General features: G+C 39.8%; 7 protein-coding genes and 1 non-coding gene across 11 annotated transcripts in view; all 8 read right to left on the reverse strand.

Moving 5' to 3' along the window:
• Positions 1-247: 247 nt before the first annotated feature.
• fndc4a (fibronectin type III domain containing 4a) lies at positions 248-19102 on the reverse strand. Its single transcript, XM_068724576.1, has 6 exons — positions 18419-19102; positions 11096-11211; positions 9038-9242; positions 4267-4356; positions 2133-2266; positions 248-1088 (listed from the first exon to the last, which is right to left on the reverse strand). The coding sequence occupies exons 1-6, from the start codon at positions 18492-18494 to the stop codon at positions 1047-1049; spliced, it is 663 nt and encodes a 220-aa protein (XP_068580677.1). The 5' UTR covers positions 18495-19102; the 3' UTR covers positions 248-1046.
• A 6419-nt stretch (positions 19103-25521) lies between these two features.
• On the reverse strand, positions 25522-32829 carry blk (BLK proto-oncogene, Src family tyrosine kinase). Of its 3 annotated transcripts, none has more exons than XM_068724553.1 (14): positions 32739-32829; positions 31629-31701; positions 31376-31469; positions 31148-31178; positions 30566-30656; positions 30352-30450; positions 30132-30235; positions 29854-30003; positions 29265-29417; positions 28984-29163; positions 28059-28135; positions 27156-27306; positions 26473-26604; positions 25522-26302 (listed from the first exon to the last, which is right to left on the reverse strand). In XM_068724553.1, exons 3-14 carry the CDS (start codon positions 31466-31468, stop codon positions 26100-26102), a joined length of 1464 nt encoding a protein of 487 aa, XP_068580654.1. In that variant the 5' UTR covers position 31469; positions 31629-31701; positions 32739-32829; the 3' UTR covers positions 25522-26099. The 3 variants fall into 3 exon arrangements, with proteins under 3 accessions (XP_068580654.1, XP_068580653.1, XP_068580655.1); XM_068724552.1 differs by having other exon boundaries at positions 31376-31472; XM_068724554.1 differs by having other exon boundaries at positions 26215-26302; positions 27211-27306; positions 31376-31472.
• A 4568-nt stretch (positions 32830-37397) lies between these two features.
• On the reverse strand, positions 37398-44893 carry LOC137882268 (enolase-phosphatase E1-like). The gene is made up of 5 exons (XM_068724466.1): positions 44674-44893; positions 43306-43428; positions 38320-42351; positions 37534-37704; positions 37398-37435 (listed from the first exon to the last, which is right to left on the reverse strand). Exons 1-5 carry the CDS (start codon positions 44891-44893, stop codon positions 37398-37400), a joined length of 4584 nt encoding a protein of 1527 aa, XP_068580567.1.
• A 4895-nt stretch (positions 44894-49788) lies between these two features.
• Positions 49789-56117, reverse strand: LOC137882269 (retinitis pigmentosa 1-like 1 protein). The gene is made up of 4 exons (XM_068724467.1): positions 55641-56117; positions 52276-52445; positions 51371-52112; positions 49789-49896 (listed from the first exon to the last, which is right to left on the reverse strand). The coding sequence occupies exons 1-4, from the start codon at positions 56115-56117 to the stop codon at positions 49789-49791; spliced, it is 1497 nt and encodes a 498-aa protein (XP_068580568.1).
• A 5902-nt stretch (positions 56118-62019) lies between these two features.
• On the reverse strand, positions 62020-62102 carry trnal-cag (transfer RNA leucine (anticodon CAG)). Its single transcript has one exon. It is a non-coding gene; the product is annotated as a tRNA-Leu (tRNA).
• A 23244-nt stretch (positions 62103-85346) lies between these two features.
• sox7 (SRY-box transcription factor 7) lies at positions 85347-88663 on the reverse strand. Of its 2 annotated transcripts, XM_068724694.1 has the most exons (3): positions 88547-88663; positions 88162-88461; positions 85347-87121 (listed from the first exon to the last, which is right to left on the reverse strand). In XM_068724694.1, exons 2-3 carry the CDS (start codon positions 88391-88393, stop codon positions 86154-86156), a joined length of 1200 nt encoding a protein of 399 aa, XP_068580795.1. In that variant the 5' UTR covers positions 88394-88461; positions 88547-88663; the 3' UTR covers positions 85347-86153. The 2 variants fall into 2 exon arrangements, with proteins under 2 accessions (XP_068580795.1, XP_068580794.1); XM_068724693.1 differs by having other exon boundaries at positions 88162-88663.
• Positions 88664-90893: 2230 nt separating this feature from the next.
• On the reverse strand, positions 90894-109636 carry pinx1 (PIN2 (TERF1) interacting telomerase inhibitor 1). The gene is made up of 7 exons (XM_068724705.1): positions 109582-109636; positions 108760-108869; positions 108564-108656; positions 108265-108346; positions 107246-107338; positions 103136-103218; positions 90894-92269 (listed from the first exon to the last, which is right to left on the reverse strand). The coding sequence occupies exons 1-7, from the start codon at positions 109598-109600 to the stop codon at positions 91550-91552; spliced, it is 1200 nt and encodes a 399-aa protein (XP_068580806.1). The 5' UTR covers positions 109601-109636; the 3' UTR covers positions 90894-91549.
• Positions 109637-115049: 5413 nt separating this feature from the next.
• The window catches only part of tdh (L-threonine dehydrogenase), a 6817-nt gene continuing 5311 nt past the window's right edge, over positions 115050-116555 (reverse strand). The window contains exons 8-9 of the mRNA XM_068724700.1: positions 116544-116555; positions 115050-116155 (exon numbers count right to left, since the gene is read on the reverse strand). The exon at positions 116544-116555 is cut by the window's right edge and continues 258 nt beyond it. Coding sequence (XP_068580801.1) covers positions 116016-116155; positions 116544-116555 — 152 coding nt within the window. The 3' untranslated portion in view covers positions 115050-116015. The remainder of the gene's footprint in view (positions 116156-116543) is intronic.

A 116555-nucleotide genomic window follows, 5' to 3' on the forward strand; every position in this document is an offset into this window, starting at 1 on the left:
CAACAAATGCATCTTTGTGACGGTTGATAAGCAGTTTCTGTGTGGAAGTGCTTTTTGTGCGCAGTGGAAATGAGTTATGCAGAGAAACTCCATTACATTAGCTGCAACTTCGTGATGGGACATTCTAAAGAGGGTTTATTTTACACTTCAAGAAATACAATTGTCAGGAAATGTGCAAGATCTGATATTAAACAGCGTGTGATAAAAGAGAACGTCCTGTTCTAAAAGCAGGTTCACAGAAACAGCGTCACAGGACTGCAATCGTGTTTATTTCTCCATTTTTGGCATCTAACTTAGAATGCACATCAAATGCTATTCTACAGGCAAAGGACCTGCATGCAACTTCAGTAAATGAATGATTTATGTACAGACATGTTTGTTTTTTATGAAATATGAAAAAATACAATGTTATCCAGAAAATGGTACATTAATATTATTAGAAAAAAGTAAGACATGTTGTTGTGGCGGATCATAAAAATGAACATGTGTATTACTTATTAACAATCTGCCCACAGGAGTCGTATGATATCCATTTGGGATGAGGTAATATATCAACACAAAGAGCTGAGTTTCCTATAACAGGTGAACGTGGTGTCTAATTGCACATGCCAATATCAAAAATACATTGTGAATTTAAAGTCATGAAGACCGGCCTCCCAGAGATGATTGCGTGTTTTGTATTGCAATAACATACCAAGCACCTGGCAAAGTCACCACTGTTAACTGCACCGCGGGGTAACATCCGTTTATGGACCACCAGCCTGCAGGAATGGGTTTCTGTCAGCTGCTGCACTGTAGTGTGTGTGTGTGTGTGCGTGTGTATTAGGGTGTGTAGATGTGTGTGTGTGTGTGTGTGTGTGTGTGTGTGTTGGGTCATGTAGGGTGTGTACCTGTACTTTAGAGTTTTCCTACAAATGCTATGTACATGCATGTATGTCTTCAGCCAACCTTACTCACTGATGAAGACCACAGAAACAAGTCGTCAGTGAGGAAGGCGGTGAATGCATTGATGGTAGAAGAGAGGGAGGAATGTGGCTTCCTTCTTCTCAAACCTCGATGATGTTGATAGACGGCACAGAAGGGTGAAACTGCGAGACGAGATAGAGAACATTCATAATTAGTATTTTACTTCCTCCTTTACCATAAAGACATACTTTGATCATAGAAGACAAATACACTGTTACTGTTAAAGTAACCGATATCTGGCAGAGGACCCATAAACAGCTAGTAATATTTAAATGACTCCTGATAATCTACATTCCACTTGAACCGCCGCAAGACTTTGGCATAAGTACAAATATGTATTCATTGTTGCATTTCACACCATTGTTGAGTAATAGATAACAGACTTATGTCGCTATGAATGAAATTAGAAATATATTTTGAATAAAAATGAAAATATGAAGTAATTTTATTTCAACCTGTGGAAACAGTAAATATTTATTGTCCTTGTTTGAGATCAGATTTGTTTTTATTTAAAGGAAAGCGTCTTTCTTAATTAAACATACACAAGTATTCTCCACTTGCAAATCTAATCAAATGTCAATTCATGTCTTGCATTTTAATCACGGGAACAGCTGGCTGCTTGCTGTTAATCTATTTAATGTGAGGATGTGTAGACGAGTAAAGCACAAGAGAGAAGCTTTCAGTTGCTACATACACCATCACGGGCGATATTTTAGTTCTTGATCAATAAATCCACCATTAATCATGGCATATTGGAGCTCACTGTGTTCCAGCCTGTACAGTAGAACCAGATGTACCTGCAGCCTACACAACTACACTGATAATGTTAATACATACATTTTGAGTTGTATAGTGCCAAAGAAGTGGGCACTAGATTACAGTCATGTTATTCACTGCAGGAAGGTGCTTCACAAGCGGAACATGTCTCAGTAAAAACACAAAACAAGTAAATGATGAGAATGATGATGGCTGAATTCCATTTAGCTGCTTGAGTTTCAGGGTCGAGGTGTTTGTGTATGCTAGCTCACAGTCATTCACAGTGTGTCCACACACAGCTGCTTCTCACAGAGTGTGTACACACACAGCTGCTTCTCACAGAGTGTGTACACACACAGCTGCTTGAAACAGCCTTTATGTGGGCGTGTATTCAGAGGAGTCACGCTCACCTTGCTCCTCAGCAGCCCTCCACTGTGGTGCTCCGGCGTGCTCCTCTCTGACGACGGCTTGGCCTTCTCCTTATTGTTGCTGGAGTCGTTATCCTTGATGATGTCATACTGCCGGCAGAACAGGGCGATAACAGCTGCGAGGAGGTGAAGGATGGACGCATGTGCGCAACACACACACACACACACACACACACACACACACACACACACACACACACACACACACACACACACACACACACACACACACACAAATGACGATAGGAAGTCAGTGGTGGGGCAGCAACTGTCACTCACAGACATGTCAGCACTTCTTCTAACTAAGCACGTTGAAAGGCCATGTTGATAATGGAATTCTGCTCCCAGGGGAGCGTGATGGCCGGGCCTTTATCTGAAGGCTTGGAAGACAGTAATTCTCTATGGAGTTTGCTTTGCTACCATATGCAATCTGCCAGTTGCAGTTCTGCCTCCAGTTTACTGTGTGCTCACAATTAACTTCCTTGCTTCACCGAGGTTATGAATTTCTATGGGAAGGCTATCATTAAATATTCAAAAACGGATCTGGGGTTCCGGTAATGAAAACTAGGGAGCTGTGAGAAATAAAAGTTATTCATCAAATTAACAAATTATTATTCACGCACGCATCATGTAAGCGCTCTGCAATATTGCAGCTATATGTCATCATGAGACATTCATGGCAGACACTTCCACTGGTTTGTTTAATGGTTGAATTACAGCAGCGTTTGTGTAATTTGTGATGTTTACATTACAGTTTATTGTAATGTTTTAATGTGACACTTTTATAAGGTTCACAACATTTTAAGCACTTTTAGAAAGCATCAGAACATTGCTACACAGACACACTATACAATGTAGCAGAGCAGATTGCATTGGATTGAAGCTATTTGCTTACTACTTTATCATTTCATTCACTTTCTTCAGACCCAGACCAGTGAAAGGCAACACAGATAAAAGATAAAAGGACACAGATAGGACAAATAAATTGAATAAGAAAAAGAATAAACAAAGGCATAAATAAATGCAAATGTAACGACTGTCTTCTGTAGATTGTGAACGTGTGAATGTGCTTGATGCCTCATAACTTGCAGTGAATAAACTCACTTTAAACTGGACTGGCTGCAAATGTGCAGTCCATGATGAATGCGCCACATGAGGTGTTTTTATTCCTCCACAGCCTCCATGTTACTTTGGTTACTCTCATTAGTATTATTTAACATCTCACTCTGGTGCTCCTGGCAGCCTGTCAGATATGCCACTTCTCATTGTCCCTCAACACTTCATTAATCAGCCCACTTCCTCTCAGGAGTAGAAAGTCATACATGGATGGAGAGCTTGGTTACAGAGACTGCTCAGGAAAGCGTGATGTTGTTTTGACGTCGCTCAGAGGGATGGGATATGCAGAGTTGGCAGTTTATTTTATAACTTCCACTTAATAGTGATCCTATAGGTCTTGATCTGGATGACTGTCCATTCATTAGCGTCTTATTGATTGCTGTGTCAATGTATTTATGTAACTACAAGATAATCTGGAGTGTGAAAGCTCTGTCAGGTGAGCACCATTAGTCTATCATTGAGGCTGACAATAAATACAAACAAGTTGCAGTTCCTTTTATCTTTAGCTTATTCAGCAGGATTTGAATGTGATTTCTTCATTGACAACAGCTGATCAATAACATATTGTGCTTTGCATCGGATTTATAGATATTAGACCATATTGAATCTCCAATCAAGCCATCAATACCTCTTAACAGATAGAGGACTATACATTTCTTATAGAGACAGTGTATTGCTGATTATATATTAAAGTAGTGATTTCAATGTTAAGAAATGTAATTAGCTAGTGCAGTAAGAGCTTAGCAATATGTGAATTGGTGGTTAGTCAGCAATTCACAGGTCATGTACTTGTAAGCTCATGTTAGGTCAGTCAGAGAGTTTGGGAAACGTCCTTGTTTATGAAGACCTTAGAACATACATGTCCATCCGTTATCTGTAACAGCTTATCTATTCATGCTTGTATATTTCTCTTTATCATACTCTGTATGTATGTAAGTGTTTGTACCCGTCTTCTCTTGAGACGGAATCATTATCAACCAAACTCAGTCTGCAAACCTACCTGCCCACATGACCAAGACCACCACAATGATGATCATCTCTCCTGTTTGCAGGTGACGGGACTTGTCCAGACCCTGCACAGTGGGGTCATCTATGAGAGAGCACAGACAGGACAGGTACAGTCGACACAGACTCCGAAATACTAACGACAACATTTGGTCCTAAGCTTTTTTACATGGAAGGGACAACGTATGAAATAGATTGATATGCAGTCCAGTTGAACAAAACCACAACCAAGGATTGAAATAACAAACTAGTAACCCCAAACCTTTACCAAAGTGGTTTTAGTTACAGAGCTCTTTTCTGGATTTCCTAATAATGTAAGATCTTAAACCTTCATTCTGAAGCTAATGACTGGCAAGTGGACACTTCCTTTATCTCTCATGACTGTTATGCCATTTAACAAAAAATGTCCGAAAATGTGGTGAGCATTAGCACAAATCAGTCCTGTAGCATTAATCCTCCTTTAAGTGGATTGACTGTGGGCCTATTTCCACTCTCCAAACTATCTCTTAATATCTCTCCTGGATGGAACTCTTCCAGAGCACCACTTTTCCCAATTGCCTCTTTTAGTGAATCAAGTTGTCAAGAACTGGCCCTGAATGCCGGACTCTCCACTCTCCTCACATGATAGCTATTAGGCTTAGGGTTAGTCGCTGCCACGTTTTTTAAAGTCTTGGTAGTTGTGTGTATGGGAATGTGTGATGAAGTATCACACTGGAAAATAGCTTCAAATTACAGAAAAGTCCTCGATATTTATATGTATTAATGGAAAAATATGTTATTTTTCTTATTTTCTTAATTTAAACCAATCTGACCATGGGTCATTCTAACTTGAGAACTTCTGTATTCTGCAACACTCTCCAACTGTTTACTATTTACCTTTTTATATTTGATCTTTTGTACATGTGGACTGTGTGTTGCATGCTAATATACAGTATTTCATACCACACAGTGAGTGAATAGAATTTCCCGATGACCTGAATAGCATGTCCTGCTGCTGTATCATACATATTTCATGTTGTGGCACCACACTCTGTAGTGGGGATGAGCTGATTGTGGTGCCGTCGGTGCACCAAAGAGTTTGTTTTGAGATCATTAGTTGACCTTCCTTCTGCTCCCCCCAAAACCCACAGTGTTGTTTGTAGCTGTGAACTGTGTCGGAAAAACCCTGTCGCAGCACACCAGGGGTGCTGTACTGGTGTCACGAAGATGGGACATGGGATGTCCTCTTGCATTATGTCTCCTACAAACTAAGCAAATTAAAACGTGATTTAGACTACAGGTGAAAACAGTGCTGTTCTAATTTATATGTATATAAAACATGAACAACAGATGGAAAATTGTGAGTATCAGTCAAAGTCAAAAGAATGTTTTGCTGGAAGCTTTCCGCGTGCAGCGTACCTCTGTCTCAGTGCTGTTAATGGGAGAGCCTAGCTGTAGCTTCTGACTCAGCAAAGACAGTTTGGCATCTCTTTGAAGTACCGCAGTAATTGTGTCTAAGGGGACACCTACCTACTTAGATTTGACTGCTCAAGGCATCCATCCTTGCTTTGCTCTCCTGTGTGAAACCCTTTGACAGCTCAGTGACAGCAGGTAGCATTTCTACCGCCTTCGTGTCTTTTATTTGGGAATCATTGATGTAACGTATCTGGATATTTTTTGTATGCACTGTGGCATCACTGTTCATGCTAATGAATACAGCTTTCCCCCTTTAATCTCAGCTCTCCGTCTGTAAGCAAAAGAGAATCCTTTTCAGTATAATGAATCTTACTTTGTAAATCGCTTATATTTCAAAACGTCTCTTCATTATGCTGGAATCATACCTTAGTGAAATTAATTATATTTGAGTCCTTCAAAATATGTTTAGTTTGCAAATGTAATACAATGTTGTTGCTTAAATTCGTGGAATACTAACAAACTGCTGACATACAACATAGCTCACTTTTGAAGGGCAGGCAAGGCACACAAATATACACTCTGATTAAAAGCTTTCTGTGGAACTAATGGAATTGAGGTAGACATTGGAAAGACATATTGATCCTGGGAAAAGAAGAAATCACAATAGCTTATTTAAATTGAAATTCCCCAGCAACACGTGGCATAAGTCTTGCCAGGAAATATTTCATATGAAATAGATTGGTTCTGAATCTAGTTCCGGCAGGTGTACATTCAGTGGCGTAGTATGCACCAATATGTAATCACAATGTCAAAGAGAATTGCATTGAGGAAATAATGAAAGCATTATTGATTCATGGGTATCACAGCTCTTAGGAATGCCTGGAATATGGAGGCACTGGGCTGTGACAAAGGAAGTCTGACTCCTCTGTGAGGCTGCAGCCAACTAGATTCAAAAGGCATTTTAAGGAACAATGCTCAACAGTAAGATCCTGAACAAAAACTTTCATATTACATTAAGGTGCATTAAGGTTTTATGACGAATACATATGTTGCTATTTTAGGAGGAAACTTTGTAAACATCCTTTCAGAAAAAGCTTGTCAAGAACCACATTTATTTTTCATGAAACAGCAGACATTCCTTTTCAGGGGTTGTAAATCAAGAGGTGTCTCAAACCAGCATGTAGGAGAATTTCATTTTTGTATTTGATGTAGTTAAAGTATATTTGTTCTCTACCTCTGAAGTGTGGGTAGTTATGTGTTGCTGATGTTGTTGTGATCTACTTACTGCCTGTTACTTTATGTTCTTTTACTGATTGCACCAGTGGGGTCATTTTAAATCATTCATTGGCTTACTTTTGCAGACAACATCAGAGTGAAAATATACGACGACACAGTGTCAAACATGAAAAGAGAAGTGGAGTACTAAACTTGACAAGCGTTACGTAAAGAAGATGTGGTTGGCCTTTGAATCTGGGGCATGTGCTAGCCTGGCTTTATGGAAAGCTGACACTGATTGTTTCTACTCTTACGAACACAAACTCCTACGAATGACACTCATCCACTGAGTGGGCTGTGTTTCTGACCCACTGGGATGACTCGGTCAAATCCTCATAATGTTGCACATTGAGTCTTTTCCAGAGTCTTAGCAATTGCCATAATCAAAAGACTTTGATCAGGATTTGACCAATGTTGATGGTTAGTTAGGTTTGTAATGTCCATTGCTTTTAACTTCAAATATAAGTACAGAAAGATTTCCAGAGTATTTCATGTAAAGCAGCAGGAAAAGAGAGTAACGTCAGTGTGTGTGTTAGCTGGATGGACAGGCTCTTGTGTTGAACTTGAGCCTAAATTAGTTTCTTTCTCTTTTGCCGATCTTGCAAGCTTAACAAATAATACCAAACCTGAGTCAACGTCAAATGATTCACTTGCATCTGCACTTATTATAATCATAAACTCAACCACACCATACGATCAAAAAAACTAAACGTTTGAAGTATCAGGCCGGTTTCTAGACCAATGTCAAATGTAAGCTGCCATTATTGTAAGAGTTGATGTATGGGACTCATCCCATAATCATGGCTGACGCAGAGAAGATTTGCAAAGGGTCTATTGGTGCTGGTCATATTTCCTCAAGCCCATGAGCATAGACACTGAATCCTGTGCTTCAGAATGTGTCCAAATCCTGATTAGGCACCCAGAGTGATATAGAGGTGCATACATTCAAAGGAGCTTGCCTGCAGCCATGCTTGAAGAGTCTGTCAATAATGAATTGGCTTCTAGGAGAAAATAAAGCAGACAGACGCTGTGAGAGGAGGTTTTCTGCTCTAGCCTTTACTGTACCTCATTTTCAATGTCAGCGTGCTTAAAAGCATTCAACAGCCAGAAGAGGCTTCAGAGCAGGGAGGCATCTGTAATTGGCTGCTCCTGTCTGTGCCTCGGGGGGGAAGAGGCCTACGGCTGCACCGTGCACTGTAGAATTAAAAGCAAAGCGTTGCCTTACATAACACAGCGAGATGCAACACTGTGGAAAGATTGCTGCAGTGACCAGTTTGTGACCTTATCAGTCGCACTGCATTTTGGCAAACTTCACAGCATCTAGTTGAATTGAGGAGAGACTCACCTCTGCAGTAAGGAACTATACATTATCATTAAAAAAATATTAAAAACACAACAGCGCCACACCACGGCAATGGGTCAAATATGTATTTCTTCATTCAATTTGTAACAACTCCACATTGCATTTTTAAGTTCTAATGATAAATGTCACTCAGTGCAACCTGTTTATTTTGTGTTTGTTATTGTTTGGGCCATGCTAGCAGCACATCTCACAATATCCCAACAAATATACCTCAATAACTCCCTATTGGATCGCCATGAATCTGGCTCCTGACATCCATGGTCACCAGTGGATGAATCCTAAGAGCATTCACTTTTTATTTACATAGCGCCATTGTCATTTTCAGTTGCTCAATATTTTGGCAACATGTGACATTCCCGTCAGCCTCAGCTGTTTTGTGTTTTAGTTCAAATTTACAAATGGATGGAGAACCCAGTTAATACCACCTACTAAACATTAGCATGTTTGCATTGTCGTTGTTAGCAAGCTAGCATGCTGACCTTAGTGTTTACCTCAAAGCCCTACTGAATACCATGGCAAGGAGCTTTAAACTGCATCTCTGACTGCACACACAATGTTAGCAGATAGATTGACTGTTGGCTTTAGTGTTGTTGAAGGACTGGATAAAATCACACAAAGTGTATTAGATTGTTAGTATTTGAGGAAACAGGAGCCCCTACTCTTTTAATCACACGCTTTGAACACAGAGGCTTCGCCGTAGGTCATTTACATTCCCCGTATCAGAGCAGCTTACCTTGATTGGAGCTGTTGGAGGGGAAGCGGTCTGTCTTCTTGAGGGTGCGAAAATGGACCTTCTTGCTGGCTTGGCTTTCCCCATAGAGGCCAATTGACTGGACCTGTATGATGTAGTCTGTCTCCTCCTCCAGGTCCCAAAGGACACAAGAGCGGCTGGTGGTGTTGACTTCCCGGATGAATCTCTGCATGTGTCCTTCCTGCCTCTGGGGTTTGGAAGAGCGATACAATAACCAAGACATTGGTCAATGGGAGATTGCCCTGCAATGTGTCCCTGTGGAAGACGCTCTCCTCTGTGAAGACTTTCGTAGTATAAATTTCATCTTTATAGCATCATACAAATAAAGCTAAAAACAATCATGTGGCCTATACCTATTTTTGGGCCGTGATAATGTGAGACAGGGGTGACCAACCAGAAAATATTCAAGGTGTTGGAGAACGACATGCTGGGTACATTATCATATTAACAGTTGGCAATTGTGTCTCACCATATGGAGTCTTGACTGTGGAGTCAATATTGTGATTAATTTAGACTGCAAGTGCCTTGAATCACAAGCTTTCAGAGTGTCAGACTTTGTCTTTAACCATTCAGAATGTTATTGGAGCAATAAAGACTTACAAAGAAAAGTTATCCCTCCTGCTTGCATGCAGAGCTCTCCTCTTGGTGAGCGCTCTATCTCTCTCCTATCTGCACTTGAAGTGGCTTTGGGCCAGATGTCTCTGTTTTATGGCTCTGCTTGACTGAAAGATCTGATAAAACAACTTGTTATTCTCCGTGAACATTGAATAGTGTAATTCTTAAAACGCCATACCAAACGTGTTCACATTCAGCTGCATATCATGACAAACAGCCGTTGAGGTGTCGTAAATAGTCCATCAGAGTTAAATGGCTGCATGATGTTTTGAGTTGCATAAAGCATAAACACGATTCCGGCACCATATGCCATTTAGCCATTCAGGATTAGCATTCATTACCTATTTTAAGCCTTTGAAATCTTTTTAGCCTAAAATAATGCCGTTTGGCAGCTTCACATAGTCCCGCTGCACCCCTTGTTTTCTCTTTTCTTTTATTCTGACTTCAGGCTTGAAGGCTAAAGGAAGATTTAGTCAGCCTGTTTTCATGCTAAGCAAAGCTTTGAGCGGTTCCTACGAATATGCAGACAGAAACACATCTTTATTCACTCGGGAGCTTGTGCATACAGTACTCACTCAGTATGTTGGACAGAGTCATGATACGAAGCGTTTGCTGAGCACATATGGACTTCAGTCTGTGAATATATTATCTTTCATTGCTCACACCCATTTAATCCCAACGTATTCCACAGGCCATTACAACCGTGTGACACGGCAGCAAATGGATTCCAGGCGTCCTCTTACTGGCTTCATGGTGCGACAACACATCAACATAACATGACGAAGGCTCGACGCCAAACCACAACTGGCAAAAGCCAAAAATAACTCAAACACTTTCCATGATTCCCATGTCTATAATACATTATAAATACACTTGTAATGCATTTTGATCTGCGTAAAGCACTGTATAATTATAAGCACTCATAAATATTCATAATGCTTTATAACATAATGTTATACGGTCAAGTATCATAAAACGTCGTAATTGTTGGTCACTCACTGACTTTATCTTTGCAAAGATCATTGTGTATTAAAACTGTCATAGTTGTAATACATTATAATCGTTCCATAATGCATATTGTACAATATTTTGCGTGTTCTGGCATAGGTTTAATGATATTTTTTTTCTTACACATAAAGAAAACTGAGCATATGAGTAAGTTATAATCACATTATAATGCAATATAAAAAAATGGAAAGACAATGGGAATTACAATATACAATGATCCTTCCAGAAAAACAGTAATTATGAAGTATTTTGATACTTGACCTTATAAGTCGTGTGTTATGATTATTGCTATTAATGTTTAAAATGTGTTGTGCTATGAGACGATGATAACGCATTATATGCATGGGTGTCAGAGACAGTGTTGTCCTGCTAACCTATCCACAGTCTCCAGATTCACATTAGCAGTTCAGGACTGACCTGTTGCGAGATTGAGAAACCAATTATTATATCTCCCTCTGGAACCTCCCAGGAAACGGTTGCCGAGTCGGCCCGCAGGTGCATGACGGACACATTGACGGGAGCCGGCGGCCGATCTGAAGGAACAGACACAGAAATAGAGAGGTCTGTTAATCCAGCCACTAGATATTAAATGATCCAAGCCATATGTGTCCACACCTGCACCTGGAAAGGCTCAAGCATTGTGTTGGCACTCTGAGCTCAGCACAGGTGTCTCTTTTTGATCAAAAGTGAAGTCTTATGTGGTCATGTTTGTAGATGAATTAGGAAACCAGGCTGGTTGTGTCATCTTGGTACAGTAAACTGTAGGGTCTCATGCGTTCAAGGTTACGTGGAGAAGTGCATTCCTGTTATTCCAGATACCGCTGTCTATGTTTTCTGATCCACAGTCCTCAGACTAATAAACCGTTTGGTGTGTCACCTCAGCTGCTGTGTGCAGTCGTGTCACTGATATTACTTTCTTAACCGTTGCTACTGGATTACTAAACCAGCTCACATTTAAACAGACAGACATTCTGTCAGAAACACAACTGTTTTCTCAGGCAGCCTTTCGTGAAAAACTAATTATCAGAACTCTATGGAAATAGGCCAAATATTTGAAACATGTATTTTTAAGGAAAGGCCAGCCACTGATAACACATTATCAACTCCTCTGACCAAACCATTGCATTACAAATGAGTATATTAAAAGTAATCTAGTTACTACGTGTTTAAATAGACTGCATGATTGCATGTTATTGTGAACCAGCAGAATCCCATATGTAACAATAGATATGTACATCAGATATGTATACATGTGTTCATGTTTTCCTCACCCCCTCTTAACAGCCTTGTCTGTCAACCTGACAACACAGTAACCACAGTGTCTATTTCCCGTCCACCTCCCTCGGACAGGGTTACCTTTCTTCACCCCGTCACTTTGCAGCCATCTATCATGATTTGGATGTGGGTGGAAGCGTTGATTGCAAAGTGGGACAAAAGCCCGAGAAGCAAAGAGGGGGAGGGGGGGGGAGAAACAGAGTGTGACAGATCTAATAGAGGGCACAGTACAGCTTCAGTCTCCAAGCAATCGCTCGGGTACGATGGGATTGGCCGGGTGGATGGCGACCTAGAGGCCATCCCCAGGGCGTCTGTCATTAGCGTGGGTGTAATGGACTTTATGTGTTGTTGCAGAAAGTAACTGAAGCAATGTTGAGACGGTCAAGTGTGTGCAAATATCTTGAGCTATTATGTGGAAAATAATGACAAAAAGAATAGTTTCCAATAGGGATGGCATCAGAGAACACAACACGCTTAATAAATGCTTTTCCTAATGAGATGCAGCTAGAGTTCTGCTCATCAGGGGTAGGACCTTTAGTCACAGCAGTTCACTACAAAGGAAGTGTTAGTTGACAGTTTTCCATTCAATATGTAACCGCTTTCATCAACCCATATAGCATGAGCGCAATAACCCATAACACAGTTATCTTGAGATGACAGCCAAAGGCATGTGCTGTACACAATATGTAATCCAAAAAGTGCACTTGAGAAAGAAAGATGAACGATGAAAGATGAAAGATGAAATGATGAAATTGGGAGCCATTTCAAATGATTTGCCGTTTTCTAGCTCTAGGTCCCTCTCACATCCCTCTCCTCTTATCTCCCAATGTCTCCCTTTTTATCTCTCCCTCTCTCTCTCTTACTCTTTGTTTCACTTGTGTCTGTTTTTATCTCGGAGACAATCAATGATGGCCTCTGTGTTCGGTGCAAAAGGTGACATTGAGGCAGATCTCAAGACCCTCTGGTCAGACGAGGCTATCGCTCTCCCTGCCTCGGCCCTCGTGGCACCATGAACCACCGGAGGGGGTCGAGGTCAAACACAGGCATGAAGCTCAGTTCCTGGTGCTCATGACACGCTCAGAGATTGGTTTGCGGAGGGGAGTGAATGAGATGAGCTAAAGGCCAGAGTATAGCTTAGCCTGTGGTAGGGAGGACAAGAGGAAATTAATGTTCCAACTGTAGAGAGAGCGGGGAGAGAAGAGGGCTTGGCTGGTGGTAACACTGCTATCAAGAGGTCACCTCTGTCTCATTTTGTCAATTTAATGAGAAGATTATTTATGGAAGCAGGTACTAATGTGTTCGCATAGAAGTACAGAAGGTTAAGAGGTAGGGAAGTCAAGGGATGTATTGTCCTTGATCTTCAGAGAGCTATAGGAATGAGTCATTCATGTATTTACAATAATGGATCCTGTTTCCTGTGTATTAGTACGTTTACATCACATGCTGGGACATTAACTTGCTGAAATCTAAAGCTAATCAACAAATCCCCCCTTAGATGCTGGCTTTGACACACCAGGATTAGATTTGTGTCTTCATATCTCACTTCACACAATGGACAGCATCTAAAAGCCACACTGAAGCTTTTTATTTATTGCAACTGCATCATATACAATACACACTTTACCAATAATACCAAGGATATTTATTGGACTACTTGACGGGTAAACAATATGAAGTTTAGATTGTCGTCGGCACGTGTCGCACAGTGCACACACTTCAGAATCGGGTGAATCATTTATCTAAAACAGGACACATTGGTTTCTCCTGAAGCCTGTTGTCCTTTAGGTAATGGGGGCTACAGACAACCACGCATGGGCAAAAAGAAAAGCAGCCAGTAACCATGATGCATTGTGGGCAGCTCATTTACTGGTGATGGAGGAAGTGACGGTTCAGTTTGAGCAGGCCGTGAATCATCACTAATATATATAAGTGCCTCCTTCATATTTGATGTTGTTGCCATTGCAGGCAGTTGAGCAGGACAAGTGTACAGTATTTTCAACTGGGTGAGGTGACTTTCTGCACTGTAGAACATTAATATATATACAAGATGAAGTCAACTAAAACTCACATTGTTGTAGTCATTCATTTTATATTTTAGAAGCACGATGAATAAATGAAAAGAGCAGAAAACAGGTGACTTGATTTTCTAATGTAAATGTTTCTATTAATGTGAAGTTCAACAGCCCGGTCCTCTTCCCCATGTTCCCCTCTAGCTTGTTTGATGTTCCCTTCTGCAGCGATAAGTGTCATTGTGGGTACTTCACTGCTTGTTACCGGCCACGTGTCCTGAGTAAGCCCCACTCCACACCGCGTTATGTAAACTCAAACAGCAATAGGTTACAGCAGCCGAGGCGTGTGTCTGTGCAAACAAATGGTGAGACCCTCTTGGGATGTGGGCGCACTGCCAGGATGAATCATAGCGAGTAGCCGGAGCCCAGCGCATTAGCTGCTCCGCATCTAACCGAGCGCACAGCGACATGGTGAAAGTGCTGCTGAATCTCCGGATGGCTGACGAGACACGTGGAAAGGAGCCCAGTTTGATTTGTTAGAGCGAGGAATCTCATGTTTTGACCTCTATATTTGCTGGCTCAATAGATCCTGATTTATAATACACATGCTTAGTTTCTTGGTTGCTTGTACTGTATATTCACAGGATAAGAGGAGAGATTGTTTTTTTATGGTCAAACTATATATATTTTTTAATTCAGTTAACCAATAAGACAACCTGTGCAGTTGTTGATCAAACGCCACCTTGGATAACCATGACGCATTGATTTAACAGAAAACAAATTAGATGTGAGTAGAACATTGGAAAATCAACTGCCTGATTTACCAGGAACAACATTTGACAAATGACATGTCATCCCCTTGATTCTGCCTGAAGAAAAGCATTAATGTGAAAATGCATGGCCAGTGCCCAAAGCAATAAATCTGCCTTTTTGTGTTTGCTTTTTGCGTCTGATGTGGGTTATTAAATGATAGCAAATAGGGAGGATCAGTTTAACTTTCTGTTTAAATGCCCTTCAGTCTCTTCACTGTTTCTGGATGCTAAGAACACATCGTGATTAAATGCATTTCTTTTAGAACGTGTGATCGCGCAGCCAGCGACCTATTCTGGCTCCAGTTCATATCAGAAATCTTCTGCAGATTGAATCCAGTTCTTTCTTTTGAATGATTTTCCAAACAGCTCATTTACTGATAGAAGTGTGGCAATTTGCTCTGTGACTCTGTATATATTATAATGAGAAGACGCTGCTAACTCTTCATTTGACAAACAATGCCAATGACTAAATTAATAAATGAGTGCAATAAATGTTAAATGTTCCAAATGATTGATTGCACAATAAACTCCCAAAGGTGCATAATTCATATTCCATTTAAAAATGGAAAAGACGGGTTTACCAAGGTTGTGGACTGTAGTATTGATCATATTTCACTCTCAATTACCTCTAAGCTGGTGACGGTTTGAAGGGCTGCTTGTTATTTAATCCTTTTCTAAAATGTATAATAATAATATATTCACTGACATCTTATAAATAAAGGCAATAAGTCATAACAGGTGCCGTGAATTTTGATGTGTTGCCCAGTGAACCTTCAAGCGTCTTCATCTGGATGCGTTTCAAACCCTGTCGTGGAAAGTCTAAATGTTCTCCTCTGCACAGCAGGAGGTTGTCGCACAGCTGCTCGCAGGCCCAAGTGTTGCACATCGCCTGGTAGCAGAGCTCTTAGACGATATCGTGCTGCTTTTATCACAGCCGCAGCACTGTCTGCCCCCATATTACCCTTCAAGACCTTTTTCTTCTTATTTAATCTCCAAACTCCTTTCCCTTCTGAGGTCCTGCCTTTCTTTCACATTTGTTTCCATGTGGCAGCAGTGACTTAATGCGATCTGTGATTAAATATATTACTCTACTTAACTACGATCTCTCTAGTGCAGCATCAACAGTGTGAAGTAGCTCTGTAGATGGATAAAGATAGAAGGTCGTGGCTAAGGCTATGCTTTTCTTCCATTTTAGAGCCTCTCTACAGTGGAGGCTCTTGCTGTCCCGCCCTTTAGGTCAGGGGTCAGTAATAGGTGGTCCGGATCCGGACCCAGATGATGTATTATTTATAATTCATCCAGTTCAATTTGAAAGCTGACTGTAAATATTGTTGAGATATTATTCAATTGAAATTTCTTTATTTGATTTGACAGTTAGTTTTTGACTACATATAGACGTTAATACAACTGTTAGCTACTTAAATATATATGGGAATAAATCATAGCGCAAGTTAGACATTACTGAGCTATTCCGGACCTTTGCATGAGGAAATTCTCTCTAAATGGACCTTGTTTGATTTTGATAGAATACCCCTGCTTTAGGTACACTCTGTCTTCTGGCTCACGGACTCAGAGGCTGTGAAACGGCAGCGGGACCAGATGGTGCCGGTTTAAGGTTAAAGTGATCACTGGCCAAACCCCAAGGCTGGTCAGCAGCAAGCTAACATTACTTCTTACCAGTTGTTTAAAGAGGGTACCATTCATTGTATCGGCTATAGTGGTTCTACAGATGCCATCAAGACACCAACAAGCATGAGCTCCTTTATGGTACTAAGACACTGATGTAAAATCCAGGATTGATCCCCCCCCCCCCCCCCCCCCCCCCCGCCCCCACTGGGGTCTGTCTGTTTTGTTCATGTGTAAAGTGTCTGCCATCTGACAGCAGATACAATAATGACAACATGAGTGAACATTGGCCCTCACTATGATGGATTCCGCTTTAATGCAGAACGTCTTTTTGTCAAGAATGTGTCACAAGGTTTATGAAGAGCAGATTGCCAATTTGAAGAATGATATGAGCCTGGCCATCCAAATAAAGCCAATACATTCTAATTCACGTCTGCCGTGTGCCTGAAGCTCTGGTTGTTGGGATTAATTTTCAAGCATGCTTGAGTGTAAACATTGTTACCCACAATCAAGTATTTCTCGTCAGCTTTGTGTGGGCTTACGCTGTTCTCCTCATCGTACTAGAATTGTTCTCAATGACATCTACATATTAGAAGCTACATTCTGACAGAAATACGTCATCTGGAGCAAATGTCATGTTGAAAAGCATTCAATGGAACGCTTTGAGAACAAATCCTCCACCATTACGTTTTAGTATCACTTTCAAAATATTTAACCAAATTCCACTTATTGAATTAGCATAGAGAGACTTGACTAAAATGTTCCTTTTCCTGCTTCGTTGAATGTTTATGGACAACCTCACTATGAACCAAAGAAGCTTACAGTTAATGTAGAGCTGCGTCTGAATGCCATAGTCTCATAGCATGCGTGAAGCCGGCAGTAATGAATACATTTATTTTCATTTACTTTGAAGCTCACTACAACAGCCACATTTATATTTATGAGTGTCATGTTTATTATTTTCAGCCCCATGCAGAACTCCGCTGAGATCACAGATGCTTTTGTGTTTCACATGTCAGCGCAGAACACGTCAAAACGCTCTGGATATTTGTATCAGGCAGCGCACACACCCACAGACACAGTGAAGTGCCAATCTGATTTCCACAAGGCGCTATGGGGGGGGGGGGGGGGGTTGATAAAAAGAGACAGGTTGATAAAAAGACAGAGATACTGATGAACACATGCAGAGGCAGATAAAGAATATTTCTGCTACAGAAATAAGACAGATTCATTCACATTAAGACTGAAGCTGAGCACACAATGGAAAGAATGCAAAATGATTATGGAGTATTGTTGTAAATGAGAGCAGTTGAATCAATTCTTCTCATGTTTGATCTCACTGAAGTGTTGGTTCTGCAACTAGTTTTTTGATTATTATTATTATTATTAGTAAAGACATGTAAATACCCCGTATATGTCGGTCACCTGTTTGAGCTTTTATATATTTTTACATTAGTCAGTATAGTGCCATGAATTAAGAATTACATTTTCTGTCTTTATTCAAACAAGATTGAGAGCAAGTGCCTCTTAAGGGAGCAGACACATTGAGAAAAGGCTCGATGTGACTGTAGTGCAGATTCTCTCTTTTTGGAAATGAATGGCAGCTTTCTTGCGGTAAACATGTGTAAACAATGTGCTTACATTGTTTTTTGATCAGATGCATAAGTAGGGCAAACTGCCAAGGTTATTCTAGCAGTTATTGTATATATAAATCTAAATGTCTTGTTTTATTGTAAACGATTGAAAGAAAGTAAAGGTATGACAGTTCATCTTGAACCTAAACATAATTGCAATCGATTGTATTGAGGTGTTAATGGGTGAGCGATAGGTAGGTGAGTAGACCTGGTTGTTTAATGGTTATGAATGAGAGGTGGAATTATCCAACAGATCCAACAGAAGCTTCGTTAGACTATCAGACAGGAACAGCGTTGTAATACTTTGAGCATGGCTAATGGCGCATTTTACAAAGCTACAAAGTGAACAAGAAGCGATTTGACGCTACAGAGGCTCATACTCACTTGCTGCTACCAAGAACATGTCGCTGCCAAAAAGCAACAGGACCACGGAGTTGACCAAAACAAGCAGGCGAGCCATGTCTCGGTGGGTATCGTTGCTCTTCTTTAGGTTATAACGCAGATCTCCGGTGCTTGAACGGCAACTAAATCACAGCAGTTCATCTTTATAACATGTTGATGAATGAATGAACGGTTCCCGGCTGAATCGGGCTCGCAGCTGGTCAGTAAATAGATAACCAGTTACGTGACAAATGATGTCTTCACAAACATTGTGTCGAGCCCAGGCGGATTCTTCATTTAGTTTTTTGTTTTTGTTTTTAAATCCACAAGTCCTTCATCCTCGTATCCGAGTTAAATGTGGTGTCTGAAAGTGTGGACGTCCATCACGCCCCGGGTGCGTGGAGAGCTCAGGTATGAACAGGTCGTCGATAAAATGACGCTCACAGGCTCGTCGGTCCCCTCGCAGACTGAGGGGCCGTCGCGGGGCGATTCAGCACCATGGACAGCGCTAAGTTGTCAGCCTGCCCTCGTGCTCCGCAGCTCAGTGTTTACGGCTGGTGATTCATGCGCGCGATGTTGGCAATTCCTGTAGTCCTTTCCCGGTAAAGTAACCCGTCAGACCCTCAGGTTTCTAACACTTTGCGTTTCACCTCAAGTGCACGCGCAGCATTCCATGATTAATGTCCCACGTGTCAGCAGCGGCAACAGTATATATACGCCTACCCGGAATACAGCTGCTATAACATTCCACGAGCGACAGCAGAAGCTAATATGTATCGCAACAAGGTGATGTGATGATATTCAGAGTGTTTTCATGTTGTGTGGAACGACAGGGACATTTGAGGGACATTCCCCGAGACGGAATGTTTTCTATGGCTGCCAGAAAAGAGCATTGAACATCAAATAGTGGTCTTGTAATATTGCTCTACTTTATTTAACTTGTGGTGAGAAATGTAATGAGCATGAAGTGTTTTATATTCAGCCCATTCACCACCTGTGTTCTGTATACAACCCCAGCAGCAGGTCGCTGTGCTTCCCACCCATCATACACTGCGTAACACCCCCCCCCCCCCCCCCCCCCCCTTCCTGAGACACACCATGTTATCAACAAGATGAATCATGCTGATAAGCTGAGAGCATTGCCTCATGGGACAGGCATTACACATCAGAGTGCTTGTCTATGGGGACTCTGACAGCACATGCAGCTACTTGCACTCTTTATTAATGACACAACAAAGAAGTCATCAAATGTGTTGGAGACTTGTGGGAGAGTTAGGAATCCCATCATGCAAATATGATTTTATGACTGTAATAAAAAGAAGCAAAGTACCTCAGAAGACAGAAGTGTGTTTTCCCCTCATGTTTGCTTTTGTTAAAGAGTTAAAGCCAGATATATTGGAATTACCATGACAGCTGTCTATTCTTTGACATTAAACTCACAATGAGACACTGGATCGTGGGAGTTTTTTGACTTGTGTTTTTTCCAAGATGTCAAAACGCCAGCTTATGATAGAGGTTAAGTTGTGAAAATGAGGCTGATTTCACCTTGTGTATTAAGTCTCCTCCTTCCAGTTATTTATTGAGTTCCTCTGTAATACAAAATTCATTGAATGTTCTCGATGTAAATGTCATCTCACAGTTTAGAGGTTTTCAGTTAGTTACAAAATAACCGGCTGTTCAAAAATGGACTTATCATGACACAAAATCAGGATGAAATAATTTAGCAGTAACGTGTGATTGGTGCTGGATTCTACAGTAACTTGATTATTTCATGTAAATAAGGGTTCTGGGCTGACTGTACTATGCTGGGAATTTATATTCTTCGCCCCCCAAAATAATCCTCTTGCAGTCTCTATTGTGTCCTGTAAGATGTTAGCCCTCCTCGGATCCCACATTTAGCAAACATACCGCAGAGTGATGTAGCACTAACCCCAAAATCTTTAGTAACATGAGCCAACGTCTATGCAAAGTCTGGGCAGCATTTCTTGTAATACTTTAATCACTAGTTCCAGCGAATCCAGGGGAAGTATTAGAGGATGTAAATGTGTCGTAAGTTACTGACTTGTTGGAATACAACCTCGTGTATCAAGTCAAAAAACAAGTCCATCAGTAAAGAGCATCTTTCAGATGATGATGGACACATTGAGGAACACCAAGAGCAGGAATGGAGGGAGCATCTTTCTGCTTCACATTTCTCTTGATCAAAATAAATCTTTAATAACTTACTCTGCAGTTGCATCAGAGTCCACTGTAATCAAAAGGCAGTCAGAAGAAAGAGCCGCTATGAATTAAGTGGGAATTTGAGGTTTACGCAGGTACCTCCTAATATTTGAAGTAACATTATTTCATAATGTATCAAAGTGGTAGTTCATCATTGGGAATGATTAATAGCAGCAATGAAGAAAACGAGAGAATGTTGGAACTATAACACAAGCTTCAATCACACTGCAAAGTGTGCTTTAAGGAATGAACGGCTCACAATGGAGCCAAAAACGATCTATTCAAGCAGCACTCAGGCGTATGGCTTTCTAGTTTTGCACAGCAGCACTCAACACGTCCTGCACTTCAATTCTGCTTCATTCTAATTTTGGGTTGAGTTGTTTGTTTTCGTCATAAGTGCTCGACTGCACCAGTAGCCCCTGTTGCTCAGCTGTTTACTGCGTCAGGGGAGAGCATTCCTTCATGTTCTGTGTAATTCAGGTAAAACACAGAGTTCTGCTAATTGACACACAATTCTCCAAAGCACCATTTGTGACAGAGTTTTATCATGATAGCAGTTTACCATCACTCAGCACCAGAGGTATTTATTGTACTATATAAGTGGGGGTATTTTAAAGTGTTGTTATTTACCACTGTTGATTATAGACATTTTAACATAGAATATAGATCATGTGTGTGTGTGAAGTGAAAACATGTTAAAGACACAAAACATCACATTAAGGAATGTGTCACCTTCCCATTACTGGAGTGTCCGATTACTCTCAAACACTGGAACATGCCAATGATTTCATGCAGGTGGTGTCTGAAAGAGCTTGTGTTTAATGAATAAATGATGCAAGTAAACGTGAAGGAGACCTTTTAAAAGAGAGAGGGGTCACCTTCAAACCTCTGCTGGGGCCATTCCTCCTTGCATGTTACTGGATGTGCCCCACTGCCTAGATCAAGACAGCGACGACTGGTAACAGCGTCCCACCGACCGATACGTTACCAATGTTAGCTGCTAGCTAACTGCTAGCTGCAATGTCAACGCCACATACATGAATATGAACGTGGACAGTTGGTACACAAACCGCCGGCTGAAGGGAGATGGGGACAGCAGGAGCCAGTGCTGCATACTGATCAGGGATGATGAGCTGTCTTGTTAGTGAGCTTACTGTGGACTCATATGTCCATGACACCAGATGTTATGCAAGTCCACAGCTGAGTGTTTGGTCCAGGGATGTGGTTGAGTTGATTTAGATGAGAGAATACCAGAATGAATGTATTAGTCTGATACTTAATATTCTCTTAAAACTAATCAAATCATTCTGTCCTCAAAGGCTTAACAGTGGAGACAGGAACGCCCAAGAGACTATTAAATGGGTACATTTCAGCCCACATAGTGTAGGCCAGCATTATCCTTCAGTACCTTTTACTGCAATAGTGCACATATAATTAAATTTGCCCGTAGTTACCGGTGCCCTTGGTTCATCATTGAGCACAACCACTGTGGTCAATTACCAGATACATTTGAGGGGGTGGTGGGGTTCCTGCTACCTCATGGCTTTAAGGCTTCCGACAGTAAATGAATTGACATAGACTCGTATATCAGAGAAAATACCAATCTCGCAGATGGTTTCCTAAACAAAAAGTAAGCGGGTCTCCATAAATTACAGAGTGTGTGCTTTAGTTTTGGCCTCACCAAAGTAAATTCCATTAGAACGAATGGTTTTCACAAGACTTCATTTTGGTGAGATTTAATCAGCCTACTGTGTATCTCTGTACAACATAAGCCAAGTAAAGAGCGCCTCCTTCATCCTTTTCTTTTCTTTTCTTTTTAGCATTGAGTGCTCACTACTGACTAGCGTTGGAGAGTGTTCTGCTCTAAAGAGATATTTTTGTGTTTGTAGCTACTCCTGACAGATGAGGTGTACAAATATGATTTCATTGTTTGTCAGTTAAGGAAACAAAACTTTATATTTAATGCAAATGAGCCCATAAAGTTGGGTATTTTTTGCAAAGTGAGTTACAACAGTAATCGGTTTAGCTCTAAGTCTAAGTCAGAGAACAGGTTATTTAATTGTGTATACACAACACTTTGAGTAATAAATGAAATCTGTAAATTGTATGAAACTTTAAAGTTTTGGACATGAGTTTACAAGCCCTAGTCTCCCTCTCAAAATCCATCTCTTTTTGTTATGTTACAAAGGCTCATTTTGCAAATTGTTTCGAATACATATTCTGTCATAATTTCAAGAGCCATTGCATCTATTGGACCAGACTCTCTTGATTGATGAACTCCATTAATATAATGACATCAAAGCTCAGGAGAGAAAACATGTTTATGAGGAGCATAATCCCAATTGAACGCCATTGACAACAGCAACATTTTTGGAAGATGAAAGCGCATCTCTTTTCATCTGTGACAATGCGCTCGTCTTCATCCCAGAGGACAGCGCCGGGTTACCCTCAGTGGATGCTAATGACGCGCTGCCTTCTGCAGGGATCACTCATCAATCTGTGTATGAGCCGCCGTTTCCCATCATTATTCCTCTCAGGCAGCAGTGATGAACAGGAGGGGGGGGGGGGGGGGGGGGGGGGATTCGGCCTCCCAACCTTTACCCCACATGTCTTGTCATCTTGTGTTAACATCATGGCTCCTCAAGGTGAGGCTGCTTATCAATCACACGTCAGCGTGAGACGTGATTAATGCTAGTTCCCTCGGTTCATCAGCTCACAGACAGATGTTATAACGATCTCCGCCTGTTGGGTGACTTTTTAAAAACTGTACACAAATAGTCGCTGCGTCCCATAACATCTACAGTATTTTGCATTGAATGAAATCATGTCAGCTTATGCTCAACAGATGGATTCTTAGCATATTTATTGGATAATCCACTACCGTTGTATTTGGTTAAACAGCAAAATGATCAAAGAGAAATGCAATAAATGAATAAAGATGTGACAAGCAGGGTATTGCAATTGTTCTACAGTAAGAAAGAAGACTAAGAGTATTATAATTGTTCCTTTTGAGCCTTCCAGGGTTTAAATTTTAAATAATTTGCTCGGCTTAAACGTCTTCCAGCCCCAAAAAACGTGTTACATGCAAAGAAGGCCAGACAGACAAATAACGACTTGATGAATACAGGTAGCTGTGATAGGATCCGTGTGAACAGTGTGGCCCGGTAGTTAGAAACCAGAGCTGCAATGAATCAGACCACTATGCAGGATAGGATGTGTGAGGTTGTACACAGTTAAACACTTTCAGAGCAAAATACGATTTATGAGGAATGTGTGACCAACACATGTGTAAATGCAGCTAGTGTGAGGATGTGCAGCATGTTTTGAGGATCATTCCCCTGCTGCATGTTGCTTCCTCAGTAGTCAATGAAAACACTGCATTTAAGGAAAATAGTTTTCATCTGACTGAGGGGCTTGGGTGTCATTCTCTCCTCATTTCCTGTCACAGACATGCATAAACAAATACACAAAGCGTTTTATGACGCACTGTGCTGACATATAATTTGAAGTATCATTTTACAGATTGTTTTGAATGAAGTAAAGAACTTGACCGGTATTCTACTGCCTTCATACGTCATCGGTTCACAGCAGAGTCCACCGTGTTACACTGTGTGACACTGACCTCTGCAGTATGACAAGGGTATCGTAATCACTTTCATTTTCTGCATTTCAAATGTCACACTTTCTGTTACTAATGTGTATGCATTTATATTTGTTTTATTTATTAAGAAAATCAAAGTAACCACATATCATTTCCATAATTAATGAAGATAAACATCCAAGACACTGCAGGTGCTAAACAGCCCAAACTGCCGTTAAACTGTCATAAGAAATATTTATATTAAATAGACTGCCAATGTGGCAGCTATATTATGCTTGCATGCACTTATTGTAATTGATGCTGCTAATTCAGAGTTCACCTATTGTTGTATCGGTTGGAAACTCTCCAAAGTTTATGTTTAATGTTTAAAGCCTTTGCAATCGTTGTTCCAGACTGTTTTGATGATTCAACAGGAAAGCTGCTGGCTAGTGTTGCATAAATATGAAGTCACTCCATAATGACAATTAGTATAAGTCATAATATTTCTAGACATATGGCAGATAATGCTTACCGTGATGATGGTGCATCTTGTGTGTTACTTTTGATTAATAGAGAGTTGGTGAATATTTTTTTTCGTCTTATTTGCAGTAGATATTATGTTAGATAAAAAAATAAATAAAAGTTTCTCAACCACCAAATACCAAACGGATGTTTGTACACACAAAAATGTGAAGACCTCAACCAATGTGGAATGTGAGGGTGTTCTAGCTGTGTGGCGTTTAAGGAATGCTGACTCACACTTCCTGTTTCCTGTCCACTCAGGAAGTGGCAGGGTTTTACTCCTGGCTGCTGCGGCCATTCCACTTATGTCTTATCTTCAAGATGCTGTCCGGGGCCCCAACGGGTGGTTTAGCTCGAGGATCAAACCCACAATAATTTAGAGTCTCTTGTTTTTAAAAGCTTCCTTGAGGCAGCACTCGTCTCTCACACAAACGTGTCGTATAGTTAGTGTTGTATCTTTGAGTTGTTATCACTCACCACTTGCATTTTCCTCCATTCACTATTTTTTTAACACAAGTTAAACTAAAACTAAAATCCCAGACTTTCATTTTGTGTGCAGAAGTGATTATTCGGTGCGATTATTGTGTTTGTATGGGACATCATGTGCATGCAAAGCCTCACTCAGAGTGCCGTCTTCTTTATAATGTGACACTGCTAAAATAAAAAGAGGCCTTTAAACATGTCCCTCCTTGTAAAGCTTTTATGTTAAGCATACTTAAGTGCATTATTTGTATTTCAGTAAAAAGTTATTGTAACCTCTAAAACTTTGATTTAAAGTTGTGGAAAATGTTTTAAAGCACTTTAATTAAACCAAGTGGCATGAAATACAATAACAAACCAAAGTTCTAAGTAATGTAAATATTTTCATTTAAAGAACATGTATGCAAGTATACATTCTCATTAAAAAGCCTCTTTCTTTTTTATGTACCTGCTGAAGGAGAACTGAAGGAATTCAAAAAGTGCAAAGTATTGTGCATGTAATCTCAGGCTGCTTGTTTGCGGACCAAGCAAATGTTTCATCTGTACCTTTACCAGAGCCGACTTGACTTCCTCGGGTCCAAAGGCCGTTTTACATCATACATGTACTGAAATTGTATTTCCATATTCTGTACCATCGTACATCAGTCACAATCAGACTTTAAAATGTTTCAAATGTTCTTAGCTGCTCTAGATAGAGGAGGCTATGAATAGCTTTTACATTCACTCAAAAGGAAGGCTGAGAATATGTGTCCATTTAAAATGTTTAAAAATACAAACTGTATCACTTTTGGTTGGACCTCATCCGCTATCCATTCAAGTCCCACATCTCTGTTTAGAACATGTTGCTGTCTTCTGATTATCAACAGGAAACCTTTTATTTAATCACGGCTGCATCTCATATTGTCCCTCCGTGGCGATAAAGAAGTCGTTGAGAGTGTTCTGCAGAAATTCAAAAGTCGGCCGGTCCTCAGGCCTCTCCCTCCAGCACATATGCATGATGTCATAGAGCTCCTTAGGGCAGCCGTCCGGACACGGCATCCTGTACGACTTGTCCAGGCTCCTGATCACCTCTGGGTTGGTCATTCCTGATTAAGTAAAAGAATATTTAGAATATCATATAAGAATATCATCTTTTTTTTGTCATCATATTAGTGATAACAATGCAGCATTTGTATTTCTAAACGATCTAATAAAATCTAATTTGAGCTTAAGTACATGTTTCCCTTCAAAGACAAAAACAAAACATTTCTGGTACCTGGGTAGGGTATTCTTCCATAGGTGACTATCTCTGTGAGCAGGATGCCAAAGGACCACACATCCGATTTAATGGTGAATGTGCCAAAATTGATGGCCTCTGGAGCCGTCCATTTGATGGGAAATTTGGCACCTAGTTGCCAGAAAGAGGGTAGCATAGGACAGATGTTTGCATGAGAATCAGAGTTGTCAGAATAATAGGAGAGATAATGAGCATAGTATTCAAATGATGCATTCAGGACCACAGCCACCATTGAGGACACTGAGGTCTTCGATATTTGTATTCTGTGAATTGTTTTAGCAGCTTGGGGAGGGTTAACATTCCACAGTAAAAGGTTACACATGTTGGGTGTTTGGGCTTGTTGGGCCTTATTTTAGGCAGACTAGAAAAAACATAGAACAACGTTACAGTATTTCACGTCTGTCACATGCTAGCTCTTCCATCTTGTTTCTTTAAAACAAAAAAAAGGCTTTTCAGTATTTAAATCTATTTTCTTTTGAGTTTGAGTGCACTTATCATAAGTCCCTTTGGACAAAACCGTCTGCCAACTTATTGTTGTGTAATGTAATTTATACCTTCATGTTCCGGGACAGGGCTAACTTTACAAAAATGTACAATTTAATGAAAAACTCTATAAATACTCTGGATGCATTTATAGTGGGGAAGCACTGCACATACTGCACCTTCTTGAGCTGTGTATTCTGACTCAGTGATCCTGGCCAGGCCAAAGTCTGCTACCTTGCAGTGCAGAGTGTCGCTGACCAGAATGTTGGCTGCACGCACGTCTCGGTGGATGTAGTTCTTCTTTTCGATGTACGCCATGCCTTCAGCTATCTGTCGTACAGAGACGAAGAGAGAAATATTAGAAAAAAAAGCTTCTTAAAGGAATTATCAGATCAAATGCAAAGTCAGGAAATGAAGCTGTAGGTCATTCATTTGTCCAAAGGAATAACACAATTTGAAACATGTCTGTTTTACAGCACACTGAACCCATAGAAGAAATGGAGAGAGTGTGTACTGTACAAATGTGTCTATGTTTGTGTGAATAGTTGTTTGCATGTATTTTAATGGCAGCACAGAGGGTTTAACAGGATGTGCCAACTCTCAGGAAGTCAAAAGGCCTTTTTTTGGAGGGGCAAAAGAGTTCTGAGGGAGCTCACTGTAAATGGAAAAATAGCATGATTTCCTGTCCGGATGTTAATAATTGACGTAGTGTGAGGCTTTCAAGCAAGACAAGCTAAAGCTCCACCACAGAAACCACACAGCTACCGACAGTTTCCACGTGTATTTACGCCATAGCTGCTGTCAAAGTACCATACTATAACACGTTCAGAAGAGAAGCTAGTGAGGATCAGAAGGATGGTAATTTAGTTTTTGTCAGAGAATAAAATATCTGTGAATAAATACAAATATGTTGTTCAACAACAGCAGCAGCAAACAAAGTTCCTGTATTTATAAAGTTAAAAACGAAATTAAAAAGCATTGAAAATGCTTTCATTGTGTCATTGAGAGGTGTGGGTTATGAAAAGGCCACATTCAAAGTGATCATATTGTTGAAATTGTGCAATTAGAGTCAAGTTTCCCACCTGCGCTGACATGTCTATCAGCTTATTGATCTTTAGCTTTTTTCCTCCGTCTGATTTCAGAAAGTCCAGAAGACATCCTGCAAATGAGAAAAGGAGAAGGAGAACTTTATCACCATGAATCATGAATTAAAGACAGCGTTGTTGTTTTGTAGAAACTCGCAACTCAAAATAGGTAGCAAAGAAAGACATGTGGCGTCTTAAACTGGAAGCAATCATATGTGTGAGGCTGCAGAGTGTTACATACGGTAGTGACAAGGTTACAGTCATTGGAATACAATCATACAAACTCCAGCCAAATACAGTCCAATACAACAACCCTGCAATAAATGTTATATGTGTGAAGCATCTTGATGTTGAATTTTGATTGATAGATTTTCCAGCTCTTTTTTTATGTCTATAGTTTTTTGTTATTTTGTTTACTAACCTTACAGCACAGTGTAATCCAATGCCTCATGTTATGTACTCAAAAAGGTCAATATAAGGAATTAAATCTCATACACATTCTAATAGATTGAATATTATAAGCTTCACCATTTGTTTTTAACTCCTTGGGTCTGATTACATCATCTTGTACAGGTGTTGATTGTATTGCGGTGACTCCATGTCCTTGTTCTGTTCACAAGAGAAGTCTTAAACAAAGACACATTTAAAGTAAATGTGTTAAGTAAAGGCTGTTCCCTGTTTTTCTAAATTGCAATGGAGCGCGACAATTACTCAATTTAAATAATTGGCCTATCGACAGTACTGCAAATATTATGATGATCAATGAAAATGACAAATGTTTTCTCTGGTCCCAGCTTCTCTAATGTGAGAATTATTCTACTTTTTCTTATATGATCCTCATCATCACAATCATCAAATATTTGTAGCACAATTCATGGCCCTTCATTGAAGAGACCTAATCATAAAACACTCTTTGTCTTACCGTTGACCATGAACTCAGTGACAATAAGAATGGGCTCTATGGTGACCACGGCGTGGAGGCGCACCAGTCGTTCATGCTGCAGCTGCTTCATCAGGTTGGCCTCCTGCAGGAAGGCCTCAGGCTCCATCGTTCCCTCCTTCAGGGTCTTAATAGCAACCTTCTGGGTGTTCTTATAATAACCTGCAGTAGAAATGAAAACAGGGCACTTCACTCACTGTTGTCTACCGTCGTGGGTTCTAAAAAGTTGCCAAAGACGAGATGAATTGTTAGCTTTCTCTCACCCATCCACACTTCTCCAAACTGCCCGGCCCCCAGTTTCTTCACCATTTTCAGGGTGTCTCTGGGAATCTCCCACTCGTCGTGTGCCCACGGCTGCTCGGGTGCCTTAACCTTACAAGGAGCATACAGCCGCTGACACAAACCGTCTGCCGTACCTGCGCCCAACAAGAAACATGCGGATGTGATAAACAATATTTTTTTCTACTTTCTTCGCTGCTAAATTTAGTTACTGATGAACTATTGTTCCCTTAAATAATCTAGAAAGCTTGTATGTGTACTCCTTTCTCATAAATTGTCGTGCACTGGCAGCCTAGAGATTTGACCTTCTTATCTTGTGGTTTAGTCACATGAGTGGTAAGAGCATCGCTTCTCTCACACAGGAAATGCACAACGCATCACAAGGGTCTAGCTTCCCCCTTCAATTCAAAGTCAATGCATGCATCTTGTAATTCTCAGCAGTGAACCAAAGCTGAATGCAAATCAACACATGATGTATGTTTTATCGTTGCTAATTAGCTAACATTTTGAAGCCTATTCGTACGCAGATCTGCTTCTTTTTAATGCAGGCTTTGATCAAAGTCTTTTACTCACGAGTGTAGTATTTGACCAGTTCCTGTAGGGATGGGAACGAGTTGGAGTGAGAGATGTAGTATCCACCTTTGTCCAAACAGCGGATCTTGTAGTGTTTTACCACATCTCCTTGTTCTGTTTCATAGTCTCTCACTGACAGTGAGAAGGAACCTAAGCGGGAAACAAATAGGTCGTACAGTTGCAGGTTGTTTTGAAATTAGACATATTCCCGTGTTTTTCCTGAATTTGCCTGAAGGTCTGATTTGTGGTCACAAAAAGAAGAGACTAATGACAGTCACCTTTACAGGTCTCACTCTCTCGAACTAGAAAAGCACCCGGTTTATTTCCAGGGGCTAAAAGCAGTCGTTCAGTCTCTCTTCTACTCATGTCCCTGAAAAACCATCTGCAGAAGAGATAACCACAAAACACACTTTATGTAACTGATTAAAAAGCTATAGAAATGTCTTCAACATTTTATCAAATTGAGATTTTGATAGTATGTATGAAATTGACTCTTACTTTTCCACCTCCAGTGTATCTGCTCTGGCAACATAATTACATGGTATTAAGCCCTCCTGTCCAGTCGCCAACGATTTCGCCAACCACCATTCTCCGTTCCTACAAACGTTGCACATCATTTACATTTCTTCAGGTTAGAAGCACTAAGTGATCTGTTTCACTGCTGCGGGACACACACACTGCGTTCTAGGGGCTAGAGGACGACGCCACTTACTCTTTCAAAACCTTCAGTTTGTCTCCCTTTTTGAAAGCTAGATCCCTTTTATTGGTCGCATTGAAGTCATGTTGAGCCACAAACACTTCATCTAAAGACAAGTAAAACAAAGTTATTTTAGAGAACTTGATCACACCTGTTGGTTGGCAGGTGCGTAAGAGAATGCCTTTGGTAAACAATATACAATATATTCACTTGCATTCCAACGTTTTGGTTGATAGACCTTCATAATGTTTTTATTAAATATCTCTGAATGCAAGTGAAGGGGTACAGTACATTTACTCTTCTTGTGAATTTGAGCTATCTTTTTTTTTGGGTGCTACTTTCAACCAATACGTTAATAGTGTAAGCATGGAGCGAAAGCATCAGTACAGCATAGTTTTACATTGCATGCCATGAAAACAAAGTTTACAATCTCATCTCTCCCCCAGAAGAGAACGGAGGAAACGCAGCCGAGATTTGGATCTCTAAGAGTCGCCGCCTCGGACTCGAGTAATGTCTCTCTGCTCGGTTGACTGCACAAACGCAGGCTTGATGTTTTTTGGTAAAAAGTTTGTTGTGTGCTGTGTGTTCACTGATTACCGTTATCCAAACAGGTGCTTCCACTTTGTGCCTGAAGAACAGAAAAAATATATAATTTATTTTAATATTCAAAATGTGCAGTAAGTCAATGAAAAACACTAGCAAATAAATAAATTAATAAATAATAAATAATAAATAATAAATAATAAATTAATTAATACGATAGATTCATGTCAAATCACAGTAAATTACTATACTTTCAACATTTCCTTTCAATGGTCTACTTACTATGTGATTCGACGAGTTGGAGGCCTCAAAGTGTTTTCCTTTGTAGAACGAGTCGTCGTTTACTCCTTTCGGACCACTGCAAGCGCAGCCCATCCTGCTTTTATGACGGCAATCTTCTTCAGTTACACTGCATACTACTAACTATATTTACTCAATGGCATAGAACAATGCAATGCAGCATAATGATCAAATACCAGCGGTTGCTGCTAGGAGCCTCCAGACAGTTCCAGCACGTTCACTTCTGTGCTCTTACCTGATTCAGCAGATGAGCCTTATTGGACCTCTTCACCCACTGCCGGGCCCGCTGTGTGAGTTCATGCCCAGAGCTGAGTTTTACACAAATACGTTCAAAATAAATCGCTTCTCATATGAGGAAGTGGAAAACATGTTTTCATCTGATATAATTTGCATTTACAGTTTATGACACAGCATTATGAACACGTCGGAGTTGATAGTAGAGAAATATCTGGTGACAGGCCCATGCAGACGTTCACTGTGAATTATTTGCCTCAATGTGAAAGCGTCATGTTTTTTACTTATAGCTGCTCTTTCTGAATCTATTTGAAGAAACTTTTAGATAGATGATCAAAAACAGGTTATAGTTCACTTGAACCAAACAGAAGAATAGTACGAGCCAACTGAAGCCTGTTGAATAACCTGAATGGATTCATGCTTAAAGTTACAATGTGTGTTGGACTTGTAGTCACACATTATCTGTCATGCTGTTCATTGAATGGCTTTTGATGTTAGCATGGTTCGCACTGTAACAATATAACTTTAATTATGTCATAAACTCACTATAAAACCTACTTTCAGGATTTAACTGTCATGGTAACAATCAAAGAGCTTTTAACTTGTAATTAACATTGTGGCGGTACTTTCTAGTCTATTTCTATTGAAGTGTTATTGTATTGCTTCAGTATACATCCCATATCTGTTTTCATGTGATAAGTTAAAGGACACTTTGCTTTCTATTCACTGACCATTGCAACATTTCTCTACCAAACGAATACTTTCAGCAGCTTTTTCTACACACACTAGGAATTGTATTTTGCTCAGTCTAAATTTAATTTCATGAATGTTGTCACAATATTTGTGACTGCTTATGTGATTAAAGATGTGTTTTTTCCTCAAATGATAGCGGTTCTGTTATGATTATCATGTGACTTCACAGCCTACCAGTAAAACTCTATCAGTGTTCAACCTTTCAAGTATTTGTATTTTCTTCCATTTAAAACATTATAACAGTCGAGTAATTCACTGTTTTTAATTCTGAATTTGACACTTTTTGATACGATTGTTCATTGCCTGCACTATTGTTAACATTCTGTAATGTGAGATAAACACACAAGCAGATAAATACCTTGAACTTATCCCCTGGCTGGTGTCTTCAAAAGTACTCCAGATGCAAAATGTCTTCAATTTCCTTATTGAAAACCAGCTGCATGTCAGTGTGTCAGTCACTCTCACTGACTCGCCTGTGTCTGTAAGTCTCTCTCTCTCTCTCTCTTTTTTGCTCTCTCTCTCTACGCTTTCTTTTTTCTCTCTCTCAGTGAAGACCAGGGACTCCCCTGAGGGAATACAGGGTTTACCGTAAATAGATAGCAGTTTGTCTATTTATTTTTGTCCCACAAGTCCCTCACTTGCATCTGCAGCAGATCATCTAACAAACCAATACAAAGATAATCTCACCTGCTGATTTAATTAAACTTCATTTAGTTCATGTTGATCAAACCTTCAATTTTTTAATGAATGCAATTCATCATCAGTCTTCAGACAAATGCTGCACAACCAAGGTCAAATGACGAAGAGAAGGCAGTTTACAGTTGTATATCAAAAAGTGTAATATGTAACATTGATATTTTTTTTATTTACATATTGACACATGAATTATGTCTCTAGTAGTTTAATCCACTGCATTGTTTATTTCTTAATTCTTAGCAAACAACAATACATGTTCACGGTACTTTTGTAGAGCAGTACACATTCTTGCCACAAGATGGATGTGGTGAACTGGTATTGAAACCGTCTAACTGAGGAACAATGTTGGAATATCTGCATGAAAGTGTCCTCTCTCCACAACCGTCATTTAACCATGTTTGCCTAATGTACTGTCAGGTAGAGGATAGCCATTTTAAGGTGAAGACGTCATAAATAGGCTACTTCTAAATAGATTTTTATTTATTTTTATTTTTAATTTTTTACCTTTAGGTGTTGCTTGTTGCTATTCTCTGTTAGTGACTCTGTTAATCAAATGCATGTGAAAATACAAGACAATGTATTGCGAAATAACAAATGTTTATGGTTTGAGTTCTGTGAGCTAGTGAGGTTATGGGTTTGTGTGTGCAAGAACTCAGCAGCAGCAGAGGCAGACTAGATACATGAGCAATAAACAATTTAGAAACACTAGGTTAGAAGAGTAAAATGTCTTTAAAGTCTATCGACTGATTCCGCTGAAGTTTACCATACTTTGTTTGCTTGTTGATGTTCCCCAATGTTGCCCCTAGAGGGCGTAGATAGTCTTGTTTTAAACCCTGACTCTACTAAAGTAGGTCCATTTCAAGACACCAGCTTCTCCCTACATTCATGCCATTTCTATTAATAGACAACCTTATCATTGACCTCCTATGTAGGAATGATTTAACAGTGTTGAACTTTGGGGGTTTCTGTTGCGTAATGCTTCTATCTGTGTATCTGGTGCAGAGGAAGGTGTGCAGATGTGAATATGGATGCAAAGTCAGTGACATTGGGGGAAAGAAATCACAAACTGATGTGCGGTCAATCTATCAAAGTATAACAATGCTTTGGGTTTTCACACCATACAGCACTGTTAACCAGGTCTTTCCTTTTCTCACCACACAATGCACTGAAGAGGGAATTCACCCCTCTTCTTCAGGGATGGAAACAATAAACACAAAACAATATGTCCTTGAGTTATCTAGCAGTAATTATGACCCTTTTGTTTCTGCTTTGCATGCTAAATGACTATTAAATGTTATTAAGGAGGAATCAAAGAGCCTTGCAAGGAAGATATCATTCAGAGTATGTTGTGACCTATAAGTGCGGGGAACAATAAATCTTACAGCACCGGAAGTGTTTGTTTCCTATGGGGGGCTTTATACAACATGCAACGTGGGGATATTACTCTCTGGGCAACACTTCACAGGTTTTTGTTTGGACCACCTGTGCTGTGTGTGGGGACTGTGCTGTGCTGTAGTTCTCCGAAGGAACTCACTTCGCTGTGCATACACACACACACACACACACACACACACACACACACACACACACAGGCTGCAGGTGCATGGCAAGTGTTATTGAGTGCGTCCTGGTTACTAACTTCTTCTGGTTTTCCATCAGCCCTTGTTTTCTTCCCAGGGCTTGGCGGATGCTTGTGCACAGCCCTGTTGGGGTCCCCAGACATTGCATCCTGCCTGCAGAAGGGTCATAAGTGGCCCCGCAGGATAACCTGAACAACGGTGGGAAAGAAAGGGAGCGTTGGTCTCCTTTACTAGCGCGGTTCTGGCCAAAAGCATAAATGCTGCCAATGAGCGTTTCAATTCCCATCATAAAGGTGAGTGTGGACTGCATGTGTGTGATAGTGTGTGGTCAAACTGGACATTCATGACATACAATTAAATATGTTTACTAGAATAACAGTTAGTGCTCAGTCAGTGTTTGTCAAGCTTTGATTTATTCACACGTGCACAAACACACACACACACACACACACACACACACACACACACACGCACATCAACACACAAAGACACACTTCTTTCGATTTTGATCCCCCTCTACATCACAAGAGGCCCCTCTTTGACTTCCTGTCTGTGTGGGAACCATTTCTGTCCTCTGTCACACATGCAGTGAGAGAAGGTCTCGCTCCTGCATTTGCCTAAAAAAGACAAAGTGATTGTCAATAGACACGAACAATTGTACTGCCTCATGCATTCACCGGCTTCACTTTTCCTGATTCCTTTCCTTCGTTAGTCAGCAGACATCAAGCACACTGCATATTTAAAGGCATTTTAGTACATATAATTAGCTACATTTATGTATTGTTTTATGAGTTCTTCTAATTATTAACTTCCATATGTACAGTAAAATGACCCATTGCCCATTGCAAACTCAATGTTCCCCAGTACCTGTCACTCTAAGAGACACGTCTGCAGTTGGGAGCGAGTCTGTGCAGCTGTTCCAGAGGCAAGTTGCTCTGAGGTAAACATGGCTGCGGGAAAGCCCCTTATTATTGTGCTCCGGATGACGTTCCTCACTCTTCCAGTGTGTACCGTGGAAATAGCTCTGTGCCAGCAAGCAGGTGCTTCCTCAAAACAAAACTCTGCTTTTCCAAAAGATCTGAAGATTGGTTTCATCTCATCAAGTCAAACATTAATGCAGCATTGATATATGAAAGAGGTAATGATAAATGTTGAAGAGAGGAATAGTATCGCTGTGTTTCATTTAGAAACGGATCTTTTCATGACCCTGACTGTGGTGTTATGCAGTCAATCAGAGTGACACCAATTATGTGTGTCACATGACCACAAGAGACTGTTAATGGGAACTCTGAGAGAGGCCCATCCATCAGCTCTGTCTAATGGCGCTCACAGCAGAAGGAGTGTCAAAAGACAGCCTCACACACTCATTCACCGTACCTTTCCACAGAATTTGATTATACTTGTGTTAAATACATATTATGTCTTCAAGTATCTTATAGTACCCAAAAGAACCGTACCGACAGTTAGTTCTTTACTGATTGTCAGTAATAGAGGGTGCACAGTCCCTCTGGATGACACTGCTGATCAGTAAGGGTAGTGTGCAGTGTCAATTCTGCAGCAGATATTGATGATTTTAATTTGATGGAATTTTACAGACAATTTGATTTTGTATGGAAATATTTGTGATTATGGTGAATGGCCATTTCAAATCATGGCACATGTGCTATAAAATAAGCATCACGTTTTCACGTATTATGATCAATCATTTTGATGTGTTTTTAATTCTGTAAATCATTCACCATAATCCAATGTGATCTTTCAAAATATTAAAACACTGACTCTGTATATAAACGTTGAATTGTGTCATACAAACGAATAACAAAAATGAACAACAAAAAGTGTTTTTTTTTATGTCTGAGACAATAAGTACAGTACATTCAGCAAAGGTAATAACCTCTGTGCCACAAAGAATAGCATATGTTCTCACTGATACACACTAAAACACAGAACAATAGGAGGGCCTGCCATGACTTTTGCTACTTTCCAGATGTACCTGTTCATTTGCTAAAGAAGTCAATTTAAAGCTATAACACATTTACTGATAGAGTTGTGAAGATTCTTACACTGATGTTAATCATCATCCAGTTTTGCTCTTTAAAGCCAGCAACAAAATACTGCCATGAACAATACTGTATCTGTACAATAGTAAGTATTACATTCAGAATAAATATGATCAGCATTTTCTGGCTTTCCAAAAGAAAGAAAGAAAAATATATAACTTCAAATCTTAACTTTAGAACCAAAAATCTTTAAATAATACATTTGGTTAGATGAAATACATTCAGAGACTTACTTAATCCTGCAAATAAATGTTTAGCAGCAAAAATTGTGGAAATATACTGCAGTGATTTGAAGAAAACCTACAGTATATGTGCTTAAGACCCATTTAGTTTTGCATTAAAACTATACAAACATCCTAAATATATAGTGTAATATATACATTCAAGTTTTAATGATTCCTTCTTCATACAACTGCATGATCAGTAGGCTACTTGTTGTGCATGTGTTCAGTCGCAGCATTAGATATGCTGGAGCAAAGTGCTTTATTCTTTAGTGCTTAACAAGAAAAACCAGAAGATAAAATTAGAATAATCTACATCATTTTGCTTTCTTCACTTTACAGTTCTTGTTCGGTCTTCTCTGGACTTGATGACTTAAAATAAAAAGAATGACCTCAGACTGCTCAGTGCGCGCATATTATTTGCTGTCTACTTGTTATGTACTACTGTAGACTCCTACTGTTACTCCTGCATCTCACTCTCTATCGGTTCCCCTGAGCCTTTGCAGATTCACAGTCAACTTATGATGAAATATACGTTTTTGACTCTTCTTGGCTGTTTATTTCAGTCTCAGAATCTTCAACATCAGCATAAGCACCATCCTCAGATTCCGCATTCACTTTGATCACGGTATCAAGTGTGATTAATGTCATTTTCTCAGCTGCTCCTGTATCCACCTCTTGATTATCCGTTTTGCTTGGGACAAAATCTTGTTCTCCACGATCACTTTCTTCCTCTGGTTCGTCTGAATCTTCCTCTGCCTCATCTTCTCCATCAGCTGAATCTCCCTGGTTTCCTCTCCAGTCTTCATTGGCTGCTTCAGGTTCCTCCTCCTCTTTTTCAGAGGCTCCGACATCTTCATCATTATCACGGCTTCCATTGGTGATGTTAATGCATTCACATAGTGTTACATTTGTTCCTTGTTCCTCATTATCTTCATCTACATCTTCCACTGTTATGTTTTCGCCACTGTTTTCTGATAATTCCTCCGCATCCTCATCTGGCCTTAGCTCCACCACATCATCAGGCCCTACTGTTTCATCATTTGTCTCAGTAATAGTATCTTCTTGATGGTCTTCAGTCATGTCACTTTTTTCTTCTCCTTCTGTAAGTTGCTGTCTGTTAAATTCTGCAGATTCGTCTTCACTGTTATCTTCCTTTGCTGTTTGAGCTTCACCAACCTCTCCTGCAGATGCACCTTCTGCTCCACATTCTTCTCCACCGTCACTCTCAGTAATCTCATTCCCTGTCATTTCAAGCTCTCCCGATTCTTCTTCTGCTGTTTCATGTTCACATGTAGCTCCAGACTCTGTAGCACTTTCATTTTCAGCACATTCCTCCCCATCACTTCCCGCCTCTTCTAATTCTTTTCCAGTTGTTTCACCTTCGTCTAGTTCCTCATCATTGTCTTCATTGTCGTCCTCTTTACCTTTTTCTTCTTCTTGAACAAAATCTGACACTGTGTCATGGAGCTCTTCAGCTGATGCCACTTCAACATGTTCTGCCTCACTTAGAGTCTCATTTTCATTTCTAGGCTCTTCAGCCTCTTCAGCCTCTTTTGCATTTTCATCTTCTCCTACACTGTCATCTGCAGTCTCATTGGCATCTGTTGTTGTGTTATTTACTAATTTATTTTCATCTGTGGCTGATTCATCACTCTCTTCCTCTGATTCATTTTCAGTGACAACTTTGGAGCTTTCTTCTATTGCGGATTCAGCTTCTACATTATCATCCTTTTCCACAAGTTCTGTGGTTTCTTCACTGATTTCCTCTTCACCCAAATTTTCTTTTTCTGCGGCTGTGACTACTTCAGCAGTCTCCTCCTTGGTGTCATCCTCATCTGTGGTAGCACCCTCTTTTTCCATTGCAACCTCATCTTCATCTTCGGATGGTTCTTTTGGCAATCCGTCACAATCCTCTGTAGTTTCATTATCATCTGTGGTGGCATCCATGCCTTCTGCAGAACCTTCTTCAGCAACAGTTTCTTGTACATCTTCAATTGTCCCTGCTTCCACAACCTCTTCTTTGTCAGATTCATCTTCACTTGTGGCAGACTCATCTTCTGCTGCGTTTTCCTCTTCAGCCGTCATGGCCTCGCCAGCTTCTTCCTCCATGTCATCTTCACTTGTGACAGCAATTTCTTTTTCTTCAGAAATCTCATCTTCACTTGTTGCTTTGTCAACGTTTCCCTTCTCATCTGACCCAGACTCGTCCGCACTGGTGGCTTCCACAGTTATGTCTTTGTCAGATTCATGTTCAGTTGTAATGTCAACAACTGCCTGTTCTACTGCACTGTCATCATCAGCGTCACTTGTGACATTAACATATTTTTCTACAGCACTTTCATCTCCAGTTTTATCAGTGCCTGCACTTTCATCTTCGTCGTTTGCAGCAGGTTCATCCTCGTCAGGTTCATCTTCAGTTGTGACTGCCACATGAGAGTCTTCTGCAGTATTTTCGGCTTCTGCAAGCTCTATCTTTGACTCTTCTTCCACATCTTCCTCATTGTCAGATTCATTTTCAGTTGTGGCTGCCCCAGCAGTCTCTTCTGCTGTAATTTCATCTTCAGCAATCTCTTCCTTTGATTCATCTTTGCTTGTGATCTCTTTTTCTTCAGCCATTTCATCTTCAGTTTCTTCTTCTTCAGCTGGTTCTTTTGACAATTCATCAGTTGTGTCATCGTTCTCATCTTCAGACTCATCTGCACTTGTGGCAGCAATATCCTCATCATCATCATCATCATCATCACAATCAACTGTCCCTTCTTCCTCAGCCTTATCTTTGTCAGATTCATGTTCACCTGACGTTGCTTTAGTGGTCACCTCTGCATTTTCTTCTTCAGCTGTGGTGGCATCTAAACTCTCTGCAGAATCATCATCACTGGTGTCAGCAGTCTCTTTAACGTCTTCAGTTTTCTCTGCTGCCACAGCCTCCTCATGTTCAGATTCATGTGCAGTTGTGTCTGACACATCTTCTGCTGCATTTTCATCTTCAGCCGCGGTGGCTTCAGCAGCCTCTTCATTCGATTCATCTTCACTTGTGCCAGCAACCTCCTTTTCAACAGAAATCTCACCTTCAATTTCTGCTTTTTCAGTTTCCTTAGATGATTCATTATCAGCTGTGGCCGTGGTACTGTTCTCATCTGCAGACTCATCAGCAGTGGTGGCCAGAATGTCTTCCCCAGCTTCTTCATTGTCAGACTCATTTTCAGATGCTACCACAGCAGTTTTTTCTGCTGCCATCTCATCTTCAGTTTCTGCTTCTTCAGTCGGTTCTTTTGACAATTCATCAGCTGTGGCTGCGTCATTGTTCTCATCCCCAGCACTCTCCTCCTCATCATCAACTGTCCCTTCTTCCACAGCCTCATCTTTGTCAGATTCAAGTTCAGTTGTGGCTGCCATAGTGGTCTCTTCTGCATTTTCATCTTCAGCTGTGGAGGCTTCAGCAGGCTCTTCCTGAAGTTCATCCTCACTTTTAACAGCTGTCTCCTTTTCTACAACAAGCTCATCTTCAGTTGTTGCTATTTCAGCTGGTTCTTTTGACGATTCATCAGTTCTGGCATCGTTCTCATCTTCAGACTCATCTGCACTTGTGGCAGGAATCTCTTCATCATCATCAACCATCTCTGCTTCCACAGCCTCATCGTTGTCTGATTCATTTTCAGTTGTGGCTGCCACATCATCCTCTTCTGTATTTTTATCTTCAGCAGTGGTGGCTTCAGCAGTGTCTTCCTTTGACTCGTCCGCGGCAATCTCTTGTCCTACATCAGTCTCATTCTCAGTTTCTGCTTCTTCTTTTGACAATTCCTCAGCTGAGGATGTTGCATCGTTCTCATCTTCAGACTCATCTGCACTCATGGCAGCAACCTCCTCGTCATCATCGACTGTCCCTTCTTCCACAGCCTCATCGTTGTCAGATTCATGTTCACTTGTGGTTGCCATAGTGGTCTCTTCTGCATTTTCATCATCAGCAGTGGTGGCCAGAATGTCTTCTTCCCCAGCTTCTTCATTGTCAGACTCATTTTCAGATGCTACCACTGCAGTCTCTTCTGCTGCCATCTCATCTTCAGTTTCTGCTTCTTCAGTCGGTTCTTTTGACAGTTCATCAGCTGTGGCTGCGTCATTGTTCTCATCCCCAGCACTCCCTTCCTCATCATCAACTGTCCCTTCTTCCACAGCCTCATCTTTGTCAGATTCAAGTTCAGTTGTGGCTGCCATAGTGGTCTCTTCTGCATTTTCATCTTCAGCTGTGGAGGCTTCAGCAGCCTCTTCCTGAAGTTCATCCTCACTTGTAACAGCTGTCTCCTTTTCTACAACAAGCTCATCTTCAGTTGTTGCTATTTCAGCTGGTTCTTTTGACGATTCATCAGTTCTGGCATCGTTCTCATCTTCAGACTCATCTGCACTCGTGGCAGGAATCTCTTCATCATCATCAACTGTCCCTTCTTCCATAGCCTCATCTTTGTCTGATTCATTTTCACTTGTGGCTGCCATAGTGGTCTCTTCTGTATTTTTATCTTCAGCAGTGGTGGCTTCAGCAGTGTCTTCCTTTGACTCGTCCGCGGCAATCTCTTGTCCTACATCAGTCTCATTCTCAGTTTCTGCTTCTTCTTTTGACAATTCCTCAGCTGAGGATGTTGCATCGTCCTCATCTGCAGACTCATCTGCACTCGTGGCAGCAACCTCCTCGTCATCATCGACTGTCCCTTCTTCCGCAGCCTCATCTTTGTCAGATTCAAGTTCAGTTGTGGCTGCCATAGTGGTCTCTTCTGCATTTTCATCTTCAGCTGTGGAGGCTTCAGCAGGCTCTTCCTGAAGTTCATCCTCACTTGTAACAGCTGTCTCCTTTTCTACAACAAGCTCATCTTCAGTTGTTGCTATTTCAGCTGGTTCTTTTGACGATTCATCAGTTCTGGCATCGTTCTCATCTTCAGACTCATCTGCACTTGTGGCAGGAATCTCTTCATCATCATCAACCATCTCTGCTTCCACAGCCTCATCGTTGTCTGATTCATTTTCAGTTGTGGCTGCCACATCATCCTCTTCTGCATTTTTATCGTCAGCAGTGGTGGCTTCAGCAGTGTCTTCCTTTGACTCGTCCGCGGCAATCTCTTGTCCTACATCAGTCTCATTCTCAGTTTCTGCTTCTTCTTTTGACAATTCCTCAGCTGAGGATGTTGCATCGTCCTCATCTTCAGACTCATCTGGAATCTCTTCATCATGATCAACAGTTGTTGACACATCATCCTCTTCTGCATTTTTATCTTCAGCAATGGTGGCTTTATCAGTCTCTTCCTTCGACTCGTCTGCAGCAATCTCTCGTTTTACATCAGTCTCATCCTCAGTTCTTGCTTCTTCCTTTGATAATTCTTTGACTGCGTCTTCTGCTTCATTGTTTTCAGACTCATCTTCTTGACCTGCATCTTGACACAAATCATCTGCTGCAACTGCAAAGTCATCTTTAGTGTCATGGTGTACCTCACCTCCTTCCACTTCTCTTACAGCTCTGACAATAATGTTTTCTACAAATGTTTCTGCTGCTTCTGTTTCAGTATCATTTACAGAGTGAGATGTACAGGTGATTGTAGGCGTATTGCCAGGATCACCTTTCTTCATCACCAGAATCCTCCTCAGGTCAAAGTCCATAATGACAGGTGCAGCATTCATAACTTCTGCAGGAAGTGGTGGCCTAGACGTAATTTTTTTATTAATGCATGTTTCACATGGACAAAATTCATCTTCGTTCTCACTGCGCTGGTCACTGTAAGATGTGCCTGTCGCTGAATCATCACTTTTTTCTGCTTGGGGATCAATTGATTGATTGAGTATATTCTTCAGCCTCCGTCTTCTCCCTTCTCTTTGTATGGTTGAAGCTTCTTTAGGGGGTCTTGGTACGCCTGCTTGTCCTTGAATTTTCCTCAGTTCCCTGTTTATACTTGTTTGAATTCTGTTTTGAACCTCGGTTTTAAGCTCACTTATCATCAGGTCAAGCTGCTCATTATTATCCAAGTTCCATCTGACTTTGAACTCTCTCATTGCATCAATATAGTGTGCCATGAACTGCTTTTCTATTTTAGTTAATAAGGTTAAGACCCAAACAGGATCAGGATTTTGAGAAATCCTTTTGCTGTCATTTCCTGAACTCTTGTTTGAGGAGGGTGGTGTTTCAGATAGTTCTCTTGGACTATCATTGCTTCTAATTGTTTCATCTGATGCTGGATCATCTTCCTTTTGTTTTTCCTCATGCATTCCTTCTACATCTTGCTCAGGTGTCCACTGAGCTTCTGCTTCTGCTTCATCTTCACAGACTTCTTGTACTTTCCCTATCTTATCTGTTCTTGTATGTGGTTGAGACACATTAACATTCACACCGTCACTACTGTTCCCGGAGCCCGTAGAGCCACTGTTGACATCCACACCAGAAGATGAGGTATGATTGAATTCATCATCCACAGAATGGTGATCATCCTTCTTTAAAAATTTGTGTTCATTTTCTGGAGTATCACAAAGCCAAAGAGATTTAAGAATATTCATTAGTTCTTGGTATCTTTCATTCTTTTCGTTTGCATTTTCAGGAGTATGGTCTATTAACTGCAACTTCACAAGGCAATCCAGAAGACCTCTAGCTGAAGTGCTTAGTTTACGTCCACACACAGGAGAAATTTCTGGCAAACTGTTACATCTGTCGACCTTTGGATTTAAAAGTACTTTCATCACCTGTACGGAGGAGTTGAATATTTTTGAGGCATCATCTCTCTGAGTACAGATATTATCCACATTTGGTGCCTCTGGGTTTGCTTGGCTGTCATCATTCGGGACACTGTTCATCATAACTCCTTCATTTGAGTTTTCTGTATTCGCAGCTGCAGAGTTATTGTTTTCGTTATCGTCCATTCTGTTAATTTCCTCTGTTGTGTGGCCATTGTTTTGTCCATCACAGTTTTCATTAAATTCCTCCATTTCATACATATACGAATCCCCGTCTGCTGGTATTGAATTCAGCCATTCACTCACTACCTCAGTAGGAGATGTATTTGGAAGGCTAGATGGTACCAGCTCAAAGTCTTCAGCATGTGACTTGCTTGTCTTAGAGTTACAACTCCTTTTATCAACTGCATCTTGTTTATCTTCCTCATGCAAACTAGATGGGGACTTACTCTTGTCTTCAGGATTCACATCTTCCCCTGCAATTATTGGAGAAACACTGGTCTTCTTCTTAGCAGGAACATGAACAGACTCCTTCTTATTTTCCACACATTCAGCTGTTAAAATATCAGTTGCTTTGGATTTTCGAGATCTCACAGAGAGATTTGACTTGACAGATAAAGTACTTTTTGGCCGCTTTTCACTTTTCTTTTCTTGAAACTCAGATGCCGTTGACTTATTTGAGCGTGCTGAAACCTTAGACTTTGATGACATGGCTGTAGGTGCTCTGTCTTCACTTTCCTCAACTGTCAGAGCAGGGATTCTAGATGTGCCTAACATTTCAGAATAAGTGGATTTTGAAGACACAGGGCTAATTGTTCTCTCTTCCTTTTCATCAGCAGGAGCATCAGATACTTTTGATTTCCTTGATCTCACTGACATATTTGACTTTGCTGACATGGCACTTGGAGTTCTCTCAGATTGATCTTGAGCATTTCCTTCATGAGACGTATCCAAACATTCTATAGTAGGAACTTCAAAAGCTGTCAGTTTATTCGATTTATTGGACTTTGCTGATTTACTTGACATTTTACTGTGTGGTCTTACTTCAGATTCTTCAGTCATTTCATTATGACTAATTTTAGATATGTTGGACTTTGTGGTTCTCGTAGAAACATTTGACTTCACTGACGAAACACTTGGAGTCCTCTCTGTTTGATCTACCTCTTCAGCATGTGTCTCAGCTGTCTGCTGCGACACGTTTGATTTCCTTGACCTCAGGGACAGATCTGACTTTGATGATTTAATTGACATGGGACTTGGAGTTCTCTCTTCAGTTTCCTCACAATCAGCCAAACTTTCTTCAGCTGAAATTTCAGTGGTTATTAAAGGAATGGATTTATTTGGCACAAGACTTTCTGCTCTCTTTTCAGCTTCACTTACACCTTCGTCTTCACTGTTTACATTTTGAAGACCATGAGAAGCTTTTGATTTTGTAGATCTTGATGTTACATTTGTCTTCCCTGATTTGGCAGACATTGAGCTCATTGCTCTCGCCTCAGTATCTTCTTCAGTGCTTTCATCAGCAATGTCAGCACCATCTTCAGCAGCTTTTAATTTCTTTGATACAGCTGAAGCATTTGAATTTCTTGATTTTGCTGATTGGATGGAGATACTGCTCGGTGCTCGCTCCATAGTCTCCCCGTGATTCTCTTCCTCTTGAGTATTTGAGGCTTTTGACTTCCTAGACTTTGCAGAGATATTTGTCCGTTTTGATTTGGCAGAACTGGCTGATTTAGCTGACAGGGTGATTGGTGGTCTTTGTAAAGTCTCCTCATCATTTGACATGTTTTCTTCTGAAGGAACTTCACAGACTTTTGACTTACTTGATTTTACAGACATGGTTGACTGTGTGGTCTTGGCTGACATTGCACTGTGCGTTCTCTCTTGAGCTTCCTCTTCACCATTCCCTTCATCAGAAATGCCAGTAGTTTTCACAGAATAAACTTCAGAAGCATTGGATTTCATAGATTTTGCAGAGGCATGTGATTTAGCTGATTTAGCTGACAAGACGCTAGGGGCTCTCTCTGTAGTTTTCAAGTCTTCGACCACATCATCAGTAGCAACACCAGAGGCATGTGACTTAATAGATCGTTTAGAAACAGTAGACTGAACTGATCTGACTGAAATGCTGCTTGCTGCTCTTTCTTCATTTTGCTCTTTGTCATTCTCTTCATAGGAGGTCACAAAGCTTTCTTCAGCTGGAACATCAGGAGGGATGTCAGAAGCTTTTGATTTCTTAGATACTGCTGAAACATTTGACTTTGCTGATCTGACTGATCTGACTGATGTATTACTTGGAGCTCTCTCTGCATGTTCCTCATGATCAGATATATTTTCCTCAGCTGGACCATCCAGTTCTTTTGACTCAGTTGATATTGCAGAAACAGTTGACTTTGCAGTTTTTGTTGACATGGCACTCTGTGCTCTCTCTTCATCATCTTCTTCATCAGTAATGGCATCAGTTTTGACAGACTGAACTTCAGAAGCTTTTGATTTTGTAGATTTTGTAGAAACATGTGACTTTGCTGATCTAGCTGACAAAGCACTTGGTGCTCTCTCTGCAGACTTTATAGATATTTCAGAAACGTGTGACTGGACTGATTTGACTGACATGCTGCTTGCTGATCTTTCTTCAGGTTGCTCTTCAGAACTTTCTTCAGCTGGAACACGAGCAGAACATTTAGACCTATTTGATCTCACAGAAATGTTTGATTGAACAGACTGTGCTGACATTGAGCTCAGTGCTCTTCCTTCACTCTCCCCTTCATCAACTATATCCTCAGGATTGTCAACACCGTCTTCCAAGGGAACTTCAGAAACTTTTGATCTTCTTGATGTTGTAGAAACATTTGATTTTGCTGATCTGACTGATCTGACTGATGTATTACTTGGAGCTCTCTCTGCATGTTCCTCATGATCAGATATATTTTCCTCAGCTGGACCATCCAGTCCTTTTGACTCAGTTGATATTGCAGAAACAGTTGACTTTGCAGTTTTTGTTGACATGGCACTCTGTGCTCTCTCTTCATCATCTTCTTCATCAGTAATGGCATCAGTTTTGACAGACTGAACTTCAGAAGCTTTTGATTTTGTAGATTTTGTAGAAACATGTGACTTTGCTGATCTAGCTGACAAAGCACTTGGTGCTCTCTCTGCAGACTTTATAGATATTTCAGAAACGTGTGACTGGACTGATTTGACTGACATGCTGCTTGCTGCTCTTTCTTCAGGTTGCTCTTCAGAACTTTCTTCAGCTGGAACACGAGCAGAACATTTAGACCTATTTGATCTCACAGAAATGCTTGATTGAACAGACTGTGCTGACATTGAGCTCAGTGCTCTTCCTTCACTCTCCCCTTCACCAACTATATCCTCAGGATTGTCAACACCGTCTTCCAAGGGAACTTCAGAAACCTTTGATCTTCTTGATGTTGTAGAAACATTTGACTTAGCTGATCTGACTGATCTGACTGATGTATTACTTGAAGCTCTCTCTGCATGTTCCTCATGATCAGATATATTTTCCTCAGCTGGACCATCCAGTCCTTTTGACTCAGTAGATATTGCAGAAATAGTTGACTTTGCAGTTTTTGTTGACATGGCACTCTGTGCTCTTTCTTGAGCTTCCTCTTCATCGTCTCCTTCATTAGGACTGTCAGTAGTTTTGACAGACTGAACTTCAGAAGCTTTTGATTTTGTAGATTTTGTAGAAACATGTGACTTTGCTGATCTAGCTGACAAAGCACTTGGTGCTCTCTCTGCAGACTTTATAGATATTTCAGAAACGTGTGACTGGACTGATTTGACTGACATGCTGCTTGCTGATCTTTCTTCAGGTTGCTCTTCAGAACTTTCTTCAGCTGGAACACGAGCAGAACATTTAGACCTATTTGATCTCACAGAAATGCTTGATTGAACAGACTGTGCTGACATTGAGCTCAGTGCTCTTCCTTCACTCTCCCCTTCATCAACTATATCCTCAGGATTGTCAACACCGTCTTCCAAGGGAACTTCAGAAACTTTTGATCTTCTTGATGTTGTAGAAACATTTGATTTTGCTGATCTGACTGATGTATTACTTGGAGCTCTCTCTGCATGTTCCTCATGATCAGATATATTTTCCTCAGCTGGACCATCCAGTCCTTTTGACTCAGTTGATATTGCAGAAACAGTTGACTTTGCAGTTTTTGTTGACATGGCACTCTGTGCTCTCTCTTCATCATCTTCTTCATCAGTAATGGCATCAGTTTTGACAGACTGAACTTCAGAAGCTTTTGATTTTGTAGATTTTGTAGAAACATGTGACTTTGCTGATCTAGCTGACAAAGCACTTGGTGCTCTCTCTGCAGACTTTATAGATATTTCAGAAACGTGTGACTGGACTGATTTGACTGACATGCTGCTTGCTGCTCTTTCTTCAGGTTGCTCTTCAGAACTTTCTTCAGCTGGAACACGAGCAGAACATTTAGACCTATTTGATCTCACAGAAATGCTTGATTGAACAGACTGTGCTGACATTGAGCTCAGTGCTCTTCCTTCACTCTCCCCTTCACCAACTATATCCTCAGGATTGTCAACACCGTCTTCCAAGGGAACTTCAGAAACTTTTGATCTTCTTGATGTTGTAGAAACATTTGATTTTGCTGATCTGACTGATCTGACTGATGTATTACTTGGAGCTCTCTCTGCATGTTCCTCATGATCAGATATATTTTCCTCAGCTGGACCATCCAGTCCTTTTGACTCAGTTGATATTGCAGAAACAGTTGACTTTGCAGTTTTTGTTGACATGGCACTCTGTGCTCTCTCTTCATCATCTTCTTCATCAGTAATGGCATCAGTTTTGACAGACTGAACTTCAGAAGCTTTTGATTTTGTAGATTTTGTAGAAACATGTGACTTTGCTGATCTAGCTGACAAAGCACTTGGTGCTCTCTCTGCAGACTTTATAGATATTTCAGAAACGTGTGACTGGACTGATTTGACTGACATGCTGCTTGCTGCTCTTTCTTCAGGTTGCTCTTCAGAACTTTCTTCAGCTGGAACACGAGCAGAACATTTAGACCTATTTGATCTCACAGAAATGCTTGATTGAACAGACTGTGCTGACATTGAGCTCAGTGCTCTTCCTTCACTCTCCCCTTCACCAACTATATCCTCAGGATTGTCAACACCGTCTTCCAAGGGAACTTCAGAAACTTTTGATCTTCTTGATGTTGTAGAAACATTTGATTTTGCTGATCTGACTGATCTGACTGATGTATTACTTGGAGCTCTCTCTGCATGTTCCTCATGATCAGATATATTTTCCTCAGCTGGACCATCCAGTCCTTTTGACTCAGTTGATATTGCAGAAACAGTTGACTTTGCAGTTTTTGTTGACATGGCACTCTGTGCTCTCTCTTCATCATCTTCTTCATCAGTAATGGCATCAGTTTTGACAGACTGAACTTCAGAAGCTTTTGATTTTGTAGATTTTGTAGAAACATGTGACTTTGCTGATCTAGCTGACAAAGCACTTGGTGCTCTCTCTGCAGACTTTATAGATATTTCAGAAACGTGTGACTGGACTGATTTGACTGACATGCTGCTTGCTGATCTTTCTTCAGGTTGCTCTTCAGAACTTTCTTCAGCTGGAACACGAGCAGAACATTTAGACCTATTTGATCTCACAGAAATGCTTGATTGAACAGACTGTGCTGACATTGAGCTCAGGTCTCTTCCTTCACTCTCCCCTTCACCAACTATATCCTCAGGATTGTCAACACCGTCTTCCAAGGGAACTTCAGAAACTTTTGATCTTCTTGATGTTGTAGAAACATTTGATTTTGCTGATCTGACTGATCTGACTGATGTATTACTTGGAGCTCTCTCTGCATGTTCCTCATGATCAGATATATTTTCCTCAGCTGGACCATCCAGTCCTTTTGACTCAGTAGATATTGCAGAAATAGTTGACTTTGCAGTTTTTGTTGACATGGCACTCTGTGCTCTTTCTTGAGCTTCCTCTTCATCGTCTCCTTCATTAGGACTGTCAGTAGTTTTGACAGACTGAATTTCAGAAGCTTTTGATTTTGTAGATTTTGTAGAAACATGTGACTTTGCTGATCTAGCTGACAAAGCACTTGGTGCTCTCTCTGCAGACTTTATAGATATTTCAGAAACGTGTGACTGGACTGATTTGACTGACATGCTGCTTGCTGCTCTTTCTTCAGGTTGCTCTTCAGAACTTTCTTCATCAGAGCTTTCTTCAGCTGGAACATGAGCAGAACATTTAGACCTATTTGATCTCACAGAAATGCTTGACTCATCTGACTGTACTGACATTGAGGTCACTGATCTCCCTTCAGTCTCCTCTTCAACAACACTTTCTTCTGGAGCAGCATCACAGTTTTCAGACGGAACTGCAGAACCTCTTGATTTCTTAGACATTGCTGAAGAATTTGACTGTGCAGATTTAGCAGATGTAGTTGACAAAATGCTTGGAGCTCTTTCTCCATGTTCTGACATTTTAGATTTGGCAGAAATATTTGACTGTGTTGATTTTGCAGATTTGGTTGACATTGCACTCGGTGCTCTTTCTGCAATTTCCTCATCATTGTTGTTTTCCTCAGACCTATCTTTAAATTCTTTGGACTTACTGGATATTGCAGATGATTTGGACTTGACTGAATTTTGTGACATGGCACTGGATGCTCTCGCTTCAGCTTCATCATCTTCAGTTAGCTGTCCATCATTTCCATTTTCATGATTGTCATCACTTTCTTTATTAGGAACTTCAGATGATTCAGATGTTTTTGATTTGGTTGACATGACACTCAGCACTCTCTCTTGATCTTCTCCAGCCTCTTCAGCTCCCTCCTCTTCCTCAAAATTAGCTTCAGTGTTTTTTGACGTCCTTTGCTCAGTTACCTCCTCATCTTGTTCTTTGTCTAGAAGAGAAGAGACTCTTGATCCTTTCGATTTAATAGAAGCTTTGGATTTTGATGACATTGAACTAAACGCTTGTTCTTCATCAACATCCGCCTCTGATTTATGTTGTTCTGCTGCCACTTCTGACTTCATTGATTTTTCTATTTTTGAGGATTTTACAGACATGCTGCTTAATGGTCTTTCTTGGGTTTCTTTGTCATCCTGTGCTTGCATTTCTTCAGCTGTGACTTCTAAAACATTGGATTTTGTAGAGGCATTTGAATGAACTGACATGGCACTTTTGGATCTTTTCTCCTCTATGTCTTCAGACTCCATATTCTGTATTTCTTCAGATTCATTTGATCTGCCAGAGGTATTTGATTTGACAGACATGGCACTTGGTTGATCTCTTTGTATCCCACCTTCCTCATCAGATTGAGCATTGATTTGCCGTTTTGAGTCATCTTCCAGATCTTTAGACACTCCGCAATTACAAGTGTGGGATTTTCTGGATTTTCTGGACTTGCTTGAGTGCCCTGAGGCATTGGATGTTCTACCCGTAGAGCTCAGGGATGAATGTTGCATTGATGATGCTGTATCTAAAACTGCACCTCCAGTGGTCTCTTCCCTTTCAGGTTTACTAGTCTGAGAAGACGCTCTTGAAGCACTCAGTGGGATATCTTCCTCATAATCCTCCTCGTTGTCTGTTAAGACCTCAGAGGAAGCACTCGAAGCAGATTCTGTTTGTTCTTTTTGCTCTGGTATTTGAGCAGTATTGACATTGACCTGATCATTTGGGGAACTGTCAACACACACCTCACAGTTGTCCGGTGTGGAGGATTGCACCATGCACTTTGGGGAGCAAGTACCACTCCTGATGGTGCAGTACTCTACAATTTCAGCTGCCTCAACAGTCTGCTCCACACAAGTTTCTCTCTGCACTACTTGTTCTATATGCTCTTTTGTATGCTCTTCACTAGTTTGCCTTTCAACCACTGTCTTTCTAGAGACCATCGTATGTGAGGATGCACTTGAGCTGGAAGTTCGAATGCAGCGAGTTGCCCCTTGTGTCCCTGGGACGTTTTTCCAGATGTCGTAATCCTGACAGTCACTGCAGCAGTGACGACAGTGAGGCTCCTCTGTACGTCTTTGATAGCGCCTTGTGATGTAAGCCTCATCTTGCTCACCAGCAGAGATGTTTTCAGATTCTGAATAGCTGACCTGTGCAAAACGGGGGTTATTGTGTCTTTGTTGGAACTCACAGGTCCCGCCTGATGTCTTTCTTACTTCTGTCGACCAATGTATTGTTTCGTCATTTGGAAGCCGGAAGCGCACTTTCATTTCCATTGACAAACTGCCATCTTTATTAACACAAACCCTTTTCTCTATCTCATCATCTCTCATTCCATCACCACTATGCGGGCAGGAGTCCACATTATCCAGAGAGTCGGTTCCATCTGGCAATGACTTGTCCGATGGCACTGACTGCCTGATAGATCTGTCAGCTCCTGGTTGTTGATTGGTGGCACTTTTCTTAGTTGGAAGTCCTTGGTTTACAATCAAGACACAAAAAAGACAACAAAAAAACAAATAGATGACATAGCTCATTGTGTGTAAAACAATTATACTGTATATTGCTTATACTTGAAACACAGCTTAGAGCGTAATTAGTAATTCCTTTAAAAACATAATTTAGAACTGATGTCTGTGACAATTAATTATTTCTCCTACCGCCATGTTCTTCATTGCAGCCGCTGGAGTGTGACTTCTCACTTGAAAGTTTGTCATCAGATGTTTTGTGAAAATTCTCCATAATGGACTGGTGAGAAGGCTCATGTCCCACGCAGACAAGCACACTGGGGCACTGCATAAGACTCTGAACGTTGTCAATCTGAAACAGAAGAACAGAAAGTATGAGTTGAGAGTGAGCCTGTTTACTGAATGAAGTTTATATCAAAAATAGAAAATACTGATAGACAGAGATTACAAGCATGTTTGATTTAAAACAGTTGGAATTAAATGCCATAGGCGAGCCATGATTTGAAGTAGATGGGGAATTTCAAGAGGTAGATTTCAGGCTAAAGATAAACATTTATTTCTCTTTTGGCTATCGGTCCTTGTCAGCTTTTCCAGGCACTGTAGGTTTGAACAAACTCAATGCAGAACACTTAAGAGAGTAGAATGAGGCGTATCTAGTGCAGAGTTATAGAACCTCAGCACCTACTACTGTACCTGTAAAGACGCCTCCTGCATTAACAGGGACCACATGCTTACGGTTACCTTGTGTTTCTTATATAATATAACACATGCCATTTGGTGGACATTTGTAACCCAGCAACTGAGCGCATATTTAGGAGACTGTGGTCATAATGGGGGTTAAACACTACAGTGTTGGTGCTATGAGCCGCAGAACTTGTCCTTTAATGTAGCTGTTATTTGACCAAGATTTGAGGTTCTGTGGCCACTAATGTGTAAGACTGATGTTAGTTTGTAGTCATGCTTTTAGTGAATGCCTGTTTTTTTACTAAAACTATAGGACTATAGCAAGTAGAAAAATATCTAGAGGGAAACATTTAAGAAGTTATGATGATAGTGTTATAATTGGGTGTATGCATGTCCCCTTTTTTGTGCAACTGAGTGCTCTGAATCCTTGCAGAGAGGGCTGTGAGTCAAGCTGTGAGTCAAAGACAAGATAAATATGCTAATCCAGGATGATCTCAGGGAAACGTCACAGTGACGGGGCATTATTGCAATGGTGAGCTTCCGTTGTCATTTGTAAGAGCCACACGCTCAACAGCATTTCTAGCTTGCTGGGTGTGAGAAAATAGTAGACAAAATGATATAGACAAGCAGAACAGGGGTCGACAAAAGTGAGTGGCTGACAACAAGGATGCTAATCATCTTCATCATGACAGTGGGGTGAATTAAAATAGGAGTGTCTCGTCTCACAGGTGATTAGCCTGAATGGCTGAATGCTAATCTAGGGGGTGAGTGTGTACTGACCTGTTTTCCTGAGCATCTCCATGCAAAGGCATAATAAAAGTACTGTACACTTTTTTTGGCTAATTGTTAGTCACAAATTACTAATGAAACACTTTCAAACCACACTGGTTTGTTTAAAAAATGTACTTTCACCGAGGTTAAAAAGGTACGACTTCTTCATTGTATTCTACATCTTAAAATAACAAGGAAACAAATATAATACTATGTTAAATCAATATATATAATTTATTTTGTATATTTGTATTTATCATGTGGTGAAGTAGCAAATAGATTGTATAAAATACTGCATTCCTATTTGTTTTTTGTTACTTATGTAAAGTGTGCTTTTGCGTTTTAATGACACACAATATTGAATACCGCTACCTCTGTTCACTACTGACAGCTATGTCATTTCGAGAAACACAGACTATAATATTGAGAGTTTTGCTAGTAAACAGTCAGTTTTGATGAAAGTGCATTTTTGAATTTTAAATCCAATATTGGTGAAGGCAGATGAATGGCTTCATCCGTGGTCACACAAAGCCCAGGTGAAGATAATTAATTGCCACTGTGGAAGACACATTTCTGAGACACCTCTGGTGTGAAAGTAGGGGAGTGGAGTTTCAACGTTGACCTGTTTTTCCTCCCTCTCTCAAAAATAGCTCTGATGTGACCAAGATTAATGAGGTTTGGAGAGATACCCACAATCTGATGAATGTATGTGTGAGGGAATATCCTCGTTTCGTTCTCTCATGCACACACTCAAAATATTTATCCCACTAGACTTAGATTATAACAAACTACTAAATCCAAAGCAACTCAAACTGATATTGTAGTACATCTGTTGTGTAAATGTCAACAAATTGCACATTATCTAGTTACAGCGGTATTCCTTCTAGTGAAATTATCATACTGGTAAAAGAAACTGAACTTCCGTAACCGCTTCCTGTTCAGCTGACATTGGGCGAAGGCAGGGTTCACGACAGGTCGCCAGATTATCTCAGGGCTGACACATTAGACAGACAACCATTCACATTCACATCTACACCGCAATTTAGAGCCATCAATTAACCTAGGCTGCTTTAAGTTGCCTGTCTTTGGACTGTGGGAGGAAGCGGAGAATCCGGAGGGAACCGACGCTAAAACAGGGAGCACATGTAAACCCCTCACAGATGGGATCAAACCCAGGTCCCTCTTGCTGTGAGGCGACGGTGCTAGTCTCTACACTACCATGCAGTCATTACATTACATTACATTACAGTCATTTAGCAGACGCTTTTATCCAAAGCGACTTACAATAAGTGCATTCAACATTGGTAATCAACAGTCCCAGAAACTGAACAGTTAAATTAAAAAAAACAGAATATCATGTGGAATTGTATGGTAACATCCATTGTTGGATGTTTCCATACAATTCAGTGAGATTTTAGTGCACGAGGTAGACTTTCCTATTTCAGAAATTATTTTGCACAGTATGGAATAGATGGCAAACAATTTCAAAGTAAGCATAAATAAAAAAGAAAGAGGGTGCACCATTTTGAAGGTTGTAACTGCCCAATGTCATTATTTATTTCCATGGCAAAAGGTGCAGTAGTCTGATATAGTGTCCAGAGGAAGAGTATTTAAAAAAATAAAAAAGCCAATAATGAAATCTGTATAATACTTTTTATATGATGTGGAGTGTTTATTGTAAAAACATGTTTGTAATAGTTTACAAAGCTCTCCGCTGAGATTCAGTAGGGAATCAGGCCGGTCACTAGAGGCCTCTCTTCACTCTGGTTTTCAACCTCAGGCATCAACAGCAGTAAAGTGCAGTACTTCAAACAAACATATTTCTGAGATTTTTTAGAGCCAAACCCAACTCACGGTTCATTTAAAAATCGGCCATCCTTTTCAATTAAAACACAATGTATTCATTGAGTGTCAAACACAGAAATGTCCTCTTGGAAAAATAAGTTTCCTGATCACATAATAAAATAAACCTAAATCAACCCCTGTACTCCCAAACTCTGTAGGTTATGTGAGATAATGTCAAGTTAAAAAGAAGTTACAAACTAAGCATGTCTTTTTAGAGCCTTCTAGTTCCAGGGTTTGATGACCTTACCTTGCGGCCCTCCAGAGTGCACAACTTCCTGATATGGTACTGCATGAGCTCCGAAACTTCCTCTAAGAAAAGCCCAAAACTTCGTAGACTCCTGCGGTGCAAGACGATGGTCTTCCTGGATGAGGGGTCGCTGTTCTTCACCAGCACCACCCTCTTATTGTACCGGTGATGATGGATGTGGCCTGAATGTGCCACAGGGAGCTCCTCAGGTCTGGTCGGTCCCCTGAGAACATACTGGTGGTGACATGGGGTATGAGTGTGACACAAAGGTGTGATCTGAGTTTGTATCGCTTCCTGGGCCTGGCTATGTCTATACTGAGAGCAAAAGCAGCATTCCTCAAGAGGTTCACGGTGGGCCACCATGCCATGGTGGTGGATCCTGGGGAGTTGGCTGGTGCAATACTTGAAGGGGAGAGAAGACTTGTGTTCACCACCTACAGCATTGAAGCACTGGAAGTTACGTTTGTGGGAGGACATTTTGGGTGGAAGTCTCCCTGCTCTGGCTGAAGGGTGGTCTCAGGTGAGCAGAAGACGAGGGCAGGTTGTCAGGGGGTGGTCATGTTTCTCCTGCGCAGGGGAAGGTGTTGCACCACACATCTGTGTGGCTCCCACTCATCCCAGGCTGAAAGACAAATTAAAACAAAAGGTTAAAAAATACTGACTGAAAAAGGAAAATGTCTATATCCTTTGTGCTATAGCTTATAGCTCCTGTGTGACAGTGAACTTGCATACCCATTTTAGATTTTCCTCAATACTTAAGTCTAAATTAGTACCCAAGCGTGTTTGAAGACTGACATAAGACTCGTCTAAGAAAAAAGAAACCTTAAAGCTGTAGGTAGAATCAGCACAATATTGTTCGACGTTTATCTTGTATCTAGAGATACTAAGTCAAAGGCAACTTGATTTAATGCTTAAGAAAGTATTTTTAGACATTCAAAATTATTTTGTTGGCACAAGGTCACAGACTAACATGCTTTTATAGACTTTATTTACTTTTCATACTTACTTTTTAATGTAAAATATGCTATTATATTTGACACAAAACAGTGAACTAAATTCTAAATGGGGATGGCAGGGTTGTTACATACTGTATGTACAGACTGCTAAGAAGATCAAAGAGTAAATGAAGACAGGGATAATGAGCATGCAGCCACAAATATATCCTCCAAGTGACTTTAAATAACAAGCTTAAGTCTCTGCTAGCAGTGAAAGTGGACATTACCTCGGTGATTGTCACTGCCACTGAAGAAAATACATCCTCAGCCAGCTTTTCCTGCAATCAATAACACAAGGATTACCTATAAAAAGCAGAAATATCTGCACTAAGCACAATGCATTTTTACTGTGACAATACTAGGAGGTAAAGATTATTCATTGTTGCCTGATGGAAAGGCATGCAAGCCCACTATGAAATGCAAATAAAAATGGGTCAAATTCTGTGGCTATAAAATAGGCTAAGCTTGACTGACACACATAAAGAACAGGTTTGGCTGTTGTTGTCCTTGTTTTTTGTATTAGCAATGGTGTGGACAAGTAAAGCAGCAAGTGTTTACTCCAGTTGAACATGTTGGCAGAGAAGAGAAGAGTAATTGACTGCTGTAAATACATGTTGCCAACCTCAGCCTTTAAGTCTTGAGGTTGAACCTACTGTAGCCATTTATAAATGTCTATAAATGGATACTGACTGGTATTCTCAGATACTGCATCTGAGACCACCCATCAGCCAGAGCAGAATATGTTGTCCTTTCTAAACTGAATTCTGATATTTAAATACGTTCTTCTAACTTGTTATAATATCAATCGTATCATCTGTGTCAGACAGTAAAGAAGCCCTGCATAGTCAGCTGCTATTTCATTTCAGACACTGGATGCTGACATTGTCCATCATATGTTTTATGATCTTAGTAATGAGCCAAAGCATAACATCCAATTACAAATTACAAAGATGCATAGCTAATAATACAGAGTATTCTTTTTAGATGCTTTTTGCAGGATGCCAACATTACAGGTGCCACAGGATGGTTTGTGATCATAATAGAAAAGGTACAGGGACATTTTACACTTGTATGTAAAGATACCATACTGTAGGCAGTACTGTCTTATTAAAAATACGCACAGGAAATTATTCTTTACACTAACTGCTACTCAGCAAATTACAGATGCAAAAAGTGTTTTTCTTTTTTTTTTTTTATTCACCATGACCAGGAAACATATGTGGCCTTGGTTCCCTAGAATAATGCTATTTATCCCTAAGGTGTCGTGTTTGCCAACCAAGGCAACGAAAAAAGTTCAAACAAGGAAATTAAAAAGCACATCCTGCATACAAGAGTTCATCCAGTTTAACATGGATTATTGCATCCTTTCTTTGTGCGGATCACACAAAACAACTTCTCCCCAACATGACTTAACATAACTATCGGAACTTCATTTGATTGATTGCAAGAGCAATTTACAGTGTTGTTCTTTTAGTTATTAGTGCACATTTCTGTTGCCATGCAAATAACATCTAATGTACACAAGATAATATAGTCCAGCCAAAATGTACAAGAGTATAGACTAAGTATGTATACTCACATCAGCCAGAAACATGAAAGAAGCAAAGTGAAAATAAGTAGTCCCAAAGCCACAGCAGTACGATACTAACTCCCAAAGAAACACCAGAGGTATTGCAAGCAGAGAAGCGAAAAACCAGTTCAAAAGCCTCCCTCCAGAAGCGGGCCTACCTGCTAATCACGTACATGGGAAGCTAAGGATAGAATGAAAAGCCCTGCTAATCACTCTGAGATTGGACTGAAATCTGCTGAGGCTTTGGACACATGACTTAGACTTCACCATTGCATAAAGGGAATTAAACACACTTTTAGAAAGCAGTTGAAGGCTCAGTGACAATCTATGACTAGGCATAATGTTGCTTCTTGTCTTCCTTCAGTCATCATGATATGGCTGCAGATTCTGCTGGGTTTTGTCTCCAACACTATATTGGTTAGAATACTTGTTTATGTTGTATCAGAGTAAAAGAGAACATATGCAAAATATGAGAAAAGAAAATATTTTTATATACCAAGTGTCCTTGTTATAGTGGAAAATGATTGTTATTACAACAACTAAGTTGTATGTATGTCAATATCTTGAGAAAAAGATCACTAAAAAAACTAAAAACTAAAAAACTGTGACTGTGAGCTATAGAAATGAAACTGACTTGACTTAAGTTATAACTGAAAATGTTTTTATTTTTTTACATTTTTTGTTTAACTTCCATATTTTCGTAGGACAAAAATAAACCTCACCTAAGTATTCGTCTATGAATATCAGATCAATTTAACTGTCAAAGAACAAACCTAGGTATATCAATGAGCTTCCTTAAATATCATATTGACATAGTTACTAGCCTATAAATTACAACAGCATAAAAGTTGGGAAATTCAGTTATAACGTTTGGTTTTGGTGTGCTACCCCAAGATTTTCAGTGGCCCCTTCTTTACACCCCGATGAATAATTTCTAGGGCCACTACTTCATTATATTTTCTTTTCATTACCGTCAGCTGCGCACGTTGTTTTCTTTGTTTTCGGAAGCATATATATCTGTTTTTCTTTATGGCCCGGTGAAATATCGGTTTATTCTATAAAACTACAGATTTGCTGCGGCCCTCAGCCTGCATGCGTTGGGCACAACCCTTAGATACTCCTCCTGTTGGTGTGCTAGAGGACCTTCGTCCAGTTGATTGTGAACCCCAACTTCATGAGGTGCAAGATCAAGGACCATGTGGACCACAGCCCGTTATCTGGACTTGGCCATCACAATGAGGTCATTGAGATAAAAGAAGACCCTCATGCCTAATGAGGGTCTAATACTAATACTACTAATACTAATGAGAGAGTGACTACCCCCGGATAATAGGCCTACATCATCATAGCTGCCTGTTTGGCAAAGTCTCTTCATACAGTTTGTTGTGAAATGCACACAAGGCTCAAAGTCACAAGGCCAAAAACATGTAATCATACATGTTTCACCTGCATTGGTAAGCTGTTCTAGAGGCTGTACTTTCCTCATCGAAATATCACTCGGGGTCAGCTCGCTTTTTACAAGGACAAAGGAACTGCCACAGAAAACATGAAGGGTTACTCTTATCAGAGGCTCACAGAAGGCATGCTGATCCCTCCCTGTAATGCCGGGAGTTTCAAGAAGTGCTTCATCACAGGAGCACCCACTCCCACGAAGCCTACACAAGCAGACGCACAGTGGGAGCAAGCCCCCATGCTGCCCTCTGTCTTCAGTCTTAAGGAGCTTGATGTGTCATGGTGGGGTGGAGTTGACTCGAGCAGGGCAGACTTATTGTTTCCTGACTCATGGGAAGAAAGTAGCAGAAAGACCCCTGTGCTGAGTCATGTAAGTAAATGCAGAGAACGTGGATTTGTTCTCTGTGGGCTTTCCTGTGTAAAGAAGGCACCTCCCCTCACTCCTTCGAGTCAAGTGAAAGAGGTCAGCATCAGTTTGAGTCAGCTGAATGAAGTCATCATGGAGAGAAGATATATCTTTTCATCAAATGTTTGAATTCTGAAATACTTTTCTGATACAAGTGCTTTCAGTCTTCTGCGATCAATCAATCAAACAGCTGCCTGTCAGAGCTTAAAAGTGCCACAAAGTAAGAATTTCCCAGAACCTGTAGTCTGCATCAGATTGAATTAAATATGATTAGCAAGCATTTCAGTCTGCAGTCAGCTGTCTAGCCCCACCATGGCAATGCAGTTTGGATCGCAGTCACAGCAGGGCGCCCTGAAGCTCATCATCCGTCAAGCTCACACGTGAGCACTGATTCTCAGGCTTAGCACCCCTACCCCCCCCCAGCTGCAGTTAAAATATCAGGGCTAATTAGTGTGTGCAACCTGCTGACTTAAACCCAGGTTCAAACCCAGGTTCAAGGTTGAATATAAAATGTGATTAATAGTCTCACTTAAAAAGTACATGACGGTCTCAAATACTGACATTGCTATGTAATTGCATAAATTTAGGCCCCAAAAAAAATTGCACTTGAAAAGTAATTACAGTTAACATCCCATGATGAGATATTAAATAATCATTAATGCATACAAGTTTAAAAAACAAATATTCGTAATTTTGATTGTTAGAGCTTAAAAAGAGAGGATTTTAATATAATAATAAATATTAATAATACAGTTCCAGGATTTCAAGAAGTGTGTTTATCTGATACCAAATGTTATGTATTTTTCCATGTTCAATGCATGTGCCCATCTTAAGTGTGATGTAAAAAATACTCTTTAGAAAAAAACATGCTAGTTGCCAATAGGAAAGCTGTCCATTAATCTGATGTTTGGCTAAACTCTGAATAGATCATCGGCCCCTGCATGTTAAATAAGACATGATGAATACATTCAAACAAATATACATATATAGGAACAAATTCATTCATTCAGTCTGGAGTTTAATATACAATTAAGAAGCTGTGCCAGTCTCATGGTGCCCAGACAGGCTTTACCCCCGTTACTCTGTAACCTTTACTACCTGTCACAGAGTAAGGTTGCAGGGAGGTCACAGTGAGGATTACAGGCTGGGAATGTAAATATAGCCAAGAGTAGCAGCCTTGATCAACTTTTAAACACAACAAAGTATTTACACTATCCTGCAGTAGCAGGCCCAAGCTCTGGACAAATCCTATTATACTTAAAGAAGGAACTCCTGGGAAATGCTACTTAAAATGTCTGGTTTTATTTATACATTTGCTGTTTTGTTTTATTATTTCTAAACTGCACATATCTGTATTTAGGGTTTAGCCAAACAGATGTAACAGATTTAGAGCTTCAACGATTAGTTTACTAAATGATTAGTCAATCAACATAAAAGTAATCATCCAAATATGTTCATAATCAATTAATTATTACAGAAAATATTTCATGCAAAAAGGCAAAAAAGGCTGTTTTCAGCCTCTCAAATATGGAGATTTCCAGCTTTTCTCCGTTTTATCATATTTAACAATTAACTTTGGACTGCCAAAACAAGATTTCTAAAGACATTAACTTGGACTTTGAGAAACATTTTATCAATTAATATAGAAAATAATCGCCAGATTTATTGATAAAGAAAACAGTCATATTATATGCCGCCGTAAGGAGATTTGCATGTTTTTCACAATTTTGCTTGATGCTTCATATGTGTAATACCACCACCATAACTCAAAACTCAACAATATGTTAGTGTGTACTGTAGTGCTTAGTGTCAAAGTGTGAGTGCATCTCCATATGTGTGTACCCTTGTGTGCACGACTGCCATGTCTTCCTTATTCAATCAAACACTTGCTTTAATTATCTTTACTATTAAAGGAATATTCATCAATGTGTGTAAACCTATTTAGCAAAAGAAGTCTGTCAGAAGTGGGATTCGAACCCACGCCTCCAGGGGAGACTGCGACCTGAACGCAGCGCCTTAGACCGCTCGGCCATCCTGACGACGGTGCCATATAGATCGCGTATCATAATATATAATCCAAACACGACGATGTGGTGTACAAAGTTACTTTATGAAGGCGAAAACGGATACACCAATCCATACATATGTGAAAATATATAAATATAATATAAGATGTTCTGAAAGATACTAGCTTAAAAACTAACATGGATGTAGCTAAAGGAAGCTACAATATAACGTCAGCCTGTGTCTCAAATCCTGGGATTCCAGTGCAATGATAGGAAACCTACGGTTCTGGAATACAATATGGGACCGGAAACGTCTGCCTCGGGAGAAAGTCAGCAACACAGCGCCCACCTCAGCTAGTGGTGAGCTCATGCAGAGGCACTGTTGGCTGCAGTGTCTCTCATGGCCACTAGATGCTAACTCGCAGAAAACCACATCAATTCAACGGAAGAATCCTCCAGTTTTTTTTATCAAGCCTATGGCCAGGTAGTCCGTTGTCAAGTTGTTTTTTGTCCCCATGTATTAGTTTCTCCCATTCTCTTTAAAATGTGTATTACTAATGGCTTAAATTACAGATCTTTTTAAGGTCTACTTGGTCACATAAAAACAGAAAACTGCCCATTAAAATACTTTGAATGAACTGCTCAAAATATACTGTAATTAATTTATAGACAATGTTAAACTCTCTCTGATTATATTTATATATTAGGAAGAACAAAGCCTGCAGTTTTTGTGTTTTATGTTTTTACCATATTCATCATTTAGCCTACTGTGTACCCCTGAAATAATTTTTCACGCTGTTGTTAGAAGAAAAAAAAAGGTGACTACAATTCACTTGGGAACATTTGCAGGGAGTGACAAGGAGGGAACTTAAATGACTAAGTATGGTGAGCATAAACTTTCTCTCATGTCTATACCTTGTTTTATGAATTTAGACTTCTATCGAGCTCACTCTACCCTTATCTTAAGTTTTCTTTATCTATCTCATCTTGGTTATAATTACACACAGCTAGAGACAATTAAGAGAATAATTTCATCCAAATAAGTTATGGTTCAAACACATTTTTTGCTTAATTGATGGCGGTTGTAGGATAGTTTAATAGCGTATAGCCTACATATCTTGTTCTAATGTTTGATTTATATGTCTGAGAGGCACTCTTGCCTCAAGAATTATTATCCTACTACTAAGCAGAAATTGGTCAGTTTATAGATGGCATAAGTTAGCCTATAAGGTCATGGGCTATTGTAATTAATGGGTTTTTATAGATTCTTAGTTCCAAACACCCAAGGGAAAACTGCCTCGTGAAAGTGCAAGCTGTGTAAGCACAATTAACCAAACTACAGTTAGTACATTGTGCTTAAAATGAGCTGTGATTTTATCAAATGTTTTGATATAAATTTACTCACGTACTTCTGTTTTCAGAATAAAGACATATTTGAAGAGTTCAGGGAGCCTACACATGAAATTAGTGGAGCTTATATATTAGAATCAGCCTTGTGTAATATGGTAGCTTCTGTGTTGGAAAATGAATAGCACTGTAAGTTGAGACCAATGGTTTGTGAAATCAGGCTTGTGGATACTGTACGTGACTGTAGCTGCTTTCTTTGCTTATCAGAGATTTCAGCTATCGATGCTCTTAAGTAGCCCGCCATCTGTAATAAACATAGACCTATCCAGCTCATATCCTGTTTTGAACCTGTCAACATGGTACTTTAGTTAAAGTGTCTGAACTCTGGGGACAACTGTGTGAGTCATTTCCATGTATCTCATTTTTGATGTTGAGTCTTTAAGGAAACAGAGCTGAGCACCCAGCAGGAAGGGATTCCTCCGAGCTCAGACATCAACAACATCCCGAATATTAGACCCTCAACGTAAAGGTCAGAGGGATGGGAGTGAGCGTGGAAATGATGCCAGAGTGACCCATTGCCAAGGTCATACAGGAGCGCTCCTACCCAGACATTCTGGTTGTAAACAGCGCACATCAAGGCAGCGGAAATACTGTGTGTCATGACTGACGCACTTTATCTCTGAATAAGCAGCTATAAGAGGGTTTGTTGTTCCTGTAGCCTATGTAGGAACTTGCATCACTGATCAGTCATCTTACATCACACTTACACAGTTTTCATGTCCCTGGGTGATGGAGCATTAATAACTCCAGAGATGTGGGCAGGATGTCGTTGTGTATATTTTTTTTCTGTGCCAATGAATGCATAAAATAATGCATCAACAATCACTCATGACTGCAGTTTAATTGTATGACTATTTCGGTGCCAAATACTAGTCATTGAGGCTAATCATCATAAGCCCATGAAGAAGCATTTAGCGCCGGCAGACCCTATGTAACGAGCGAACATTGACACGTGTTGCTGTTGTAGGAAAATGCACAAAAAATGAGGAGGAACTTTTCGTAGGATATCCTATGAACCTTTATATGAGGATACTTTGCATAGAGTAAGGACGTACACGCAAACCCTAACCTTAAACTGAGTCGTCACCTTAAAATGTAATGATTGTGATCAATGTTGCTCCGTAGCTTTCTCCTATGAATTTTATTAAATTTCAACCCAAGGTACCTTTTATTTTTTGGATTTTTGTGCTTGTTGTTTGTTACCCTCGTTAAAAAAAAGGTATCAGATGTCATAGGTATGTGGGTATTATATCATGGCTATGAACCAATCAGATTGCTTAATTTGAGCTACCTGTTTTATAATAATATTCATTCATTTAACATTCATGCCTATCAAGCTTATTATTATTTGAATTCCATCAAAGATGAGACATGCAATACTATGACTTTTTTCGACATGCAATACTATGACTTTTTTCAACATGCAATACTATGACTTTTTTCGACATGCAATACGATGACTTTTTTCAACATGCAATACTATGACTTTTTTCGACATGCAATACGATGACTTTTTTCAACATGCTATAATATGACTTTTTTCAACATGCTATATTATGACTTTTTTCGACATGCAATACAATGACTTTTTTTGACATGCTATGCTATGACTTTTTATGGGTTTTTTCGACATATTATAATATGACTTTTTTCGACATGCTATACTATGACTTTTTTCGACATGCTATAATATGACTTTTTTCAAAATATGGGTTTACTGGGTTAAAATACTGGGTTAAGAAGGTCATCTGGTAATCGCAATGTTGACGGTTCGATCCTTACCTGCTTAACATGCTATACTATCATTTTTTTTTGACATGCTATACTATGACTTTTTATAGACATACTATGCCAGTGTTTCTCAACTGGTGTCCATGGCTAAGTGGAGAGCAGGGCTGCCTTCCAATCAGAGGGTCATTGGTTCAATCCCAGGCTCCTCCTCTGCTAGTCTAACATCAATGTGTCCTTCAGCAAGACACTTAACCCCAAAATACTATGACTTTTTTTAGACACATTATACTATGACCGTTTTTCACTGTTTTCAACATGCTATACTATGACTGTTTTTCGCTTTTTTCGACAGGCTATACTATGACTGCTTTCGACAAGCTATACTATGAATGTTTTTTTTACTTTTTTTGACATGCTATACTATGACCGTTTTTCACTTTTTTCGACATGCTATACTATGACCGTTTTTCACTTTTTTCAACATGCTATACTATGACGGTTTTCGACAGGCTATACTATGACTGTTTTCGACAAGCTATACTATGACTGTTTTTCACTTTTTTCGACATGCTATACTATGACTGCTTAAGACACGCTATACTATGACTGTTTTCGACATGCCATACTATGACTGCTTTCGACACGCTATACTATGACTGTTTTCGACATGCTATACTATGACTGTTTTTTAACTTTTTCGACACGCTATACTATGACTGTTTTCGACTTCCTATATTCTGACTGTTTTTTGACTTTTTTCGACATGCTATACTATGACTGTTTTTCACTTTTTCCGACAGGCTATACTATGACTGCTTTCGACATTCTATACTATGACTGTTTTTTTACTTTTTTCGACATCCTATACTATGACTGTTTTTTTACTTTTTTCGACATGCTATACTATGACCGTTTTTCACTTTTTTCGACATCCTATACTATGACTGTTTTTCACTTTTTTCGACAGGCTATACTATGACTGCTTTCGACAGGCTATAATATTACTTTTTTCGACCTGAGATACTATGACAGTTTTTCACTTTTTTGAAATGCTATACTATGACAGTTTTTCACTTTTTTCGACACGCTATACTATGATTGTTTTTTACATGCTATACTATTACTTTTTATAGACATACTATGCCAGTGGTTCTCAACTGCTGTCCATGGCTAAGTGGCGAGCAGGGCTGCCTTTCAATCAGAGGGTCCTTGGTTCAATCCCCGGCTCCTAGTCTAATGTCAATGTGTCCTTCAGCAAGACACTTAACCCCAAAATGCTATGACTTATTTTAGACATATTATACTAATACCGTTTTTCACTGCTGTCGACAGGCTATACTATGACTGTTTTTTCCTTTTTTTGACAGGCTATACTATGACTGTTTTTTTCTTTTTTCGACATGCGATACTATGACTGCTTTCGACAGGCTATGCTATGACTGTTTTTTACATGCTATACTATGACTTTTTATAGACATACTATGCCAGTGGTACTCAACTGGTGTCCGTGGATAAGTGGCAATCAGGGCTGCCTTTCATTCAGAGGGTTGTTGGTTCAATCCCCTGCTCTGCTAGTCTAATGTCAACGTGTCCTTCAGCAAGACACTTAACCCCCAAATGCTATGACTTTTTTTTAACATATTAGACTTTGACCGTTTTTCACTTTTTTCGACAGGCTATACTATGACTGCTTTCGACAGGCTATACTATGACTGTTTTTTCCATTTTTCGACCTGCGATACTATGACCGTTTTTCACTTTTTTCGACATGCTATACTATGAGTGCTTTCGACAGGCTATACTATAACTGTTTTCGACTTCCTATATTATGACTGTTTTTTGACTTTTTTTGACATGCTATACTATGACTGTTTTTCACTTTTTTCAACATGCTATACGATGACTGATTTCGACAGGCTATACTATGACTGTTTTTGACATTCTATACTATGACTGTTTTTTTACTTTTTTCGACATGCGATACTATGACTGCTTTCGACAGGCTATACTATGACTGTTTTCGACTTCCTATATTATGACTGTTTTTTTACTTTTTTCGACATGCTATACTATGACTGCTTTCGACAGGCTATACTATAACTGTTTTCGACTTCCTATATTATGACTGTTTTTTGACTTTTTTTGACATGCTATACTATGACTGTTTTTCACTTTTTTTGACATGCTATACGATGACCGTTTTTCACTTTTTTCGACAGGCTATACTATGACTGCTTTCGACAGGCTATACTATGACTGTTTTCGACATAATATAATATGACTGTTTTTTGACTTTTTTCGACATGCTATACTATGACCGTTTTTCACTTTTTTCGACATGCTATACTATGACCGTTTTTCACTTTTTTTGACATACTATACTATGATTGTTTTTTACATGCTATACTATGACTTTTTATAGACATACTATGCCAGTGGTTCTCAACTGCTGTCCATGGCTAAGTGGAGAGCAGGGCTGCCTTTCAATCAGAGGGTCCTTGGTTCAATCCCCAGCTCCTCCTCTGCTAGTCTAATGTCAATGTGTCCTTCAGCAAGACACTTAACCCCAAAATACTATGACTTTTTTTAGACATATTATACTAATACCGTTTTTCACTGTTTTCGACAGGCTATACTATGACTGTTTTTTCCTTTTTTTGACATGCTATACTATGAATGTTTTTTTCTTTTTTTGACATGCGATACTATGACTGCTTTCGACAGGCTATACTATGACTGTTTTCGACTTCCTATACTATGACTGTTTTTTCCAATTTTTCGACCTGCGATACTATAACCGTTTTTCACTTTTTTCGACAGGCTATACTATGACTGTTTTTTCCAATTTTTTGACCTGCGATACTATGACCGTTTTTGACTTTTTTCGACAGGCTATACTATGACTGCTTTCGTCAGGCTATAATATGACTGTTTTTTGACTTTTTCGACATGCTATACTGTGACCGTTTTATACTGTTTTCGACAGGCTATACTATGACTATTTTTTTACTTTTTTCGACATGCTATACTATGACTGTTTTCGACATAATATAATATGACTGTTTTTTTACTTTTTTCGACATGCCATACTATGACTGTTTTTTTATTTTTTTCGACAAGCTATACTATGAATGTTTTAGACATGCTACACTATGACTGTTTTCGACAGGCTACACTATGACTTTTTTTTGAATTTTTTCGAAATGCAATACTATGACAGTTTTTTGAATTTTTAAGACAGGCTATACTATGACTGCTTTCGACAAGCTATACTATGACTGTTTTCGACTTCCTATATTATGACTGTTTTTTGACTTTTTTCGACATGCTATATTATGACTGCTTTCGACAGGCTATACTATGACTGTTTTCGACATTCTATACTATGACTGTTTTTTGACTTTTTTCGACATGCTATACTATGACCATTTTTCACTTTTTTCGACATGCTATACTATGACCATTTTTCACTTTTTTCGACAGGTTAAACTATGACTGTTTTTTACTTTTTCAACATGCTATACTATGACTGTTTTCGACATGCTATACTATGACCGTTTTTTACTTTTTTCGACATGCTATACTATGACCGTTTTTCAATGTTTTCGACAGGCTATACTATGACTGTTTTTTTCCTTTTTTTGACATGCTATACTATGACTGTTTTTTTCTTTTTTCGACATGCGATACTATGACTGCTTTCGACAGGCTATATTATGACTGTTTTTTGAATTTTTTCGACATGCTATACTATGACTGTTTTTCACTGCTTTCGACAGGCTATACTGTGACTGTTTTCGACATAATATAATATAACTGTTTTTTGACTTTTTTTGACAAGCTATACTATGACCGTTTTTCACTTTTTTCGACATGCTATACTATGACCGTTTTTTACTTTTTTCGACATGCCATACTATGACTGTTTTTTTATTTTTTTCGACAAGCTATACTATGAATGTTTTAGACATGCTACACTATGACTGTTTTCGACAGGCTATACTATGACTGTTTTTTGAATTTTTAAGACAGGCTATACTATGACTGCTTTTGACAGGCTATACTATGACTGTTTTCGACTTCCTATATTATGACTGTTTTTTGACTTTTTTCGACATGCTATATTATGACTGCTTTCGACAGGCTATCCTATGACTGTTTTCGACATTCTATACTATGACCGTTTTACACTTTTTTCGACAGACAACACTAAGACTGTTTTCGACATAATATAATATGACTGTTTTTTACTTTTTTCGACATGCTATACTATGACTGTTTTTCACTGTTTTTGACATGCTATACTATGACTGTTTTTTGACTTTTTTTGACATGCCATACTATGACCATTTTTAACTTTTTTTGACAGGCTATACTATGACTGTTTTCGACATGCTATACTATGACTATTTTTTTACTTTTTTCGACATGCTATACTATGACTGTTTTTCACTGTTTTCGACATGGTATACTATGACTGTTTTTTGACTTTTTACGACATGCTATACTATGACCGTTTTTCACTTTTTTCGACATGCTATACTATGATTGTTTTTTACATGCTATACTATGACTTTTTATAGACATACTATGCCGGTGGTTCTCAACTGGTGTCCATGGCTAAGTGGTGAGCAGGGCTGCCTTTCATTCAGAGGGTTGTTGGTTCAATCCCCGGCTCCTGCTCTGCTAGTCTGATGTCAATCTGTCCTTCAGCAAGACACTTAACCGCAAAATGCTATGACTTTTTTTGAACATATTATACTATGACCGTTTTCACTTTTTTTGACAGGCTATACTATGACTGCTTTCGACAGGCTATACTATGACTGTTTTTTCCATTTTTTGACATGCGATACTATGACTGTTTTTCACTTTTTTTGACATGCTATACTATGATTGTTTTTTAACATGCTATACTATGACTTTTTATAGACATACTATGCCAGTGGTTCTCAACTGCTGTCCATGGCTAAGTGGAGAGCAGGGCTGCCTTTCAATCAGAGGGTCCTTGGTTCAATCCCCAGCTCCTCCTCTGCTAGTCTAATGTCAATGTGTCCTTCAGCAAGACACTTAACCCCAAAATACTATGACTTTTTTTAGACATATTATACTAATACCGTTTTTCACTGTTTTCGACAGGCTATACTATGACTGTTTTTTTCTTTTTTCGACATGCGATACTATGACTGCTTTCGACAGGCTATACTATGACTGTTTTCGACATCCTATATTATGACTGTTTTTTTATTTTTTTCGACATGCTATACTATGACTGTTTTTCACTGCTTTCGACAGGCTATACTGTGACTGTTTTCGACATAATATAATATAACTGTTTTTTGACTTTTTTTGACAAGCTATACTATGACCGTTTTTCACTTTTTTCGACATGCTATACTATGACCGTTTTTTACTTTTTTTGACATGCCATACTATGACTGTTTTTTTATTTTTTTCGACAAGCTATACTATGAATGTTTTAGACATGCTACACTATGACTGTTTTCGACAGGCTACACTATGACTGTTTTTTGAATTTTTTCGAAATGCTATACTATGACTGTTTTTTGAATTTTTAAGACAGGCTATACTATGACTGTTTTCGACTTCCTATATTATGACTGTTTTTTGACTTTTTCGACATGCTATATTATGACTGCTTTCGACAGGCTATCCTATGACTGTTTTCGACATGCTATACTATGACCGTTTTTTACTTTTTTGACATGCTATACTATGACCGTTTTACAATGTTTTCGACATGCTATACTATGACCGTCTTTTACTTTTTTCGACATGCTATACTATGACCGTTTTACACTTTTTTCGACAGACTATACTATGACTGTTTTCGACATAATATACTATGACTGTTTTTCACTGCTTTCGACAGGCTATACTGTGACTGTTTTCGACATAATATAATATAACTGTTTTTTGACTTTTTTTGACAAGCTATACTATGACCGTTTTTCACTTTTTTCGACATGCTATACTATGACCGTTTTTTACTTTTTTCGACATGCCATACTATGACTGTTTTTTTATTTTTTTCGACAAGCTATACTATGAATGTTTTAGACATGCTACACTATGACTGTTTTCGACAGGCTACACTATGACTGTTTTTTGAATTTTTTCGAAATGCTATACTATGACTGTTTTTTTAATTTTTAAGACAGGCTATACTATGACTGCTTTCGACAGGCTATACTATGACTGTTTTCGACTTCCTATATTATGACTGTTTTTTGACTTTTTCGACATGCTATATTATGACTGCTTTCGACAGGCTATCCTATGACTGTTTTCGACATGCTATATTATGACTGTTTTTTGACTTTTTCGACATGCTATATTATGACTGCTTTCGACAGGCTATCCTATGACTGTTTTCGACATGCTATACTATGACCGTTTTTTACTTTTTTGACATGCTATACTATGACCGTTTTACAATGTTTTCGACAGGCTATACTATGACCGTCTTTTACTTTTTTCGACATGCTATACTATGACCGTTTTACACTTTTTTCGACAGACTATACTATGACTGTTTTCGACATAATATAATATGACTGTTTTTTACTTTTTTCGACATGCTATACTATGACTGTTTTTCACTGTTTTTGACATGCTATACTATGACTGTTTTTTGACTTTTTTTGACATGCCATACTATGACCATTTTTAACTTTTTTCGACAGGTTATACTATGTCCGTTTTTTTACTTTTTTCGACATGCTATACTGTGACCGTTTTATACTGTTTTCGACAGTCTATACTATGACTGTTTTCGACATAATATAATATGACTGTTTTTTTACTTTTTTCGACATGCTATACTATGACTGTTTTCGAAATGCTATACTATGACTGTTTTTCACTGTTTTCGACAGGCTATACTATGACTGTTTTTTCCAATTTTTCGACCTGCGATACTATGACCGTTTTTGACTTTTTTCGACAGGCTATACTATGACTGCTTTCATCAGGCTATACTATGACTGTTTTCGACATAATATAATATGACTGTTTTTTGACTTTTTACGACATGCTATACTATGACCGTTTTTCACTTTTTTCGACATGCTATACTATGATTGTTTTTTACATGCTATACTATGACTTTTTATAGACGTACTATGGCAGTGTTTCTCAACTGGTGTCCATGGCTAAGTGGTGAGCAGGGCTGGCTTTCAATCAGAGGGTCCTTGGTTCAATCCCCAGCTCCTCCCCTGATAGTCTAATGTCAAAGTGTCCTTCAGCAAGACACTTAACCCCAAAATACTATGACTTTTTTTAGACATATTATACTAATACCGTTTTTCACTGTTTTCGACAGGCTATACTATGACTGTTTTTTCCTTTTTTTGACATGCTGTGACTGCTTTCAACATGCTATACTATGACTGTTTATTACGTGCTATACTATGACTTTTTATAGACATACTATGCACCAGTTGAATGGTTCTCAACTGGTGTCTTTGGATAAGTGGAGATCAGGGCTGCCTTTCATTCAGAGGGTTGTTAGTTCAATCCCCAGCTCCTCCTCTGCTAGTCTAATGTCAATGTGTCCTTCAGCAAGACATTTAACCCCAAAATGCTATGACTTTTTTTGAACATATTATACTATGACCGTTTTTCACTTTTTTCGACAGGCTATACTATGACTGCTTTCGACAGGCTATACTATAACTGTTTTTTCCATTTTTCGACCTGCGATATTATGACCGTTTTTCACTTTTTTCGACAGGCTATACTATGACTGTTTTCGACATAATATAATATGAATGTTTTTTTACTTTTTTCGACATGCTATACTATGACTGTTTTCGACATGCTATACTATGACTGTTTTTCACTGTTTTTGACAGGCTATACTATGAATGTTTTTTGACTTTTTTCGACATGCTATACTATGACAGTTTTTCACTTTTTTTAACATACTATATTATGATTGTTTTTTACATGCTATACTATGACTTTTTATAGACATACTATGCCAGTGGTTCTCAACTGGTGCGCATGGCTAAGTGGAGAGCAGCGCTCCCTTTTAATCAGAAGGTCCTTGGTTCAATCCCCGGCTTCTCCTCTGCTAGTCTTATGTCAATGTGTCCTTCAGCAAGACACTTAACCCAAAAATACTATGACTTTTTTTCGACATATTATACTAATACCGTTTTTCACTGTTTTCGACAGGCTATACTATGACTGCTTTCGACATGCTATACTATGACTGTTTTTTACATGCTATATTATGACTTTTTATAGACATACTATGCCAGTGGTTCTCATCTGCTGTCCATGGCTAAGTGGAGAGCAGGGCTGCCTTTCAATCAGAGGGTCCTTGGTTCAATCCCCGGCTCCTCCTCTGCTAGTCTAATGTCAATGTGTCCTTCAGCAAGACACTTAACCGCAAAATACTATGACTTTTTTTAGACATATTATACTAATACCGTTTTTCACTGTTTTCCACAGGCTATACTATGACTGTTTTTTCCTTTTTTTGACATGCTATACTATGACTGTTTTTTTCTTTTTTCGACATGCGATACTATGACTGCTTTCGACTTCCTATATTATCACTGTTTTTTTACTTTTTTCGACATGCTATACTATGACTGCTTTCGACAGGCTCTACTATGACTGTTTTCGACTTCCTATATTATGACTGTTTTTTTACTTTTTTCGACATGCTATACTATGACTGCTTTCGACAGGCTATACTATGACTGTTTTTTTACTTTTTTCGACATGCTATACTTTGACTTTTTTCGACATTCTATACTATGACTGTTTTTTGACTTTTTTCGACATGCTATACTATTACCGTTTTTCACTGTTTTCGACAGGTTATACTATGACTGTTTTTCACTTTTTTCGACAGGCTATACTATGTCTGTTTTCGACGTAATATAATATGACTGTTTTTAGACTTTTTGGCATGCTATACTATGACCGTTTTTCACTTTTTTCGACATGCTATACTATGACTGTTTTTCACTTTTTTCGACATACTATACTATGATTGTTTTTGACATGCTATACTTTGACTTTTTATAGACATATTATGCCAGTGGTTCTCAACTGGTGTCCATGGCTAAGTGGCGAGCAGGGCTGCCTTTCAGTCAGAGGGTCCTTGGTTCAATCTCCGACTCCTCCTCTGCTAGTCTAGTGTCAAAGTGTCCTTCAGCAAGACACTTAACCCCAAAATACTATGACTTTTTTTAGACATATTATACTAATACCGTTTTTCACTGTTTTCGACAGGCTATACTATGACTGTTTTTTCCTTTTTTTGACATGCTGTGACTGCTTTCAACATGCTATACTATGACTGTTTATTACGTGCTATACTATGACTTTTTATAGACATACTATGCACCAGTTGAATGGTTCTCAACTGGTGTCTTTGGATAAGTGGAGATCAGGGCTGCCTTTCATTCAGAGGGTTGTTAGTTCAATCCCCAGCTCCTCCTCTGCTAGTCTAATGTCAATGTGTCCTTCAGCAAGACATTTAACCCCAAAATGCTATGACTTTTTTTGAACATATTATACTATGACCGTTTTTCACTTTTTTCGACAGGCTATACTATGACTGCTTTCGACAGGCTATACTATAACTGTTTTTTCCATTTTTCGACCTGCGATATTATGACCGTTTTTCACTTTTTTCGACAGGCTATACTATGACTGTTTTCGACATAATATAATATGAATGTTTTTTTACTTTTTTCGACATGCTATACTATGACTGTTTTCGACATGCTATACTATGACTGTTTTTCACTGTTTTTGACAGGCTATACTATGAATGTTTTTTGACTTTTTTCGACATGCTATACTATGACAGTTTTTCACTTTTTTTAACATACTATATTATGATTGTTTTTTACATGCTATACTATGACTTTTTATAGACATACTATGCCAGTGGTTCTCAACTGGTGCGCATGGCTAAGTGGAGAGCAGCGCTCCCTTTTAATCAGAAGGTCCTTGGTTCAATCCCCGGCTTCTCCTCTGCTAGTCTTATGTCAATGTGTCCTTCAGCAAGACACTTAACCCAAAAATACTATGACTTTTTTTCGACATATTATACTAATACCGTTTTTCACTGTTTTCGACAGGCTATACTATGACTGCTTTCGACATGCTATACTATGACTGTTTTTTACATGCTATATTATGACTTTTTATAGACATACTATGCCAGTGGTTCTCATCTGCTGTCCATGGCTAAGTGGAGAGCAGGGCTGCCTTTCAATCAGAGGGTCCTTGGTTCAATCCCCGGCTCCTCCTCTGCTAGTCTAATGTCAATGTGTCCTTCAGCAAGACACTTAACCGCAAAATACTATGACTTTTTTTAGACATATTATACTAATACCGTTTTTCACTGTTTTCCACAGGCTATACTATGACTGTTTTTTCCTTTTTTTGACATGCTATACTATGACTGTTTTTTTCTTTTTTCGACATGCGATACTATGACTGCTTTCGACTTCCTATATTATCACTGTTTTTTTACTTTTTTCGACATGCTATACTATGACTGCTTTCGACAGCCTCTACTATGACTGTTTTCGACTTCCTATATTATGACTGTTTTTTTACTTTTTTCGACATGCTATACTATGACTGCTTTCGACAGGCTATACTATGACTGTTTTTTTACTTTTTTCGACATGCTATACTTTGACTTTTTTCGACATTCTATACTATGACTGTTTTTTGACTTTTTTCGACATGCTATACTATTACCGTTTTTCACTGTTTTCGACAGGTTATACTATGACTGTTTTTCACTTTTTTCGACAGGCTATACTATGTCTGTTTTCGACGTAATATAATATGACTGTTTTTAGACTTTTTGGCATGCTATACTATGACCGTTTTTCACTTTTTTCGACATGCTATACTATGACTGTTTTTCACTTTTTTCGACATACTATACTATGATTGTTTTTGACATGCTATACTTTGACTTTTTATAGACATATTATGCCAGTGGTTCTCAACTGGTGTCCATGGCTAAGTGGCGAGCAGGGCTGCCTTTCAGTCAGAGGGTCCTTGGTTCAATCTCCGACTCCTCCTCTGCTAGTCTAGTGTCAAAGTGTCCTTCAGCAAGACACTTAACCCCAAAATACAATGACTTTTTTTAGACATATTATACTAATACCGTTTTTCACTGTTTTCGACAGGCGATACTATGACTGTTTTTTCCTTTTTTTGACATGCTATACTATGACTGTTTTTTTCTTTTTTCGACATGCTATACTATGACTGTTTTTTCATGCTATATTATGACTTTTTATAGACATACTATGCCAGTGGTTCTAAACTGGTGTCCGTGGATAAGTGGAGATCAGGGCTGCCTTTCATTCAGAGGGTTGTTGGTTCAATCTCCTGCTCTGCTAGTCTAATGTCAATGTGTCCTTCAGCAAGACACTTAACCCCAAAATGCTATGACTTTCTTTGAACATATTATACTATGACCGTTTTTCACTTTTTTCGAAAGGCTATACTATGACTGCTTTCGACAAGCTACACTATGACTGTTTTTTCCATTTTTCGACCTTCGATACTATGACTGTTTTTGACTTTTTTCGATAGGCTATACTATGACTGCTTTCGACAGGTTATACTATGACTGTTTTCGACATAATGTAATATGAATGTTTTTTGACTTTTTTCGACATGCTATACTATGACCGTTTTTCACTTTTTTTGACATGCTATTCTATGACTGTTTTTCACTGTTTTCGACAAGCTATACTATGACTGTTTTTGACATGCTATACTATGACTGTTTTTCACTGTTTTCAACATGCTATACTATGACAGTTTTTCACTTTTTTCGACATACTATACTATGATTGTTTTTTACATGCTATACTATGACTTTTTATAGACATACTATGCCAGTGGTTCTCAACTGGTGCGCATGGCTAGGTGGAGAGCATGGCTGCCTTTCAATCAGAAAATCCTTGGTTCAATCCCCGGCTCCTCCTCTGCTAGTCTAATGTCAATGTGTCCTTCAGCAAGACACTTAACCCCAAAGTACTATGCCTTTTTTTCGACATATTATACTAATACCGTTTTTCACTGTTTTCGACAGGCTATACTATGACTGCTTTCGACATGCTATACTATGACTGTTTTTTACATGCTATACTATGACTTTTTATAGACATACTATGCCAGTGGGTCTCAACTGGTGTCCGTGGATAGGTGGAGAACAGGGCTGCCTTTCATTCAGAGGGTTGTTGGTTCAATCCCCGGCTCCTGCTCTGCTAGTCTGATGTCAATTTGTCCTTCAGCAAGACACTTAACCACAAAATGCTATGACTTCTTTTGAACATATTATACTATGACCGTTTTTCACTTTTTTTGACAGGCTATACTATGACTGTTTTTTACTTTTTTCAACATGCTATACTATGACTGTTTTCGATATGCTATGCTATGACCGTTTTTTACTTTTTTCGACATGCTATACTATGACTGTTTTTCACTGTTTTCGACAGGCTATACTATGACCGTTTTTTACTTTTTTCGACATGCTATACTATGACCGTTTTTCACTTTTTTCGACAGACTATACTATGACTGTTTTCGACATAATATATTATGACTGTTTTTTGCTTTTTTCGACATGCTATACGATGACTGTTTTTCACTGTTTTTGACATGCTATACTATGACTGTTTTTTGACTTTTTGCAACATGCTATACTATGACTGTTTTTTGACTTTTTTCGACATGCCATATTATGACCATTTTTCACTTTTTTCGACAGCTTATACTATGACTGTTTTTCACTTTTTTTGACAGGCTATACTATGACTGTTTTTGACATAATATAATATGACTGTTTTTTGACTTTTTTCAACATGCTATACTATGACCGTTTTTCACTTTTTTCGACATGCTATACTATGACTGTTTTTTACTGTTTTCGACATGCTATACTGACTTTTTTCGACATGCTATACTATGACTGTTTTCGACATAATATAATATGACTGTTTTTTTACTTTTTTCGACATGTTATACTATGACCGTTTTTTACTTTTTTCGACATGCTATACTGTGACAGTTTATCACTTTTTTCGACATGCTATACTATGACTGTTTTTCACTTTCTTTGACAGGCTATATTATGACTGTTTTCGACATGCTATACTATGACAGTTTTTTTACTTTTTTTGACATGCTATACTATGACCGTTTTTCACGACATGCTATACTATGACCGTTTTTCACTTTTTTCGACATGCTATACTATGACCGTTTTTTACTTTTTTCGACAAGCTATACTATGAATGTTTTAGACATCCTACACTATGACTGTTTTCGACAGGCTACACTATGAATGTTTTTTGAATTTTTTCGACATGCTATACTATGACTGTTTTTTGAATTTTTTTGACAGGCTATACTATGACTGCTTTCGACAGGCTATACTATGAATGTTTTAGACATGCTATACTATGACTGTTTTTTCACTTTTTTCGACAACTATGACCGTTTTTTACTTTTTTCAACATGCTATACTATGACAGTACTATGACTTTTTTCAACATGCTATACTATGACTTTATTCGACATGCTATACTATGACTTTTATCAACATGCTATACTATGACTTTATTCGACATGCTATGCTATGACTTTTTTTGACATGCTATCCTATGACTTTTTTCGACATGCTATACTATGACTATTCGACATGCTATACTATGACTTTATTCGACATGCTATGCTATGACTTTTTTTGACATGCTATGCTATGACTTTTTTCGACATGCTAAACTATGACTTTATTCGACATGCTATACTATGACTTTTTTCGACATGCTATACTATGACTTTTTTATATTTTTTAACATACTATACTATGACTTTGTTCATATTTTTTGACATACTATACTAAAACTTTTTTTATATTTTTTAACATACTATACTATGACTTTTTTATAATTTTTAACATACTATACTATGACTTTTTTTTAGATATTTTAACATACTATACTATGACTTTTTAAATATTTTTTAACATACTATACTTTGACTTTTTTCATATTTTTTAACATACTATACTTTGACCATATTTTTTGACATACTATGACTTTTTTCATATTTTTTAACATACTATACTATGACTTTTTCATTACATTACAGTCATTTATCAGACACTTTTAACCAAAGCGACTTACAATTCAGCATCTATCGATACACCGAAGGCACAGCTACGGGAGCAATTTTGGGGTTAAGTGTCTTGCTCAAGGACACATTGACATGAGACTAGTGGAGCAGGAGCCGGGGATCGAACCACCGACCCTCTGTTTGAAAGGAAGCCCTGCTCTCCACTTAGCCACGGTCAACCCCTTTCATATTTTTAACTTACTATACTATGACTTTGTTCATATATTTTGACATACTATACAATGACTTTTTTCATATATTTTAACATACTATACTAGGACTTTTTTCATTTATTTTAACATACAATACTATGACTTTATCATATTTTTAACATACTATACTATGACTTTGTTCATAGTTTTTGACATACTATACCATGACCTTTTCATATTTTTTAACATACTATACTATGACTTTTTTCATATATTTTAACATACTATACTATGACTTTGCTAATATTTTTAATACTATGACTTTGTTATGACATACTATACTATGACTTTTAATTATCAATTATTTTTTTCAAATATTGAAAAACATTGTATACATTAATTGTATACTATTATACATTTTTTTGGACTTTTGATGATATACTATATTGTGATATTTTTCATGACATACTATCCTAAGACTTTTTATATATTTATTGAATACTATACCATGACATTTGTTTTGACATACTTTACCATCTTTTTTTGACATTTTTATGACATTCTATGACATTTTCGTGGCATACTATAGAATCACTTTTTATGTGATGTCATGGGCTACCATATGACTTTTTCAATATATCTTTTATGACATACTATACTCTGACTCTTTTGGGACATTTTTAAACAAAGCCTAGTATACCATGACTCTTTTTAACATGCTCTTCATTGAGTTTTTAATGACTTTTTTAAAAACATATAATACTATGACATTTTTTACAACATACTACACTGTTTTTGATGATTTTGTTAATCATACATTTAACATAATATTAGGATAATAAAGTTATTCAACGCATTTCAACTGAACACATCTGCTTCCCATTGTCAAAAAACTTTTCAAGTATTTTCTAATTTGATTTCATGAACGATATATATGTTAAAATATTCATAATTTAAGCACACTCAGAATGTCTCTCAAGCTGTCACCATGTCACCCTGGTTTGCTTTGTCTATCTTCCACAGTAGCTGTTAAAAGGGGCTCTCTCACAACGCTGAACTTATACCATCACTCATCTAACTCATTAGTGCGTCTCCTTTTCAGGATGTACACTGAGTAAACTCTGTTGGTGCAGGATCCAGAGCCATGATGGTAGTTTGTGGGCTCACTAAAATAGAAATGATGGAGAGTTACTTAAGACATGTAACCCTTGTGATCAAAGACATGCAGCCCTTGTCCTGTTAAAGAGCAATGTCCAAATGCACTTAATGTGAATGTATAAAGCAAAAACAGCAACATCTCATAAGATGCACAATTTTACGCTTTCCTAACTTTGCAGGAATTAGCCATATCTTTGACAGTTTCACTGCATACATCATCCCAGTCTTGATTGAACAAAGTTGTCAAATATTCAAAACACTACACTAAGTATTATAACTATGTCAATCAAAACAATCAATCCAAAATAGGTAATGCCTCTTTCAGTTATTTCCACAATATGGGATCGCACGCAGAACAGATAAGGATGTTCTATCTCTTAAATGGAACAACCACATTGCAATTAGGAAGCACAATAGGAACATACTCCTCCACATTGAGGTGAAGAGTTACACCACCCCTGGGAGAATCTGCAGCAGTCAAAAACAAGCCAGATAGCGCTGCAGCATACACCAGTGCAAGCCATGATATTAAAGAGAGAAAGAGGGAGCAATGCGTGCCAGGAGGTAACAAATAGGACATGAACTGAAATTTTGCTTGTTTTAAAAATAATACATCTGTGCTTGTAAGTTTTTATATCCCTTGACTTGCCAGTGCTGTTTCTAATTTGATTAAAACATTATTTTACACAACCACAAATCTCTTATTAAAGTGGGGAGTTTACTGAAATGCATATAGTTTTGGAGGACATTTCTAAATCCTTTTTTCGTGCATCCTGCAGTACTGCACAAGCTTTACCGCCTGTGCCGATTTGGTAATCAGTCCGTGCTTATGGGTAAATGGGAATCTAGCCTTCTCCTTCCCTGGGTTGGCAGCCATGTGCTGGCCTCCCTCTGTGCTTTTGCTGGTAGCCTGTATCTGCTTAGAACAGGTGCCGGATCCCGTTCAGCTGCAGCATTCACAGCACAGGTACGGGTGGGAGGCCCTTGGCTGCTCACACAGTCCCCCAAGTTTTCCAGGGGTCCCCATCTGTGTCCCCGCACATCCTCTGCCACATGGCACCTGTCCCTCGACGGGTCTGGTCCATTCTTCGTCCGGCGACGTACACGCCTGCCTGCCACCCCACACTCTGCCTGTTGTTGAGCCACAATGAGATGAAGAATAGCTGCACCCATAATCCCTTGCTGTGAGATGTGTGTGTGTGTGTGTGTGTGTGTGTGTGTGTGTGTGTGTGTGTGTGTGTGTGTGTGTGTGTGTGTGTGTGTGTGTGTGTTTTCCTCCTCCTTCCAGATTTAGGGCCAAGTACAAATTGTAAACAGGTTATTATGCTGCTGTAACACACTCCAACTGGAAATGCACTCCGACAACATTTAGTGTTTACTGATGTAAGTGTGTCTTTATCCATCGCACAGAAAATTTTAATTTGGTGTAAAGTTCACTGCATTTACTGTGATGAGGATGTTGTAATGGGTATGTTGTTTTCTATTTGCAAGGCTTAACAGGAAAGAGATGATTATCCCCCCAGAATCACTCGGAATGATAACGTTGCTTCGTCTAATAGCAAATAAATACTTACAATATGTGCAATGGCATATATTAGGTTTTATAACTTTAAGTAATCCAACTGTCGTCATGCAGCGACAATACAAGAACTCAAACACATGCTGACATATAGTATCTATAGGTTTAAAGGGCATCTTAGTCTCAAGCATTGATATACCTTAGTCACGTAGTCCAAATCAAATCCAAATTCCCTCTCGACCTACAGTTAATACATCAATTACCGTCACATAGAACAAATGGTCGACCTCCAAATGTGATGTGATTGGACGCTCCCTCACCGGCTACACAATAGATGCTGGACCAACCAGACAGTCAGCCTCCTCCTTGCCTCCGGAGGACATGATATTTAAAGTGATCACTGCGCACCAGCAGATGGATAATACTTTACACAGCTGTGCAAGCTCTGCACCCCATCCATACACACAGAGCCGTACGTTGCTACCTTGACAGTTGGTGTTGAGTTAGACCGCCGAGTTGTTTGTTTGCTCAGGGAAGTGACATGACGGCAGAGGAGGAAATAGGAAACATAACAAGACTACCTGACAGACTCATTCCACAGGCTTGACCTGTGATTGGAACTGAGCCAGTCAGCAATCAGAGAGAAATAACAAGAGGAGGCGTTTTGTTTGTTCAGCCTATATCCTTATATTTGCAAATATTGTAAATCTTGTGATCCTGCAAAAGTGTGAAAGATTCAATTAGTCAAATTAAATAGATCACAGAAAGAGGGGCTTTAAAGATACTTCCTGCAAGTGCCTGTATGTATAAGGAGAAAAGTTTATGCAGTTCACAACAATGTCATGCCAGTGTTTGTTGACACTTAATTTTCTATTTCCTTTCTTGTTGATTTATTGCAGCTAAAACAGCAGCAATGGCTGTCTCAGGTTTTCAGCAGAAGCCTCTGAAGAAAGGTTGTGATGACGATGAGTCAACTTCTAGGGAGGAAAGGATTGAGGATGACACGTTGAGTGTTTTGCCCTCACTTTCCGAAACGTAGTCACAGGATCCACAAATCTCTCTCTATATATATATATATATTATGGTAGCCAGTGAAAATTTCCAAATTTCAATTTTCAAATGTAAGTGTTCAGAAAATTGCCCTGCTACACACTAGCTGAATAAACTGTTAAAAAAACACCATTGGATTATCTGAATAATGCATTTTCACCAAAATGAAGACAGGGCTGTATTTATATTCTTTACCTAAAGCTCTGCCATTTGGATGTGAAACACTATTACAATATCAATGTGTCAGGGAATAATATGATATAATGATAAAAACACAGCTTTATTTTGCAATTTATAATAATAATAATAATAATAATAATAATAATAATATATTTTATTTATACAGCGCTTTATAAGGCACTCAAAGACACTTTACATGGTAAAAACAGAAACAATAAAAGCATTTATAATAAGAACAAAATCAAACAAAATGTATGCTTCCTGTGTACACAAGTCTGAGTCTAATGTGATGAGTCTTTGTCCTCGTTCCTGCTACAGTGTCCTACCCTGAGGTGGTGGATGTGATTGTTGAGACATTGCAAGGCGTCTTTACCAAGGGAGTCTGCAGCAGCACCGTGAGCTGACCCTGACAACTCTGGGGCTGATGGCGCACCAAAGACTACTTCTCACCCATTTTGCCTGGGGCACCACCCGTCCAGCTCCAACGTCCCAAATAAAGTCGCACTCAAATGGACCCTCCTCAGAGTTTTGAACCCCTGAAGGCGCAAAGGGTAATGATCTAACCCCGAAGAAATGAACGCGACATCAGCCAGATGCAAACACTGGTGTTTGATGAATGTTGTCATTCTAGTCAGTTTAAACACAAGGTGTGTCAAAAGCACACACTCATGATTAAATAGGAGACCAAAGAAAGGTCATTATAGGTACATATGTACTTAAGTGTTCCGATATCAAGTGTTGTTTTCTGGTTTTAGAGTAAGAAACCTGCTCATTGCTGTATGTATGTTTGTGGTCACGGTACGACAGGCCAGGTTGACAAAGCCTCTCATGAAAAATGGTGGGTAAGTGAAGACGGGTTAGTAAGATGCTAATCAGCACGGCAGTGTTTCCTCCCGCTTGCTGAACAGTGGGTTCCCTTCCCTTTCTCTGGCTCTTTAATGCAGGGCCCAGCCAGGCCCAAACATCCTGACGGAGAGAGGCTTTTCCCTTATCAGTCAGGAAACACCGCTCCTCCGCCACATCCTCTTTACAAGAAGCACGACTCAACCGTTCCCAAAAAAATGCAGGAAGACCATCCAGACTCCAGGATTTGTCAAAAGCCCCCTGAATTCCTTTTATCAAAAAAGAAAAATTCAAGAGAACAGAGAGGGTGAGAGTAGGAAGGAGTGGAGAGGAGAGGGGGGTTCAAAAAAGAGAGAAAAATGAGGAGGGTGTAAAACAGTCAACGAAGGCCTGGGATTTATTATTTTATTTATTCTGCACAGATTACGAAAGGTCTGCATCAGCAAGATAGAACACGGGTGAGGGGGTGGGGGTGGAAGTGGGGTCCGGAGTGCCTAAGAATGGCACCCAGAATAAGACTCTAGGAAAACAAAGGACGGTTGAGATGGAGGCGGGTGGCGACGGCTGTGCCTGTTTTACACTAATCCTCTGTAGCGGGATGAAATGAAAGCGAGAGGAGACGGATGGAGAAGGATGATGTGATGGAGGGTGGAAAAAGCAAGGGGGAGTGGGTGTCAGAATGAGCCACTTGCAGTACAACAGCAAGACAGAGCACAAGATAGAAGAATACGTGGCGTGACACGGAATTCAAAGATGGCCAAATAGCACATATCATGTCCCCCCCATGTGTGTTTTAAAAAGCTATAGCGCGACTATTTTTCTTTCTTTTATTGTTTCATTTCAGGAATCTGATTGTATTCCTTAAGTGTTTTATATATATATATATATATATATATATATATATATATATATATATATATATATGCATAATTCCTTTCAAGTGTATCAGTTATTAGCAATAGTTCATACTACATAATTATTTTGTTGTGGTATGTTTTCTGTGGGCACATCATCCAAGTAGCAACTGCGTTATATAAAAATGTAACTTTATTTTTAAATTATTGTCTTTCACAAACTTAAATCAGCATACATTTATAGTTACCATTATTATTTTTCATGGTAGAGGTTATGATTATATATTATTAAGTACTTGAGAAGAAGTATAAACGCCTTTTTTCTTCATTATACACCGTTTTGTTAAATTGCATAAGAAATGTCCAACTAAAACCTCATTCAATTACAACTACTGAGGTAAGACTCCCAAACAAATGAGAGAGAGAGAGAGAGAGAGAGAGAGAGAGAGAGAGAGAGAGAGAGAGAGAGAGAGAGAACATATAGTACAAACATTCGAATGGAAAGCGTTGATAATAGCATTACAGTTAGCATTTATGCAAAACATCAAAGGACTTAAATTAGCTTCTAAAGAGCATCTGTACATGCCGCAGTGGCAACAGTAACTGGTGACATTTACAAGTGGACAACAAGTCTTTACGATTGTTCTTCTGGTTTAAAATGTCATGACAACTGGAGGTGGCATACTATAGTATTTTGTGTCTGCATCCCTGAGGTGTCCATCTCCCTTTCTTCATATTCCTCCAATTGCTCTTTGTTCTTTCCTCAGCTCCAGACAATCATTTTGCTCAGTAATCAGTTCAGGTTCAAATCATGGCGAGATGATTTGAACACCATCATATATGCTAACATGAGGTTTGAATTTACAGATCAAAGCACAGACATTTTTCCCTTACTGGCACCCAGGTGCAACATCATCCCAATGTCTTCACCCATTTTAAACCCCCCGTAGTGTCTCTGATCAGCAACAAGTGTAATGGGTGCTTACGAGATGCCGTAGTTGTTGTAGTAGGCTGCCGTTGCATCCGCGAGCACCGAAATGAGGCTGGTTTCTGTGGTGCTGCTTGGACATGCAGAGGCAGTAGCCGCAGACGCGACCTGGATGTGTCCTGTAACAGTCATGCTGCTGCCCTGCTCAAGATGGAACCCAGTCCCAGTGGAGTTCAGGTACTGGTCAAACTCATCGCGGTCCACCTCACCCAGAAGCTCTGCCTGGCTCAGCTGGTCTAGAGTCTCCAGGTGACCCTGTGTCTCTGGTGGGGGGGACAGCTGACCCAGGTGGCCCTGGTGGAGCCCGTGGTGAATCTGGGGGAAAGATGAGGTACTGTAGTAAGACATCGGAGGGCCAGGGATCAGTCCGCCACCAGTTTGGGACATGTGAGAGATATGACCTATGTGTGTGCCCCCACAATGGATTTGGGTCTGAGCATAGTCAGTGTGGTAAGGGGGCGGGCTGCCCATGTGTGTCTGATTCTGGTGGTGCTCATCTGGGCAGGAGGAAGAGCAAGAGGAGTTACCAGATGTGGAATAATAAGAGGGGGGTACATGCTCGTGGTCCATGGCATCTAAGGGGGACATCTCAGGGGGAGTGGGCAGGCCGTAGGGGTAGATGTCAAAGCTGCTGTTTGAACCGGCTGGGTCTCTGAAGCTTCTGACGCTGGGCAGAGAAGGGCTGGGGCTGGAGAACCCGCTCCTGATACCACTAGGGCTGCCCTCGTCTTTGTCGAGGGGGCGACAGAGGGCTCGCTGGTCGGGCAGGACGTTCTGATCGGGGGCCAGCCCGCTCAGCAGGAAGCCAGGGTCCACTCGCTTGCAGATGCGTTTCAGCTGTTTCTTCCGGCGAGGCCGATACTTATAGTTGGGGTAGTCCTGCATGTGCTGCACCCGAAGCCTCTCTGCTTCCTCCACATAGGGCCTCTTATCAGGGGGAGTCAGGGCCTTCCATGACTTGCCTGAAAGAAGAAAGGACAGATTCTTTTGTTAAATGTTAACTACAACTCTTGAATAAGTTTTAATAGATTAGCTCGCAATTTATTTTTTCACCATTTTTTTTATTTCATATTTAAAGTCTGTTGTACCAACACTAAATTAAAATCGCTCACACACTAACAATCTTCTACAACATTCTAAAATATTTTTTATCGGATATAAGATTCGAAATTCCCTGTGAATAATGGTGGGATTAAAACACAATTAAAACAAAGCTTAAATAGCACCATAAAACAGACAACACATAAATATTAATATAAGTATTCCTTTACTTTAAAACCAAAACTCAAAATTATCATATATTTCTCAAGTGCGTGATTTTTTCTCTAGAAATTAAAACTTGTAATACAACCTCAATATTCAGCTTCCCTATAAATTCTTAATTGTTTTAAGGGGCTTTGCTTCCAGTTAATAATTCCTTATTTAACATAACCATAAGTGCCAATTTTACCATTATTAATGACAGCATATTTTACATGTGTTGCTGTTTTGGAATTGGCTTTAAGATGATTTCAGATGTGCCAGATTTTGAGCTTAACATTAAACACTAATCCAAGTGGCCTAAATCCAACGCAAAATACATTAATTTCCTTTTCTATGTCCATGGCCTTAAAAAATGAATTCTTTTTTACAGAGACATTATCTTTTAAATCCAGAGGTGTTTACCTATAATATGCGATAATAGGTGGGAAGTTCCGTGATTATTTTACTCGATCGAACTAACTCTATTTTTCTGCGATTAAACACGTCGATGGTCTTTTCTTCTTAAACTCCTTGAATACTTTTGTTTTTTTAAATGTACATATCTTTTTGGTGTTGGAAACAACTTTAAAACTTTTGTAAAACAGCCGAGGCCGGGGGGGGGGGGGGGGGGGGGGGGATTAGAAGTGTGTGGATGTTTTAAAGAAAACAGTCATATTATTTACAATAATAAAATAATAATAATAATTCCTAGCTCAACAAAACACTTTAATTAATACAACTTAAAATAACTTCATCTCACCCAACATTTTGCTGAGCTCGGCATTGTGCAGGTCTGGATTTTGAACCGCCAGCCGTTTGCGCTCATCTTTGGCCCACACCATGAACGCGTTCATGGGACGTCTGATCCGCGGCTCCGGCGCCTTGTCCACGGGAGTCCTGTGCGGGCCATGTCCGTCCGGCACGTCCCCGTCTCCCGGAGGACACTCGAAGGACTCTGGCCACGACGAGTACGCGCTGATGAGGGCTGCCATGTGCGCGCTTTCTCCTCTCCAAACTTAAGATGCGCTTCTCACTCTGTCGCGCTGACAAGTTGACTTCTCTGTGGAGAAACACTGGCGGCTGATTCAAAAGCTCAAAAACTACTGAAAACAGTGTTTTAATTCAGCGATGTCTCTCACACTCACTAGATCACTAGAGCTACAGGCTACAGTCAGAAGCAGAGATGTGCTCAAGCTGCGTCTCCTCCTGTGAATTATGATTCAGTCTTTCCTGGTGGATGAGGAGAGCGCTTTATATTTGAGGAGCAGGTTCCAGGAGAAGCCCCGGAGGACTCTCGGCTCCTCCTTGATTGCAAGTTGAGCCGCGTAAAAGAGAGAGAGAGAGAGAGAGAGAGAGAGAGAGAGAGAGAGAGAGAGAGAGAGAGAGAGAGAGAGAGAGCAGCATTTCAACACCACTAACTACTTAAACTGGCTTCACAACAAAACATCACTTTCTACTGACAGATAACGAACAAACTAAACTCATAATAATCGTTAAATTAAGGGATTATGAGTTGAATTCACATGGGACCAAAGTCGGTCATTTTATTTGCAGCCTTTAGATAAAACCGATTTCTAATTTAACATGTAAGTTCATGCTAATGTCATGACAGAGGGATTTCGTCATCAAGGAAATTCTCACCTGTCAAACGTAACTAACCTGTTCGGCAGTACTCACCCATTAAACTGAGCTGATTTTAGATTCCCACTGAACTTCTAAGCAGGCCAGAGCTTCATGGTCCGTACAAATGAGAACACGATCATACAAAATCAAAGAAAAACTTTTCTGTTTTCATAATAAGCTGCACTCAACAGAATTTTTCTAGCTTTCTAAACATATTTTCCCACATAATTCCCGTTGAACATCTAAATGCAGAAGAATATAGTTTATATTCCCTCAGAGGAGGAAACGGTCCTCTTTTTTTACAGTTCGGGTGCAGATCCACGTGGAACCTCTAAACACATCTGTGGGTGACAAAAGAGATGAAACCACTGAACACACCACGAACAAATCAGTTTCCTTCTGTGGCCAGAGGCGGGTGCATATCAAATCCTTGAGTTCCTGTTGACAGGATACTCTTGGGCTGCAGCCATGGAGTAGTTCACACTCTCACAAACAAGGACACACACACACACACACACACACACACACACACACACACACACACACACACACACAGTGCCTGAGCACAGCTACTGTTGATCATAGGTCAGATGGTGTCTTGGTTTGTAGTATTTATGGGGAGGGAGGAACCCGACAGACACTGTGGTTTTAACTCTTCTCTAACTTCCTTCCTCCAGACTTAATCCAGAGGCAACGTGCATCTTAAATTGTAATACACATCTTTTTGGTTGGTCATGCCTCCTCAATCATCACACTGTGTGTCAGCTCTAGCTTTTTGTGAAACTTGCCCCCCCCCCCCCCCACAGGAACAGGATACGGCACCTGAAGCCACAGATAGTGCGTAGAGCAGGCACATCAGTGATATATAGGGCCAGTCTGACGAGGGCCACATGTGAAGTCAGTGTGCTGCTAAAAGACATTTCACAACAAGTGTGAGCTGACGGGGACACAGGAGTGAGCGCCAGTGCATGTACAGTACAGACAGACAGCAGGCTGGCAGTGGTGGGGACCAAAGTTCCACATACATTTGCATATTTGTGGTTTCTGACAGACTAACGGCTCTAAGTGTTAACCGCTGTGTGGGTGGAAGCTGCATCAGCCTGCTGTTGTTCACTCTTTGTGTAAAAGACATGTGGCTACTGGAGACTTGAGGAAGGGGTTTGTCTCCATGTATATGTGCTCTATATAGAAAACACACTGTGGTAACGTGATTCCAGTAAGAACACAACCAAGTGAGTTCATGGGCTAAAAGATATTTCTGTCTCATATATAACCTGCTTTTACACATTCAATGTATACGTTTAGTGTAATTTTCAAAATAAGAATGAGCATCATTATGCAAATATGTCAGTAAACATTGGTTGAACAAATATGCAGTATATTCATACTGTGACTGATGAGGTTTTGTAATGAACTGAATCTCATGAGTACAGCATACGAAGACAGAGGGAAAGAACACCTGAGATGCTCACAGTAACAGTCAGTGAACATTTTCTGTGATTTACAAAGTCAGAATAGTGACGAGGAATGCTATGTTGTTGCGACGCGCAAGACTGGACAGCCCTAGTTTCCGTCTTCCTCCTTTGACTTATACCACCCACTCACTGCTGAACAAGACTGGCCTGTTCACAGTTCATCCGTCAAGTCAAAGAAAAGATTTCATAACCTCATGAATCATATTTGGAAGTGGAAAACATGACTGTTTTGAAAAAGCCATGTGTTTGGAGGTGTAAATCCCTGTTTCAGATGTACAGCTGATCAGCTCATGTAAGGCACTGCTCCACTGAAGTACAACTTTCTCCTCACTGTCTTCTTCAGAACTCACATGTCACTCCACCTATGAAGGGGGAAGACAATAACACACAGATGCATTGATATTTGGATTTATTTTTAAAAAAGTGATTTGATCTGGTTAAAGCACATCAAGAATATCACATCAAGGATTGACAAAAAAATGTCTCTGGTCACTTCCAATTAATAATATTCATTGTCTGAAGAACTGGAATTAGATGTGAAAACGAATTGCTGGCAAGAAAAGAAAATCATGTGTGAATGTTAAATACATAGTAATGCTGATGCATACGAGATGGTAAGACCATTTCTTTGACAATACATTTTGATGAGCAGAACAATGCAACTCATGTCTGTCCGCTAAATATGAAGCTAAGGCTGGATAGCTTAGCTGGGCATTGAAACTGGGAACGGGGAACCCGCTGGCCTGGCTCCGTCTAAAAGTAATAAGGAAGTCAATACATGTATTTCCCAAAATGTTTCACTTTTTCTGGAAGTGTAGGCATTTTACCATCTGACACAATAATGTGTATCCAAGTGGACAACAGTACATGTCTGTGGTTTTACTGGGCAGCTTCGAGTGTTCTTTTGATAGGTTATAAGATTGTATCTGTACAGGACATTTGAATTACTCAGCACACGTGTCCCCGTGATGTTTATAATCGGACAAGTACCAAGTCCCCCCAAAGCCTAAAGGACTGGTGGCAATGGAGGCTAATTCTATCAATTCCATCCTAGTCTTGATGTTTCTTTTTCTTGTCCTTTTTGGGTTTCTTTTCTACCAGCTCCTCCTCCTCCTCCTCTTTAGCTACATCGTCCAGTTCCTCTCCGTGTTTCTTCTTCTTTTTGGGAACAACCTCAGATTCCACAGTTTGATCCTCAGTTGGCCCGTGTCCATTTAGTAGCTCAGTTTCCTTATGGTGCTTTTTAAGCTTATTCTTCTTCTTCTTCTTCTTCTTGGAAGGAGGCATCTCCTCACAGTTCTGCTCCACACCAGCGGTGGAGCTACAATTCTCATTTGTAGCTCCTTCGCTTTCTACCACTTTCCTCTTTTTCTTCTTTTTACCGGGACACTCCTGCCGTTTGTCCTCATCGTCCTCGATTACGATGACAGGAGCGGCAGTACTGAGCTCTTCTACCACTTCCAGGTCACCCGCTGACTTTTTACTCTTCTTTTTCTTCTTCTTCTTTTTGGGCTCTTCCGAGTCGTCGTTGCTGCTGAGGATGGGACTGGGTTCATCGGGCGGACGGGATGTCTCGTTGGTCTCCATTGAGGGTGCTGTACTCTGCGCCTGTCCACGATCCTTCTTCAACTGAGCCATTCGCTGTGCAAAATACTCCTGCATAGTGAGAGTACTTTTCACAGTATTGGTGATGGACTCCGTATCCAGTTCAAAGGCAGCAGGAGTCAAAGTCTCCACCGGCTCCCCCTGAGAATCACTGCTGCTGCTCTCCTAGACCAAAAACACACACGTGAAAGACAGTTAGGATTTAATGCAACATTTAGAGAACACACACACACACACACACAATGGTGGACCAAGGAGCTTAAGTGATCGTCAATCATCATGCATAGATTAAACAGGCACATTTTTGTGAAAGAGCCCAAAATAGGATGTTGAGGTAACAATAGGTGTTAAAGGATCATCTTAAAATAAGCATCACTGGACCTAATTGTCACACGTGACATTCATCATCATCTTCTTACAACACAATGTGGCTTCACACATCCAGCTGTGTGTCCTTGCAGTCTTTAACAGCCATCTCTCTCCGACTAAAAACAATACTTATTTTAAAGAAAATAAACCATAAGTGTTGACAGTGTACAAGGTTGTTTTTTCTGTTCACATTGTGACATTACAGAACTGCTTCAACATCAAATGAAATGCATTCCACTTAAGGAAATCATTTCACATGGTTTAGAAACATTTGAACCCTTTGCCAAAAAACAGTAGTTGTTAAAAAGGAGGAAAGAGCGTCTACACTCTGAGTCGGTCTGTCCAGCCTTTAGGCTGCATTATTAAAACACTTTTCAGCCGAGAGGTACAACAGTCTACATTTTTAACTCTACAGCCGGAACGATTTGTCACTTCACCCCTGCGACCCATTTGTCTTCATTTTCCTAATGGCCTACTCAATGCATAATGATTTGTCCAGAAGAATACAGGAGCTCCTCCTGAGAGTCGCACTAAACAATGCTGCCGCTCTGTGTATTGCCTCGGAGTTTGTGAAGCGGACGGCATTTTTCAAACCCTGCAGATTAGAGATGAATTGAAAACACTGTTTTATGTCGAGTCACCTCGTGGTTTGGTCGTTAAGCTTTTACATTCAGATTACACTACGTTGACCCCCGACACCGATCGAGACGGACAAGCTAACCGATGGGCTGGTGAAACAATGTGGGTGTAAATACGAACAGGTCTTGTGGGACCTAAAGAAACTGAAATGTGGAGTGACGTTTCTTCCTCGTTTACTGTAAATATATTTGTTTTTTTTAGGATTATCAAAAGTGGCAAACTACGGGACTTCAGTGAAACCAGACAAGCTATTTGTCTTAATCCACTACTAGGCTCTTTGTCAATATACTTCCATAAGGGAAAAAAACTGTTGTTTTTTTACCATAATATAATTAATATGGTAAGAAATGATTACTCTGCAAATATACCCCTCATTCAATACTTTTTTAAGGCTATAAATGATGCATGTAACATCATGATGTGACAAAGTATAAGAATACTTGAGTAACCCTTGAGTTATTCTACAGACTGTATTCCATCTCAATATAATGGCCTCACAGTCATGAACATATGATTGAGGCTAAATGACAAGGCAGGTGTTCAAAGTTTTCCTCCACCTCAGACCTAGACCAGAAAGAACCCCAACTTCTAACAAGGGGGATGAGGCCCTTCAAGTGAGGTGCCATTACACAAAACTTTCCAACTTCCCAGAGAAAATCTATACTCCCCGTTACCGCACAATGGCATCCTCTCTGCTAGGGAGAGACGAGATGTGGCTTAGAGCTGACAGCGCCAAACAACATGTAACTGGGATTAGGGAAGATGGCTGGGGGCCACTTTAGAACTGCCTGTGAAATTACTCTCGAGAGGGAGAGGGTGAATGAGCGAGGGAAAAAAAAAAAAGAAAAGGGGGAGAGTGACTGAGAGAAACGCCTTCATCAGGGCAAGTAGCAGGAACTCGGTCCTATGTCCTCTCTGCCTGGGGATCTCCATTAGAGCCTGATCCGACAGGACACACAGACGTACAGTAGGGACATAAACCAGATGCAGTCAGCATTACTGGCAGCCCTGGAGATTGTTGTTGGTGAGCGCTGAGGGCAACATGTTACTAAGAAACAACTCGGCAGTAATGTTTGACATCTTCTTTCCCTATTTCCAGGTATGTGTTATTTTCTCTAAGCGGTTATTGTCATTCTCCATTTCTGTGTGAGTGCCATACCGAAATTATACTGAAATTATGCTATATATAGTATAGTATAATTATACTATACTATACTATACAGCAGGCATGAGACAAAACCGTCAGATCAGAATAAATCTCTCCTGATAAAACAAAAAACAGTACAACACAATAGTCACAAAATACAGCAATCACAAAAAGCCATTTTATGAAATTATGATATCATCCCAAAATGGAAGCACAGCAGTCTATATATATATATATATATATATATATATATATATATATATATATATATATATATATAACAAAATGTGTTTATTTATTGCTCCACATAAATTCCTTTAAGTCCGGGTAAAGTAAAAATAAGTGTTCCGAGTTTGTCACGCCACAGAAAAATATTTATCAACAATCCGGCCAAATTTGAATGAATAAATAACAATTAATAAGTATATCAAATTAGATATCCGACTAACTTCTGGTTTAGCCCTATGCCGACTTAAATGGTGATAAAATAATTAAATTGTTAATTTTCGACTTTCCAAATGTTATCAGACCGATGAGATCAAATTCTGATCATTTCGTTTGGTGAGGGTTGAGATGCTCAAAACAATCTATCTATCGTTCAACAGCTCCAACAGTAGCGACATAGTAGACTACGGCTAAGCCTATGAAGTAAGCACAACGCGCAAACAGCACACAAACACACAAACAGCACACAAACACGCAAACATACAAACACGCAAACAACACGCTCTCATGCACAGCCACCCAGAGAACAGCCATTCAGTATTTTTAATGTATTTATTAAGAAATATTTAATGATAATAAATAATCATAAATAATATTAAATAAATTTAAAATGGCGGCTTTACTAATTTACTTTCCTGAATTGTCAATGGCCAGTCAATTATTGCATAAAGCAAATACAGAATGTCTTTAGTTTTAGTCATTGGTAACTTAATGCAGAGGTTTGCATCCATTTCTATATTAAGTTTGTCAGTTACTATTTTTACTCATTGAACTGACCCACGACAGAATATACTTCAACATACAATGCATAGTGGACAAGTAAAACTTTTACACCATAGTGGTTTACAACATAAGTTGTTTTACTATTTCAATGCTACACCAAATTCTGAAGAGCAAAGTTTATTTCCAATGGGATTTGTTGAAGACACAACCAAATATAATTTATGAGTTTACATAATTGCTGGAACTAGAGAAGAATGATTGAAAAGGTAGTCCCAGGCTATAACACAGTGGGGTTGGAGAACACACCTATATCCAGCCGTGTCTACTCCTCCTCCTCCTCCTCCTCCTCCCAGACCCAGAACCCCAGGAAAAGGATGCGCTCAGTGCGCTGTGTGCAGTTCTGAGATAAGGCTCCTTCGGCAGAGGAGCGGTCTGGCTGGCTATCGGGCCCTTCCTGCTCCACTCTCTCCCCTGGCGGGGGCTGGGGCTGGGCAGGGAACACAGGGAGGGCCCGTAGAGGGTCCCAGAGAAAAGGAGAGGGTGGGAAGACATTCACCAGGCCGCCTCCTTCAAGACACTCCAGTTCTATCTGTCCCTGCTAATGTAGCCGACGGAGCGCCAATGGTAAGACATGTGCCAAGGTACCGAGATACCGAGGCCAACATATTCAGGAGGAGAGTCAATCAAGCCAGCAGAGGGATGGTAGAAAAGGTTCACTAGAGTGCATGTGAAACTTTTTTTGACTTAACGAGATCAGTAAACAACTTTAATTGACTTTCACTAGATCTGACACATTTATGTAGCAAGTAAAGCTATATAATGTCTAAAGAGAATAGAATTCCAGAACCAATATTTTTAGAGATATTCTTAGCCCTCAATCCCAATACAAGGCCTTTAAAACTTTGCTAATACAGAGTAAAGGTCTATTAATCCTTCCCCTACATTGTTCAGCTTCAGAGGGCACAATTAAGTACTAGAATACATGAAAGGAGTCCTATAAATCAGTTTCCTGTGAGAGCTCAACGGCTCTACATTTAGAAAATATTGCCCATTAGTTATTTCCTCATCTGTAGATAGATGAGCGCCTGTGTGGATATATTATCTGTTATCTAATTCCAGGCATTGCCAATTTAGCAATTAATAATTGCCTCCAATTTCATGAACGGAAGTTTTGTAAAATTGTGTGCACAACATTGGTATTTTGGCCGCTGTGTTTCCCCGCTGTACAATAAAACTAGTGAATGTGGTTGCTTAAAAGTATTGGAATGAGGTTTAAAAATATTAGAGAAATCATTCAGAATGGTTATATTATTAGTTATATATTATTAGTTATATAGTACATTGTCAATCAGTCAGAAAAAAAGTATGACGCAATAGTGTAAAACTGAAGAAGATTCAAAAGCAAGGTTGAGAAGTTCACTCCTATAGATTTACTAAAAGTTATAAAAAAAAAAAAAACTGAATATGTCTTACTAATTAGCTTTCCAAAAGGTATTAAGTCACCTTCGGGCTCACATCTTAATTAGCATTTGACAAAGCTGCAGTCGCCTGTTTATTTTCTTAAAAACTGCCCGTTTGCATTACTTTGCCGGTTTTTTTTTCCTTCAATATTTTCTAGCCAATATTGGTTGGGACTGTAATTGCATGAGTGTGCCCTCATTGTCCTGCCACAATAATAAATTTGGCGATACTCAAGGTCTATGGATCAGGCCCTGATTAGCCAGCTGTCTCTCCCTGATGAGCACACAAGTTCAGCAGCCCATCCTTCATGGGCCTGATGTGGGCGGACAGACAAACAGGTGGCTGCCCTATTCTCTGGTAAATGAGCAAACATCAATACTTTTTGAAATAATGTCACTGCCCCCAATGTGATCCTAATATTTGACTTTGTTTTCTGAAGAAATACAATTTTCACAAAGTAACAAAGTTAAAAACTATAAAATGATGTAGAGTACATTAAACGCCACACATGGAAGCTTTGCACAAAGCTGTACTTTTGCTAAAGGCATACTTTCTGTGTGTAGTTAAGGCAAAACACAAAAAAATGGGCTTTGAAAAATTGCACTTTGTGCCCGGTGCGAGAACGTTTATCATAAGTAACAAATGAAGACAACATTATGCATGCAGCGTGACTGCCCTGTGCTTGTTCAACATTGCAAACGCTTGCCGACAATGCCGCCCTCAAGTGCACGAGGAACCCCCACCCCAACCCCGGAGAGGGAAGATACCGTGATTATTTTCCCCAGCTGTGATTTATTAGATTAAAGAGTCAGTGATTAAATGGTAGTCGGCGGGCTGTAAACAGCCGAGAGGGCTGGAAATCTTTGGGCGGTTAGCTTCTCCAGGCGGTAATTACCCCGGCCCCATGTATTCTAGCTTAGGCCCGTAACTAAGAGACAGACGCCCTCTTTTCCTTTTTTCTCCTGCGCTAATCTGTAAGTGTCAGCGAGCTGGCATGCCAGGAGGGAGCAGTCCACAGAACTGCCAGGGAGGTAGGTGGTAAATGTGTGTATGTGTGTGTCTTTGCAGCAAGGGGGTGGAGTCGCTTGGCGGGTCTTGATATTTTCGGCGGTAGAAGCAAAAGGGCCCGTCAACAAACACGCTCAAGAAAGGGAACGCTTTTTTCTTGAAGCAATTAGATGTTATCTGAGAATGAATTAGAGCTCTTCAGTTTCACAATAAAGCATTCAGCCTGCATGAGTGCACTGGTCCATTCAAACCGCGCCAACCACAACGCAACAATAAACACACGTTTACACCGGCAACCCCTTTCAACAGATTTATTATGAGCTTGATGGGCAACTGAGCCAAACAGAAAATCTCTGCTGTTTCTATTTATACTGTTGATTATTCAATGCTGAACTCAGCAAATAAGTAAAGTAAAATAAAGAATAAAGTGAATAAAGAATAACCCAGTTAATGTATAGCAAAAACATACTGTTAGTGTTGACCAAGGATATAAGTCAATATAACAGCTTGATGCAAATTTAGAGATTTAAAATAACAGAAGAAAATCATCTGCAATAAAGCTGATGTCTTAGTCTTAAATGATAGCAACTAAAGATATGTTAATGGAACAATCGTATGCCTCATCTACAACACCCAGTCCAGTTATTAATAATGTTGATAATAATAATTCAACACTATCTCACTACAGCCCTAAGCAGTAACCTGCGAAACCCACGAAACCCGAGTTGAAGACAATTTCTTTCAGTGAAGACATTTTGCCTCTGCGCTGTCAGCAGAGTTTCACTGCTCGACTCCGCCCATCGGCTCCCTGGCTCCTTGCCGACACATCTGCCAAACGCTCGAGCCCCCGAACCGTGCGCCGCCGCCGCCCCATATTCCTTAAGACGGTGGTATCGGGGGAGCCCCCGCTGACGTGCGATCCTTCATGCGGACGACGCGTAGGCAGGGAAAACTCGCAACAGGTGCCACCCGATGAGGCCTGATCCTCGGCCCTTTGTGCCTGAACACGAGTGGGAGTGGGAGAGGCCGCTAAGGTCATGCTGACCCGAGAGCGGGGTGAGCCGCACCGAATGTCTGACTGGAGGGTTCAGACGTCAAAACAAGCCTTGTACCAGATCATCAAGCATTTCTCTTCCCTGACATATTTAAGGAGTACAGAACTAACAACATGATCGATCGTTTATAACATCACCGTAAAATTACGGAAATTTATATTTATTTTTTTACTGCACTTAATAAAAATGAATCGTAAACTGAAAATGTAATTTTGCTGATTGCATTAAGCTACAGTAAAATTATTTTACAAATCATGCTGGGGATTTATCACAAAATCAGTATCTGGAAGACTAAATGAAAAACCTGAAATACTGATTTAAATTTTCTCTGACATTTATTTCAATGACAAAGTCAAAATCTAAATTATGGCATTTTATAGTCATATACTTTTTTTAACGGCTTTAAAAGTAAGAAAAGGGAATTTTATCTTTTTCAAAACACCCCCACCCCCCAGAAAAAGGAAATGTAGAAGCAAATATAGGTAGAAAAATAAAACTATGGCTAGTTTCCCCTTTCATCTGAGCTGGCGGCTTTAAAAAATGACTAACTTTTGTTGATATATGAATCGGCGGGGAGTCTATTTATCAGCAGGCCCTCTGCGGTCGCCCGCTTGGGTCCCTCAAGTCACAAGCCGCGTCGCTCCCCTTTGACTGATTAATTAGCCAATCAGAGGACATTTTTCACTGGGCGGCAGAATGGTTTATTTCAGCTAATGCCGGGCTTTCGAGCCGAGGCCCGTTGGAGCCTCGTCGGCTCTTTCGGCCTGCCTGAGTGGTCGGGCAGAGGGGCAAGGGAGATAAATCAAGCCGGGCTGGCCCTCCATGTGGCTCCCCTAACTAAACCCCCTGAGGAGGGCACGGTGGTGGAGACGGTGGAGGAAAGAGAGGGGGGACGCAGGACGGCCAGGGGCACTGCACGTCCGCCGATAAGCACGGGGAGCACAGGGCTGCCAAAGTGCCTTCATTTAGAAGTGGCCGGGGCTTTTTGATATCTCGGCAGAGAGAGCCTGTCGTTTGTCATGCTGTGAGTAATTGTGTTGAGGGGCACAAGAGGAGGCAGGAGATGGAGGGGGCTTGCAAGCGTGGGACGGGTGATGGATAACAGAGAGCCGTGTAGATGGACAGGTGCTCCACCACCGCTTGATAACCCTCACTGGTTAGGGAGTGTAAATAATGGTTTTAAGCACACATTTTCAAGTGGCTGCACCGTATGGTGGAATGAGGTTGTGGGTGAAATGGTGGTCATCCATTTGTCCTGTAGATCATTGTTTGTAGCTAACAATCAATTTGTCGGTAATATCTATATTCAATTATATGTTTATAACTGATGTAATAGTTGTGGTGTTATACCGGACTGTATTATATTAAAAGGTGGGAAACAAACTGAATAATGCATCGTAAAAGTAGATTTTATGACAGAACGGTATTGGATTGCATCAGCTTGTACAGGTGTATCTAATAAAGTACTATGTTTAGTATGCTTTTAATACTTGCAGCTTTACGCTCTAATAACGAAATGTGTTTCTATCATCGATTAGTGTATTATTCAAAGTTGACATCAACATGCTTGCTTAGGAATTTTAAATTATTCTTGGATCAGATGTTTTTTAAAGCATATTGAGGAGTTGTACATTTTATATCACATTCATGCATCCAAGTGCATCTATAGTTATTTAAAGAATATCAAAAAGCTCTCCAAAAACTGTAAAAGACATCCTTATATAAAACACATTAATGTGGGAAATGTCACAAATGTAAAACTTATCTTTAAAATTAGAAGGGGGAATTGTAACCTAACATACAGCTCTACTGTCAGGCGGAAGGTTTACACCAAAACAATATTTATTTATATTTTAAAGACAGCAGCTCAGTTGAAACACAATAGTGAAGGAAACTTAGTGACTGACTGCATCGGACCAATTAATATAAGGGGCTTAATAATCGGCCCCGTGTGCTCATTTGGTCTTTTCAACACATCCAATCCGGCCTTTGATGAACAGAGGCATGTGGGACAGCCGAGTGTGTGCGCGTCTGTCTGTCTGCATTTCAGAGAGCGTTGTGAGCAGCGATAAGAGGCAAGCAGGAAGCACATCACTGCGGAGGAAGGAAAACCCAGCAGTGTGGGACTGGTGGAAGGGAGGCTGCAGAGACAGCCGTGGGTGGTGGGTGAGGAGCTGGGAGATTCATGAGCGGGAAGGAGAAGCCGATCCAGATTCGGTCCTGGCCTCACCTTGTCGGGATGCAGATATGCGATAATGCGACTGGCGCAAACCCCTGCCAATCCATTTCACCACTAAATCAGCTCCCTTAATGTTGATGTAGTCACTACTTAATAAGAATACAACTCTTGAGTATGTATATTGGGGAGCGTTCTTTGTGCTGTAACAGTAACGCTGAGTACTGTTACACAGACCAGGGTGCACTGAGGGTCACTGGCAGTGTCGCGGACACTCGCAGGAGATTCTGGACAATGCCTAGAGCTTGATTGGTCCATCACCCTCTTTACCTCTTCCCAGCAACCTCAGACGTTGCTGGGCTTCAACACAAGGCCTCATGGGATGCCATTGTAATTGTGTTCAGTGTTTTCGATATGGTCAATGGTGTCCCTCCTGGCTGAAAAATAACAACCCATAACCAAACGATTAGGGAGAAAATGGTGGTGTATATTGCTTGCATTTCCAATGTTAATCAGCAAAGGGAGCAGCAGCCATTGTGATGTTATGGCTCGGCACCTGCGCGGGAATAGAAAAGGTTTTTCTCGTGCAATTTATGGATTTTAAGATGCCAATTTCTTCAAGCCAACTGCTTGAGATAAACGGAGGAAGCCAGCGAGAGGCTTTTCTGTGTCTCTGCGTACAAAAGCTTCATTTGTCTTTGTCCTGCTGGCTCTGTATGGAGTCAGCAGAACTTTTATATACCAGCTATATAAAATGAAGATTCATTAAATCATAACAAATACATAGCAGTTCTGCTTGCGTCAATTCTCATGTCTTTGTAATAATAATCCCACAGTGTATTTTCATGCTAAGTCAGAAAAAAGTCCCATCTGTTTGCACTCAAACCATCTAATATGTGAAAGAGTATTTACAAATCTTACTGGTGGGACTATATTGCGATTTAATGCGAATACTTATGTGATTAATTGTCAGTATATATAAATAAATTCAACTGTGCCTTCGGTCCATTAGCAGATACATACATTTCATTTCTAATAACTCAAGCTCTGTTTTTTTATTTCAAGGCAGCTAAATAAAGACCATAACAAATGGAACAGACTGAACTTAATTTAAGTTAATTCAATAACAAGTGAGGTTTTGTTTAGTAAGCCAAAGGAACTTCCTGCGCATGAAATGTAACTTGCATCTGTCTGAGCCTCTAAGCTACGTTTCAAAAAGCTTGAGCGCTTTGAAGTGACCCAACGCCAAAAGCAAAAAGAGAACTTTTTTTGCAAGCGTCATCATTTCAGATTTCCGCACACCTCATCCCAATTTTTGATTTGCCTTTAATAATGCCCTCTGGCATTAGAGTTACCTGATGTGAACGCTCCAAGACATAGAAGTAGAGAAGAGAGGGATTGCGGAGAGAGGAGTAGGGGGTAAGAGTGCAAATCCCTTAACTGGATTTAGGTCCTCTTGCCGCCATCGGTGGCCTGTTGGCGGTGTTAAAGCTGCACGATGTGACATGGCTAATCTAGGGCCACAGGCTGTTCAGGAGCTGGGCCCTGCAGAAGCACATGGACCACATGATACTGCAGCGATGATTGAGGCATCAGCACCAGTGGTCACCCTTAATTACCAAGACAGAGGCAAATAAGCTGGAGCTAGCTGGCTAGATGTATGCTATCTCCTCCCCCAGTTCACACTAGACACCACAGGCCTCTCAGTTTACAAAATCACTGGTTCACTGCAGAAAGAGTCATTTGTACCTTTAAAAATCCTCGTATTATTGTCATATTACAGTCATTAGTCATGACCATATTGTCTATTTTGGACATAATTAATACACAAGTGTGTCTGATTATAGACTGAAAGACATATTGGAAATATGGTTCCAAAATGATTTAAACGTTTAGATTTGTTTCATATCATGAGTCATGCTTTAACTACATGAATCACACTTGATTGTTTGATGTTGTTTACAGTTTGCTTCCTTTTGTGTTTCTGCATGAGCATATTTCATGCTGGATTGTTTGGATAAGTGTGTTTTGTAAGTTGTTTTATTTACAGAAATGAAACCAATTAAGATATATCTTTTTTATTTATTTGCCTTTGTTTGCAAGTTTTCTATTAAAATAAACAACATTTTTGATGGAAATTAGGAAAATTACTGCCCAAATTCAACTTTAAGGCAAGTGAAATGTTTTATCTAATTGTGGATAAGGTAACAGATCTCGATGCCTTTTACCTGCTCTTGTTGATTGGCAGGTCTTCCTCTCTTCCCAAAGATGCAGTTAAGGTCCGTTTCACTACGGGAGGACAGGTCTTTTCCTAAATAGGGATAAAACAAACATATTTCAAAATCATACAGCAACTTAAAAATATGTTAATACGTTTTTGGATTCTCTTGTTAAGGCACATAGAAAAAGACTAATTTAAACAAGATAAAAAGTCACAGAACCTGCCAATGAACAAAACAAGAAATGTTAATATTACTGGCATAAACTAATGGTTTCTACTTTTGCGAATACACCAAAAGGTGATCTAAACAATCACATTTCTCACACACACACACACAATAAATAAATCTAAAATGAATAAATCTAAAGGGCAACGTTTTTAACCCGGGCAACCCATAATGGTTGCAGATGAAAGAATGAGTATGTTGTGTGTCTGTGTATGTGTGTTGGGGGTAGCAGGTAGGGGGAGGTGGTATCCTGAGCAAAGAAAGGAGAGGTTTGCATGGTTTACTTCTGCTCCAGGGATAAAATGGCAAAGAAAAATAAACCAAAGACAAGGTCTGCCACGCCACGCCTCCGGATTCCCATTTTCAAGCCAGGCCTCAAAGACTCCTGGAGCACACAGTCGCCTGTCTCAAGCCCAGGTCCTGTTCGTACAGCTGCATCCTCTTCCTTCAGCGGGGCTCTGATAACATTTGGTTATTTATTGCTTTTAAACCTCTATCTCCCCTACTCTTGGCTTTGAAAGTCACTGCACATGCAGGTCTAAGAAGTTAAACCAAGAAAGTATGTTGAGAACTAAAATAAATGGGGGGGGGGGGGGGGGGGACTGTGGTGTTTGTCATCTAGTGAACTCAGGTCGAATGTAAAATGATGCCCAACCTGACCTTTCTGCTGTTTGGATGAGGAAGTACCTGTCAAAATCCTCAGGCTTTCAGGTGAAAGTGCAAATAACAACGTTCTGACAAAAAAGGAGCTGAAACGTTCAAACGGTGGCTGAAAGCCATGACGCAGGATGAAGCATGCGTGTTGCTGTCGTGCAATGGAAAGTGTTAGTGAATACATGCTGGTTTCCAAGGGTACAGTTGAAACGGCAACAACTGTCAGTACAGATAACTAGCCAAACCAGACCAGCAGATCGCTGCGGCTCTACAAAGAAATACACTAATTTGACAAATACAAAAAAGCCCTCAGCTCCTCAGCTCGGTGTTATGCTGTGGTGTATTTGGTCTGTCATGCTTTCTCAAAACTTTTTAGTTCACCGACTCATAATGGCTGAAACGCAAACATTTGTTTTGTTAAAAGCCCCAAGACTGCGATAAAGCCAAGCCCACGGAGCACCGGATGGAGAGCTGTAGTTAAATTCTGCATCAACCCCCCTCGCTAGCCGTGACAGATGATAGATGGAGGTAGCAATTAAAACTGGGTTACTGGTTTATGCTGCGGGTCCCGGACCTAAGCAGCGGAGATTTTGGTGCCTTTCCCCACAAACAAAGGCCATCAATCGTCAGCGCTGGCAGTGAGGGAACCAGCCTGAACAGGATATCAATAAAAAGCAGGAGAGAGTAAGGAGGAGGCCTGCGCTGCTACGGAGAGGGAGATGTTAGGAAGGTGCTTCTGAAGCCACAACTTCATTCTTTCCATCAATGTTTTTACAGACTTCATAATAAAATGAAGCGATCAACTAATAAATGACAAGACTAGTATTAAAGAAGCAATGCATTGAATTTAGTACCCCGTTATAGACATGGACATAAAATCCGGTTCTTAAATGGTAGATTCCATGCTTGACCTTTGCCAGATCTCTGACTTTTTCAACTTCTCATGTAACAAGCGTAGCAACATTAAATCTACAACCAAGCCTTCACTTGGCAACCGCTTCACAGGGAGGGGAGCCGGCATCAGAGCAGGCAGTGGAGGCATGCAAACAGGCGTGGCTGGTTATATGTTGCCAGGTAACTTTTTGGTTTCCCAAGCTGATCCAGACTACAAGTTGGACACAATAATAAGGCAATACTAACAGCAGATGAATAGAAAGAAAGATCAAAATCTATTCATAAAATACTTCATGTAGCAGTCTAATATAAGTGTGAGAGGACCATAAATATGTCCTACATAAAGACATCCATTTAAAATAAAAAAAAGACTGGAGTGACAGTTTATGCCTGTCACCACTTAATGCAGGCGTAACACTCAACTCTCAAGTTCCCAATCAAGTTATGAATCGTTTATGGACAAACAAGTAATGCCAGCGTCCCTTCTGTTGCATGACAACAGCTGCCGCCTCTTTTGAGTAGAGACAAGTTAAAGTGGTGTCAAGTTGCCATCGACGTGTCTAATGCCTACAGAGCAACACACCGGCTCAGGATTACATTCCAGCGAAAACATTCCCACCTGCATTTCCCCCAAACTGCTTTCTGAAAGTCTGAGAAAAAAAACAAGATACTAAAGAGAGTGGATCTCCAATGTCTTAATGTAACAAACATTAGCCGCGTCAGGTGCTACCTGCTACCCCCCCCCCCACATCTATAAACGGCTGGTGGTGATAGTGGAAGGGATCTCCTCAAATAAATCAGAATCTAACGACCTGCGGGATCAGACTTAGTTAGTTGATGACAGGTGGGAGTACGAGTGTATCCTAGTGCAAAGACGATAAAAGAGGCCCACGTTCACAGTCAACACAAATGTCATGTCATAAACAGACAAATGTGGCTTTCAAAATGTTAAAAAGCATCCGAGGGTTTGTTTTCAGTGCTTTTCATGGGGTCATTGGGGCCGTTTTGGGGTGGATATAGATTTAATAAGCTAATAACATCATGCTCATCGTTCCTCGATCTGACATCATTAACAAAAACACCTTAGTTGCTCATTGACTGTCAGAACGAGTTGTATGACTATTGCATGTATAGAGAGTTGGGGCAGAAAAGAGAACATCCGGAGGAAAATCATCACACCATTAATATCGGTGCCTCATGTCTTAAGTGCGTATGGTGGATCCAATCCACCAGGGACCAAGTCTTTTTCTGGCCCCTGCCAAATTGAGATCACAAAAACAGGGTGAGAGGGTCTGGGGAAGAGACGGAGGCCACAGTTTATCTGGCCGGGTCATCTAATGGGTCACACAGCCTCTGGGAGGTGTTGTTTCTGGGGGGCCAGTAAATGGACATGCCAGATGCCCCAAACAGGAAACAGGAAGTTGCTATTGAATGACGTAAAATATAAAAAGCTCTTCCAGGTGAGGCAAAAGTTGAGATTTTGTTTTCCCATGTATGCTGATCAGATGAGGTACAGCTAAACCGCTAACACAAAAGATTATAGAGTAATTACTTTAACACATGTTGATATTTGATCAGCTTGCACTACTTTTTTGCAAAAAGGACTTGTAGAATTACTGCAATAAAAATAACTTACATTAATATCAGCTTAGTATTGCAAAGTTTGCAAGTTCAACATCAAAACCTCATTACTAATTAATACCGTAATCACTCAACTATGCCCCATGCTTAAGCAAAAGCAGCTCAGCAGTAAACTATGAGTTAGTGGTTATTCATTTCAGTCTCCAGTGGTCCTGAACACCAAATTCCTCCTCGTGCCTATCAGTGCACTGGCCTTGACCAGCAAATTTGGCTTCCTGGGTTGTAAAGGAGTAATGAAAGTAGAAGGAAGAGTTATTAATAACCTCCCCGAGCACTGACCGGGCCAAGTGACCCAGCACAGCCTGACAGGGCTCTGATCAGCATCTGTGGTCTGAGCCAAGTGCACATGGCTGAAGGAATGGTTAACGAGGCGTTCTGTCCGTCTGTCTGGGTGGGTGGATTGTATGGAAAGTGGAAAACTAAAAAAAGTAGAGGCACACACTTTAGTAGTTGCTTAGAAAAAAGGTGCCAGGCTTAATTCAGTAGACGGTCGCCCGGAAACTATTTTATCTAAAACACAAAGACATTTTCAGGGCAGACTTTTTCCTATGTGATGAACACTTGATCCAGAGTCTGTTTCATGATACTACAGAAATATCTTTTCAGATAATCACCGTAATGACTGTTGAGAATAAGAAAAGAACAGTGTGTGCACAAACTGCATCCTTTGATCTCTATCTGCTGCTGTAAAGATGAACTCACCTTTAGTGAACTTCATGTAATGGACCCTCTTTTTGGAGGTCTTGGACTTCTCTTCTAAGCTGAAGCCTTTGGGTTCCTCTGGTGCTGGAGGTTCTATAGAGAATGAAAAAAAAAATACAAGAATACTATAGTTACCAGAAGTTACAATTTTAAGATGACCATTGCATTTCTTTACCAATTCATAAAACAGTAAAGTGCTTCGTCTCCCAGAAGTGATAATGAAGACGTTCATTGTATGACAGCAGGTATTGAAATGTTTTCCCTCCTAAATGTTGCACTGCAGCACCCTCTACTGTCCAATACATGGAACACACACAAATAGCTGCACTATGAAGTCATGTAGTTTGATACGGAGCCACAGCGGGAGGGTTACCACTAACATCAAGTATACACATCATGTAGTACCAGTGTGAGTGATAAGTGACACACATTAAGTGCATGGCCTATTCCTAGATTACCAACCACAAAATACAGAGAAAAATAAATCCAACCACAAATACATATGAAATTACAATATGTTTGGCCAGATATGATCAATAATAGTAACTTACATCAGGGAAGCACTGATGTGACTTTTTCAGTCCTGATACCCAAACAGATATCTGGGCTTTGGGTATAGGCCGATAAAGAGTACCGATTTGATGCCATTGTTTAATTAATAAGCTGAGTGCCTCACTTTGTGGAGGAGACTGGGATCATCCTTGTATGTGTAAGGCAACATCATGGTTTAAACATGGCTTTCTTAACTTTGTCAAACAAAATGTAACAAATGCATATAGATAGAAATGTGAGCTATGACGTGGCAAGGGGCACAAACCCATAAGGACCTTGTTTTTGTCTTAATACTAAAATCAATTAACACATTTTCTTTAATGTCACAGGTATAACTGATTTGTGAAGAACAAGAGACACTGTTTGGTTAGTAACATCCCATGAAGTTGACCATCACAAATACATTCTCAGCCCGTTTGTGAACAGCGGCGCACGTTTTCCATCTCAACGCCGCCGTTCGTACATACCAGCGCTGCTGTTTTGTCCATGGCAGTTGTTCAGCTGAGCAAGAAGCTCGTTGAAATCGTCTTGGTGTGCGATCCAGTTATCCTGTGAAAACAACAGATCTCAACACAACAGAAATCGGCTTGACAATAACATATCCTTACAGCTTTTAAGACAAAGGTCCTGAGAGATATAAATATGGACCTTCTACACTCAGCTGACAGTTTGCCAAAAACTCCCTTTATGAAAATGGTGAAAAACTAACAGAGCAAGAAAAATATTAAATTTAATTACTGCATCTAAAAGTGTTAAATGTGCTTACCTCAGAGCTGGCACTGGTTCCAAGACCATAGTGGTTGTTTTTAACTTTAACTTTGATATGGTCAGTGTTGCCTTGTTCACTTCTGCCCAGGCCCTTGATGAGAAAAGAGACATTACATGCATCATCAACTGATCAATTCATTGTCAAACATCTTAAGAGATCACCACAGATGATCCAACAAGAGACTCCATCTCACCTTGCCCTTGGACCAGCCCATTCGCTCCATCAGCTTCTGGCCGAATTTGGAGTCATCTTTACTCCAGGTGCTGTTCCTCGGGTCCACGGACCACTTCTGCTTCTTCCGGGCTGGAAGAGAGCAGCAGCATCATTACATAACAGCCATCCAACAAAACATGACATGAACGAGCAGCACGAGCAACTCAGATGAGACGCTGACCACCTTGAGCACACGCGCACAACTTGTTACTGTGTAGATTCAAGAGAGGACGAGTAACGCGTGCATACGCGCTGTATAGTCGGTTTCTGTTAACGGATAGACATCAGATAGTAGCCCTATCCCGGTGCAGCGGTGAGACTGCCCTGTATCAAATGCACCGCTCACATATTTAAAAACCTTTTAGTAGTCTGATCTTACAAGGCATACGTCATATAGAGGTGTCATATGCATGCGAGTTACAGATTAACACAATGGTTGACAACAGTCAGGGAAGAAGCATGACTTTACACCACACTATGAGAAAACAACCTGCCATCGCTTTCAACACGTTTAATAGAAAGAAAGCGATTAATACAAATACTCGGCCATGAAGGACAACACAGCTAAACTCAGCTAACTGACAAGTTACTGCAGAAACACGTGTTGGTTTACACAGACTGATGAAGTAATGCTAATGCTAATGTTAGCTACTCGAATAGTTTGAGTACGGCATACAGAATACTTTCAGAACAAAGCCTCTCCACTGTGGGTAGCAGTGGAACACAAAACACAAAGATACATATTATTATTTTTAAAGAAAAGGGGAAATATCCGTCAAAAGTCTAACAGAAATCTACGTACGCTCAGCAAGCATGGACATCTTGGGGTCCTTAAACAGCTTGAGGGAAGTCGCGTAGGGTTCCCAGAAAATGCCTGAAGAGAATACATGAGCACGCTGGTTGTTTGCGTAAACATACCGTGATAAGATATTAATTGTGTGTGGTATTTTGTACGGATGAAAACATATAAATTAGTCGTTTATTATAACAATATATAATATAATATATTAGTATCACTGCAAGTGGTTATCTTCGCCAACAGAGAGCGCCACAGTCACAAACCCACAGCATATGAACATGTTACGTGGGTCACTCAGGTTCAATGAACCCAAACTACAGCCCAATAATATAATATTCAGTTTATCATATTGAAAAATAGAATGTTCGTATTCACCTTTATTGTAACAATTGTGTATATATATATATATATATATATATATATATATATATATATATATATATATATATATATATATATATATATATATATATATATATATATATATATAACAAATAGGCCTACCGCAACATATAAAATCCTTGAAACAAGGATACAATATATATTTAAAAAAACTTAACTTAAAAAGACTTAATATCTTCCAATATATACTAGGCATATTTGGGATCAGCCTATATCAGCTGATATCAGCCCAATAATTTAGTCCCCAAGTTCCACCCAAAACAAACTATGAGTTGCCCAACTCAAGCAAGCATTGCTTAATGTGCTCTTGCAGACAATGTCATACTGTTTGCACTGATGCATGTGATGCACTCAGCCTCATCTGTACAAGATCACATTTCAAACATGTTTGGGCATAGAGCTGCTTCTCGTAGGCCTACTGACAGAAATATCACAACAAATGGTCATTCAATTCAATTTATTTTTTATAGCCCAAGTTTCTAGGAAGTCACTGGGTGGTTGCGTCGATCTCACTTACAGCTGCTGTTTGGGTGTTAAAGTATGGAGCCGGGAGCGCTTACAGCTTCAGTTTATTAACTGATTACGATTGAATACCGTAAGAGTGAGTGTCCTTGAGCTACTTATCGGTTATACAAGCTTTCTAGGGAAATGTTTAAGCCTTATCAAAAGGAACAACTTCAGTCTTGATATGGGGTTGCCAGTACATTTCTTGTGTGCCTAAGGACACAAGGCGTATATTTATTTCTGCAAAAAAAATTCCAGGAAGTGGTTTGTTTTGAAAACGTCTGACTTGGTTCAACTTCAGGAGTGGTAAGCCTTAGAAAGGAGTTTCAAAAATGTATGTCAGTAAGGAAACGTTTTTTCCCCATAGTCCCCATGTGAGGTGAAAAATGTATTTCCGTTAAAAAGTGATTAATGAGTGAGAAAGTTGTATGTGCGATACCTGCAAGGAAACATTGGGATCAGACTAAACAAGTGCAAAAACTAAACATTAATGTGTCTCAGTGTTAGTAGTTCAGATTTATTCTTAGAATCCAAGCTCTGTAACACACGTGTCCTCTCCTGTGGCACATGAGATGTTATGAGATGAGATTATTTTTATCGCGGCATTGCATTACAGCAAAAACTGTATAATATTGCACCACACTAAATGAGCATGGACATATCCACTTTTACTTTTTATGTCTAATCAACACATTTCAAAATAAAACAATAAATATAATATATATTTAATATGAGTTTATTTGCTTATTGTTGGATCTTAATCTTAATTATTTGGGGTTTTGAATTGAGATGTAGTGGTTCCAAACATACAGTAGCTTAAATAAATATCTCCTTGAAAACTAAACTCTTTATAAAAAATAATTATGGTTAGCATAAAGTTAAAACATGCACAATATAAGGTCAGATAATGCCACAGTATCTTGTCCTAATTGCACATCTTTACCTGTTAAAGTGAACAAGATCATCACATCTGCTGTTACAGAGTCGGACATTAGTTTGAGACTATAATGGTTAAGGCTGAGTAGTGTGAAGCTCTAATCTGACCACAAATCTGTGGTTAAAGTTACCTCAAGCATGGGATTAAGGTGAGGTTGTGTAACTGTGCCAGAAGCCTGAAAGGGATCAGCGACAGTGAAGATTGTCAACCTGAATATGTGCTATAGAGGAGCTGACAATAGGAATCATGATACTGTGCAGTATCACTGCACCTGATCTTTACACGCCCTGTTTTTTCTTCTTCTTTCTTCAGCTACCCTTGAAAGAGTTCTCTGTATGTTACAGCCATTATGTCCAGATCTCAAATGATTTCAGAAATGCAATACTATGCACTCCCAATGTTTAAGTCAGATCAGGTCCAAAATGTCATTCAACATGTATAGCATATGGATCATTGAATCATAGAGCTCACAAATGTGGGCATGATCTCAAAGTCAAAATGGATTTTCTGACTGTCAGCCCTGTTCCAGACTACTGGAGCAGAGCAAATGTCATTTAAATGGTTTGCGAAACCTTTAAAAACTTAAGGAATGAATAGAAGACATTGAAAACATAAAATCTGTAATAAGTGGAAACATTTTTGCTACTTGATGAGGCAACTTCTCTGTTCCAGTGAAACATTGTCTCAGATAAGAAATAAAGAAGCCACAAGACTGCACTGACTCAGCTGACTGAACGCCTGTAACTGTAAGGCAGTGATATATACAGTATACAGTAGGCCTTTACATTTCCCTTGAGGCTCGAGGGTAAGAGGAAGGCGGTGGTGGGGTCTTGGGCTCTATAACCATGGCAACAGGTCTCCATGTAGAATAACAGCTGTGGCACAGAGTGTTATGGCGTTTCTGGCCCACTGCCCAGCAGCTCCCTCCCCCGGCCTTCTTTATGTCTCGTCCTTCACTTTCTGCCCGGGTCCAACGTAAGCTGCTGCACACTGTGTGAATCTTATTACACGATGACGAACAAAACACGGGGGGCCCAGGCGACCGAGGAAGCCACCCGATTGGCCGGTGGAAGGCGGGCCTGCAAGCGTGTGTGCACACCCAGGGAGACTGTCTTACATAAGAGACAAGGTTCCCATTACTAGAGAGAGAACAAGAAGTAGAGAGTGAAGGACCCCGTCACAAGCCTCTTTGTTTGTGTTTCAAAACACCTTCTTCACACAACCCTCCAACTGAAAGCGTCGTCTGCGAGGCGCACATGTCCAGTCACATTCACGGGCATGCAAAACAAAATTTGTATGCAGGAATGTGTTGCCTTCAGAAACATGCCCATGCATTACATTTGCTTGCATATGTGCTGTAAATTCTATAAGCTGTATGTCGATTTTTCAGTCCTGCATAATTCCCTCTAGGCCCTTTAGGTTCTTTAAGACCATCTCAAACTGGCAGCTAATCATCAGTGTAAAGACACTCTGTTCCCTATGGCACAGAAACTTTTATTCGAGATGTAGGCTACATTGGAGCCATTGCAAATCCTGTTTAAGGTACTTTAGAGTCCATTTCCATGAGGTGTTAACATTGTTATGTCTTCCCACGTTATACAAGCTGCAAAATCTTAGGACAACAAAGGTAATATTATTTGCAGAACTTCTGCTGAATGTGAGTGTGAAATCATTTCTTCTTATAAGGATGTGTGATAAAGCCTGCATACACTTTCTGAAGGTTTCTTGAGATTTGTGATGAGTAAATTGTAATTTTTCATTCCAAACCAGAGAGCGCACCTGCAGTTTTATTGACACACATCCACAGAGAAGAGGTGCCAATTAGTGCCGAGAGCTTGTTTAGCGTTTGGTTGAGCTCTTCAGTCTGAGTGGTTCATGATTAAGACCAAATATAAAGTGCACCCTACCTTAACATTTAATTCAGTTTGAAATTAAAATCTCTCATGGCACTCAGGCAGTCTGTCTCCCTCTGTGCTCTTTTGCCTCTGCAGCACAACTGCAAAACAAACAAGGTCACACCGAACAGCTCCAATTACTGACACAGAGAAATTGAAGAAAGGCTATCAAGCATATGGTGAAGGACATTGCTGTCCTCAGGGTTACAGTTTATGGTCCCATGCTGTGAAGAAAATAATGCTGCAGTATATTGCATTTATTGATGTGCTGAGGAGGACACTTTTCTCATCTGGGTTTTAAATATCAGTATGTAGGCTAGCAATATTAACTACTGTCTTTACTAAATAATTTCAGGGAAATATATAAATTGGATATTTGTATCAGTTAAACACACACTGGGCAAAATATGAACCAAAACAGACAGTTTGAGGAAAGTTATGATCATTTCTAAAGTGTGACTTACTTTGCAGTGGGTAAGATTTAATTACACTTGAATGTACACTGTAAATATTGTTGATCATACTCACTGTTCATCCACATCCAGTATTAAAACATGTAATTAACTTTTAACATTTTTACATTTTACACACTTAAACAACTTATTTGCCTTGTTATGTCCACGTGATATTTGAATCTACAATGTAATCTAATCTAACTCAAACAATAACACAATATATTTCGGAGGCACCTGAACAACAATTCACAGTGTCACAGTTCAGCTCCACACCCTCCTCATTCTACTTGTCAGTCACTCCCTCCTCGTCAGTCTAAGGCTTCTCACCTGTTCACTCACCTGCCTCTGATCATTAATCAAGCCCCTATAGACTCCGGCCTCCCAGACACACACTGCCAGATTGTTCTTCGGTTTTCTATGCCAGACTCTCCAGCACTCTCTCACGGACAGATTTCCTGTTACCGACCCTGCCTGCCCCTGTTCTACCTAACTTGCCTGACTCCCGGTAAACCCACCAGCCTTCTGATCCTGACTCTGTTTAACTCTGTTTTCTCAAATTTCCACAAATGCAAGAATTCTTGAAGACTTCTTCAAGTCTTATGATGCTTTGAATCACTTTTGGGTTGGACCAAAACAAAGTTATTTAAAGATTATAATTACAGGTCTTACTTGCCAAAAGCTCAAACCTTCGTACTGTTCCCTGCAGAATCTCTCTGCATATTTTTTCATCTGTGCAATCAGACAAGACTGGTTTCAACCGGTTCAAAAATGCTGGAAATGCAAGCGGCCTTTTTTTTTTTTTTTTTTTTAATAGTCAATAAATCAACAAATAGATCAATAAAGGGCAAATTTGAGGTGAATCTAAAAAAATCCTTTGAGAGTGATCCTGCATATAAAGCTTTACGCCACAGAATTCTCAACAAGATAACTAAATTCATGCTCCAATGCAAGTGCTGTAAGTCATATCCATCTTATGCTCCACGGCTTGCATAACTTACAACCAAGACTTGGCATCTGTGTACTGCTTTCAAACAAAAGGTAATTCATTCTTTTAAAATGTAGCACATCTAAAACTCTCGTAGTAAAGACAGACGGATTGGTTTTCTCAGGAGTGAAGTGTTCTCTGTGAGGACATTTTGTACTCAAATGTTTACCGTGGTATGTTCTCCACCACCGAGAGGGCTGGAACTGAGGCAACGCTGCCTGCGGCAATTTTAAGTAAGACAGTCTTGATGAACTTGTTGTGAAGGAGTCGTCAACAACAACAACAGATACGGGTAGAGGTGAGTGGAAAAAGGTTTTATTGTCAAAGCTTGTTGAATGATTGAAAGAACAGACAGATTTCACATAGAAACCAATTACAGCATTTCTCAAACAAAATGTTGACATACAGAAATGACCAAATGTGGCCAAACGGAAATGTTGCATACAGAGTCACATTTCCTTTTTTGTGTCAAAATAATCCAACAAAGTGGACAGGAACACTTAAAAACAGTGTTAAGAAATGGTTTCACTCGATAGAGCTCCCACACGTTTAACACCAATGGACAATAAATAATCGCACGTGGAATAAACAGAAGAACAATTGTTACGAATTTTTACAGATCGAGTGACCGCAGTGATTGGACTGATTCAATTGTCTCTAACTTTAAGATATGAATCTGTCTAAAGTGCATCAAAGGACACAACTTGTGTATTTGTACACCTCTCAATACAAACTTACTTGATTTTAGCCCCAGGAGCTTTAGGCCCAGAATACCTGAATTTTGACAACACTTTGAAATTTAGCAGAAAAGTAAACCCTGATCGATTTGCAAAGAAAAACTGGTGGAAACGTTAACAAATTCACAAGGCAAAATTCTGAGTTTGTTGAATAGATTTTTGCGCAATTTATCAACATGTAAGTCATCTTCTTTTTCATTCCAAACAAGTTGTCACAGGCCACGTTGTTATCCCTGACGGCAAACTTCCACTGACAAACTGCTCTTCGCCACAAATCTCCAAGCAGGAAAACGAGGAAAAAGAGCACAGCAGGAGTAGAGAAGACGGGAGTGGAGACGATTGTCTAGCCCGCACTGACCTTTACATTCTGAAGACACGGTAGCCTTGTGCCAGGCATGCAGAGCCCTTCTGATTTTACAGAGAGAAGCGAGAGAACGACTATGTACAGGCCAAGTTTCTCTATTCTCTTTGGTGAGTCTTTACATTATGTACAAAGAATACTCAGACGGATATTGTGAGCCCTCAGTTAGCACGAGCCATGCGCGACTCTGCGCCAAAAAAGTTAAGCATCGTCTGGACAAGCTCTGGCAGATCGTAATCGTGCTTCCAGCCCCAGTCCTTCCGTGCGTTGGAATCGTCGAAGTTCATTGGCCAACTGTCAGCTGGAAAGAAACAGATAAGAAAGATGTACAATTTAACTTAATGAAAAACGTGCTGCTTTTGATTTACAGCCTGCATCAGTTTCTAAATTTATAAATGCACCGTTACTCAGCTAAATACACTCAGAGGTTTTGCTGCTACAGCTTTACTTGGTCTGGTATGACCAGCAGTTTGTGGTGGCTAATGTTGGCTAACTTTAAATAGATACTGCTGTGTAACTGTGTCAGTTTGTTGACTTTGTACGTTTCAGCACGTCAGTGATAACAAATGGTGATATATTTTAAGCAGTTGACTCAAGAGAATCTTAAGAAATGAAGGTAAAATGTATCAATTGTCTTGTATCCAGCACTTGTGGCCACATCTTTCAGTATGCAACAGAAGGAGACTTACCGATGGCCTGCC

Source organism: Cebidichthys violaceus, unplaced genomic scaffold, assembly GCF_023349555.1.
Source record: "Cebidichthys violaceus isolate CVI_PGR_0920_01 unplaced genomic scaffold, fCebVio1.0.p SCAF_31, whole genome shotgun sequence".
In the NCBI taxonomy this organism is placed as follows: domain Eukaryota; kingdom Metazoa; phylum Chordata; class Actinopteri; order Perciformes; family Stichaeidae; genus Cebidichthys; species Cebidichthys violaceus.

Bases quoted from the DNA above. Each gene is read 5' to 3' on its own strand.
- fndc4a (XM_068724576.1), bottom strand. From the start codon at position 18,494: ATGGCTCGCCTGCTTGTTTTGGTCAACTCCGTGGTCCTGTTGCTTTTT. The intron at 11,212-18,418 runs GTGAGTATGAGC...CTGTTCCTTCAG, and splicing joins CATGTTCTTGGTAGCAGCAA to ATCGGCCGCCGGCTCCCGTC. The intron at 2,267-4,266 runs GTAGGTTTGCAG...ACCTCCTCGCAG, and splicing joins GGTCTTGGTCATGTGGGCAG to CTGTTATCGCCCTGTTCTGC.
- blk (XM_068724553.1), bottom strand. From the start codon at position 31,468: ATGGGCTGCGCTTGCAGTGGTCCGAAAGGAGTAAACGACGACTCGTTC. The intron at 28,136-28,983 runs GTAAGACAAAGA...TCTCATTTGCAG, and splicing joins CACTGAGTTCATGGTCAACG to GATGTCTTCTGGACTTTCTG. The intron at 26,605-27,155 runs GTGCAGTATGTG...TCTGGCAACTAG, and splicing joins AGAATACACAGCTCAAGAAG to GTGCCAAATTTCCCATCAAA.
- LOC137882268 (XM_068724466.1), bottom strand. From the start codon at position 44,893: ATGTCAATTAAATCATCAAAGTCAGATCTGTCCCTGAGGTCAAGGAAA. The intron at 43,429-44,673 runs GTAAAATGTCAA...GTGATACTCCAG, and splicing joins ATCTGAAGTAAGACCACACA to AAAATGAACACAAATTTTTA. The intron at 37,705-38,319 runs GTGAAACAACTG...CAGCTGATGGAG, and splicing joins TGATGAGGAACTAGACGAAG to AAGATGAGGCAGAGGAAGAT.
- LOC137882269 (XM_068724467.1), bottom strand. From the start codon at position 56,117: ATGTCCTCCCACAAACGTAACTTCCAGTGCTTCAATGCTGTAGGTGGT. The intron at 52,113-52,275 runs TAATTAATTGTC...TTGTGTCTTGAT, and splicing joins GAACATGGCGGTAGGAGAAA to TGTAAACCAAGGACTTCCAA. The intron at 49,897-51,370 runs GTGTGTGTTGAC...CTCATGTTCCAG, and splicing joins CCACACCGGACAACTGTGAG to CTGAAGAAAGCTCTGATGAA.
- sox7 (XM_068724694.1), bottom strand. From the start codon at position 88,393: ATGGCAGCCCTCATCAGCGCGTACTCGTCGTGGCCAGAGTCCTTCGAG. The intron at 87,122-88,161 runs GTGAGATGAAGT...TTCTTCTTTCAG, and splicing joins CGAGCTCAGCAAAATGTTGG to GCAAGTCATGGAAGGCCCTG.
- pinx1 (XM_068724705.1), bottom strand. The intron at 108,657-108,759 runs GTGAGATGGAGT...TTTCTCATCAAG, and splicing joins TGGGCTGGTCCAAGGGCAAG to GGCCTGGGCAGAAGTGAACA. The intron at 92,270-103,135 runs GTAAAAGGCATC...TTTTTGGTCTAG, and splicing joins CTGCCAATCAACAAGAGCAG to GAGAGCAGCAGCAGTGATTC.